At 41.6% G+C, this 144,179-nt stretch overlaps 3 protein-coding genes and 1 long non-coding RNA gene across 9 annotated transcripts; 3 read left to right on the top strand and 1 right to left on the bottom strand.

Annotated features, from left to right (window-relative positions):
* The first annotated feature begins 35,597 nt into the window (after window positions 1-35,597).
* On the top strand, window positions 35,598-47,960 carry slc35g2 (solute carrier family 35 member G2). The gene is given in 2 exon segments (NM_001102725.1): window positions 35,598-35,772; window positions 43,859-47,960. A coding segment is annotated over 1 exon segment (1,239 nt). The 5' UTR covers window positions 35,598-35,772; window positions 43,859-43,871; the 3' UTR covers window positions 45,111-47,960.
* LOC116410956 lies at window positions 40,177-46,249 on the bottom strand. Its single transcript, XR_004222783.1, has 3 exons — window positions 46,166-46,249; window positions 44,832-45,053; window positions 40,177-40,752 (listed from the first exon to the last, which is right to left on the bottom strand). It is a non-coding gene; the product is annotated as an uncharacterized LOC116410956 (long non-coding RNA).
* Window positions 47,961-54,734: 6,774 nt separating the features above from the next.
* nck1 (NCK adaptor protein 1) lies at window positions 54,735-111,506 on the top strand. Of its 5 annotated transcripts, none has more exons than XM_012970335.3 (6): window positions 54,735-54,781; window positions 74,876-74,917; window positions 77,794-77,834; window positions 87,807-88,053; window positions 104,064-104,773; window positions 108,384-111,506. In XM_012970335.3, exons 4-6 carry the CDS (start codon window positions 87,825-87,827, stop codon window positions 108,576-108,578), a joined length of 1,134 nt encoding a protein of 377 aa, XP_012825789.1. In that variant the 5' UTR covers window positions 54,735-54,781; window positions 74,876-74,917; window positions 77,794-77,834; window positions 87,807-87,824; the 3' UTR covers window positions 108,579-111,506.
* A 13,929-nt stretch (window positions 111,507-125,435) lies between these two features.
* Window positions 125,436-141,330, top strand: il20rb (interleukin 20 receptor subunit beta). Of its 2 annotated transcripts, none has more exons than XM_004917771.4 (7): window positions 125,436-125,679; window positions 134,433-134,550; window positions 135,247-135,437; window positions 135,594-135,718; window positions 136,417-136,567; window positions 137,973-138,121; window positions 138,886-141,330. In XM_004917771.4, the coding sequence occupies exons 1-7, from the start codon at window positions 125,589-125,591 to the stop codon at window positions 139,024-139,026; spliced, it is 966 nt and encodes a 321-aa protein (XP_004917828.1). In that variant the 5' UTR covers window positions 125,436-125,588; the 3' UTR covers window positions 139,027-141,330. The 2 variants fall into 2 exon arrangements, with proteins under 2 accessions (XP_004917828.1, XP_004917829.1); XM_004917772.4 differs by having other exon boundaries at window positions 125,440-125,679; window positions 137,976-138,121.
* The last annotated feature ends 2,849 nt before the right edge of the window (window positions 141,331-144,179 follow it).

Below are 144,179 nucleotides of genomic sequence, written 5' to 3'. Positions count from 1 at the left end.
TATCCATCAGCAGCATTAATAAAAACTAAAGGCATATGGATTACTTGGAATACCTTAATCCACTGCATATCATGTCAGTCAGATATAAAGCTACCCGGTGTGCATTTCCAGCAGGTTTCGTGTTTTCATTCCACACGCGCTAATACCCACACGCAGGGACGAACTTCTCAGATCAATATTTCAATTTCCTCTTTAATGAGATCAGTCACTGTAATTACAAAGGGTTTCAGTGCAAGTGAATCATGTTTCCTAAGGGACTGACAAAACAGAATGCTTAAACTGCTTCCTACGTATTCAACGCTGGCTGTGCCAATTATATACTATCTTTATTTGCCTTAGCCCTATACTAATCTTTACTCACAAACTGGAGGCTGTAAAATCTTTGATTTCTACAAACTGTCCCCCAGGAAATCTATAACATTTACTGGGTGCATTTTAAAGTGGAAAATGCTGATCTGTCCACATCCACACCCAAATTTTAAAGCCGCAGTTTAGCATTTTGTACATTTAATGAGTAGTTAAATGATAACAAAAACCTAATAATAACTGGGCCCTCCTTCTAGGAACCTTTCTCATGAACCACACCCCCCCCCTTAAGGCAGCCATTTCCTCTACTTTGTTCTGTAAAGCAGATCAAATGTAAAAAGTCTTGGAGAGCAACACCCATAAGCACCATAAAAGTTCATGGAGGAGCCAAATAAGGGCTAAGATTGGCTATTAGGCAGCCTCTATGCACACTCTCAGCTTACAGGGGGCTTTATTTGGTAGGAAATCTTGTTTTTATTCAACCAAAACTTGCCCCCAAGTCAGGAATTCAAAAATAACATCCAAGGGGTTGGGGAGCAACATGTTGCCCCCGAGCCACTGGTTGGGGATCACTGCACTATATGTTAAATAATCCAATGACTCAAGGGATGAAAACAGAAAGAGAATTTTGCCCCTTTATAGGTCCCTGGTAAGGCCTCACCTTGAGTATGCCGTGCAGTTTTGGGCTCCAGTCCATAAGAAGGATATTAATGAGCTGGAGAGAGTGCAGAGACTGCAACTAAACTGGTTAAGGGGATGGAAGATTTAACTATGAGGTGAGACTGTCAGGGTTGGGGTTGTTTTTTCTGGAGAAGAGACACTTGTGATGGAACATGATTACTCTGTACAAGTACATTAGAGGGGTTATAGGAAGATAGGGGTGTTCACCCATAAAGATGATCAACGCACCAGAGGTCACCACTGTTCCCTCTAAGCTGTGCGCGTGTGCGCGCGCACACGACTTTCCGAACCCGCGCACACAAATTAAAATAGCGCGCACAAAAATAAAATTTTTGCCTAAAATGATTTTTGCCTTTGGAAATAACTCTCCTCGGTCTCCCGCCCTCGTTACCCCGGCAACAGGTACTTCTGGCTCCTGTCCGGTGCTGAACGTGCTCCTTGCGCGCACCCCCCCCCAGACGTCCGTCCGTGGGCAAGTACGCGCGCAGGTATGCACGGACACTCTACACATTGCACCGGACAGGAGCCAGAAGTACCTGTTGCCGGGGTAACGAGGGCGGTAGACCGAGGAGACGTCTGAGTTATTTCCAAAGGCATTGCGCTGTGGGAAATGCTGGATGGCACGTCATGAGGACCAGGTAGGTGTATACAAGTATGTACAGCACAGTTACACTGCCATCCCAGCTAACATGGAGATTCTGCTTTGGTAGTGCTGGCTCAGCAGCAAACAAATCAATGGGGGATTAATAACTTTGGCATCAGGCTTCATTTTTACCAGCCAGGGGGCAACCGTAGTTGGAGATGTGGCATAGGCACACAATGTATAGTGAAGGTCCTTCACTGAAGGAATGCTAGGTGAGGGTAAGGTTGGGGGAAAGACAAAGTCCTGTCCTGATTTCTAAATGTGTAAATCCTTATAGGCAGTTTTCGCCCCAGCGAATTTTCATTTCAGAATGATCAATTTGCAGAATTAGCAAAATTGATGGACATTGGTGCCACATTCTTAGCTTCGAGTGCAGATTGTGAGCGTGGTTTTAGTTTAATGAACAATCTGAAAACGAAGCAAAGGAACCGTTTACAGTTAGAACATTTGGAAATGCTGATGCTTATTAAGAGTAACCTTCAAAATGGAGGCACGATAGATCTTGACAGAATTTATTCAGACTGGATAAATATGAAAGATCGCAGAGAAAAACTAAATTACTCTTAGTTTCGAAATGCTACCTATAAAATATAATTACACGTTATTAATAGGTATAGCATTTAACAATGAAACTTGTTTGAATAAACAGTGTTATTGATAACTGAAATAACATCGTGTTTTTGTAACTTGATTTAGACAAACTGAAAGACCTGCGCAAAAATGCCCATAACTGAACTCCAACAAACATTCTGTAGCGCACAAAAATTTAATCTTGCTTTAAAATGCGCACGGATGATATTTTTTGCGCACACAGCCTATAAAAAATTAGAGGGAACGTTGGAGGTCACCCCTTTAGATTAGAGGAACGGAGCTTCCATTTGAAGCAGCGTAGGGGGTTTCACGGTGAGGGCAGTGAGGTTGGGGAATGCCCTTCCTAGAGATGTGGTAATGGCAGATTCTGTTAATGCCTATAGAGGGGCCTGAATGAGTTCTTGAACAAGCAGAATATCCAAGGCTATTGTGATACTAATATCTACAGTTAGTATTGATGTTGGTATATATTGTTTATGTATGTGAGTGTATAGATAGGTCAGTATAGGTATGTGTGTGCTGGGTTTACTTGGAAGGGTTGAACTTGATGGACTCTGGACTTTTTTCAACCCTATGAAACAGCTTCCAGCATCTGCATCCAACAACATTCGCAGTGCCAAAGGTTTCAATAACCATATTATGGGGGTATGTGACCAGCGATAAACAGTGTAGAAATGCCACCCGGAATAGAAGCTAATGGGAATAACTGGTCAGTAGATTTGTACTGGTCTATACTGACACCCCCCCTTACACTCACTTGGGAGCCATGTAATGAGCTGCATCTCAGCACCATTTGCTCCTGGCCCTGGGGCCGGAATGTAGGCTTTGGCTCATTCTCTCCCAGCCATGGTGTTCATATCTAAGCGGTGTGTTATATTGGGAATGACAAACTGTAGAAAAGGAAAGGGTTTGATTCACACCCTGGATTCCCCTGACAGCTGTAAGTATGATATTCCTTCCTATAGAACCTGCTATTTCCCCTCCTCACCTGATGGATACTCGGCTTTAGTGCTCAGCGCGGTGTGAAAAGGAATCTCCAGCTGAATGAAAAGTGTGAAATCTAGAATCCTCGGCCGCCCATGTCAGCACATCAGCGCAAATAGAAGCTGACATATCAAATCATCCGCAACAATCACCCTATCTTGCTTGTAATTTAATTCCCATTATTTTAACTAAACTTTTGTGTTTGTGGGGGGGGGGGGAGGATTCTTATTGTATGTTCAACTCAGGAATATAGTCCCAAATGGCCTTCATTTTCATTGCTTTCTATTGCTTTGTTATTATTACTGTTATTATTCTTTATTTCAACTTACAAATAATGTTTCTCATTTATATTATTCCTTTCCCCTGTCGTAAATACAGCCACTAGAGTCAATTTCATCATAAGCCAAAAATCTACAATTTTTTTTTATACTGCTTCTGGTTAAAATGACCTGCATCTAAATTTCCATTAAATGTCCCCCCTCATTTTTGTTACTAACCAGAAAACCCCTGCCATAGGTGTGATATTGTGCCCCCACCCTTGTAGTGCTAATGAATTTATGTTACTGCACAGTTATTTAATTCAATGTTTTGAAAACATTGGCCATTGGGTAGCAACAGGTTGGAATAAAATACAAGGCCCTGTGGACCCAACTGTAAGAGCACCAAGGAGTGCAAACTAAATAAAAAGCCAATATTGTTCGTCTATTACTGCATCTGCTATAGCAGGCCTGTCCAACTGGAGATGTCGGTCCTTCAGGCATGGCCAGTTCAGAACCAAGTTGGAAGCACTAAGGGACTAGACAAGGAGGAGTGGGCAAACAGTTCAACAAGGAAAAGGATGGAATGGGTAAAGAAGCAGACCTGACTGGAGTGGGATAGTATGGGTAAAGAAGCAGGAGAGAATTGAGTGGGATTTGGCAGACAAAGAGGCAAACCATACTACTGACGCGCAGGCCAACCCAAAGCCTATCTAGAAAGGATAGAAGCTGAATAGCAGTAGGCCATACAGGAACAGAAAAAGACAGGACCAGGCAACAATACTCGGGCCGGGCAGTGATGCAGGAGAAAGGTTTAAATAGGGAACACCCAGTTCTGATTGGCTGCCCTAAATATCCAATAAGGCTGCTGGGACACAATGAGAAAGGCAGGTGAAATGACCCAATTCACCAGGAATCTTCTGGCTGCCCTCCTGGCAAAATTAATGATGAGGTTACTGGTTTGAATCCCAGCAAAGCCATACAGTGGCCCTCCAATGGATTGTCTGCCTAGATTCACTGAATTCCAGACCACAAAAATGTACCCGATCATATCACTTACCCACTTCAGAAAACAGTACTGTTACTCTTTTCCACTTTGCACTATTTTCCCAGTGACTACACACATGCCTCTGAACCCTGTTTCCTTTACACAGAGACCTGTAAAATGGAGCAAAACAAAATCGAGCCAAATCAATCTCCATGTGAAGCTTAAACTAATAAAAAGCAAATTTTCCTCTTGGTCTCATCATATCTTCATCTCAGCGAAGCAGCTCGAGGGCCTGCACTGCTATTGTATGAGATTGTGGTTAATAATGTTCCGCTGAATTACCCAGTTTTGCTAAATATAAACTTAGTGCTTTGCGGATGTGAATAGCAGATAAAGGCTTTTCTCATGAATAAATAAAGGACCAATTTGAGATTGAGCGCAAACAAAGAAATACAATGTCACTGTTGAAGCCTCCAGGCATTTAAATGACTCTTTAGACATCACTCCACTGATTCTTAAACCTCACGAAAAGGACAAGGCGATAGCAGCTCTCAACAAGTTCAACTTGAAAATGCGCAGCTCTTTAAAATCCAACTATTGTTCCCAGAAATTGGTAAGTAATTGGTTTCTACGTGTGTGCCAAGTGCGAGAAAATCGCTTCAAAATATGAATTCTAATTCCAATGCTTTCTGTAATCCATGGAGTTCCCTTACGTCACTATTAGTTTTATAGTTTATATCCAGGAAAACAGCTGGGGGAAGTTACTGACACTGCAATGCAGAACCTCCCTCAGTCTTTCTAGTAATGGGCTCAGAGAATGCTCAATGCCTAGCCACTTTTCAATTGGTCTTTATTTTTTATTATACTGTAGGTTTTAAGTTATTTACCTTCTTCTGACTCTTTCCAGCTTTCAAATTGGATCACTGACCCCAGCAAAAAACTACTCTGTGAGGCTACAATGTTATTGTTATTTTTTATTCATCATCTTTCTATATAGGCCTCTCCAATTCATCTTACTGTATCTCAATCATACCGCTGCCTTGTTGCTAGGGTAATTTGGACTGTAGCAACCAGATAATAGTTTAAAATTAATTAATTCCCAAACTAAACAATATTGCATATTACAAGTGTAAGCCTATAGTTAAATGGAGTGTTGGGACTGATGTGCCCTGGACAGAAAGCACCATAGTTTTACCTCTTTACTTGCTCTCAACCCTGCCAGGGAAGGGGTAACTCCCAGCAACTTCCTGCAGAAAAACTTACATGTAATTTTCTCAGGATAGGTCCTTACAGAGTTGCTGAAGGATGGTTGTTGTTGAACCATAACCCTTGAGGTGAATAAATCAGTTGGGCGCCAGTGTTTTTTTTTTTTTTCAAACAAATGATAACCCTTTATTTACAGGAATGTAGAATAATCACTTTGAGGACAGTCACAGATAATGGAGTACAAAAAGTCAACAGTTACTCACGAATACAGCATCTTGCAGTGCTTGCTCAGATCAGCTACCAATGACAGACTATGGATTTAGAAAGTGTCCAGCCAGACTCGGACTGGGATTGAAAATAGTCCCTGGAATTTAATTTAAGTACACAACGACCCAAACTGCTTCCCATCAGCTCACTAAGTAATGGCATCTTCAGTCCAACCCTGAATACAGTCCCTCCAGAGGGAACCTCTGTGGGACTCCCTCCAACCCTAGGTCTGTCCAATTGAGTCCCTTCTCTGCTGAGTCCCTTCTCTGCTGAGTCCCTTTTCTGCTGAGTCCCTTCTCAGGATTACTAATCCTTCTAATTTTCCTTGTCGGGGGCCCCAGCCACTACCCAAAGTCCTCCCCTATTTGTGTGTAAGTGAAACGCGTCAGGGGAGTAACACCTGCGGGCGGGGGAGCACCGACAAGGGTCGGGTCTGGGCCACCGGGGCCCATTAGGCCAGGTTTTCTCCTGGTGCCCCAGTGGCCCAGACAGACCCTGTCCAAAGAGGCAGAGCACATGTTGGCTTCCCCTTTTAAAGTACAGGAATATGACATCTCTCATCCACTTACTGAACTGCCAGGAAAATTCTTGGGATAAAGAAACATCCCTTTCTCCCAGCTGTAAATTAAACCCACACTTAGCTGTCTCAATTTTAGGGGACTGCCTGCAATGTCCTAGAGTGATATGGCGACGTAGAGTCAGAAATTAAGAACTTGCAACAAACATGGGACACAGTCACGAAATTGGCCAAAGACAGACAGAAGTGATGATCAAATCGTGCACTACGGAAGCCCCCACTCATATTTTATCTTAAGCTGGTCATGCATTTACCATACAGGTACCAATAACTTTGTTTTTTGTATGATTTTCTGTAAGTCTATAGGGGCCCGCTGATGGATGCTGTTTATATCTATACTGAATATATCTGTGGATATTGGCCAGTAATTGAGTTGGTTAATCTGTTAGTGCATGGTAGCAGATGAGGAATAGAATATGGATATGCTATCCATCCCATTAGCCCAGGGTTTACCTGCTGGACTTACTGTAGTATAAAAAATTAACCATGGTCCCAAGTTCCATCATGGTTGCATCTCACCTTATTTTTGGCTATGTATAATATACAGTATTGCTGATAAAGGCCAAAGCTTTAACATAAAATATCTAACAAAAAAACATAAAAAGGGTCTTTATGTCTTGCCCTACAATATAGCAAATAAAAGCTGATTTATCTGGAATATTTATAAAACGGTTAATGGTAATTTAATGTTCCACTGTGTGTTCATTGCCTCTTTGTTTAGTACCAGGGCTCAAAGGCAGCACCTAAATACATGATCCAAAACAGACTTCACCATAAAATGTGTGTATATTTATTCTAGTGTATACCTGACCAAGGGCCTCTGGCTGGGAACATGTTATGTAAATAAAGCGGCTCATTAGCTGCTAGTCCTGCTTCTTGCCCCATGTTGCTTTAGAATTCACAGCCGTGGCAGGGTGCACGTGGGAAGGAAGGCTTGTTCTTCCAACTCTCAAAGTGCTCAGTTATTTTGGCTGCTGTGTATTCTAATCTAAACTATTTGTGTGTTATTAAGAGAGTGCCAAGTTGTGCTGCTGTGCTGTACAAAGTATTCAGGCAATGATCCAGTTAGCGCTCTATAAACATAATGTCAGAATAGGAATACACCTAAATACAAGAGACAGGGAACAACAGGTAAGATCACACAGTGAATGACAGTAATTTGATAAAAATAAATAAAACTTTAGCAAACAAATTGCCTTCATAACAACAAAGCCCATCTGCTGTGTCTGCGTTCCTCTGAGCCTTTCAGACTCATTGCTTTCAGTCTATTTAGTATTGCAATTGAGTACAGGTATGGGACCCGTTATCTGGAATATCGTTATCCAGAAAGTTCTGAATTACGGGAAGGACATCTCCCATAGACTCCATTATAATCCAATAATTCTCATTTTTAAAAATGATTTCCTTTTTCTCTGTAATAATAAAACAGTACCTTGTACTTGATCCCAACTAAGATATAATTACCCCTTATTGGGGGCAGAACAGCCCTATTGGGTTTATTTAATGGTTAAATGATTCCCTTTTCTCTGTAATAATAAAACAGTACCTGTACTTGATCCCAACTAAGATATAATTACCCCTTATTGGGGGCAGAACAGTCCTATTGGGTTTATTTAATGGTTAAATGATTCCATTTTCTCTGTAATAATAAAACAGTACCTGTACTTGATCCCAAATAAGATAAAATGAACCCTTATTGGAGCCAAAACCCTCCCTTTGGGTTTAATTACTGTTTAAATAATGTTTTTTAGTAGACTTCAGGTAGGAGATCTAAATTATGGAAAGATCCCTTATCCGGAAAACCCCAGGTCCCAAGGATTCTGGATAACAGGTCCCATACCTGTAACATGAATATTTTAGGAAGAATTCCTCTTATTTTTAGGCAACCAGAATTTGGTAAGAATTTCAGAATTTATTTAAAATTTATAATTATAAAATATTAAGTTTGAACTGGGGAATCCCAGCAGTACAATATTTTCCACTGTATAAATAAATGGTTTTAACTCACTGGGACATTTACATTTATCATAGAAGGTATATAGAGCTCAGTCAGTGATGCCAGTTGTTAAAGGTACAGGTATCAGACCCCTTATCCGCAAACCCATTATGTATGTATGTATAACTTTATTTATAAAGCGCCACAAGGGTACACAGCGCTGTACAGTCTTACAGAATACAAAATTACACACAGGGAGGATGAGTGATATAATAAATAAATACAATAAATACATATATGTATATATATATATATATAAGTGCCATATGGTATGAGACACAGTAGGAAGGAGGTCCCTGCCCCATAGAGCTTACAATCTGAGTGGTTGGGTAACATACAGGCACAAACTGGAAGGTAAGAGTGCACCAGGTATGGGCATTTGCCCTTAAGCGCAGGACTGGGCAAAATAATGTCTTAGTGCTCCAGAAGGTAACAGCTGAGTTTTTTCTTAAAGAGAGTTAGTGAGTGTTCCCTACGGAGGGATTCAGGGATAGAGATCCAGAAAGTTCCGAATTACGGAAAGGCCATCTCCCATAGACTCCATTTAAATCAAATAATTCACATTTTTAAAAATGGTTTCCTTTTTCTCTGTAATAATAAAACAGTACCTTGTACTTGACCCCAACTAAGGTATAATTACCCCTTATTGGAGCCAAAATCCTCCCATTGGGTTTAATTACTGTTTAAATAATGTTTTTTAGTAGACTTAAGGTAGGAGATCCTAATTATGAAAAGACTCCTTATCCGGAAAACCCCAGGTCCTGAGCATTCTGGATAATGGGTCTCATACCTGTACTTGCACCTTAACACGCTCCTTGCACTTCTCTATAGTTTACACTTCCTGTTGGGACTGGAGTGCCAGTGCATCTATGCCCCCTTCAAGCTGGCGCTAATTCCAGGGTTCCTACTGTGGCCTTCGCCAATAGTCATAGCGGCTAGCACCTTTAGAATCACATGTAGGCATCATTTTGACATTGAGCACTGGAAATAATGCCATCCCTGCATAGCATTTTCAGGCAATTGTCTAAATAAAGGTGCCCCATCTTTAACTGCACTATAGTTGGCGGAAAAATATTAATTACAGGACCTGTTATCCAGAATGCTCAGCACCTGGGGCTTTCCAGTAATTTGGATCTTTATACCTCAGCTCTACTAAAAAAAATCATCTAAACACAAATTAATCCCATTAGGATTGTTGTGCCTCCAATAAGGATTAATTATATCTTAGTTAGAATCAAGTACAAGGGACCGTTTGCTTTTTATAGAGAAAAAAAGAAATCATTTTTAAAAATGTGATTTGTTTGGGAGATATGAGAGACGGGCTTTCTTTAATTTAGAGCTGTCTGGATAAGGAGTTTCTGGACAACGTATCCCATACATTTTGTATATTAATTCTTCAACCCTTTGCAATAAAAGAAAGGAAAGTATAAAAACACCAGGTTATATTGATGGACCAACCCCCAGACAAGCTTCTGATCCAGAAACATTGATAAAACAATTTAGAGTTCAGCGCCTGAGTATAACCAGGTTAAACCAAGTTCCCCAACACTGTCATCTGCTTCATTATTAGAAGCAAGTCTAAGGGCTCTGGTACACGGGGAGATTAGTCGCCCGCGAGCAGGGAGTTTTGCCGCGGGCGACTAATCTCCCCGTGTACCAGAGCCCTAAGAGCTGGGAGAGAAGAATAAATGGTTTGTCCCTGTCTCATACAGTGTTAGTAGCCACTGAGTCACATAGTGATACCTCTAATCACCCTGCTTAATTGCTCCATAAAACATGTTTAATATAGTCGCAAAGCTTAATGTTTAACAGATCATGTGAACTGGCATTAATGTCAGTTAGTTTTTGGCTGGGTGAATGGATGGGTGAGTTTGCTTCTCACTGCTGAGTTTCTGCTCTGTGCCTGCCTACCCCAAGGCTATTGGCACGAGGCGTTCTCTCTGCCGGCTGATTATAGCGCCTGCTGACTTTCATTAACTTGAATGGAAAATTGGAAAATGTCAGGCAGCTTCTTTCAGAAAAAAAAAAAAAAAAAACTCTTTAGCATTGCCCTATTCAAATGAATGTAAGGTGTCCATGCTGGCTGCAGACACTCTTGTTCTGGCTACAAACACCCCAGGTGCCATTTGCCATGAGCTTTTCCCAAGGACATATGGGCTAGGCAAACTCCAAACCCTTCCAAAAAGCTCTTACTCTATAGGTAGTATTGCCTTTCCTTTTCTTGGACAAAGACTACAGCTCCAACCAATCAAGTACAAATGCAAGTTTTGGCAATGTATCCGATACCCAGTGGCAGATAAATAACTGGGGTGCCCTCTCATAGAGAGATCTGAGGAGCTGATACTGCTAGGAGCTGCACTGGTCATCTCTAGAGCTTCTTGATGCTTGGTTGGCAGCCAGCAGATTGTCCACAATTGTGTCTGATGCAGCTTCCCCTTGTGCCCACAATGATGATGGAATTTTGGGGAAAATACTGCATTCTGGGTGAAAAATCATGGTAAACTGTGACCTAAATGGCACTTTTCCCTTGGTAAGTTCTGTCAAATTGTCAGAATGTGTAGGGCTGCATCATTCTGCTCTTTTGGGTTCAAACTAAAATATTGGGCGGGGGGGGGCTAAAATATTAACAAGGAGGAAAGGCTGATTTGTGTATTAGGTCTAGATAAAATAGCAAAATCTTATTATGTTGTATAATAATTGTTATATCATTAAAGGGGAACTCCACCCAAACACAATTTAAGATTTTTAATGTAATACTGTGGTTTGGAACAGTTCCCTAAGCCTGGCCAGAAGGATTGTTTTGCCGCCAGTATGGAATCATGCAGTTAGTTACCATCAGCTACTGTTTTATTATTACAGAGAAATATGAAATCATTTTTAAAAATTAGAATGATTTGCTTATAATTGAGTCTATGGAGATGGCCCTAGGAATCCCATACCTGTACCAACATAAACATAAATGTAACTGAGACAAAGCAAAAAAACACAAACAAACTTTTCCAGGACTGGCAATAAATAAAAACGCATAAAACTGATGAAAAAAATGAGTGTCTCCCCCCCAGAGAAATGATTTCTAATTAGCATGGCCCGCCCTATCCAACTATCAGAAATAAATAAGAAACAGATGCAGAGTGATATTGTCGGCTCCAACTTTATTAACCATTCAAGATCATTGCAATAATAGAAAGCAACCTCACCAGTATTCAAACCTACTTGTATCTAAGTGAGGAGACCACACATGAGCCATTGCTGCTACTATAATACAGTCCCTTCCCATTCATTTGCCATAAATGATCTCCTGAATATAGTTACAGAGGATCCAAATATTTTGACTCGTTGTTGACCTCAATAGAATCCGTTAATAAAGGGACTGAGTCTCACAGCAGCCTGGTACATGGCGGGCCAAGCATGGCAGGTTAGTAGCCCAGCTTGTAGCCGAATACTGTGAGCTTCACATAACTCTGTCTAGCAGTAACATGCACCATATCGGAAATATATTTTAACCCTGCACTTAGGAGAAAATGGGAGACACCACAAAGGTTCAGAGATGCTGCACCAACACAGAACTGTGGTAACATGGGAAACCAGAAAGCAAGATGGGAGGCAGCCAGTGTGAATGTATTGCCTGGGAATAATAACTTGACTGTTATATTGCTAATTAGTGTAAGATGCTAATAGCTGGCAGTAAAAGGACAGACACAGGGGTAGCGGATCATCAGGCGGATCATCAGCATGGGCGTAACCACAAAGGAAGCACACCCAGTTGCAGGGGCGCCCAAGAATATAGAGGGCCCAGTAAAGGCCTCATTAATGAGCAATTACGTGCCTGTAACTCTAATCAAGTGATTGTGCACAGTAGGTGCCAATGCATAATTCTGTGCCCGTGTTGCACCTAGAGCCACTTCCAGTGATCTTAGTGAATGTTTAAATAAAAATAAAGGTTGCCACCTTTTTAAATTAGTTGACCGGCTGTTGGGTGGCAAACACAAAAGGGGGTGGGGCAGTGATGTAAAAGAGGCTGGTTGTGATGCACAGGCCAATGGAGGATGGTTTAAAGAGGATTGGGGGAAAAAACGGTAAAATTGGGGTGGATCGGGGGGCGGAATAGGGGCTCATCTTAAGGGAATTACAAATTTACAGGAAACTACATTGCCAGTAAATAATACCGGCCCCAGCCTTGGCAGGAGACTTACAGGCTAAGCCAGTAAAATACCAGCTGGGTGGCAACCCTAATACTACTATACTAATACCTAATACTGTACCAATCTGTTTGTATTCCACCAGGATAAATATCTGTGTGTGTTTGATACACACACATAAATAATGGGCACAGACAAACACATACATATACTCACAACACAAACACATATTCTCCAGCACACAGTTATTAATTATCATTGTTTTACCTGGCAGCACGTGCCTGCAAACAAACAACATTCCTGATATTACAAAAACATCAGACTTAATAACTAAGGACTTGCGTAAATGCCAGACTTGAGGTTGGAGACCTCTTATTGAATAAATAACAACGTCACTCGGCATTGTCTGAGCACATCCGCAGTCCTTTCAGCCCGCGCCACGTCACTAATAGGCCTCACATTGCTGGGACGACGAGGCCACGCTACACATGAGTCACCCATTAGTTCAGATGCTACCAAGAAATGAATTTTATTTTCCTGCATTAACCTAATCCCTGCCAATCTCTATACGGGGGAAACAATCTGGCTGCCAGTAGATATTATTAGTGACTAATAAAAAATATTGCATGAAACAATTGTTAATATGTATAGTTCTGCTGCAACAGGGACCTGCAATAAAAGCACAAATATTCAGGAAATTGGATGACTGTATAGGTTTTCATTAGATAAACAGAATCAATTCTCAGGTATAAACAAACCTGCAAAAGTAACCATTTCATTGAATGTGCTTAGTGGGTTCCTCCACTATGTAAAATCATCCTCTGGGGAGAGGAGCCTGTTAATTTAGCAGCCAAAGGGTTACTGATGGCAGCCCTGATTCTATTTAATAGTTACTCATCAAGTTTCAACTTAAAATATGTCAGGTGACTTATATAATGCATCTGTGATTGGGTGGCACCGTAACAAGTGATCATGCCACATACTGTTACACCTGATCAGGCCAAAGGGAAAACCAAACTGGCTGATGACGCCATAGACTTGTTGGTTAGCAGCCAACAAGAAACATAATGGACTAGAACAGTGATCCCCAACCAGTGGCTCGTGAGCAACATGTTGCTCTCCAACCCCTTTAATGTTGCTCCCAGTGGCCTCAAAGCAGTTGCTTATTTTTAAATTCTTGGCTTGGAGGCAAGTTTTGGTTGCATACAACCAGATGTACTGCTAAACAGAGTCTCCTGTAAGCTGCAGGTCCACATAGAGGCTACCACATAGCCAATAACAGTCCTTATTTGGCACCCCCAGGAACATATTTTATGCTTGTGTTGCTCCCCAAGTCTTTTTACATTTGAATGTGGCTCACGGGTAAAAAAGGTTGGGGATCCCTGGACTAGAACTAAGATGTAGGCTTATGAATAAGGTAGGTGGTAAGGACAGGGCCTCTATGTGGGCTGCACCTCCTGCTGCTCCTTACCTTGTACCTCTGAATGGTGCACAAGTGTGAGGGGGGGTACGCCTACATGCCCCCCCACCTGCCCTGCACCAATATGGTACTGACTAATGCTGTCAGCGCTGTGAGGGGAGCCCCAGGTCTTTACACTTTACACAAAGGCTTCCACAATAAAACAAGCATGCCCTGCAACATTTTTGGCCACACAACCCTTGGGTTTTTCTGGGACAAAAGTTAAACTTATTGGATGTAGTTTTTTTTCAACCACAGCTGTGATGCAAAACATCTTGCTGTGGGGCCCATTCCAGTTTTTTTTAATGCAGACACCCCAGTTCATTTAATGCAGGCACCCCGGTTCATTTAATGCAGGCACCCCGGTTCATTTAATGCAGACACTCCAGATCATTTAATGCAGGCACTCCAGATCATTTAATGCAGGCACCCCAGTTCATTTAATGCAGGCACCCCGGTTCATTTAATGCAGGCACCCCGGTTCATTAAATGCAGGCACCCCGGTTCATTTAATGCAGACACCCCAGTTCATTTAATGCAGACACCCCAGTTCATTTAATGCAGGCACTCCAGATCATTTAATGCAGGCACTCCAGATCATTTAATGCAGGCACTCCAGATCATTTAATGCAGGCACCCCAGTTCATTTAATGCAGGCACCCCGGTTCATTAAATGCAGGCACCCCGGTTCATTTAATGCAGACACCCCAGTTCATTTAATGCAGACACCCCAGTTCATTTAATGCAGGCACTCCAGATCATTTAATGCAGGCACCCCAGTTCATTTAATGCAGGCACCCCGGTTCATTAAATGCAGGCACCCCAGTTCATTTAATGCAGGCACCCCGGTTCATTTAATGCAGGCACCCCGGTTCATTAAATGCAGGCACCCCAGTTCATTTAATGCACGCACCCCAGTTCATTTAATGCAGGCACCCCGATTCATTTAATGCAGGCACCCCAGTTCATTTAATGCAGGCACCCCGATTCATTAAATGCAGGCACCCCAGTTCATTTAATGCAGGCACCCCGGTTCATTTAATGCAGGCACCCCGGTTCATTAAATGCAGGCACCCCAGTTCATTTAATGCAGGCACCCCAGTTCATTTAATGCAGGCACCCCGGTTCATTAAATGCAGGCACCCCGGTTCATTTAATGCATGCACCCCAGTTCATTTAATGCAGGCACCCCGATTCATTTAATGCAGGCACCCCGGTTCATTTAATGCAGGCACCTCAGTTCATTTAATGCAGACACCCCGGTTCATTTAATGCAGGCACCTCGGTTCATTTAATGCAGGCACCTCAGTTCATTTAATGCAGACACCCCAGTTCATTTAATGCAGACACCTCGGTTCATTTAATGCAGGCACCCCAGTTCATTTAATGCACGCACCCCAGTTCATTTAATGCAGGCACCCCGATTCATTTAATGCAGGCACCCCGGTTCATTTAATGCAGGCACCCCAGTCCCTTTAATGCAGGCACCTCGATTCATTTAATGCAGGCACCCCAGTTCATTTAATGCAGGCACTCCAGATCATTTAATGCAGGCACTCCAGTCCCTTTAATGCAGGCACCTCGATTCATTTAATGCAGGCACCCCAGTTCATTTAATGCAGGCACCTCAGTTCATTTAATGCAGGCACTCCAGATCATTTATTGCAGGCACCTCAGTTCATTTAATGCAGGCACCCCAGTTCATTTAATGCAGGCACCCCAGTTCATTTAATGCAGGCACCCCAGTTCATTTAATGCAGGCACCCCGGATCATTTAATGCAGGCACCTCAGTTCATTTAATGCAGGCACTCCAGTTCATTTAATGCAGACACCCCAGTTCATTTAATGCAGGCACCCGGTTCATTTAATGCAGGCACCCGGTTCATTTAATGCAGGCACCCCGGTTCATTTAATGCAGGCACCCCAGTTCATTTAATGCAGGCACCTCAGTTCATTTAATGCAGGCACCTCAGTTCATTTAATGCAGGCACCCCGGTTCATTTAATGCAGGCACCCCGGTTCATTTAATGCAGGCACCCCGGTTCATTTAATGCAGGCACCCCAGTTCATTTAATGCAGACACCTCGGTTCATTTAATGCAGGCACCCCAGTTCATTTAATGCACGCACCCCAGTTCATTTAATGCAGGCACCCCGATTCATTTAATGCAGGCACCCCGGTTCATTTAATGCAGGCACCCCAGTCCCTTTAATGCAGGCACCCCAGTTCATTTAATGCACGCACCCCAGTTCATTTAATGCAGGCACCCCGATTCATTTAATGCAGGCACCCCGGTTCATTTAATGCACGCACCCCAGTTCATTTAATGCAGGCACCCCGATTCATTTAATGCAGGCACCCCAGTCCCTTTAATGCAGGCACCTCGATTCATTTAATGCAGGCACCCCAGTTCATTTAATGCAGGCACCCCAGTTCATTTAATGCAGGCACCTCAGTTCATTTAATGCAGGCACCCCAGTTCATTTAATGCAGGCACCCCAGTTCATTTAATGCAGGCACCCCAGATCATTTATTGCAGGCACCTCAGTTCATTTAATGCAGGCACCCCAGTTCATTTAATGCAGGCACCCCAGATCATTTATTGCAGGCACCTCAGTTCATTTAATGCAGGCACCCCAGTTCATTTAATGCAGGCACCCCAGTTCATTTAATGCAGGCACCCCAGATCATTTATTGCAGGCACCTCAGTTCATTTAATGCAGGCACCCCAGTTCATTTAATGCAGGCACCCCGGATCATTTAATGCAGGCACCTCAGTTCATTTAATGCAGGCACCCGGTTCATTTAATGCAGGCACCCGGTTCATTTAATGCAGGCACCCCAGTTCATTTAATGCAGGCACCTCGATTCATTTAATGCAGGCACCCCAGTTCATTTAATGCAGGCACCCCAGTTCATTTAATGCAGGCACCTCGATTCATTTAATGCAGGCACCCGGTTCATTTAATGCAGGCACCCCAGTTCATTTAATGCAGGCACCCCAGTTCATTTAATGCAGGCACCCCGGATCATTTAATGCAGGCAACTCAGTTCATTTAATGCAGGCACTCCAGTTCATTTAATGCAGGCACCCGGTTCATTTAATGCAGGCACCCCGGTTCATTTAATGCAGGCACCTCAGTTCATTTAATGCAGGCACCCCGGTTCATTTAATGCAGGCACCCCGGTTCATTTAATGCAGGCACCCCGGTTCATTTAATGCAGGCACCCCGGTTCATTTAATGCAGGCACCCCGGTTCATTTAATGCAGGCACCCCGGTTCATTTAATGCAGGCACCTCAGATCATGTAATGCAGGCACCCCGGTTCATTTAATGCAGGCACCTCAGTTCATTTAATGCAGGCACCCCGGTTCATTTAATGCAGGCACCCCGGTTCATTTAATGCAGGCACCCCGGTTCATTTAATGCAGGCACCCCGGTTCATTTAATGCAGGCACCCCGGTTCATTTAATGCAGGCACCTCAGATCATGTAATGCAGGCACCCCGGTTCATTTAATGCAGGCACCTAAGTTCATTTAATGCAGGCACCCCGGTTCATTTAATGCAGGCACCTCAGTTCATTTAATGCAGGCACCCCGGTTCATTTAATGCAGGCACCCCGGTTCATTTAATGCAGGCACCCCGGTTCATTTAATGCAGGCACCTCAGTTCATTTAATGCAGGCACCCCAGTTCATTTAATGCAGACACCTCGGTTCATTTAATGCAGGCACCCCGGTTCATTTAATGCAGGCACCTCAGTTCATTTAATGCAGGCACCCCGGTTCATCTCAGCATTGTCCTAGCATACCTAATACAAAATATACTGACCAAATCATCCACTTGAGGACTAGGAAAAAAAAACAAGAAAAAGAACTAGCAAATTTGAAGGGTTTTTATCTGCTTCTGAATCACTACTACAGTATGAATAATTAAGCTGCCATGTAGCCATGGTGGCAGCCAGGCAAGTTGAAATTGGGCTACAGGGCACATGTTTACATGGCAGATAACAGACAACTCAATGCAATGGTTGGCTGTACACAGTAAGATCTACTTGTTTGGCGAGGTTGCCAAATGAGCGGATCTTCTCCCGATATGCCCATCTAATGTGGGTGATATCAGGCTAATTTCGAATTACAACATCGAGTATAGTAGCCAATGTGGTCCCTGATCCGTCAAGAAAATGAAACCTGCCCAATCAAAGTCTGGTCAATTTAAGGCAAAATATCGGTCAGGTAGGCCATCATGGGTGCCCATACACAGGCAGACAAGCTGGCAAGTCGGTCTAAAGGACCCAAAATCTTCCTGTGTATGGCCACCTTTACACAGAAAGACAGATAAAGTCGTGAATAGCCAAAGCAAAGAGTTTGTAGCTGCTTCAGTTATAAAACAGTTAAGCAGACAGGCCCGGATTTGTGGAGAGGCCACAAAGGCCCGGGCCTAGGGCGGCAGAAGTTTAGGGGCGGCATGCCGCCCCGCCGCAAGAACATTTTTAAATTTTGCTCCCATACGGAGCAGTCGGGACCTCTCCCCACTGCTCCGTATGGGAGTTAAAAAGAGCGTTCGCGCATGCGCAATGAGGAGCTGGCGCTTTGCGCATGCGCACTGGGGGCGCGTTTGCGCATGCGCACTGGGGTGCGCGTTTGCGCATGCGCATGGGGGACTCCCACAGGGGCGGCCTCGGGGCGCACCGGATAGAAATCCGGCCCTGTAAGCAGAGTAGACTTAAATATTCAGTCACCATTTTTAACTGAAATTTCCATTATCTTGCAGGCTGAACTGCTTACATTTATCCTTGTGAAAGGGTTTGTCCACCTTTTATTATACCGTAAGTGCATTTACTATTTAGTTAACCTTTTGCTGTTTTTCATTTTAGTTTTATTGATAGATCAGATTTCTCTTTGATTAAAGAAAAACAATTCCAGGGAGGCTAGATCCGATATCAGTCTTGTTCCAGAATAAAGTGCAGATCCAGAAGTGGCAGCAGATCAGTGACAGGAAGCTGCAATGAAGAATCAATATAAAAATGTGCCGAAGGATATCTCTAGAATGTTAAAGCAGAAATAGAATAGATATTTTAGGCTTTAATTTACCTAAAGAAGTAGGCTGTCCCTATAACTGGGTTCCTGCTTTACAAGTTTGTGGATATAAATAGTCAAATTCAGGTAACCAGTTTGTATTTCCTCCTGAAACTATGCACCTTCCATTCATAATGTAATATAAGCCCCACTGATTAAAAGACCCATTAAAAATCTGCTTATTTTATAAACAATAAGAATGAAAATATGAGTTATCCTTGAGATTGTTCCACACGGTCAAGAATAAAGAATCTTTATTAAGGCTTTGTTTAGAAAAATATGTTGCTAAAGAGATGCAATTTTCACCTGCGTGGCTTAATTATAGTGTCTTTATTGCAATAATTGGGGGAGTACAGGGGGCCTTCATTTTGTCCAAACTGCAGTCAAAATAGGCTGTGGCATTGCAAGTACACAGCCCAACAAACAGCCCCCACAGGCTCAATAAAAAGTGACCATCTATGGCATATTACAGCAGCCCCTGTAGTATTTGCCAGAATCCACAGATTGACAGTCGGGGTCTGTATGTTTACACCCCCAAGGGGCATCTCTAGTGCTGGCAACCAAAATCAAATTCCCTCTTTTCCAACCTTTAAAACAAGCCTTAGTGATAAGATACACACTGCCTTGGAGCAGAGCTGCCAATCCATTCTGACTGCCCAGGAGTCACCCAGGCTTATATACTAGGCAAGGATAAAGCTGGAGGCATGGTGGAATCTTAAAATGGTGTGGCCACAACACAACAGGCTGTGGTTGGGGTGTTTGAGGGCATGACAATAAAACCCAGTCCAGGAGGCTGACATCTCAGTGAGAGATAGCATCAAATATAATGGTTTTAATGCAAAAAATATTAGAAGCTTGACCTGAGGGCAAATGAAGAACAAAAACCATAAACCAGACTGCTTGGCATGAATGAATACAAGGCCCCAAATTGGCACAGCAAGTAAAGGGAAAATATTTAAATGAAAAAACTATTAGTGGAAAAGGAACTACCTTAATACCTTCAGAAATTTTAAGAGAAAACAGTCAAAATTAATCCAGTTTATGGATATTCTGAGTTTGCAAAATATAGCAAATCTGTCCTCTAAAAATATCTTTCTCATTTCCCTATAAAATGCATGACATTTCTAGGTCCCATAAGAAAAACATCTACTAGAAACCCAGCATGTAGGTGGGTCATTACAGGAACCGTCATTTATGAATGTAGCCTTGCTAAAATGGATGGTATAGATGCCAGACATTAAAGGAGAATGCAAGTCAAAATGTAAAAAGCATACTGCCCAATAGTAAAAACGCCACACTTTTGGCTCACCTAATCAAATATTTACTCACTCACACTTACTTCACATCTTCTAGAACAGGCAGCCATCTCTAAAAAGGTATTCTCCCTTCCTTTCCCTCCTTGCTTCATACTGCACATGTGTTTCATTCCCTCCCCCCCTCCCCTCTGCCAGATCCGCTTCTGATTGGCTGGTGGGCATGTGTAGCTCAGAACAGGAGACAGGATCAAGTTACACACATGCTCAGAGAATAGGAAGGCTGCCGCTGGCACCTACAGGAAGGGGAGAGAGATTTCAGTGATGTCACTGTAGGCTTCACACTGCTGTAGGCTGCCAGCACCATATCTCAGAGAAGCAAGCAGGGATCTGGGAATTTAGATATGCAGTAAGTACTTAAAAAGAATGCCTTTAGACTTACTTTTAATTTATATTAACCTTTCATTGTCCTTTAAAGGTACGTATGGCCAAATACGCCCCACACACTTCCAGATAGTTTACTAAATTCCATTGTGGCCCCTCTTGCCTCTTTTTCTGTGCAAGTACACCTATTGATGATGGCTATTGTTACCCTGAACATTGCAGGGGTAAGTAGAGGGTTTCCAATGCAGCTTGCGTCAATAGGCACAGCAGGCACTTACATACAAAGAAATACATATAAATATATACACACTCATGCACACAATGCTAAATCAGGAACATGACGAGAAACGTGCTGCTTAACGAACACAATTATCTTTGCCAAGTGTAAATATGTCATTTTGTAATAATCACAAATAATAATCCATTGGTAAAAGCCCCCCCACCGAGGTACAGATACAGCTCTGCGGGGGAAGCAGTCATCTCTGATTCATTTAGCTCTACCTCTCGGCATGATATTCTCTCACATCAGAATAAATACACATGGATATAACTCAAATGATTCTGATCCAAACTATAAATGTTAATAAAAACAAAAAGCCACTGTATTAAGGGTGAAGTATTTATAACTCTACAGAGATGTTTAGAAATAAAAAGATTAGATGTGAGGTCTATGTGAGGTATAAATTCATGGGCATTATTAATCCTAGGGATATATTTTGTCTAGTTGAGTTACCCATAGCAGATGGTTGCTGTCACTCATTATGCTGTGCCTATATAACTGATACTGACTGGTTGTAGTCTTGTTGTTATAATGAGTAGGCAGAGCTTGGGGCATATTTGGGGCATATTTAGTATGGCTGAGCGTAACGCAGCATGCTGAGAAACCCCCTGGCTACGATCACTTTCCCATGTCTATCCTCTCGGCCCACCTTCATACTCTCAGACTGTGATATCCCGTGTCTTCTTCATTTTGTCCACAATTGCAGCCTATATGTAATAATACTGTCATATTTTGTAATGCAAGGTTGCTTCCTACTCTTTCCTAGCAATACAATTCCACACATTTCAATTTATAATGATTTGATTTGTACTGATTTGGACGCAGCATTGAATCATCATCTGATGGTTTAGCTCTCTAACTCAACCCTAAATGGGTGAGAAGGAGTCTTTTAAATCTATTTACAGATTCTTTTGGTTGCTTCTTCTGTCCTCTTCACATCTCCCTTTCTACTGTTATTCTATCTTACCATTACCCTAAGTGAAATTACCTAAACCATCACTAATATTGTTTCCCCTTTCTCACCTATGGCTCCTCCCAAACACCCCCTTTTTGCGAGCAGCTCAACGCTTCCTACACCATCAGAAAACTGTAGTGTCAAAGTTAAAGGGGCGGTTCACCTTTACCTTAACTTGTAGTATGTTATAAAATGTCCTATTCCTAGCAACTTTTTCAGTTGGTCTTCATTATTTAATGTTCATAGTTTTATATTGTTCCAAACTGGAGACCTGCTAAACAAAATACTAAATAACTGAAAATCCACAAAAAAATAAAAAATGAAGACCAAATGCAAATGGTCTACATGTTACTAACGTTAATTTACTAATAACACATCCATGTGCTCATAATTTCCCACCTTATCTTTTAAAACCCCTCCTTATCTGAATGTTTTCATTTCATTTACCATACTTAAAGGAGAAGGAAAGGTAAAAACTAAGTAAGCTTTATCAGAAAAGTCTATGTAAATACAGCCATAAGCACTCACAGTAATGCTGCACTGAGTCCTCTATCAAAAGAAACACAGGATTTCTTGTCTGTTTTTCTGTAAACATGATGTTCTAGTGTCTGACTTCATCTCTCAGAAACAGCCTTAATTTCTGTGGCCAGAGTCTGTGCAGCTCTCTCCCCTCTCCTGCTCCCCCTCCCACTAGAATGCTAAGAACTCCCTCCCCCTCCCTTAGGAATGTGTGATCTGAGCTATAACGGCTAGACTGCAGGAAGGAAGCTACTTAAAATGGCCACTGCTATCTTAAGCAAACAGAGAACACTTCTAAAGCTGTTTACTCAGGTATGGTAATGGTCTCTGTAGAATAAATATGGTGTTCTAGGTGGCACTAATGTAGCAAATCTATTGGCAGTAAAATGCCAAAACTTTCCTTCTCTTTTATACTGCCTCACATCAACCCTGCAGACTTGAGCCGTGGGCTTTGTGCTTTATATGGGTAAGACACATCAATAGTAACCTTTACCCCCATTAATTACTATGAGTGAATTCTTACTCATCAATGGGGCAAAATTCAGTGTTGATCCTGCCAAGACAGATTCTGTTCTTTCCAATTTTCTCAGAAGTTTTATAAAATGCCAGGGAGGGATCATTATGTTACAGATTTATAAAATGCCAAGGACAGATCATTATCTAATTAGTAACCTGGAGTTGGCAGCCAGTTCAGTGCTAATGACTTCCAAGTATTCATCTTGTTTAGATAATTTATTTCTTTACTTCTCTGGCCGTGACTGAAATACAGAGGCAGTTGGTAACCGTGTATTGCCCAGAACACTCACTGTTCAATCCGCATTATATCAGTTATATCAGAGGCTGAAACCTATGCTTTGCTATGGCTGACACCAGCGGTGAGATGTAGCTGCTAATCCATAAGGAATTTGTATTATTTAGTAGAGAACCACATCACTTTGAAGAAATCTCAGTTCTTGAGAGGGTTAAATGCAGTAGATCCAGGCGTTTTTCTCTTGCCAGTACTTGGCACGGCTGTTTTCCATTCCTCTCTGTTATTACCTTATACAAGTACTGAATTCTGCAGTTAACAAGGAAGTTGAAAAAAATCATTGAAATACCCTAAGAATGTTTTTCATATTTCACATTTTTTTACAACGTAGGTGTTTTATGTTTTCATATGACTTTGACTTATGATTACTTATGACAGGCTTAGTGAGTGCCCTTAAGGGTGTGTGTGTGAAAGAGGAATACTTACCTTAACATTTATTCCTATGGAATTCTAAGAACAGCATGGGCCTGATATTTACAAACGTGGACAAAAATATTGGCACCTCTGCACTTTTTTCACAAGTCACAAATTACTCTAAAATGTATTGATCTACTGCATAACAATTTTCACACAAAACCAGGTTTCTGCAATTCCTTGTTTCTCTATTAAAGAGGCAGTAGACCTCCATGTGCAGCATAAATGCAATGAATAGGGTTTGTACCTGGGCTAGAGTAGCTACCTTTCCTGCACAGAAACTCCGGGAAAGGAGGCGGGGCGTAGTGTCACCAGGTGGGGGCAGCAATGTTAGGGGGAGGGCCACTAATGTTATGGGGGGGGCTATAATGTGGCGATCGGCCAATCGCAGCGTTAACCTTGGTGATTGACCCAGGCTGCCTGGGTCAAAACCAGACAGGTGGCAGTCCTAGCCTGGGCACCCAAGAAAGAACGAGTGAATGCTCTCGTCACCTTTCTCACCCTTCTTTTCTCTGGGATCCTGCAACAGCTTATATGGGGTATTATCACTTTATATACACAGTGGGTTGGGTGCACACTGGGTTCCCCCAAAGCACAAATGTTCACTAGGCCTAAAAATGTCCAAGTACTCCTAATGCACATATGGATGAATTATATATGTACAGAGAAACAATCTGACTACACCACATTATCCCACAGTCTGTATTGTCACTGATTCATTTTAACTATCCCCAGTACTGAATGCTTTCCATAGTATCCAAATTATTGCTCATCTCAATATTTTAATGTTAGTATCAGGGACATCAAATGTCCCAGGATATTGCTGCACTTTGGAAGCAAGGAATTATACAGAGATACATGATACATGCTCTGGAGTGCAGCTTTTTGAAAAAGCCATTGTAATGGTGAAACCATCATCAAGGTGGTAACAAATGCCATTAGGAGATGGGCCCCTTCTACTTTCCAGAGGATCCGTGGACAAATTTTATGCAGAGATACATAAGCGCACTTCCGCAGCCATTGGATTTTGGCCTGGTGCGGTTTTAAACCGCTGAAAACAACTTTTTGACATGGGAGATAAGTATTAATCACTTAAATATACCTGAGCAATTTGCATAGGAACTGGATAATTATATGTTGCATACCTACTATTTGAACTGATGTATATTTATTACAAACAGGATCCTGCATTCGGAAGTTTGACGTACTGCACTATATTTATGATATACCACCACTAAAGGGTTAATGTACATTAATATGAACACAGTGCGATATCCCAATATATCTAATTATTACTTTACCTATCTGTGGACTTAAACATCCCAACTCAGATTTGTGACTATGTTGGGAGTTATAGTTTGCCTTATGTGAATATATTACTGAAAATGCTTATGGGATCACTTGAATGTACCCTCCGGTACTGACCATTGTTTGTTGGTCTTATGGGTTAGGGTTTTTAATCATGCTGGCATAAAGCATATCATTTTACTTTATATTTATCTATATGTGCTATTGGCTTAGAAGGGAAAAAGTCCCTTATCTAATTGATTATTAGTATTGGTATGACCTTTGTGACACCCTCATTGGCAATATATAGTTTTTTATTTTTTTGTGATACCTATTTTGGGAGACATTTTCTGTAGTTAGTTATAATACATGCAGATCCCGTTATACAGTAGTCTTGCTGTAGTGCGCAGGCAAAGGCGAGCTCTTCAGCTTCTTCCAGAAACATCAATAACAAATGAAGGCAATTATCTGCATTAAATTGTAATATTGCGCTACAGGAACTCTGCATTAGAAGAAGGATTTAAGTTGCCCATGAGATGAAAAGGTGGGTTTAATTAGAAATTGATATAGTTGGAGATGAATGAATGACATTACTTAGATCAAGAGGGCATTCAGAGAAATGAGATAGATGGGCAGAAAGAAAAGATCTTATTCACAGTTATAGTGATAAAATTAGTCGGGCTGGGGGTGGAAAAGGGAAAAATCTAAATGCAGATATGAAGATACTCAACGGAACAGTAATTAAAGTTTGCAAGTTTTTTCATCCAGGTCCTACAAATAGACTATTTCTTGGCAACAAATTTCCTGTTTTATGTGAGGAAGATTTTCATTTTATGGATTTGGAGAGATTGGTATTTATATTCCTGGATTAGGACTAAAACTATCTTATTCTACAAATCTCTTTTATCAGTTGTGTAACAGTGTCCCTATTGCCCAATTTAACTTTAATGGCTGCTGCATAACTACACAGTAACTTATTTATATTATTTATAACTGTATTAACTGTAATAGTGTGTTTACCAGTGAAGGCTAACTATAACTATACTAAATGATACTGTTTACATAGCAAGTAATTCACTTTTATTCTTGAACCAACAAATGTATTTTTTAGCTGTAATATTGGTGTGTAGGCGCCATCTCAGTGCAGTGTGCCTGAGTCTGAGCTTTTCAGAACTGCTTTCAGGTAACCTATTGTTTCTCCTACTCCCATGTAACTGGAGGAGTCCCAAGCTGGACTTGGATTTCTTACTATTAAGTGCTGTTCTGATACCTACTGGGAGCTGCTATCTTGCTCCCTTCCCATTGTTCTGCTGATCGGCTGCTGGGGGGGAAATCACTCTAACTTGCAACACAGCAGTAAAGTGTGACTGACGTTTATCAGAGCACAGGTCACATGGCTATCCCCATGTGAAATTTCAAAATGAAATATAAAACAATTTGTTTGGGCTTTTAAAAAATGGATTACAATGCAGGATTCTGCTGAAGCTCGATTAATGGATGGGTTTTGAAAGAAAACATGTTTTCCCATGACAGTATTCCTTAAAGTTCCAGGCTCATTAATAATACTTCTCAGCCCTTGACTCCAAATGGATGCGGCAAGTACTCCCCAAGGCAACAACCAAACAGTGACGAAGGTGGCAGAGCAGGTGTATTAGCGTGTGATGAATGTGACTCACTGGCGAGTGGGTGTTTGAATACACAGAGGAACCACTGGCTGCCATTCAGGAATATCTGGAGCCTTATGTGTAACTTAGAAATGCAGGGCTGAAAGGGCCAGTGTCTGCGGCAACTTTTGTTAGGTAATATAGATAAATGGAATCCAAACCCCAATGTGCGTATATAAATATGAGACATTGATAAATTCAATCAACTTTTAATTGGCTAAAAAATGTTGTTGTGATTTTATAGGGATGGGAGTTGGTTTGGCCAAACACTTAGGGGCACATCAATCAACACTCTGATTTTAGTGGTTTTCAAGTTTTTCTGAAACCACAAATAAACTCCTTTCCAGGAAAACCACAAATTTCTACCCGTTCTAGTCATAAAGATCTGAACTGAAAAAGCATTAATTTAAATGTTGAACGAAAAGAACATGAAAACCAAAAGTTTTTTGTGGTTTTTACGTTTTTCCACAAATCTTCGGGGGCTTACAAATTCAACCCCCCAAAAAATACCTCTAAAACTACAAATTAAATAAAGCATGTTACACTTTGCCTAGGAACTCCCATTGATTTCTTTTTTTTTTTTTAAACATTTCTTTTATTGAGCATTCAGAGGTAATAGTCATTTACAATACAGTTTCCATTGTTAACATTTTCGTTATTTTATACCCAAATAAAGTAAAAATAAAGTAACATTTAACATAACATTAAACCGGTGTGGTACTTTCTTGCATTGTGTTTATATTCTGTAAATTATATGCTGTAACACTTACATAACCCATCTGTAGGTCAGTGGGGACTCTTTTACATTCATTCTTTGACTGTGCAGTTTTCCCTTTACCTGGGGCGAGGGGGTGGTATTTCAGATGGGGCTACTGTGCCTTAAGTTACAGGGTCCACGTCAATCCATTTATCCCAAATTTTGTTGAATTTTTCTGGGCAGCCTCTTCTCAGGTAAGTAATTTTATAGAGGGGGATGTTTTTTTCTATTAATCGCTCCCAGGACCTTAGGGTAGGTCTTGATTGGGATTTCCAGTTCATAGCTATATTCTTTTTGGCGTAAAGACACAGTATTGATAGTAGGGTTCGGTCTGCCCTGTTAGGTGTAACATCCTCCAACTGATTCAGTAATAATACCTTGGGGTCTAGTGGTAGTTGTATATCAGTTTTGGCTTCAATACAACGTATTACCTTTTGCCAGAATACCTGAATTTTTGTGCAGGACCATACCATATGTATATATCCCGCCGTGCTGTGACTGCACCGTGGGCACTTTGGGCTTTGGGCTGGGTTCATTTTGGGGCTGATTTACTAAGACACGATTTCGAATCCGAATTGGAAAAATTCCGATTGGAAACGAACATTTTGCGACTTTTTCGTATTTTTTGCGATTTTTTTGGCGTCGTTACGATTGTTGCGTAAAAACGCGAGTTTTTCGGCGTCTTTACGATTTTTGCGTAAAAACGCGAGTTTTTCGTAGCCATTACGAAAGTTGCGCAAAGTCGCGATTTTTTCGTAGCGTTAAAACTTGCACGAAACGTCTCGCCTTTTAAGTTTTAACGCTACGAAAAAGGCGCAACTTTGCGCGCAAGTGTTAACGCTACGAAAAAATCGCGACTTTGCGCAACTTTCGTAATGGCTACGAAAAACTCGCGTTTTTACGCAAAAATCGTAAAGACGCCGAAAAACTCGCGTTTTTACGCAAAAATCGTAAAGACGCCGAAAAAATCGCAAAAAATACGAAAAAATTCAAAATTACCGATCATTACGAAAAAACGCAATTGGACGCATTCGGCCCGTTCGTGGGTTAGTAAATGTGCCCCTTTGTGTAGTCTTAACGGAGTGAAGTATACCCTGTGCAAGAAGTATTTTTTGGGTCAATTTGTCCTTGCTGCTTATTACCCCTTCAAAGGCGGAGTCGAGTATGTCTACCCAGGCCTCATCCGTAAGCTGAGGGAGGTCTTGCTGCCATTTTGCATATAGTTTACTCAGAGAATTGTTTCCCAGCTGTGACAGTTGCCTATAAAAGTGTGACAGAGGCTTCTTAAGGTTGGCATCGTGAAGTCCGGTTTCTATTCCCTTGGGGTTTGTGTCAATTGGTTGGTTGTTAAATTGGGCAGCTGTTGCATGTCTCATCTGCAGGTTCCCATTGATTTCTACATGAACGTGAAAGCTTTGAGATGGCGCCATTTTGTATTTGTACAAAATATTTGTGTTTTTTTACATTAAAAAATTTAGTTTTAGCACCAAAAAAAGAATTGTGTAAAAAAAGAAATACGAACGTTAGTTAATTAAAGACTTGTAATCTCTATTTTCCCAGAATAGTACCAGTAGAACATGGGTTACACTGTACTCTCTCACCCAGAATGGGCCTTTGCTAAGTGGAAGAGGAAGGTGAGTGCAACTACACCTCTCGCTGCTATACAGGAAAATAAAGACATTAACATCCCCAGGGTTTACTCAGAGCACAGTTTCTCAGAGGCCAGTGGAACAGGCAACATCACATGTAGAGTGCAATACAGGCTGACACTCCCCCAAGGACTCGGCAGGAAATTACTTTTACTCTATGCCACCCCTTATTGGCCTGAATCACCTCAGGGAATTCTCTATCCTGATTCCTTATCCACTGGGATCCCTATACTACAGGAATCCCTACACTAAAGGCAATATGGCCTGGGAGAGATACCTCCAATCTACCACTCCTGTGTTGGAGCTCAGAACTGCTCTTTCTAGCTGAACCTATCTGCCTTACACTCATAGGGGCCTATTTATTATGCTGTGTAAAATAAAATTCACCAAAAAAATGAAGAAAAACGCCATCTGAATGCCAGTTTTTACACAGCTATTGTACGTATGTTCCAGAAAAAACACGTAAACAATTTACACCAATTTTACGCAGTAAATCTGCCCCTTAGAGTGTACTGGTACAGGAGCTACACATGCCACTATCTAATGCCTCATTCATGGGGCCCTGTTCTTCTGATGAAAGCAAAGAGGAAGGTGCCACCCCTTTCTCAGCACTATATCAGAATAACCTGGCATATGGTAAGACCTGCGGGATAGAAAAATGTCACGGCCATGGACAAAATCCTGTTATACACATTACTGTTACACACACGCACAAAGGCAAGTGATTTATATACAGCTTGTATCTGCCCCCTCTCTCTCCTTCCCTTGTCTAATAATAATGATGCGGCAATCCTTTTACCATTCTTGTCACCAGCTCCAATTTGTCCTGTTTGAACCATATGGGCCAGATGCCTGGGGACTCCATGTTACCCGTGGCCATCAATCCCAATGTGCACAGTCAGATATAAGTAACCAGGCAGGAAAATGGCACGTTTGCCTTTCCACTGCATTTTTCACTTTTACAAATGTAGCAGATATTTTCAGCCCTGCTCATATCACTCATTTGCGGCAGCTTGAATCCCAGTGCAGAGTGAGCTATCGTAAGAAGAGCCAGTAGAAAAGCAGGCCCTTTTAATGAGATCAATACAAGGTGTAGAATGATAGCTCTCAGTCCCCGGTCTCCTCTGTAAAGCATTGCTGAAGTCGGGAAAGGCAGGAAGTGGTCACCCTACCTGCTAGCCAATATCATACATATGAACCTGCAGGGATTTAAAATCATAGGGGCCATTAACCCTATGACTAATGGTGTGATTTTTTAATATTTAGTCCTAAAAATACTGCTTGTATATTAACAAATACTAAACAATGCAACATAATGTTTGAACACCACACAGTATTACCTCAGTTAATGCAACATGCAATACAGACTTGCATTATAAGTTCAGTGACTCACAGATATAATGGCGCAGTGGCTCCCTCGCCAGCCCTTCCCTGCCTATAAATAGCAGCTACAAGTCATGTCAGTCTGATACTACTGTTCAGCATTCATACTATGCTCCATTCATACTATGTTCCAATTCTCCATCCTTAAGGTGAATCTTGTGCCACATTATTATATGAGTAGATGATACATTGATAACCAAGAGGAAGTCTTATCTTTTGCACTTTGCATCCTTCCCCATGCTTTGTAAATGAAGCTTCAATAGCAATAGTTTTGTTGATATGCCTAGTTCCAGTACAGTGCTTCAGTCTGTGTGATAAATTGTACTGGTTTAGGTTCCAGGTACCCACAACATGTTGCGCTACACATGCAACTAACTTGCACCAGGTAAAGTGCACACTAATCATAAGCCTACTTCTCTTTTCCATAAACAAATTCTAGTGATAAATGTACTGTATGCAGGCAATATTATAATATATTTACACTGGTCGGGGGTGGCTAAGTGACAAGCTGCATTTTGCTGCTGCTTCAGGACACAAGTGCCTACCAGAACAGAAATCACACAACACATTTCTACCAATTAGATGAGGCCTGTGTAGTGTCATAGTTTATTGCAGAACATGATGTACTAGTGGACAGAATAACCTGGCATATGGTAAGACCTGCGGGATAGAAAAATGTCACGGCCATGGACAAAATCCTGTTATACACATTACTGTTACACACACGCACAAAGGCAAGTGATTTATATACAGCTTGTATCTGCCCCCTCTCTCTCCTTCCCTTGTCTAATAATAATGATGCGGCAATCCTTTTACCATTCTTGTCACCAGCTCCAATTTGTCCTGTTTGAACCATATGGGCCAGATGCCTGGGGACTCCTTGTTACCCATGGCCATCAATCCCAGTGTGAACAGTCAGATATAAGTAACCAGGCAGGAAAATGGCACGTTTGCCTTTCCACTGCATTTTTCACTTTTACAAATGTAGCAGATATTTTCAGCCCTGCTCATATCACTCATTCGCGGCAGCTTGAATCCCAGTGCAGAGTGAGCTATCGTAAGAGAAGCCAGTAGAATAGCTGGCCCTTTTAATGAGATCAATACAAGGTGTAGAATGATAGCTCTCAGTCCCCGGTCTCCTCTGTAAAGCATTGCTGAAGTCAGAAAAGCACTGAGCTGAAACACTATGATGCACAACATAACTGCATCTTTCTGCACCATGTATTCCTTGGATATTACCTGGTGATACCTGCAGAATCATTCATCAATGTCTTAATGTGACAAAAACAACCAAGAATGAATACCTGAGGTAAAGAGGGCATAATGCCTAAATACACACAGCCGTGGCATACACATACACAGAGAAATGGCCATTAGAAAGTGATGACCTGCAGGCAGATGCACACACAGCTACACACAGTGCAGATCAATAAAGCCCAGGCACCGGCACAGAAAGGCACTTTCACACTGAGCCTGAAATATGTGCCGCTTGCATGCAGGGCTCTGTGAAATGGATATTATTACATATTGCCGGTCTATCGGTTAAACTCGTAATAGCCTGTTATAGGTACACAAATAGCCTATGAATGGTGTGCAGATCCTTATAATGCTGTACATCTGCAAATCCCCATTATTAAGTCAGGCAGCCCTTATTACTTTTTCATAGACTCTCTAGGTGCAGCCTCCATCACTTATCCCTCCATTGCATGATTAATAAATGTAGTCTAAAAAGTCATAGAAAGCAAGATTGACAGGCAAAGGAGTAGGAACCATGCTCTGCAACCATCTTTTTTTTTTACCTTGTGCCAACACAGCAGCTACCTATAGAGACACTGTAGTGCTCTCCTTAGGGTGGTAACATGCTTTATGTAAGGCTTTAGTGTGGATCAGCCTCACCTTCCTATCTCTCACACCAAGCCAACTCATCCATCAATACCTGTAGATCAATACCTTAGTAGGTAACCCCTGACATGATTCTGTTTCTCTGTATCACTGCTGGGAATGTTGGATACACAGAAATGACACCCAAATCCCAGTGCTTTTATTTCTGTCCATAGATATTTGCTCATTAGGAAGAGTGGAAAAGGGTGGCTACAACCAGTTTCTCTTTATTACTTATGGGTGTTGGGTATTGAACTGAATAGTCACAGGGTTTGGGAGAGATTTAGGTTTTAATGTCAGTTTTTCAGGGCAACCAAGAAAAATCCACCCTATGATTGTAATATAGATTAGGTCAGGTTGCCTGCCGGCCCTCCCACAATAAAGTTCAGAACTGGGGGTAAACATTTGGTTCTGAAGTATAAGGTAAACTTTGTTTATTAAAAATGTACATATGCCCTAGGTGGTGCAATATATACACACACAAAGGATGGCACACCGCTACATATCATACCTCGGGGGCACGGTAAAGGGTTCCAATACTGTAGAAATAACTGGCTGTTTATGCTGTTTTAAAAAATACACATTTTTTTCACAAGAGATCTCAGTGTTGCTGGTCATTTCTACAGAATATATATATTATAGCATTGTATGTCTCATAAGTGCCTACTAATCACTTTGCTTAAACAAGGGCAGATTGTCAATACTTTAGCAATGCATTCTGCAAAAGTGTGATCTCTTTTCATCCCATTCTGTAAATGCACATCCAAGTGTTACCATTGGAAAGGCATGCAAAGTACAAAATTATATGTCGCTTTGTGTTTGATTTTTTACTCTGTTACATAAATAAAGCCCCTAGACTCTGAGGCTTATTATGGAACCTTCGGTTCAGGCAATTAAGAGTCAGGAAAGACAAGAGAAAGATCTTAATCTTACAAGAACTTTCTTGCGAAATTGCTTTTTTTATATAATCTTTTTCTTTTTTTAAATTAAAAATGGCAATCAGACTTTTTCAGAATATAATAATCTTATCAGGTTTTTAGGTCATGATTTTTTTTTTTAAAAAAAGCAATCAATGCAAAAGAAAAGAAAGCAAGATAAGATCTCTCTTGTGTTTTCGCACTTCTTATCGCTTGAGCCCGAGGGAAGATCATTCATAAATCAGCACCATAGTGTCAGTGGTAAATCTGTGGCCATTCAGTAACACCAGGGAAGGTGGGATAGAGTGGGAGTAAAAGCACAATATCCCAAGGACAGCATTGTTTGTGGGAAGGGAGACCATTAACAACTACACATGGGCCACATAAAAGTCAGTGGGGCTAATTTATTGGCATGACTACTAAAGTGAATTGGTGCCTTTACCAGTCTTCAGATTTCCAGTGTACAGATCAAAATGAATTGCTGGTTGCTAATGGTAACAACATCGTTGCAGTGTATGTTGGTATTAGCCCTAATGATTACTGAATTTTACAGAACATGATTCATTCTGCCTTACTGTTAACAGTGCCTGTGTGGACAGCTTTGTAACTTGGTAACTACTTGTTTAAAATTCAGGATGGTTAGGGAAATTTAAATTTCCTGGGGATAGTGTCACCTGTCTAAATGTACTATATTACAAAATGATATTGCCACTAAACCCAATCATGAAGGACCAATATGGTCATGCAGATAGAAGATCATTTTGTCATTTAAAATCACCAGTATGGACTCAATATGACAGTCAGTATAATGATTGGACAAGGGTTCTGGCAGGCTATTCAGTTGATGATTACTTACAGAGTCTGATGCAATTATTATCTAAAAATAATTTTTAGCATAGAACATTGGGTTATTTTGGACAGTGGCATCGTGCTAGGGACCAAACTTGGCAGTTTGACTGTGAAACTAGCAAAATGTATCAGGGGCAAAAAGTCATATAAACTGAGGCACACTCAAGTGCAGTGCCAACCTACAGCTTGCTTGTCACACAGGCTTGTGATTGGTTAATGTTTAATAGAAGCCATAAGGAAAAAGAGTGATTTTTAATGTTAGTAGCAGAAACCCATTATCCATAGAAGCCATAAATCTCCCCCATTTTAATAAAATAATTTTCTTTTTTTAAAAAATGATTTTCATTTTTTCAGTAATAATAAAACAGTACCTGTACTTGATCCCAACTAAGATATAATTACCCCTTATTGGGGGCAGAACAGCCCTATTGGGTTTATTTAATGGTTAAATGATTCCCTTTTCTCTGTAATAATAAAACAGTACCTGTACTTGATCCCAACTAAGATATAATTACCCCTTATTGGGGGCAGAACAGTCCTATTGGGTTTATTTAATGGTTAAATGATTCCCTTTTCTCTGTAATAATAAAACAGTACCTGTACTTGATCCTAACTAAGATATAGTTAATCCTTATTGGGGGCAAAACAAGCCTATTGGGTTTATTTACCTCAGGTCCCAAGCATTCTGGATAACAGGTCCTAAACCCGTAGAATAAAATACAGGTTATCTAGAATAAAACCAAAAGTACCAGATCAACAAACACTTCTAATGGTGGGGTCCTGGTGGGGTGGTGTTAAACAAGAATTCACTATAATAGCAACAACCACACACATCATTAAAGGCTTATTATTAACCTTATAGACAGGAAAACTGAACTCACAACCCTTGCAATACACACAGTTTACACAAACAGGGCATGGATTGAGGCAAAAGCTGATGCAAACAGGCAAACACAGATCAATAAGGATTCAGACATATAAAGGCACACACGGCAAGGAGCACATACATGCAAGGATACATTCCAACTGAGCTGCTAATATGTGCACCCAGCACACATGATTTTAGGATCATGACAGAAACACACATTGTCATGCCACCCATCCTCTCTACAAGGCAAGGGTTAAGCTCCAAACTGCCTACATTAAAGGAACAAATAGCTTATGACAGGCATGCCAGATACCAGTGATGGTTTTTGTGTGTGTTTATGTGTATGTGTGTGCCACATTATCTATGCAGGCAGCCCCATCACTCATCCATAGACTCTCCCCTTCCAGCTGCATACTCCGTCCCTATTTCCTCCTTTGCATTTTTGATAAATGCAGTCTGAAAAGAGGAGCAACAGAGAGTGAGGAGGATAGGGAAGGGGGTGGGGAGAACTCGCTGCCCTTTGGAAATGATCCTTTATTTCCACAGCCAGTACAGCAGCTGCCTATAGACCCGGTAGGGCTCTTCTTATGATGGTTGCCTGATATTGGTAAGACGCCAAAGCAGGACTGAGAGGTCACCTGGATATGTCTCAGCACTCCATTCCTCAAGCCAACTGATTGCTACTGAAGCCATCACTCTGTAAATGCCACTTCATTCCTTACAACACAAGGTAATGCCTGGTATGCTTGCGTTTAAGTATGGATAAGGGGGACCCCCAAAGCAATGTCACCTTAGTTATAACAGGACTGCTATATGTGCAGAAATATTTGCTGCTAGAGTACAGTGGGAATATTCCAGTTAAAACAGTGGGCACAGTACTGAAGGATGTTGCACGCACAGCTAAGCATTTGCAGGATTAATTTTGGGGTTTTATTGTGATTTTCCCAGGGTCACCCAAGGAAAAGACAGTTACTTGGTGTTTTGCACAGACTGATGGTTCTTACAGCTTCTAGGATGGGTTGTTGCTAGTGCAAGCTCTGCATGCTTCTTGTGTGAGTGCAGTGGAAAAGGGTTATTCAATTTGCAGCCCTCCAGCTCTTGTTGCACTACAGGTTCCAGTATGTCAGGCTGATTTGGGTTACTGGAAAACATTAGCTCAGGGACTGCCGAATGACTACAGGTTTGACATTCCTGCACACATATATATATTTAATTCTGTCATATAGTTGGTCCTCGGAACACAGATTTGAGGATCAAAACATTCACCAAATTACGGATCATTATTTGATGTTGATTATGTACCACATTTCACAGGCTAGACCTGACCTGAGGGCAAGTTTATTTAGAAAGCGCCAACCAATGATTTATTATCACATGTAACTGCCAACAAACTGCTACACCAGAATGGACACAAGAGGGCTCATTTACTTACCCAAACTAACCCAAAAATTGGCAGAAAACTGTGCCATTAAAAGCAACCACATAGCTCATGTGCCTACCTGCATTCTTCTGTTTTATCACTTTGTGTCAGTTTGCTAATTAGTGTGCATTCATGCATATGGGGCAAGATGCAGTGTGCGGCAGAGCAAAGGAGCCCTGTACCTAACACCTGCCTTGGCCGGGGGTGGAAGGGGGTTTGGGGAGGGAGTTAGTTGAAGCCTCCCTTTTCGTGTTGTGCCTATAGGTGCTCATTGTAGTGCCAGCTTTATTGTATGCAAATGAAGACATCCATGTCCTACCAGAATGCCACCCCTTCTCTCATATGACCAAATTGCACCCATATGCGCACAACTGACTAAACACTGCAAATCTGCCTTTGGGGTCATGAGCAAAATTTAGCACCTGATGGAAGGAGGCCTTATTTTACTTGGATTCTGGGAACTACTGATGCATTGTAGGTAAAGAAAAATTGTGAATTGTACTGGTTTTTACACTTGGTGGAACTCCTTTAGTAAATGACCCCCTAGGAGAGCGACGTGTCTAAATGAGCCTTGTCCTTGGTGCTGAAATACTACCACTGTCCATGGTGCTGAAAGGAAGTTGAGCTATTCACACATCCCATGGTTCTGTTACTTTAGTTCCTTGTTACTAAAGTAACAGAACCATGTATTTATATATATTATATTTATTACTGACACTATATTACACACACTAAACTTTCCGTTCTTGACAATCGCCGTTATTATTTATTTTTTGAAGCGGGATATCAGCCTTTTCATGTAGTCACTGTAAACACAACTTATCAACTTCATAAAATTCAGGCCATGTAACTGAACCATAGCAGTAGCTCATAAATGGCCTTAGATTTTCCACAGTGATAAGGTTCTGACGTGGGATATTGAACAAATAAGCCAGTCACTGTATAGGAAATGTGGAATAGTTTAACTAACTGGCTACACCAACTCTGACAAGCCACTTGTACCGCCCTAGGAAGCCTCTATGCTGGATGTTTTACAGCAAGTGATGCCCATGGTGGCAGTGTTAAGTATTTAAGAACTGTCTATATCAACTAATGGCAATTTGTAAAAAATAGCACTCAGGATATGGGTTTTAGGTTCTGATCCTCTTTGTTGGGCCACCATAACAAATGTACAGCATGACACTGCTATAATTCAGCCCATAATCTGACTATGATCAGTCTTTGGCCCCAACACCCACAACATTAGGCTATTCTAGCAGTATTCTCCGCAGTTTTGGAACCCCAATATAGTGATGCTCAGTCATTAGTATGGCATCCCTGGGCATTTTAAGGAGAAAAATGGCAATACGGGTAGTTTCACTTGAGCACTAGCGTATTAAAGTCAATATCAGGGATTCAGCAGTGCTGCTTGAGGCAGATTAATCCATAATCATGTGAGCCTTCAAATTTGCACTGCTGGTGGTGAAACTTGAAAGGCAAATAAAGGATTTAGCAAGACATAGGATAAATACTTGCATAATATAGGAGAGAAAATATAGAATTCGCACTTGTTAACTACAGACTGGAGGAATAAGTCAGTGTACATGCTTGGTGCATTCAGAAATCCTGAATCCAAATGACAAAGATCAGTTAAAGGCTACTGTCTAACAAGAGATAAGGAAAGGACAGTTGGATTGGTTCATGTGCCTCTAATCTACGACTGCATTCTGCGTTTCCATGGTTTATTCATACGCACAGCAGAACATTAGGCATTAAAGGTTACAGCGCATAGCAATCAGCAGAGTGAATTTGGCATTTGTTCAGAGAGGTCAAGCAAATAGGTGAGTACATATTTTTTCATCATGCACCTGTTTCCGCTTAATTGTAGGCAATACATTTGTGGGCATGACGTGTAGATGTGCATATTATTATCTTTTTAGCAATATAAATCCATACTATGATCTCCTTCACATTATGGAAAGAATAGAGAGTTTATTTTGTGCAAGTAATGTTCCATGCAAGGTGATTTACTGGCCATATACCGTACACAATGTGTTTGCCCTGCTGCTTCTCATAATTCAGTAAGACAATGTTCTTCTTAATTTATATTTACTCGCATGGAATCACATTAAGAAGATGCAGGGATAGTAATTTGCTGTCAGAGATGAGGCACATTACTTTGTAACAGGGAATGACAGGTTTGTCGCTATTGCTGGGATGAGGATGCCGGTCGTTTCAGTTGCGTGCCTGCTGAGAGTGGTACGATTTCATGGCACAGTTGGTGACACTGAATCTTCCCTGACGTGATACAATTATGTATCGCCATTTGCAGCTAAATATGCATTGTGTCGATTGTGTTATGTGTCGAGTGACACACCGTGAGAACACTGGAACTACTGCCATCTTTGGAGTTGGTGGTAGCTCCAGGGTTCCCCTGAGCCAACTGTACATGATTTGAATGAGGAGGTAGGATATAACAGATGTCACCAATCGCAACTAAGTGAAAGTTTAGACACAAATACTTTTAATGTATGGGATTTTCTCTGGCAAAAGGCTGTGTCCAAAGTTGTGAGACCACCACTATACCTGTGGGTTGTAAAGGAGTTTGGCTAACATTGTTTGCTGAAGTAAAGTATAGTCACTATAACAGCCACTTGGCAAGCTCCCATTAGACATGCAGTGGGTCATTACAGAGTGGCTACTGTTGGTGGCTGATGGTCTAAGTCAGTGCTGTCCAACTGGCGGCCCGCGACCCCCCTCTGTGTGGCCCCCCACCTGTCTGGCTACTTTGATGGCTTACCTTTGAGTAAGCATTAAATGGTATCAGTACTGAGATTAACTGGCCCCCTGCATGGTTCTCACCTCAGATTCAGGCTGTAATCCCTCTGTATTGTTTAAAAATGTAATCCCCTGTGTTTTTCACACCTTTTAATACCTGCATTGTTCACCCCCTGCAGTGTTCACACCTCAGGCTCAGACTCTAATCACTCCCATTGTTCACTTCTTCACACCTCAGACTTAGGTACTGTAGGCAGAGTATGGTACAAACAGCCAGCATAGGGCAGTTAGAGTATGGCACACACAGGCAGCATAGGTCAGGAAGGGTAGGGCAGGCAGAGTATGACACACACAGTCAGGGTAGGGCAGGCAGAGTATGGCACACACAGTCAGGGTAGGGCAGGCAGAGTATGGCACACACAGGCAGGGTAGGGCAGGCAGAGTATGGCACACACAGGCAGGGTAGGGCAGGCAGAGTATGGCACACAGAGGCAGCATAGGGAAGGCAGAGTATGGCACACACAAGCAGGGTAGGACAGGCAGAGTATGGCACACACAGACAGCATAGGACAGGCAGAGTGCTGCCTGTGTGTGCCATACTCTGCTTGCCCTGTGCTGCTTGTGGGAGGTGAACCTGACAGGGGTTTGTTGTGGGAGTTTGTTAGCAGTTGGAAATAGCCATTAAATGGTCCCTAAGGTGTGAAATTATGTACTGGGGGTTGCTGTGCTATCCACAGGGGAGGAGGAGGCATATGGAATTTAAGGGTATATCTTAATATGACATAATTCTTTCACATATGAATGATGGTTGATATCCCCACAAGGACCAAGCATTTGGGATTTTGCTGTGCTACCACCATTGTGATAAAATAGGTGTGGTTTGAAGTGGGTGTGGTTTCAAAAAGGGGAGTGGTCAAAACTGGCTTCCATTAGCGGCCCTCCACCATGTATGCTAGAGAAATTCCGGCCCTCGGCACCGTAGAAGTTGGACAGCACTGGTCTAAGTTACTGTGGATCCCAGTAGTGCTGAATGGCCATACATACAATCCACTGACAACTGCCGTGGTTAAATCAAAAATGTGTCCCCTTTCTTATAAAATTATCGAAAAACAAAAAAAATATTTTTTAAAGCCTATAAGAAGGTGCACAATGTTTGCTCAGCTCCAACAATGAGAGTAAGCACTGATATGAATAAAAAGTCGTGAAGTTTTTGTGCAAGAAGAATTGAAGTGGAGTGTTGTTCCTTTCTTTGTTGATGTTTAAACAATGAAACCTGTAAGGATAGGTGCCCACTGATAGACCGATAGGCTAATAGGCGATCTGCTTAGGTGTTCATAAAAAAATGAAACCAGTAAGGATAGGTGCCCACCGACAGATCGCTTTTCATTCTAGATGAGGCTTTACTTACTTGTCTTCTTAATAAATGTGATGTTTTTGTAACCACATCTAAACAAGTGGCCACAGATTTCCTGTTGTTAGGCTGAAGTGTCTCTCAGACCTGATGTTCCCAGTAGCAGGAGTACCAAGTCCTTGCTGTCAAAGGTAAGAAAAAAAACTTGAACAAACTGATTCCAAGTGTAGGTTCCTCTACAACACCCACATGGTGCCCTTATGACCAAGGTGCACTTATGTTGCACTTCTGAAGCCACCATTTTCTTGACTGTACAGAGTCCTGTCACTAAATCTTCTTAAACTTTGCCTTAGCAATCCCTTATAAAAAGATTAATTAGGTCAGTTCATGGCTAGCCAACTTTCACACTCCAACACAACTCTTGCTTTTTCTCACAAACATTTTTGAGAGATGCAATAAAACTATGTCTCTTTATGTATTTGCGTATCTTTCTGGTCCACTAGGCCAAAATTCATAATTTTTAACAGCAATCATATTATGGATAGACATTGCCCACACCTGAATAATATACATGACTTTTCCTTCTGGTTATCCAGAGGTCACAAGTTTCCATAATTGCATGGTTTATGGTTTCCTTCTATATTTAAAAAAAAAGCTGATCAAAAGGTCTCTAGTGTGTGTGTTTCTTTCTGGGTTGTAGGTATGGATGCACTCAACCACTATTTTGGGATTCAGGCAAATATCAAACAATGCCCCCAGAGGCTCCTGAATGGGGATACAGGCCGCTGCTCCTCTTATTTCAGAAACACCTAAAATGTGCCTCATGGAGTCCATGCTCTTCCAGGCACATGTATGTAATTACATTGTAACACAAATACCTAATTACGTTAATCCCTGTTAATGGAGGGGTTCAGACTCCAGCTAGCAGTCTACAAAGGTCTTAAGCTGGCCACACACGTGGCGATTTTCGATCTTTCATGTGACCATTGGTCATATGAAAGATCGTTCCAACCCTCCACTGACATTCAGGGCTAATTCGTCAGATATGGAGGTAGAAACAATAGGATTTCTACCTCCTTCTGTCAATTCAGCCCTGATGGCAGATTTTGCTCAGGCGCCCGATCCAAATCTTTTAACCCGCCTGATCGGCAAGTCGACCGATATCAGCAGCTTTCTGAGATATCGGTTGCCTCACCTTGTGGCAATACACGCATCGTTAACTATGACCTTCTGGAGACTGCAGCATTCAAGCTGCAATTAAGCAATTGATACTTGTATAATCTTATGACCAGCAGTGCCGTACTGGCCCACCAGGATACCAGGGAAACTCCCGGTAGGCCCAGGTGTCAGTGGGCCCTCCTGCTCTTAACCATTTGGTCTACTTCATGGTCATTCCCTATTTACGAATAGGAACAAAGAGGGGAAATAGATGCTAACATGTAATTCAAAATAATAGAAGAATAAAGAGGTTGGGTGAGGAAAGGAGGAAAAATATTTTGGAGAGTGGGCCCATGGTCTAAGATTTTCTTGTGGGCCCCTGGGGTTCCAGTGCCATACTGATGACAGGTATCCCCCCAAATAAGAAAATTCTGACACTATTCAGATTAGAAATTCAGAATTATCTAAAAAAAAAAAAAAAGCAAAGAACCAGTAATATTAACATACACATATACATCTATGCAATGTATAAGAAATTAAAATTGTATTTAAGGGGCAATAGACACCTGTGTCCAATATGCCAATACATAGCACTTGTATTGATTTACACCTGTAGAGGAGGAATAGAGTGCCTTATTTCTACAGAGCTCATTTTGTCTCCTGATTCCAGGGGACTGGAGTATGAATGCGTGTTTGTGGAGTGTATGTTTGTAGCAATGTATGTATCGGAATGGGTGCATATGTATAGTAGGGTTATATTTGTTGTGGGTGCCTTTGTGTGATTATGGGTGACAATGTATGTCAATGGGTGCCTTTACATATTTGTGTTTCTGTCTGTTTATGTATAAAGATCAGGTATAGGGGAAATGTTAATTTGCTACTTCTCTACTTTTTTTCTTATTTTAGGTAAGAGTATTAGTAGATAGTCTACTAAGCATACTAAGAATTCCCAAAAGATACACCAAGTGGAACCTTATTTGTGTTACAGAGGGAAGATACAACTCATATATAGTCTAGTCCAGGGGTCCCCAACCTTTTTTACCAGTGAGCCAATATCAAATGTAAAAAGAGTTGGCAAGCAAAATAAGCATGCAAAGGATTCCTGGGGGTGCCAAATATGGTCTGTGATTAGCTATTGGTAGCCCCTATGGGGCTCCCTATCACTTCTCCATCCAGTGTGAAATGAAGAGTGGGCGTGTCCGTACTGTCCCTGCCAGAAGCACAGTAGGAGGGGGAGAGCCAATCACAGCCCTGCAGTCACACAAGCACAGACAGGCTTCAGTTCCCTATCAGGTCAGCCTAGCTGCTGATTGGTTCCTATCCTACAGTGCAGTGTACGGAGGGCCGCCGGCTCCCCAGCTTATCCAGAGAATTCAGCCAGCAGGAAGTGGAACAGATAGGCGGGACTAGTGGGGTTTTTGTGGAATTTCTCAATAAAACAGTCAGAAAAACAACTTTTTAAGCACAATCCTTCTATATCTAGAGGAGTATAATTCACTGGTACATTCATAATTTTTATAGGATATGTCTCCTTTAAGCAAACAGATATGGTATGGTAATGGTAAAGCTTTCTGCAGAATAAATATAGTGTTCTAGGTGGCACTAATGTGGCAAATCTATTGGCAGTAAAATTTGATGAGGTCTACATAGGACAACATTAGGATCCACATTGGCACTTCATCCGCTCCGATGGCAACCTCACCAAACAAGTGGATCTAGTTGTATATGGCAACCATAATACAGCGCCAAAGTCCTCTCAAGGGATGTACTTGTGCCTTTTAAGGAATATGGAATAAAAGACTGATTTTTTATCTTCAGTGGTGCTCCTCCGCTTTTTGTTTTGTTAACCTTAATACAGCAAAGGTTTGGGATTTGCAAGAGAATGACTTTACCTCTTGCATTGGTTGTATTTTTTTTATGTAATTTATATGTCTAATATGTTAGCTGTTGATAAATATGTAGTTATAATAGTACTGTGATTCATATGGGGGGTAAAACTTAAACCCAACCTTTTTAATCTAACTCCAGTTCTGTGTTCTCTGCTGCAGTTTCTCATAAATTTTACTTTAAAACACCTGTGTTAAGGTGTATGTTATTTTCCACTAATATATTTTCTGTATCACCTTATAGAGTAACTGAAGATATGGATAAATCTCCCTCCAAACCTTATACCACCAAGAAAAGGGTAAAAATACATCCAAACACAGTGACTGTAAAATATACCTCCCACTACCCCCAGCCAGGAGATGAAGGATTTGAGGATACAATTGAAGATAATGGGAGTTTTCTGGAGGAAAATCCCAAGAAAAGGCTGCTAGGAGATGCTAAACAGAAGGGAAGGACATGTTTCGGGACTATGGATGCAAGGCCAAAACAGATGGAAGACCCAGACAATGGAATTGCTGAGCAGTTACAAAGTTTTGCAGACAGTTCCATATTCCAGTCACGGAAAATGTGGGCAGTGCTGTTTGGCTCTGCATTAGCTCATGGCTGTGTTGCACTCATCACCAGACTGGCTTCTGATCGTTCCAAAGTGCCCTCTTTGGAGCTGATCTTTATTCGCTCAGTTATTCAAGTGCTGTCTGTGCTAATGGTATGTTACTACAAAGAGGACCCCTTTGGCCCTTCAGGGTACAGGTTACGGCTTTTCTTCTACGGTGTGTGCAATGTTATTTCCATAACCTGTGCCTACACATCCTTCTCCATTGTTCCTCCAAGCAATGGAACCATTATGTGGAGAGCAACTACCACTGTCTTCAGTGCTATTCTGGCCTTCTTGCTTCTCGATGAACACATGCCTTATGTTGATTTGGTTACTGTAGTTGGTAGTGTATTTGGTGCATGTTTGGTCATGATACCCAATATTGTTAATGAACAGAACTCATTCCTTGGTGTATGGAAAGAGGCTTTTGGTTACACCATGACAGTTATGGCTGGGTTGACAACAGCACTTGCAATGATCATCTACAGATCTATTAAAGAGAAGGTCAGCATGTGGACTGCTCTCTTTACCTTTGGTTGGACTGGAAGTGTTTGGGGAGCATGTACTATGTTTGTGCTGCAAGAACCAATCATACCACTGGATGGAGAAACCTGGGGTTACCTTATAGCTATCTGCTTGTGTTCCACTGTGGCATTCCTTGGTGTTTATTATGCATTGTATAAATTCCACCCAGCCTTGGTAAGCACTGTCCAGCACTTAGAAATTGTAGTCGCCATGGTCCTTCAGCTTCTTGTCCTGCGCATGTTTCCAAGTGTTTATGATCTAATAGGAGGTGCTGTCATCATAATCAGTGTATTTGCATTGGCTGGTTACAAACTCTACCTGGGCAGATTAGGACGACAAGATTACCATGAAATACTGGACTCTCCAATCAAATAAGATGCTACGCCACAATCTACACTGACTTTTTCTTTGTTAGTAATGATGTTGCCTACTATACATTCCACTCTAGAGTGACCAAACACAAGATTCTGTTGCAGATATGGGGGAGCATTTTTACAATAGGACAAGCAGATACAGACTTAAATAAGTAAGTTTACTTACTGGAGGCTGACTAAAATGCAATCCATATCCAATTAATTTCACAAACCAACTGTTGCTTGGATTAGCATCCTAATTTATTAAGCAGGTGTGGAAAGCGACTGCTTAGTTATACCATGTTATCATGGGTCTGTCAATTTACTACATACTGTGTGTGCACACTACAATACATAAATATATATGTTAGTTGTGCTTAAGGGCAGATTTAGAAATGTGTGTTTAATATAAACATACAAACTCAACCATGTTCTATTCATTCCTATGGAATTTTAGAAGCATATTTATGAAATGGTGAGTTCTAACTTTCACCCATTGATAAATATGTTTCCAAAAAAACCCATAGGAATGAATAGAATATGGGTGATATTTTTTATGTACTAAGCTCTGAACTCACATTTTGATATATATGCCCCTAAGTGTGACCACATTTTACAAGCAATCCAACAAATATAAACCAGGGGTGCTCCAAATTTTTGCCCACATTACTGCATATACTGAATAGTTGGCATCCATTAAAAACTGATCTGCTAAGATAATATTGAGTGCAAAACTATGCAATATGCTATGTTGTACAGTAAATTGTTCATATGTATTGGTGGGCAATTCCCTTTTAATTGACACAAAATGATTTTTTCAATAGGTTTTCCATTTATGGGAAAATTCTAGCATATTGACCATATTTATTAGCAGAAATTATATATCAGTAGTGCATATAAGTTTATTGCTTGTCTTGGTTGCCACTAAAGTCCACAGTACAAGCTCTAATTACTTGGAGAGCTACTGTTGTTGTGTAAAGGCTGAACCAGGTTGGACGGCTTACTGTATTTACCAAAAAAATAATGCAAGATAACCCTTATTTATTAACTGGGTGTTTTACTTTTAATTTCACTAACCTTTCACCTGTAGCTGTTTCGCCAAAGGCATTAAGTTGTGTTACTCTTTTTAGATCTTTACTCATTTGTTGGCCACCAGTCAGCAGTGTAGGAGTATGCATGCTTGTCTGTAAGCACATACAATTCCAATATCTGTAAAGGAAAGTTGTCATTATAATGTGTAGGGCTCCATTACCAATAACAATTTGTTTATTTGGTTTAACTTTTGTTTTTGTAATGTGAAAATACTTGTGCCACATAGAAACTGTAGTTGTTCTGCTATGCTCAGTGTGGCTGAGTGGCACTGGATATGCACCAGAAAAATCAGACATATGTTTCCCCATCATAGTCGGTAGACAGGGCTCTGGGCATTACAAAAACTTATATTTACCTAGCAGCTGCACTGCTAAATTGCCTAAGGCCACTGCTCAGAGTGTAAAATCTGTGCCAATTGTCAGCAAAGAAGTCTGTTTGAATGATGAATACTATGTTGCTGCATTATAATAGCGACTCTATGTCAATCTCTTTGGTGTCAGTACTGTACATGAGCCAAAAGCACTTACTGATCATTTGCCTTTCAATCTCTTGGAGTTATTTGTTTATTGTGCCTAAAGTGGCAAAATAATGACTCTTCTTGATTGCTTTCTATTTTTGTTAACTGTTTTACTAAAAAGAACGAATGACCATGCCTATAGCAGCGTATTAGGCCTAGAGGCCGACTCACTAAACACTTGCCATTTAATACATTAGTTGCAGGTATTTCTAAGGAGCAATAACATCTTCATCCCTGCCAACTTGAAGCTTTATTAGGGTCTGATAACTGTAAAAGCTACTCTGTAGAAAACTTCAAAGGGCTGAAGCTGCTGAGAAATGCCAGCAACCGATGTATCTAATTTTTTTTTTTTTTTAAAAAGACAAAAATAATAAAGCTAAATTGTTAAAGCCAATTTCAGTGTAGTACTGATTCAAATTATGATTTGTGAAAGTAAGTCTACATTTAAGTGGGTTATTAAAGCAGAAACAAAGTAAAACTTCAAAAATTAAAGTGGTATACCTCCTTAAATACCCCCTTGTATTAAAACCTGCACTCTAGCTGGGGGTAACAGAAGTGTGTGGCCATGTTTGTCAGACACATGTGCATAATAAGTGAATCTCATTGCTCATTATGCGCATGTGTGTTACATTAGATTGGGGGATTCCTTCCCACGCCCTATGTCACCCACATGGGACACCCCATGCTAAAACCTAGGAGCTCTCCCTCTCTGTGCAGGCTGCATAGCACTAGCTTGGACCATTTTTGCCCAATAGTATTGTTTCTCAAAGTACAGTCTTTATTAGCCGACACCTCCAGTGGGGAAAAACATTTTTGCTATGATAGGGGCCATTTAACCAAGTCTAATTTGGTGGACAGGGGTTTCCTTTCAGTCAGTGACACAATTATGTACCTCTAGTTTGCTTCTATACAAAGGTTTATTAAACTGCAAATATTTTTGGTAAGTGGAGTATAAGGAAATTAACCCAAAATTGTTACAGTGTACCAAACAAGACAGAAAAATGCTCTAGATGCTGTAGGGGAATACAACTGCACATTAGTCAGTATAGGAAACCCACACAATGCTGTGTTCAGTATGAAACTTTCTACAGTCTCTCGGTTTCATTATATACCAGCTCCCTTCCAACATTTAGTAACCCTGGCTAACCATCATTCATTGCCATGGTAGATCCAAAATATGTGCCAATGTGTTAAATATTGTGCTGGTGAAGGAGTGTCATGTTTTTGTCTAAGAATCTGTGCAATAAAAAATGTAATATAAAACTTTCCTGTTACCTGAGTTGGTGCATATTATTTCTATTGATCAGTGTCCATCTCTTATTCAGATCACACTAGTGTAAAATTAGTGGAAAAAAACCTTGAATATCAACTTGCTTTTATGCTAAAGATACACATTCAACTAAAATCTGCAGTGTCTCTAGTGAAATTTTATTTTTAAATTGTTTTTTTAAGTCCCAACTAATTTCACCAATCATGGTAAAATTCACAAAAATATAAGGTTTTTAAAACTTTCTGACGTATTACATTTGTTGATTTTATGCTACAAAATATGTGCAGAAAAATAAATCAGTTATATACCACAGTAACGAATCAGATCCTGACCGGTAAGGATTGGTTGCTATGGGTGTAGATCAACAGCAAACTATGCACCTTTTATTACAATGCCACCGTTCTGTTTTAGATTTATAGCACACTACAGCTTGTGTTTCATAATTACACGGTGACAAAACCACTTCTGGTGTTTACGTAGCGTAGACAACAAACATCCCAAACACTTTTTATATATTTTTTCAGGGACTTGGCTACAGGGCACAGGGCCCTCTCCTTATTGCCCCATATTTCTGTGTCTCAACTGACCTCCTGTTGATTGTCATTAATATTAATTTTCCTCTATGGTGAAAAATATCTAATGTGTCTGTAGGCCCCCTACAGGTCCTAGAGCTTATTTAGAGATATAACCGCTGCAGCTACTGCCCTGAGTTTCTCTTACTGGACTAAGGACTTAACCCATGATTTCCCTGGTCTTGAAAGACTTCATTTCAGGTATAGTTTTTTTAGACCAACTTTCCAAAGGTAAAGTCGGCCATACACAGGCTGATAAAAGCTGCCGACCGTCTGAGTCATCAGCTTACTGGCCCATGTATGGGGACCTCCGGCAGGCCTGCCCAACTGATATCTGGCTAAAATCATGCAGGCTAAAAAATCCTGTTGGGGTGAGGATAGCATTGGTGCTTTGATGTAATCCTCGCAGAGCGGCCTGTCTTCCGTCTAATTGATCCAATCATAAAGCACTTGGCCCGGATCAATCCAATGTCACGCAACTCAAGGTCGGCATATCGAAGAAAGATCAGCTTGTTTGGCGACCTCACCAAACAAATCTATCTTAACATGTATGGCCAGCTTAAGAAGATCCATCAGTCCCACCTATTTTGTTCTACTTAGAAGGGGGCCTCTTTATGCTAATTTTTTTTGCTCTTTATGCTCTTTATGTTTCTTGTCCTGCTTATAAACACAGGCTGAGAATTATTAGGTCTGGTCTGCACTAGGTCAGCCTGTGAGCAGACACAGAGTGGATTTCGGTGGAAAAACGCATACTTATGCAGGCCAAAAACAGCCTGGTGTGGCAATAGCCTAACACATGTTGAAATGTTTGTTTCCTATAGATAGTTCAATAATGTTGAATCTGGTAACTACAGATACCACAAAACCCTATCTTCTGTGCATTTTATGTTTTAGATTTTGGGTAGTGTCTGATACAAAGACCAAAGCAAATTTTTGGCTGTGGAAAACCTCTATAAAAAGGTTATATGGCTATTTATTGCTATTTACAAACATCAACCTAATTATTTGCTTAAAATGGACTCTATGGGAAATGGCCTTCCTGTAATTTGGAGCTTAGTAGATAATGGGTTTTCGGATAACAGATCCCATACCTGTATATGCATTACTTTAACAATCTACATCCCTTTTCAACATGAGCTAAATAATTGGGGCTTAAGCTGAACATACTTTTTGCCTACTGATTTAACCAAATATCTATGGTTTCTGTTATTTCTGGCACTAAACAAGAATATGAAGCCAGTTTCACTTTTGCACTTCCAGTCCCAAAGAACTATAAAGGAGCTTATAAAACTAATTACTAGTCCACTGAGAAACACCTGATAATTAGCTGCTCTAAGGCTGATGCCACACCAGGCGTAGGGCTGATTTTTTCGGCAAGCGGAAAAACGCTTGCCGAAAATTCAGCCCTACGCCTGCTACTTGTGCCTGCACCCGAATGAATGGGATACGCTCGGGTGCAGGCACATGTAGCCGATATACGCAAGAAAACGCGAGACTTTGCATTCTCACGCGTTTTCGTGCGTATATCGGCTACATGTGCCTGCACCCGAGCGTATTCCATTCATTCGGGTGCAGGCACAAGTAGCAGGCGTAGGGCTGAATTTTCGGCAAGCGTTTTTCCGCTTGCCGAAAAAATCAGCCCTACGCCTGGTGTGGCATCAGCCAAAGGCTTCTGCTTTGAGATGGGAGATGTTTGCATGGTTAAAGATAAATAGAAAGCTCCAAATAAATTTGCCTGTGCTTTATAATGGCAAAAAACTATTGCTCTGTTAAGCTATAGGTTGTTATTTTATATTATTAATTTTACTATTCAGGTTCTCTCCTATTCATATATCAGTCTTTCCGTCAAACCACACCCTGGTTGCTAAGGTAATTTGGATTCTAGCAACCAAACAGATGCTGAAACTCCAAGCTAGAGAGCTGCTGAACAAAAACTGAAATAACTAAAAAACTACAAATAATAAAAGATGAAGACCAATTGCAAGGTGTCTCAGAACATTTATGTCTACATCAAACTAAAAGTTAACTAAAAGGTAGACAACCCCTGTCCTGCTAACAGACTTGCAGAGCTAGGTTCAGCTGCTGTGAGTTTGTATGTTCCCCCATGCCTGGGCGGCTTTCCTCTTGTATTGCTTTAATTCAGATTTGACACTCTCTCATTACAATTCAAAACCATATAATTATATACTTAGGCAAAACAAATGAATCATCTCTCTAGAAACTTTAATTCAGACTGAATTCCCTCTAACTCAAAGATGGCACTAGGTATGTTTCCCTGGATCAGCTAAAAATTATAACACTAAAAATCACATATAACTGTTACATATGCATCCAGTAAGTTCTAATTCTCAACAAGTCATAATTCCTTACCATTTGTTTTGGTCAAAAATTTTAAGCTTAAAGAAAATAGTAAATAAATCCTTCCCTGTGCTAATTGTAAAACCAAATATCCTACAGTCTCTGCAATCAGTCCCTGCCCTTTGTGCAGGGCTGTATTTATATATTGGCAGCGAGGTCCTGTCCATAGGGTGGCAGCTTTAGGGAAGGACGGCCCTCGGGTGCCTATATAATTGATGTTACGTCTGCAAGCTTGACACAGTTAAGTCAGTTTTAAATTATATTTGTGATTAAAGGTATAGACACTTTCAAAGTTTTAACAGGAATATTTCACTATGCCTACATAAACCCTAGTGCTGCCTGCAATTATTTTGTAATGTATGTGCCCCCCTGTCTCCCCCAGCTCACCCCTTACTATCCTGTGTCAGGCTCCAGCACACATAGCATTAAGCTGAACAGCTTTGTGAGCGATGGTGCACTATTATTCTGATAGGCAACTCCCCAGCCAATCAAAACCCCCACGGTCCAATATCAATCAGAAAGCTGCTCAACTTCAAGCCATGCTAGAGGCCGACACAGGTTAGTAAAGGGCGGGCAGGGAAACACATATTACAGAAAAAGCACAAGGGTTTATGTATGTATGTATGCATAGTGACACATAACTGTTAAAACTGAGACTTGTCACTTTCTAAAATAGGGCTTAAATTGTAAAACAATGCTTTACACAGACCAATATCTGCATCTTTAGAAATAAATCCAGTTTCACTTTAACTCACATTTCTAACTTTTTTCTGCAGTGAGGAAATAGTCAAACATAATATATTCTATTCATAAGAATTCTTTGCCATTTCTTTGAGGCTGTGTTATATTTTATGCATTTCCATTGTATTTTGGACAGCAGCAAAGGTTTTGGCAAAACTAAACATATCCCATCAACAGATCCTCCCTAATCCACTTTACTAAATATCTCATCATGGAATCCTTCATGAAGTCAAGCAGATTCTCTGTAATCAATTTATTGTCTGTCGTATTCACAAGAAGCATTTCTTTGTATTATGTCAAAACTTTTGCTGAAATCAGGTTAGCCAATATCCATATAAAAATTATTTGTAATTGTGTTTAATTGTCCACCCACTGAGAGGCACCATCTCTCCCTACTATACCTACTATCCCACAGCCACAGTCCCTTCCCAGAGGCTATTATCCCCCCACTGCTACTATAGGCACCATCTCTCCCTACTATACCTGTTATCCCACAGCCACAGTCCCTTCCCAGAGGCTATTATCCCCCCACTGCTACTATAGGCACCATCTCTCCCTACTATACCTGTTATCCCACAGCCCCAGTCCCTTCCCAGAGGCTATTATCCCCCACTGCTACTATAGGCACCATCTCTCCCTACTATACCTGTTATCCCACAGCCACAGTCCCTTCCCAGAGGCTATTATCCCCCCAATGCTACTATAGGCACCATCTCTCCCTACTATACCTGCTATCCCACAGCCACAGTCCCTTCCCAGAGGCTATTATCCCCCCACTGCTACTATAGGCACCATCTCTCCCTACTATACCTGCTATCCCACAGCCACACTCCCTTCCCAGAGGCTATTATCCCCTCACTGCTACTATAAGCACCATCTCTCCCTACTATACCTGCTATCCCACAGCCCCAGTCCCTTCCCAGAGGCTATTATCCCCCCACTGCTACTATAGGCACCATCTCTCCCTACTATACCTGCTATCCCACAGCCACAGTCCCTTCCCAGAGGCTATTATCCCCCCACTGCTACTATAGGCACCATCTCTCCCTACTATACCTGCTATCCCACAGCCACAGTCCCTTCCCAGAGGCTATTATCCCCCCACTGCTACTATAGGCACCATCTCTCCCTACTATACCTGCTATCCCACAGCCACAGTCCCTTCCCAGAGGCTATTATCCCACTGCTACTATAGGCACCATCTCTCCCTACTATACCTGCTATCCCACAGCCACAGTCCCTTCCCAGAGGCTATTATCCCCCCACTGCTACTATAGGCACCATCTCTCCCTACTATACCTGCTATCCCACAGCCACAGTCCCTTCCCAGAGGCTATTATCCCCCCACTGCTACTATAGGCACCATCTCTCCCTACTATACCTGCTATCCCACAGCCACAGTCCCTTCCCAGAGGCTATTATCCCACTGCTACTATAGGCACCATCTCTCCCTACTATACCTGCTATCCCACAGCCACAGTCCCTTCCCAGAGGCTATTATCCCCCCACTGCTACTATAGGCACCATCTCTCCCTACTATACCTGCTATCCCACAGCCACAGTCCCTTCCCAGAGGCTATTATACCCCCACTGCTACTATAGGCACCATCTCTCCCTACTATACCTGCTATCCCACAGCCACAGTCCCTTTCCAGAGGCTATTATCCCACTGCTACTATAGGCACCATCTCTCCCTACTATACCTGCTATCCCACAGCCCCAGTCCCTTCCCAGAGGCTATTATACCCCCACTGCTACTATAGGCACCATCTCTCCCTACTATACCTGCTATCCCACAGCCACAGTCCCTTCCCAGAGGCTATTATACCCCCACTGCTACTATAGGCACCATCTCTCCCTACTATACCTGCTATCCCACAGCCACAGTCCCTTTCCAGAGGCTATTATCCCACTGCTACTATAGGCACCATCTCTCCCTACTATACCTGCTATCCCACAGCCCCAGTCCCTTCCCAGAGGCTATTATACCCCCACTGCTACTATAGGCACCATCTCTCCCTACTATACCTGCTATCCCACAGCCCCAGTCCCTTCCCAGAGGCTGTGGAATGCCCTTCCTAGTGATGTGGTAATGGCAGACTCTGTTAATGCCTTTAAGAGGGGCCTGGATGAGTTTTTGAACAAGCAGAATATCCAAGGCTATTGTGATACTAATATCTACAGTTAGTATTACTGGTTGTATATATATAGTTTATGTATGTGAGTGTATAGATTGGTTAGTATAGGTTGTGTGCTGGGTTTACTCGGATGGGTTGAACTTGATGGACAATGGTCTTTTTTCAACCCTATGTAACTATGTAATTATCCCACTGCTACTATAGGCACCATCTCTCCCTACTATACCTGCTATCCCACAGCCACAGTCCCTTCCCAGAGGATATTATCCCACTGCTACTATAGGCACCATCTCTCCCTACTATACCTGCTATCCCACAGCCACAGTCCCTTCCCAGAGGCTATTATCCCCACTGCTACTATAGGCACCATCTCCCACTACTATACCTGCTATCCCACAGCCACAGTCCCTTCCCAGAGGCTATTATCCCACTGCTACTATAGGCACCATCTCTCCCTACTATACCTGCTATCCCACAGCCACAGTCCCTTCCCAGAGGCTATTATTCCCCCACTGCTACTATAGGCTCACTACTATACCTGCTATCCCTTCCCAGTAAGTACCACACCTAATACACCAACATTTGCTGAAGACTAAAGCCCTTAATACCATACCAATACCAGCATCATTTCACCCTATGTTACCTGTTATAGCGTACCACAGGCTATTGCTAATAGAGCTGCTAGTTGCAGAGAAAGCAGGCTGTGAGCATGCGCATATGGGGAGGCTTCCCGGCCGTCCCACCCCTCTGCAGACCCTACCATATGCCAGCGCTTAGGGGGGCGACCCCTGTTTTCAGCTTTTGTGCCCCAAGCTACGCGCAAAACCCCGAAAATCACACTGAAACATGTTAATTATGAAATATCATTTGCATAATCTACGCATGCGCATCTCCCTCTGTTCATGACGTCAGTAAATTTCTCAAGTAAGAAAAGGAATACAAATCGATGCCCTCCAGCGGGACGTGAGATGACAAGTCACAAATACTGTCGTACAGACTGTCCAGGTTGGAACTCTCAGATTCTTAGCCTTGCCTTATTTTTCCTGAAATGAAACTAAAAGCGCCGAAGCGGAGCAGCATATTAGGGTAACAATGACCTAACGCCGGCAGTACGGCACAAGCGTTACCCTTGCGCCTGCGCAATGGGTATATTCGCCGTCAGTACATTTTTTTTCTTTGTAGTGGGCGTGGCCGCAGGGTGGAAGTATGACGACGCTTGGTTTGTGGCAAGGAAAAGAGCAGCGTTGCTTGTACGCGGGCGTGGCTAGGAGTGGTGGGCGGAGCTAGGTGGTTTCTGATGCCTGGCCGGAGAGGTAGAAGCTCTAGGCGGTTGGAATCTCTGTGAGGTCCGTGTTGGTGAGGTGTGTGCTGGGGCACATGGTGCCAGGCTCCGGGGCGCGCTTTCTCTACCCAGCTCCGCTGCCTGTCTCAGGTGAGCTTCCTTGGCTTGTCAGGGCGTTCTGAGAGGAAGTTACGGTGGGTTGTATGTCGGGGTGGGAGGGGGTCGTGGGAAAGGGAGAGGCCTGCTGGGGAGCTGAGTATCATTCCCATGACTGGCTGTGGAGACCTGGAATGTCATATTCGATTGTCTCCAAGCTGCTACGTTGTGCAGCTTCCCAGCATCCTCAGCTAGGGCACTATTGCAAGATAACCCTGCTTAGCTTATCATTTGTATTTCAGGGCTCTTGCTGAACCACAGCACCCACATTTCTCACTTCCTTAGGTGATGCTTAGAGTATAAGGAGTGGGATACACCTTAATCCCCCATAGCCTATCATAACCTTTTCTGAAAATACATTCTGACTGTTCTTTTCATTGATAAACAAAACAAAAAACTCCATATTTTCTTAGTCTAAGCAACTCCCTCTCTTTAACCCTTTGTTGCAACTGTTTTGGGGATACTTATAAACAGATGCCCAAGCTACAGAGGGTACAACTGTGCTCTCATAATCTTATTATCTACCTTACAAGAACCAGGAAGTTAGAATCATGGAGTCGCTTCAGTTGCTCTGTTTGCCCAATTTAGTTAAAGCAATAACAAACACCATCGATATGTTTTAATTAAAACAATAGACAAAAAGTATGTTTGGCACAAACCCTCTTTATTGCACTCATGTTAGGCAAGGAGTATACTCCTTTAAGTAGCTGCAGGCTTGCATGTTGGGAATCCCAGTTATGAAGAATAAACATGCATATTCTCTACTGCATTAACTATGTTTTATTATACAGATGCCTCACACTGTTTTCCTTATAGGCCTAGCCATTGATTCCCTACTAAATATTAATTAATGAAACTCGTTAGGCTGTGAACTGAAGCAGCACCAAGTGGAGTTGCATGGGGCTACTGCAGCTTAGTCAAATGTTTTCACTTTAGTTGTTGGCGTTTTAGTGATTGTGGTATGAACCCTGCATCCATGTGCATGACTGTGGGAACCCCAGCCTGGGTCTCTGAAACCCATTCATCCTCCTCATTTGTTAGGGATCCACAGAAGAACAACAGCAAGGCAGCTACAAGCTAAATATCTTGTTCTGCACACTGGCCCTTGTGGGGCTATGGCTTGTAGTAGATAGATACTAGATGAGTTGCCATGCTATGAAAGCTGTTAGGGCAATGGTACATGGGGCACTGGTGAGTAGAATTGGAAATCATGTGTTCTGCATAGCACTCCCAGTGGTCTATGAGCCATTGATCTTACATGACATTTATACCTATAACTTCTTACAGTTTTATTACAAAAGAATATCTTAATTGAAAATGGATTTTTACTTTCCTTACTTAGGAATCTGGACCAGCTCCTTTTCTCCTTCTGTGTTGCCCAGTCATTTAAGGCAGTTCATTCAGCAGACATGGGTCAATCTACATCCATGCATTGGTGCTGACTCAAATAGATCCACATGCCTCCTTTTCTCTGGCCAAGTGGCTTAGAAGGGGAGGGATCATAGGCTCATTTACTGGACAGACCAGTGGCTGTTTAGTCACTTAAGTCATTAAATGTCTCTTAATTGAAAGAGCAGTTTTCCACGGGGAGCCATTTTTTCATCGGATGCACCAGTCTTTGTGGTTGCATGAAGCAGGAAGCACTGTTGCAGTGCAACTGAATTACACAGCAGAAAGCAGCTTGTAAAGGAAGTTTGTGTGAGTGTGCGAGGAGGGGTGTTGTTTCGGTTGACTTTAAATCATGTATAATTTGAACGTGGAAATTGGCAAATTTCTTTTGAACACACTTGTGTTTTTAGCTAAAATATTCCTCAACCAGGAAGGCTAAAAACAAATGGTCAAAATTAATAAACATACAGTCGTAGCCATTACGGTATATTTTCATGAGTCAAAAGATATTGTAAGAGACAGTGAAAACAAGGCCAGACAGTAACGGTTGTGGGTGTATGAGTAGAAAGGAAGGAAAGTAATGGTCAGTATGACAACAAGAGAATGAGTGACTGTGACAGGATGTATATACAAGCTCATACTGACCCCATAGATAATACAGCAAACTATGGATCAGAGTGGCTTGATTCTATTCATTCTTCATAGTTTGGGCTGAACTACACAACGGTCAACAAAGCACATAATCCAAATAGTTCCACTTGTCCATAAATAATGCTACTGATAGTAAAAGTAGAGTCTGTTAACTACGTTAAAGTTGTCATCTGACACAATCCGGCTGTCAAAAGCTTCCAACCTATAGCAGCTAGTCTAATAGTCTAGTCCAGTGCTGTCCAACTGGCGGCCCGCGGGCCGCATGCGGCCCGCGGCCCCCCTCTGTGTGGCCCCCCACCTGTCTGGCTGCTTTGATGGCTTACCTTTGTGTAAGCTTTAAATGGTATCAGAACTGTAATTAACTGCCCCCCCCCCCTGCATGGTTCTCACCTCAGATTCAGGCTGTAATCAGGCTGTATTGTTTAAATATGTAATCCCCTGTACTGTTCACACCTTTTAATCTCTGCATTGTTCACCCCCTGCAGTGTTCACACCTCAGGCTCAGGCTGTAATCACACCCATTGTTCACTTCTTCACACCTCAGGAGCAGTAGAAACCCACAAATAATCCCTGCATACTACAAAAAGAACATATACTGAGGTGGTACTGCAATTAAAAAGTTTTTTAATATATAGTTATTGTGCAGACTGTAGGAGCAGTGCCAGCATTGTGTCACTGTAGGCTGCCTGTGTGTGAGCATAGGGCAAGCAGAGTATGGCACACACAGGCAGGGTAGGGAAGGCAGAGTATGGCACGCACAGGCAGAGTAGGGCAGGCAGAGTATGGCACACACAGGAAGAGTAGGGCAGGCAGAGTATGGCACACACAGGCAGAGTAGGGCAGGCAGAGTATGGCACACACAGGCAGGGTAGGGAAGGCAGAGTATGGCAGGCAGAGTATGGCACACACAGGCCAAGTTTGGCACAAACCAGCCAAGAATGGCACACACAGTGAAAGTATGGCACACGCAGGCAGGGTAGGGAAGGCAGAGTATGGCACACACAAAGGCAGGGTAGGGCAGGCAGAGTATGGCAGGTTTTTGCTGTACTACAACCATTAATATGGGTATGGTCATGTGATAACATGGGTGTGGTTTCAAGTGGGTGCGGTTTCAAAAAGGGGAGTGGTCAAAACTGGCTTCCATTATCGGCCCTCCACCACGTAGGTCGGAAAAATTCCGGCCCTCGGTACAACAGAAGTTGGACAGCACTGGTCTAGTCTAATAGGCTCTTTATTTCACATTGAAATACATCTACTGTATAGTCAGATCTTCACATATGGCAAAGTTAGGAGCTGTCTGGTTTTGCCTGATTAGATATCTCAGGTTTGGTGCTGTCTTTTAAAGGACAGTAAAAGCTCCCAACTTGGCTCTTCCAGGCTGTCTTATTTGTGTATAGGGCCCTCTGGAGAACCCTTTTTGACTGATATACTGATTATAATTGGCCAGATATCTGTTGGACAGATCTGACAATTCTGTAAGGTGAGGACCACTATGGTGCATTGATTTGGTCCTCACACAACAGGTCCCTGTAGCCCCCAGTAGGGTCTGATCTTTGGCCCCTCGGCCATCGATAGGATCAACCTGATTTAATTTTGTAGATGGGTGACTGAATTGGGCAAACATCTGCCATTTGGCAATTTCGTAAAATGAGTTCATATTTAAATGTATGGTCAGATTAACAGTGTGTAAATTAATATAGTTTTAGTCTTGCGCAGAGCACAAGTGGCTCCTCTTAACTATCTCATCTACAGATGCACCTTGCACTTGCCGACATGGCACATTGACAGATTACAATTTTTAATCTGTCTGATTCCAGAGCCAACCAATTTTTATAGTACAGTATGGTTGTCTATTAACTGGAAAATCAATATCCAGAAAGATTAATTTAGAATTTTTAAAAATATTTTCATTTTTCTGTGTACAGTAATAAAACAAAACAGTACCTTTGTACTTAATGGTTAGCATACTACATAAAGCCCAGTTCCCAAGTATTCTGAATAATAGATTCCATACCCCTACATGCATATGTCGGGATAAACAGGCAACCATACACGTGACAATAATAATGGTTCGTGCATGGCCAGCTTTATGCTGACAGTCATGCAACTTGAGGTCTCTCTCTCTGTGTACGGCCGTTTTGGAAATCAGAAAGACCTTAAGTCCTGAATCCATCATTTCACAATGGAAAAAGGTGAGGGCAGGGCTGTATGACTCTGCCAGCCTTAGGTGGGTTGCCAAGTGTATCTTACAAGTTACAGACAGATTATCATGTCCTGTATTTTCTTGTATACTTGTCACTTTTTGTTTAAAGGAGAAGGAAAGGCAAAGTCACTTGAGGGTGCCAAAATGTTAGGCACCCCCAAGTGATTTTAATCGCCTACCTTGTACCCCGGGCTGGTGCCCCTGTATGGAGAGAACAGCACCAGCCCGGGGTACCTGCAGCGCTTCCTGCTTCCGTGCGCGCGCATGCGCGGTAGAGTGAAAAGCCGAACTTTAACAGAGAAGTCGGCTTTTCACTCTACTGCGCATGCTCCTGTCGTTTAGTCCTTCCAAAACGAAGCAGGAAGGAGGAATCGCATCACTACAGGTGCCCCGGGCTGGTGCTGTTTTCTCCTAACAGGGGCACCAGCCCGGGGTACAAGGTAAGCGATTAAAGTCACTTAGGGGTGCCTAACATTTTGGCACCCCCAAGTAACTTTGCCTTTCCTTGTCCTTTAAAGGGATCACCATACCTTTGGGCTAATTTGCCATGGAGCGATTTAGTCGCCCACGATAGATCTCTGCTAAATTTAAATTAACCCAATAGGATTGTTCTGACAACCCCATGTGAAATTATGTAGCTTAATTAGGATCAAGTACAACAGTGCTGTCCAACTTCTGTGGTACTGAGGGCCGGAATTTTTCCGACCTACGGGGTGGAGGGCCGATAATGGAAGCCAGTTTTGACCACTCCCCTTTTTGTAACCGCACCCACTTGAAACCACACACGGGTTATCACATGACCATACCCATATTAATGGTTGCAGTACAGCAAAAACCTGCCATACTCTGCCTTCCCTACCCTGCCTGTGTGTGCCATACTCTGCCTTCCCTACCCTGCCTGTGTGTGCCATACTCTGCCTGCCCTACCCTGTCTGTGTGTGCCATACTCTGCCTGCCCTACCCTGCCTGTGTGTGCCATACTCTGCCTTCCCTACCCTGCCTGTGTGTGCCATACTCTGCCTTCCCTACCCTGCCTGTCTGTGCCATACTCTGCCTTCCCTACCCTGCCTGTGTGTGCCATACTCTGCCTTCCCTACCCTGCCTGTGTGTGCCATACTCTGCCTTCCCTACCCTGCCTGTCTGTGCCATACTCTGCCTTCCCTACCCTGTCTGTGTGTGCCATACTCTGCCTTCCCTACTCTGCCTTCCCTACTCTGCCTTCCCTACTCTGGCTTCCCTACCCTGCCTGTGTGTGCCATACTCTGCGTTCCCTACCCTGCCTGTGTGTGCCATACTCTGCGTTCCATACCCTGCCTGTGTGTGCCATTCTTGGCTGGTTTGTGCCATACTTGGCCTGTGTGTGCCATACTCTGCCTGCCCTACCCTGCCTGTGTGTGCCATACTCTGCCTTCCCTACCCTGCCTGTGTGTGCCATACTCTGCCTGCCCGTGTGTGCCATACTCTGCCTGCCCTACCCTGCCTGTGTGTGTATGGCACACACAGGCAGCATACAGTGACACAATGCTGGCACTGCTCCTACAGTCTGCACAATAACTATATATTAAAAAATCTTTTTAATTGCAGTACCACCTCAGTATATGTTCTTTTTGTAGGGTGAAGGGATTATTTGTGGGTTTCTACTATTCCTGAGGTGTGAACAGGGGAACAATGGGGGTGATTACAGTCTGAGTCTGAGGTGTGAACACTGCAGGGGGTAAACAATGCAGAGATTAAAAGGTGTGAAAAACAAAGGGGATTACATTTTTAAACAATAAAGAAGGTTTACAGCCTGAATCTGAGGTGTGAACCATGCAGGGGGGGCAGTTAATCACAGTACTGATACCATTTAAAGCTTACACAAGAGTAAGCCATCAAAGCAGCCAGACAGGTGGGGGGCCACACAGAGGGGGGTCACGGGCCGCATGCGGCCCGCGGGCCGCCAGTTGGACAGCACTGAAGTACAATATACTGTTGAATTATTACACAGGAAAAATAAAATTTAGTTTAAAAACTTATTTCCTTAAATTTCACTTTATTGAAAATGTCCTTCCTATAGTTTGGTGCTTTGTGGAAAATGAATATCCTGGGTAAGGCATCGCATACAGGTATGGGACCTGTTATCCAGAATGCTCGGGACCTGGGGTTTTCTGGATAAGGGATCTTTCTGTAATTTGTAAATCTCCATCGCCTAAGTCTGCTAAAAATCATATACATATTGAATAAACCCAATAGGATTGTATTGCCTCCTATAAGGATTAATTATATCTTAGTTGGGATCAAGTACAGGTACTGTTTTATTATTACAGAGAAAAGGGAAATCATTTAACCATGAAATAAACCCAATAGGGCTGTTCTGCCCCCAATAAGGGGTAATTATATCTTAGTTGGGATCAAGTACAGGTACTGTTTTATTATTACAGAGAAAAGGGAATCATTTAACCATGAAATAAACCCAATAGGGCTGTTCTGCCCCCAATAAGGGGTAATTATATCTTAGTTGGGATCAAGTACAAGGTACTGTTTTATTATTACAGAGAAAAAGGAAATCATTTTTAAAAATTAGAATTATTTGCTTATAATGGAGTCTGTGGGAGATGGCATTTCCGTAATTCTGAACTTTCTGGATAACGGGTTTCCGGATAAGCGATGCCATACCTGTACCAGTATATTGTGTGCTGCATGGCCAATTCACTGGTCACCTTAATGGTATAAGATATTTTCCATGGGTTAACTAGCTGAGTAAGAGAGTGCAGTTCCCATGTCCATGCAATGTTTCCGTTCAGTAGTCCCCTGGTAAAGACATGCAATCATGCCACTTTTTCATGAACACTTTAAAAGGCAAGTTAGTAAAACTCTTTCATATTTCTCTGGGAATTTGATGTCACGCTGTTTCAACTTGTTTCATTTTTAATACGGAGAAAATGGTGTTGTCAAATCCTCTTGGTTTCAAAAGGATCATTTCCATCACTAAAGGAGACTTCAGGAAAAGCATAAATATATTTGCAAAGCTGTTGGCAAGGGCTTCTCTCCAGCTGAGATTTTTTCAGGCTTATTTTTATTTAATCTTTTGGGAATTGTGGGAGCTGCACATTTTCCAGTGGGGGGTAATGCATGTCAGGCAAGTGGAAAAAAGCTTAAAGTGGCAAGTCAGCCCAACCAGCCATACAGTTTGTTTTTTTTGTTTCTTTTATCAAAATTTACAAGCTGGGCTGAATTTTTAATTGTAAGAAACCCAAAAATAAGTTGTGTATGAAAGAAATTGTAATCTTCGTGTGCACTTTAATTGCATCAGCAGATTTACATGTACAGGTATGGGATCCCTTATCCGGAAACCCGTTATCCAGAAAACTCCAAATTATGAAAAGCCTGTCTCCAATAGACTCCATTTTAATCAAATTATTCAGAATTTTAAAACTGATTTCCTTTTTCTCTGTAATAATAAAACAGTACCTTGTACTTGATATAATGTGGCATAAGCCAGCTGATTAACAGATCTGCAAAAAAGCATGCAAGGCTTCTGCTACATTGTTTTAAGAGAGCATCAGCAGTGCAGAAAGGAACAGAATATATTGTTTTTGTTGCAATTGCATTTACACATGATATTAAAACAACTGTAGATTGTAAATGATTGTGTGTTCAATTTGGCAGCTTATCTGCCTGTACAGCCAATATCTGGCTGTAAATTGGCTAGGTGTCAATCAGGCAGGTTTGATATTCCCATTGGATTGGGACCGCATTGGCTTATTGATATGGTCCTCATTCCGACTGCTCCTATTTCTGTCAGTGTAATCCAATTGTTTGACCCGATTAATCCTATATTGTTCACCTTAAATGGACATATCAGGATTGATCCGATCGTTTGGCAAGGTCACCAAACAAGCGGATCTTTCCACTGATATGCCCACCTAAGGTCTATAGTGTATGGCCAGCTTTATATAGAGTTATATTTTCTTTCACTGGGAAAAAATTTATTTTTGTCTTTACATCTCCTTAACACCTGGGACAAGAAGTAGTTGCTGTGGCTTCTGATAATTATTCTTTTAACATTTTTGTGTATGTAAGCACCTCATCAGCTCCATACTATACATATTATCCAGATTCAATTATCCCTACATTTACTATAGGTATCATGTCCCCTACTATACTTGCTATCCCACAGCCACAGTCTCTTCCCAGAGGCTATTATCCCCCCACTGCTACTATAGGCACCATCTCTCCCTACTATACCTGCTATCCTACAGCCACAGTCTCTTCCCAGAGGCTATTATCCCCCCACTGCTACTATAGGCACCATCTCTCCCTACTATACCTGCTATCCCACAGCCACAGTCTCTTCCCAGAGGCTATTATCCCCCCACTGCTACTATAGGCACCATCTCTCCCTACTATACCAGCTATCCCACAGCCACAGTCCCTTCCCAGAGGCTATTATCCCCCCACTGCTACTATAGGCACCATCTCTCCCTACTATACCTGCTATCCCACAGTCCCTTCCCAGAGGCTATTATCCCCCCCCGCTGATACTATAGGCACCACCTCTCCCTGCTATGCCACAGCCACAGTCCCTTCTCAGAGGCTGTTCTCCCCACTGCTACTATTTGCACCATCTTTCTCTGCTGTACTTAATATACAACTACCAGAAATCCTTCCCAGCATCTGTTATCTTTATTGATTATTTACTTCAGGAGCTAAATGCAGTTCTGTAGCTGCTATCATGTTGCATTTCACCACAGTGTTTACCCCATACTGTTTATCCCACAAGCTTTTGCTGCCATAAATCATGTTTTGGAAAAGCAACTTCTCCAAAAGCAATGATTTGCCACTAACTAAGTTTTACAGAAACACACTAAAACATAAACATCAGCACTTGCCTTGTTTTAGCATCCTCATGGTTTAGATTCAGGGGTCCCCAACCTTTCTTACTCGTTAAACGTAAAAAGACTTGGGGAGTAACACAAGAATCATAAAAGATCATGGAGGTGCCAAATAAGGGCTGTTATTGGCTTTTAGGCAGCCTCTATGCAGACTTTCAGCCTACAAGAGGCTTTGTTTGGTAGTAAACCTTGTTTTTATTCAACCAAAACTTGCCCCCAAGTCAGGAATTCAAAAATAACTACCTGGGGGCAGTAGAAGCCACATCCAAGGGGATGTTGAGCAACATGTTGCTCCGGAACCACTGATTGAGAATCACTGGTTTGAAAATTGCTTTTGACAATGGGTAGTTTACCGTAACTAATATGATGCAGACAGCCGTATTTTAAGGCAGTTTGCAAGTGGTCTTTTTTTATTCTATTTTTCAAGATGGAAAAATAGAATATGATGGGGTTTAATCTGTTATCTGCTATGTAACCTGTGCCTACACAGCAGGGTATTTATATAAACCAATGCTGTCCAACTGGCGGCCCGCAACCCCCCCTCTGTGTGGCCCTCCACCTGTCTGGCTGCTTTGATGGCTTACCTTTGTGTAAACTTTAAATGGTATCAGTACTGTGATTAACTGGCCCCTGCATGGTTCTCACCTCAGATTCAGAGTGTAATCCCCCTGTATTGTTTAAACATGTAATCCCCTGTACTGTTCACACCTTTTAATCTCTGTATTTTTCAACCCCTGCAGTGTTCACACCTCAGGCTGAGACTGTAAGCACCCACATTGTTCCCCTGTTCACACCACAGACCAGGATCAGTGCCAGCATTGTGTCATTGTATGTACTGTGTATGGCACATACAGGCAGCATAGGTCAGACAGAACATGGCACACACAAGCAGCATAGGTCAGACAGAACATGGCACACACAGACAGCATGGGGCAGGCAGAGCATGGCACACACAAGCAGCATAGGTCAGACAGAACATGGCACACACAGACAGCATGGGGCAGGCAGAGCATGGCACACACAGACAGCATGGGGCAGGCAGAGCATGGCACACACAGACAGCATGGGGCAGGCAGAGCATGGCACACACAGACAGCATGGGGCAGGCAGAGCATGGCACACACAGACAGCATGGGGCAGGCAGAGCATGGCACACACAGACAGCATGGGGCAGACAGAGCATGGCACACACAGACAGCATGGGGCAGACAGAGCATGGCACACACAGACAGCATGGGGCAGGCAGAGCATGGCACACACAGACAGCATGGGGCAGGCAGAGCATGGCACACACAGACAGCATGGGGCAGGCAGAGCATGGCACACACAGACAGCATGGGGCAGGCAGAGCATGGCACACACACAGCATGGGGCAGGCAGAGCATGGCACACACACAGCATGGGGCAGGCAGAGCATGGCACACACACAGCATGGGGCAGGCAGAGCATGGCACACACACAGCATGGGGCAGGCAGAGCATGGCACACACACAGCATGGGGCAGGCAGAGCATGGCACACACACACAGCATGGGGCAGGCAGAGCATGGCACACACAGACAGCATGGGGGCAGGCAGAGCATGGCACACACAGACAGCATGGGGGCAGGCAGAGCATGGCACACACAGACAGCATGGGGCAGGCAGAGCATGGCACACACAGACAGCATGGGGCAGGCAGAGCATGGCACACACAGACAGCATGGGGCAGGCAGAGCATGGCACACACAGACAGCATGGGGCAGGCAGAGCATGGCACACACAGACAGCATGGGGCAGGCAGAGCATGGCACACACAGACAGCATGGGGCAGGCAGAGCATGGCACACACAGACAGCATGGGGCAGGCAGAGCATGGCACACACAGACAGCATGGGGCAGGCAGAGCATGGCACACACAGACAGCATGGGGCAGGCAGAGCATGGCACACACAGACAGCATGGGGCAGGCAGAGCATGGCACACACAGACAGCATGGGGCAGGCAGAGCATGGCACACACAGACAGCATGGGGCAGGCAGAGCATGGCACACACAGACAGCATGGGGCAGGCAGAGCATGGCACACACAGACAGCATGGGGCAGGCAGAGCATGGCACACACAGACAGCATGGGGCAGGCAGAGCATGGCACACACAGACAGCATGGGGCAGGCAGAGCATGGCACACACAGACAGCATGGGGCAGGCAGAGCATGGCACACACAGACAGCATGGGGCAGGCAGAGCATGGCACACACAGACAGCATGGGGCAGGCAGAGCATGGCACACACAGACAGCATGGGGCAGGCAGAGCATGGCACACACAGACAGCATGGGGCAGGCAGAGCATGGCACACACAGACAGCATGGGGCAGGCAGAGCATGGCACACACAGACAGCATGGGGCAGGCAGAGCATGGCACACACAGACAGCATGGGGCAGGCAGAGCATGGCACACACAGACAGCATGGGGCAGGCAGAGCATGGCACACACAGACAGCATGGGGCAGGCAGAGCATGGCACACACAGACAGCATGGGGCAGGCAGAGCATGGCACACACAGACAGCATGGGGCAGGCAGAGCATGGCACACACAGACAGCATGGGGCAGGCAGAGCATGGCACACACAGACAGCATGGGGCAGGCAGAGCATGGCACACACAGACAGCATGGGGCAGGCAGAGCATGGCACACACAGACAGCATGGGGCAGGCAGAGCATGGCACACACAGACAGCATGGGGCAGGCAGAGCATGGCACACACAGACAGCATGGGGCAGGCAGAGCATGGCACACACAGACAGCATGGGGCAGGCAGAGCATGGCACACACAGACAGCATGGGGCAGGCAGAGCATGGCACACACAGACAGCATGGGGCAGGCAGAGCATGGCACACACAGACAGCATGGGGCAGGCAGAGCATGGCACACACAGACAGCATGGGGCAGGCAGAGCATGGCACACACAGACAGCATGGGGCAGGCAGAGCATGGCACACACAGACAGCATGGGGCAGGCAGAGCATGGCACACACAGACAGCATGGGGCAGGCAGAGCATGGCACACACAGACAGCATGGGGCAGGCAGAGCATGGCACACACAGGCAGCATGGGGCAGGCAGAGCATGGCACACACAGGCAGCATGGGGCAGGCAGAGCAGGGCACACACAGGCAGCATGGGGCAGGCAGAGCAGGGCACACACAGGCAGCATGGGGCAGGCAGAGCAGGGCACACACAGGCAGCATGGGGCAGGCAGAGCAGGGCACACACAGGCAGCATGGGGCAGGCAGAGCAGGGCACACACAGGCAGCATGGGGCAGGCAGAGCAGGGCACACACAGGCAGCATGGGGCAGGCAGAGCAGGGCACACACAGGCAGCATGGGGCAGGCAGAGCAGGGCACACACAGGCAGCATGGGGCAGGCAGAGCAGGGCACACACAGGCAGCATGGGGCAGGCAGAGCAGGGCACACACAGGCAGCATGGGGCAGGCAGAGCAGGGCACACACAGGCAGCATGGGGCAGGCAGAGCAGGGCACACACAGGCAGCATAGGTCAGACAGAGCAGGGCACACACGCAGCTAAGGGCAGGCAGAGCAGGACACACACAGGCAGCATAGGGCAGACAGAGTATGGCACACACAGGCAGTACTCTGCCTGCCCTATGCTGCCTGTGGGAGGTGAACCTGGCAGGGGTTTGTTCTTGGAGTGTGTTAGCAGTTGGAAATAGCCATTAAATGGTCCCTAAGGTGTGTAATTATGTTCTGGGGGTTTCTGTGCTATCCACAGGGGAGGAAGAGGAGGAATATGGATTTAAGGGTGTATCTTAATATGACATAATATATTCTTTCACATATGAATGATGGTTGATATCCCCGCAGTAAGGACCAAGCATTTGGGTTTTTGCTGCGCTACCACCATTGTGATAACATGGGTGTGGTTGAAGTGGGTGCAATGTAAAAAAGGGGAGTGGTCAAAACTGGCTTCTATTAGCGGCCCTCCACTATGTATGCTAGAGAAATTCCAGCCCTCGGGACCCACAAAAGTTGGACAGTACTGATATAAACTATAGTAGGGCTCCTGAGGCAAACACACTAGTTGTACCAGTGCAGGGCAACAGTACATTATATTGTAATTACTTTGGTATACTTTCATTTTTGATGTTACTGTTCCTTTATGCATTTCAGTGCAGTGCTGAAAAATGCATTTGGGGTCAGACACCTGAGATACTCCCTATGCCTCAAGGAATGAGGCCTCCTGATGCATATAGCAGGGACTGTTTAATGCTGGTCAGCATTCTGCCTTCTTTTCCCATCCTCCTCCTCTTCCTCTCTGGCATGTACATCAGTATCCTGTTAATCATTAGAAAAGTAAGAAAAAAATGCATCTCTTTGATATCTTCTTGCAAAGACTTAACCCTTCCAACCCCACTGCTCTAATTCTGAGTTGCTGCCTTCTGCTCCCTGCAAGTTTGCCCAAAAAATGAAGAAAAGTAGAAAGAAGGACCTGAACAGGTTTGGACTTTTCAAAGGAAGCCAATCAGTTTCATAACTATACATTCCTTGATAAGGCCAATACATATTCCTTGATAAGGCTAAAAAACATATTTGAAATTTGAATTTCGTTTTTTATTGTAAATTCCCAATCAGATTGGAAATATTTTGTACGAATTGGGCAAAAAAAACCCATTGTGCTTACTAGAAGGTAATTCATTTTCTGTTGCTTTGTTCAGAAGTTATTACTTGGATAAACCAAGAATTTTATATTTTCTCAGAAACTGCCTCTGACCTCGGTGAAAATGAAGGATCCAATTTCTAGTGAATAGAGTGGTCATTTCTGCTTTACTTTTTATTCTCCCCCCATATAAGTCTCATGAAATTTGCAAGAATGAAAAGGCCCAGAGAAAGCTAAAATGACCACTGTGGGAGTCTGAAGGAAGTTCTTTAATGAAGCATTACGGAGGGCGACTCCTCCAAGAGTCTTTCTTTGAAAGGGAAACTGTGTAAGGGTTATACTTTGAATGTTTGGTGTAAGTTGCACTACTTCTACTCCTACTCCTTCTCCTTTTTTTAAAAAAAACTGTTTCAAAATGTGGACTTCCCTGCTGTTGGTGTCTCCTCCTACAGAGCTGTGACTCAGAATAAGATGTTGATAAATTACATGGTTACCAAATTTATAGATTTTTGGTAGACCTGTATATGCACTGTTCAGCATAATATTTGTGGTGCAAATATGTTTTAAAACTTGGGGGGAACCCTAATAAATGTCCCAAAGTCAAAGCATGATTCACTACCTGTCACCCTTATAGTAAGAGGTTAAGGTCAATGATCTCATGGGTAGGATGGTGCCATTATTAATATATTTTATTTATAAAGTGGCAACATATTTGGCTGCAATGTACAGTGATTTTGGGAGAACACAAATAGTATGACAGTATCTAAACAATTACAAACATTAAGTAGGAGAAGCATAAATCAAGACATGAGGTTAGGCCTTTGTCTGTGAGAGTTTACAGTGTAGGGGAGGAGGCACAAATAATACATTAGGTATGGCTATGTGGCAGTGCTGCAGAATAGATAGGGTGTTGCTAGATGCACACATCTGTTAAGTAAGGCTGCAAAATTGTATGTTGTATGACACAGAGGGGCCCATTCAAGTACGACAGGTCCGATTACTAAAAATTCGTATTTTTTCTAAAGTTTAGAACTTTTGTGTATGTTCTACGATATTTTCGTTAATTTCTGCAACTTTTTCATACTTAGCGACAATTTGTGGGACAAATCGTATTTTTTCGCGCCCTGAGTGTTAAGAAGGATCAGGATAGACCTAAAAATGTTGGTTTGAAGGGTGGTAATATGTATGGAGGAGTTAGGGACCCTTTTATATAATTAAACAGTATGTTATATTTGAATCTTTCAACAACTCAGAGTCTGTGGAAAGGCTGTAGTGGCTGGGTAAGGTGGTTTAGACATAGTTGTGTTTTTTTGAAAGATTGGTTTCAAAGCGACAAACATGTTTCAAAGCAACCAAACGTGTTAGGGTAGAGATTTAATGTAATAGGCAGTATCTGTATAAGTGAGGTACAGTGGGCCTGATTAATTGAAAGACCACAGGATCAAGTAGTATGGTGGGTTAAAGAGAGAATCTTTGCACCAAACAGTTGATAATGATTTAGTGCAGTATTACAACTGCATTGGAAATCTAATGTTCTTATTCTTCCCTGTATGTCTGTACCCATGGCATTGAGCGAAATACTAAACATAGGAAATAAAATGAGTTTTGAAATATTGACATAAGCCAACAGAACTGCATTCCAAATTCCACACGTGCATGTAGCATACTTTACCTCAAGGTGTGCTATTCTTGTCAGTTTGTTTTGAGTGTAGGAATGTCCATTGCAACGTATTAATGTTTTATGTCACACAATGATATTGGTTACAGGTCCCAGCTAGGTTTAGGGCCACTGCCCACGACATGTACATTTGTGGGCTGAAAATCGCATTTCAGGTTAATGAACTGAAAAAAGGTTAGACAACAACCGCTCTAATAACAACTTAGATTCTCCTCCTACTTGTTCAATGCATTCATAATGTGCAATTGCCTCAAATCCACCTGGCCTACATATTACCCATAAGTAACAAAGATAGTACTGAATGATATTATGTTGACATGACATGGGCCCATACTCCTGCACGGAAACTAGATAAACAATTTGTTACATACAGGTTATATACGCCATACGCATTGTGTAAAAGAGATCTGCCAATTAAGAAAAGATTTGCCCAATGATCTCAGCCTGTGATGTCATCGGCCAGCCCCTTACCTCACAGTTCCACCCCTAATTTCATTAACTTCCTTCTTATCTGCCTGCCACTTTGTTTGGCTTTTGCCAGCCACAAAGATGCTCCAGGGGGCCATCCGTATTTTAATAAATAGTGGTGAAGTCTAAGCATTTGTTGAGCAGTTGGGACTTGGGAAATTACATTAAAGAGAAAAGTATTCTTTTTTGACATGAGCTCATTCTGTTGGGCAAACCCGCCCCATCGTGACGGAAGTGCTGTTGTCTGTGAAGCACTGCTGCTTTATATAGCGACTGGTACACCAATTCTATGCAAAGTAGAGCAACTTCTGAGTCAATCACTTCACATTGGGAAAAGATAGTATGGGGTTGCATTAAATTGTGTGTCTAAAGGATGTTGGTATATTGCTTATATAATATATAATATAATTATATAGTTCTCTTTTGGGTGTGTTGAATTGAGTATGTTTGTGTAGAAAAAAATAGTTCTATTTATTTCTGGAGTTTCAAATAGTGTATCTGCACCTCTTTTACATTTCTCTAACTGCATAAGCTCATAGCAAAGAGAAGGGTATACTTTACCTTTAAAGATAATTATTTTTTATTTTTTGATTGCATAGAATATTGTTCTACTGCAGATATTTTATCTTTGTGTATTCTGATTGTTCTCTATTACTTAACTACACCAATGCCAGATATACCTAAAGGAGCAGTATAATGAAAAAAATGAAGTATTTTTAATATAATGTACTGTTACCCTGCACTTATAATACTGGTGTGTTTGCTTCAGAACATGGGGGTAGCAGTACAAGTTACAATGGGGCTAAATGGCACAAGTAAAACAGCAGGTAACAGATAAGCTCTGTAGAATACAGTGGGTTTAGTTCTTACACATGAATCTAAACCTACCGTGTTCTGCTGAGTTTATCTTCTATGCAACATGCCGTGACTTTTTTTTTTTTTTTTTTAAAAGTCTGTTGCAGCGACTTTTCCGCTATAGGGTACAGTATAAGTGGGTTTTTTTGCTGCATGGATTAGTTGTCTTGTGTGTCTTTACCCTTTTAGATTGTTACCTATTGCTACAGTAGCACGCTCTTTTTTTCTCTCTCTCTCTCTCTCTCTCTCTCTCTCTCTAATCCTTGAGAAAGGTCCTAATGAGGACCGAAATGTCGGTTTTAAACCATATATTTTCAATAAATTTTTGATTAAGTATTGAAGGGTGTGCAGGCCACGGATGATTATTATTTTCTGTATATACATAATTTTGGCTATGCACCCCGCAGAATATTGAGCCTTGGAGTACGGACACAATTTGGATTGATGAGATATATATATATATCTCGAGCCAAGGGTGGCACACCGCTTCAATCCTTGTCCCGGGTGCACGGTAAAAGAGTTTAAATGTTGAAAAAAAGACCAGCAACACCGGATCTATTGCAAACAATCAATTATATATTGAAAAATACATGAACAGTAATATATATATATTACTTTAAAAACACAGTTGTTTCTTGCCATTTAGAATTCTTTGTAAACATTACACCTTTCTTTAGAAAAAAATCTTTGTGTCAGTGTTGTGTTTTATTGATATCATATTGAGGCCTGATTTGCATTTATTTGGGGGTAATAGCAACTACCCACTTAAGATGCCTAGGAACAATTACATTTGTTAACAAAGCCCTAGTGGGAGGGGAGCTGTAATATGGAGCATGTCATATGTTAAACCTTGGATATGGACGCCATCAGCGTCTGTTGGGTGGGTTTTTTCTTATCCACCACAAAATTGCTTTCCGCCAGAAGCAGCCTGCTATTAATTAACTGCTGGAATAAGCTATTGAAAACAAGTTCTCCCTTTTTTCTGCTGGTTCAGAAGGTTAAACTTTTTATAAAAGCCTATGCACAGACCAAATTAGTACTGTTTATTTTGTCAGCATCCGTATTGGGGGTGTTGCTGGTTTCAGCCTAAATCTGCTAACACTTTCAATAATTTTTTTCCTGTTTATTAAAAAGGAAAAATACCCTCTGTATGAAACACACCAGTAATATAGCTTTTTGATCTTCCTGAAAAAAGAACAAGATGCAATTTTTCATATTCACTAATACACACACACACACACACACACATATATAAACAAAGGGTATCAGAATTGTTTACAGTTTTATAGCTTAGACACTATGAATACTTTATAGCTGAGTTTAGTGCTACATGTCCTCTATGGGTTTGATATGTAGCCTCTATACATTATCTCCTTAGCATCTCAATAGTATTGATGTAGCTATCCATCACAATTAAAGGTGAATTTTTTTTGTTAAGCCAACATTTAGGGTAATGTATAAATGCTGCAGTGAGGAGAAGGAATGCTCTGTGCATACAAATTGGCAAAGAAAATAAAAAATGAATAAGGCTGCACATATATTGCTGTTCCTCTGCACCTTCAGCAAAATGAAATCTCACAGTATGTGTGAATGCAGGGACTGTAATTGTTCAAGCCACAAAGTAAAGTTTTTTTTTTTTTTTTCTTTATCACTAAATAGCACCATTCTGTGGGACAGGCAAATGCATGAACTATTGGCAAAGTTTGCGTCTGCACCAAATCGCAATTTCCTCTTGGAAAGAAACGCAGAGTCAAAATATCAGGAATTGGCTGATTGTGTTTATGGCATATGAAAGTGATTTTCCTGTCCAATTACCGATAGGTGATAATTACAAGGGTGTACTATAACCAAGGTGATGGGGCCCTGCTTCTCAGAGACCACTCTTGCTGCCTTCGCATTTATCCAAGCAAAAGCTGCTAAAACGGCAAAAAAAGAACTGCCTGCCCTTCAGGTCTGTTTACCAAATAAAACACACACTCACTTTTTAAAAAAAAAAAAACAAAAAACGCAAATACTTTATTACCTATACCTGAGTAAAGAGCCCTAGAAGCTCTCTCTGTTTGTTTAAGATAGCAGCTGCAATTTTAGCTTGATCTCCAGTATCTTGCTGCAGCACTAGCCCTTGGTAGCTCAGATCACACATTCCTAAGGGAGGGGGGAATGGATTCTTATGGGAGGCGGGAGCAAGAGACAGCTGCGCAGACTCTGGCCCTGGGAATGAAGGATTTTTCTGAGAGAGGAAGTCAGATAGCCTAAGAACATGTTTACACAAAGGAGACAAGAAATCCTATGTTTCTTTTAATAGAGGACTCAGTGCAGCGTTTTTGTGAGTGCTTATGGCTGTATTTACATAGACCTTTCTGATAAAGCTTTACTTAGTTTTTACCTTTCTCCAGACATTAGAATTTTTGAACCATAATTAAAATTTTAGCGCACATAACTCAAATCGTGAAAAAAAAAATCAAATTCTAAAGTTGAAATATCACCCCCTAACAGTATGATGACTATTCATTGTCATCATGTGTTTTAAGGCATAAGTGAAAGTAAATACAAATTGACATTACTATTTACCATTTCTTTTGAATGCAGAAATCTCTCTCTGTCTCTCTCTCGCCCAGCTTGTTTAATATTTCCACTTTGGCTTCTTTGTACACAATTATTCTTGGGTCACATTTGCTAGTAAGCCAGTTAGCTCAGCAGACACAGCTTGCTCAGCTATTTTCCTGCTCACCGGTGTGCTTGCTTCTATGTGTATAGGCCTATAGAGAAAAATACACCTTATTTATCTTGCAGTCTTATGCAGCTCAAATAAAACTTGTATTTACAAACCCTTGCCTGCTATTTGTCTCCTATTCACACATTGTCATTTTGCTTATTTCTAGATGGATTTTCCTCCTATGAAGTAGTGAGCTGGATTGTATAAGGTATGAAGTGAACCCTTGTTTATGCATTTCTGTGTTTTCTCTGAAGAAAAGATGTTTGTGAGGGGACATAATTACTCTTTACAAGTACATAATAGGGCATTATAATCAGGTAGCAAGGGGTGTTTTTTTTTCCATAGAAAAGATCAAAGCACCAGAGACCACCCTTTTAGACTTGAGAAATACATGCAGCATAGGTGGCAGTGAGGTTGGGTAAATGCCCTGCTGGGTAATGTTGTGTTGTCAGATTGTATTAAAGGAGAAGGAAAGTTAAAAACGAAGTAAGCTTTATCAGAAAGGTCCTTGTAAATACAGCCATAAGCACTCAGAGAAACGCTGTACTGAGTTCTCTGTCAAAAGAAACAGGATTTGTTGTCTTTGTTTTGTTGTGCCAGAGTCTGCGCAGCTCTCCCCCCCTCTCTCAAGAATGCTAAGGACTCACCCCCTTTCCCCTTAGGAATGTGTGATCTGAGCCAATCAGCAGGAAGCTTCCTCATAGTCTTACAGACTGAGCATGTACAGGAGTCTTAGTCTTGGTGCAGGAGCATGGCATTATGGGAACTTTCTTTACAGAGCTCAGCATTTTTTTTTCTATGAGGCTTCTGATCATTTGAATGGGAGAAATATGGGGAGCCTTAAGAGCACTATTGAGAGAACTGAAGGTATGCCTGCAGCTTGAGATTAACTCTTTATTAGCCTTTCCTTCTCCTATAATGCCTTGATGGATGGCGTTTTGAACACGCATAGTAGACGATAGAATAAATATGCTTATACATATTACTTAGTTTCATTATCACAGTGATTATAATCCATTCAGCAGCAATGACTGTACATGGGCTGTTCTATGGGTAAATCTTGCAGCTGTATATAATAAATGAAAACCATGACAGTTATATATTTTGTTGGGGTTTTTTTGGCATTCACAGTCTTTGAGTAAGAAGTTTATTATCTGACACAGGTGCTAACAAGCTGCATTCGCAGACCCCATTTTTATTTGCACCTGCGTTTTGGTTTTTTTAACTTCTTCCAAGTGTTGGTAGGGGAAGTTCCTGTGGTTACGCAGCATTTTTCTTTCATTCTCGGTTTTACACTATAAGTTAAGAAAAGAAACCCTAGGCTTCAGGTTCTGACTTAAATTTAGGCTCCCACATTGATGCATGACTTTTTGATACATATATGTACCCGAGATTTACAGCATATGCTAAGATGAGGGTAAAGCCGTGTTTGTATAGAAGTGTGTTAAGGAAGCAGTGGGTAAAGAACATTGTATATATGTGTATACAGATCCGAACATACTTTCATACTTCCTGGTTACAGACATCCATGGTCACTATCCTTGTTTACGATAGGTTTGTCCTTTTACTTCCTGGTCACCAATTCCTAGGATCCTGCTTACTGCTGCAGAGGGTTTAACCTATTCATTGCCACAGATCACCTCTTTCCTCAATGCTCTCACCCTCAGGGTAACGAGTAGCTCAGTCAACTCAGACACATGGAAACCATGGCCTTATGGCAGCCCTCAATCTGTTTGATCCTAGAGCTTCACCTGCCTGTATTTAAATAAATAATTTTAATACACACACACTGTTCACACATTCTGCCTGCTTTTTTTTAACAGGCACCACATATATTTTTGGGAGTAGGGTGAGGCATTTTTACACTCATAGCACACACAAAGTTTGACTAGTATTAGTACAGGTATGGGATCCCTTATCCGGAAACCCGTTATCCAGAAAGTTCCGAATTACGGAAAGGCCATCTCCCATAGACTCCATTATAAGCAAATAATTCTAATTTTATAAATGATTTCCCTTTTCTCTCTAATAATAAAACAGTAATAAGGTATAATTAATCCTTATTTGAGGCAGAACAAGCCTATTATGTTCAATATTTATTCAATATTTAAATGATTTTTAGCAGTTATAGAGATCCAAATTACAATAAGATCCCTTATCCGGAAACCTCCTGGTCCCGTGCATTCTGGATAACAGGTCCCATACCTGTATTACCAATTTTTTTTACTGCACTAATCTAACTGCTTAATTACTTATTATTTCTTGCTGGCTATTTTACTGCATTTCTAGCAATTTACGGTTCTGCATTGCCATTAGTGGAAATAGAATTTTGCCCACTGATCTCACAGTGATATATGCTTTTTTAAATGGTTGTATTTGTTTTTTAGTGTGTGTGTTTCTTCTTTCTTGATTAAATATGCTTGGTGGACTGCAAAACAAATGTGTTTTATGTATTCATTTTGGGGTCTCTACATTTCATAGACTTAAATGGGTTATCCCATTTCTTTTGGGTATCAAACTGTCATAAGACCTCCGGTATTTATATTTATGATATTTTATTATGTCTGAGGAGTTGTGGGGAAATACAGTGTAAAATGTAAGCTCTGAGGCAATTTTCAGAAGACTCTAACTAAAGCCTAGATTTGTAGTGTGGTATAGAAGTAAACTTTTGCCAATTTAGAATTAACCGCTATTTGTATTTTCTTGCGTATGTTTTTCTGGGGCAAACGTAATAATAGCTAGGGCATTTACTAAGTTATAAATCTAAATGAAATAAATACAGATGCTAAAATACAAATGTATTGTTAATAAATAAGTATAATAAATAAGTATAAATCCATTTTTGCTAACAAAATAGTTTAGAAACTAGATTGTGTTGAAGTTAAGAGGTCATATGAAAAAACTCTAACTGAATAGGATTCCTCAATATCTGGCCACTGGTTCTTTATTTCAAGAGCTCTTAGCAGCACATAGGGCATTGTGTGATCTTCTGTCTTTCTAAAATATTGCAGAGGACATATGCTATATGTACAGTGCAACTAAGTAATAAATAAATAACAATGTATATAATTATTATTTATTTAGGTCAGCCAAACCCAAGTGTTGGAAGAGTTGATGTGGCAAAGGTAGGTAATGCTGTCAGTGTCATAAATAACACTGTGTTTTGTGTCCATTCCCTTTCAGTATTCAACAAAAGAAATGCCTGCACTAATGTTTAATGTTCCCTTTGTATGAATTAATAATAAAAATATACTATACTATACACCTAGCTACTCTGAAGGTGTTACTGACTTAACTTGAAGTTTTAATCTCTCCAAAGGTGATATTTTCTTAAGGTGGCCGTATACAGATCAAAGGGTCAAATACTGTACAAGGGACCATACGTTATAAGGCCACCTTTTTATTGTGCTCAACTGGAACACCAGAAAGTGAAGATGAGCTGTGACATATGTGTAAAGCCAGCTTTTTATTGTGCTTAACTGGAACACTAGGAAGAGAAGTGGAGCTGTGACACATATGTAAGGCCAGTTTTTTGCTGCACAGTCAGGTGACTTATGGCAGCTCCCCTACTGTTCCCATTGCTTGTTCTAAACACAACTTAACCACAACATATTAGGGTGTACTGGCTCTTGTACAGTAATGGTGTTAAAAGAATTGGTAGGGAACCTGGTACAGCTACTGCTGTAGATTCTATTGCCCAGAATCCAAAGGCATGTCTATGAATGTACCTATAATTTTAGAGCAGTAAATTACATACAGTATTAGGCAGCTTGATGCCACTGGAGCTTCTGTTGCCTGCTTTTGCTGGTTCTCAGGTTTATCATGTCTCAAGTGTTGAGAGGAGGACTGGTGGGTCTCTGTTGTGGAGAAGTAGGAGGGAGGTATGTACAAAGACAAAAGAAAGAGACGTTAACACAGCTCCCCTTGCCTCAAGCTTCCTCCTTCTCCAGAGCACGGCCAGAAGGCAGGAGCACTTTACTGTTCTGCTCATCCAAGAGAGCCCCTTTATTAGGATGCATAGGTAGGAAAATTTCATAGTTTATGTAGGATTAAAACGTATGTTATACAGGAAATATGGTAATTTTACCTTTTTAGCTATGCAAGCATTTTCACACATTTTCAGTGGCTGTTACATAGGGCTTAGAAGAGTTGTGGAGGATGCAGATATAATTTATTTTATATCTATGCAATGAGCGCCTACATCTAACTTGTGAGCTACAGACTTAGCACTATGCATGCAGGTGCTTACTAGTTTCAGATATAATGTGATGAATCAATGTACCGAAAATAGGTTAATACTTGGGCTTTGTAACATGATTCCAGTTTAACAGGTGTGATTTGTTAGGTGTGGTCCAAAACATGCAGTGGTCAGGCACACAGGTCATGTATGCTGAGCATCTCATTTTCTATAGTCCATTCACTTCTGCATTTGACTTGCATTGTTCTGCTCTTATATAAACACACCACAAGCTTTTCTTAAAATGCATAGTTGGCTGTGCCTTCAGGCATTATAGGTATATTAAAGCAATCTGTAAGGTTAGCCTTATCTGGTGAGTCTTGAATTAACTTCTTGCTTTCTAAACCTATACGCAGCTTTATGTGCCAAAATGTTGAACTCCACTTGTCCTGATTCTTGCCATTAGGGCTGTTACACTTTGCTTTGGAGCCCCGCACATTCTGACTGGCTGAAAAGTGCTGCTCACTGCCACTTACATTTCTTATTTATTTCAATGGTAAAAAGCCTGTTTAAACCTTGGCTCACTTTTCAGCCCTCATTCCATCACAACATAATTTTTTGGAATAAAACTGCTGGTGCTAGATATTTCAGGTGTTTCTCATTCATGTGTATAGGAGGCACAGGAGGTGGTTGGTGGTGTTTTTCAGCTGGCTGAGAAACACATATGCCCTGAGCCTTACAGATTTCTGTTATTGTTAAATGCATCTTTCATGTAACAGTAATTGCATTTTGGTGATTTTTTTAAATGATTGAACCCTGGGCATTTGACTATGATAAATAGGTAAGGCTTTGGTGAAGTAAGGCAGCTCTCAGGTTTCCCAGCTTTGTTTTCTGGACTGTGTTTCGCCAATTTGCCCAGGAACACCAAAAAGGCTGATAACAGATGTGGTGTTTTTCCCACCAGAATAAATATATATGCTGGTGCAGAAAACACCAATCTGTTGCTATCACATGGAGCAGATCTTGCCCCAAAACCAAATATGTATTTTCAGCCCAAAATCTCTCCCCTGTATGTATTGACAGGCAGAATCCAACAGCAGCGTATTGACATCTTTCTTTATTTGGTTGTGTGTTTAACAACTCTGCCATCTTTTTAGTGGAGCTGCAAATAATATTCATGAGCTGCCCCCACAAATGCTACCCCAATTACAGGCAGAGACTTGCAGATCTAAGCACATAGATTATAAACCAAACAAGAATCTGCATTTTTACACTCTTGGACCTGCTACCTGTTCAGACCCACAACAATTTTATCTGCAACCAGACCCACTGGCGCTCTTTACTTAAGCCAAGAGTGATGTTGTCATTGACCGGAAGTGAAATCAAACCTACACTCCTCCTTAATCACTTTTCTGTGGTGCTGTGGTTCCCTGGATGTCTTGGCTGGACATCACAATGTAGCAATCATTAAGAACAGAAACTAGGCCCCTCCTTAAAGGAGAAAGAAAGGTAAAAACTAAGTAAGCTTTATCAGAAAGGTCTATGTAAATACAGCCATAAGCACTCACAGAAACGCTGCACTGACTTCTCTGAAAAGAAGATTTCTTGTGTCTGTAATTCCTGTGCCAGAGACACGCAGCTTTCTGCTCTCTGCACTCTCTTGCTCCCCCCTCCCTCAAGAATGCTAAGAACTCACCCCCCTTCCTTAGGAATGTGGATCTGAGCCAATCAGCAGGAAGCTGACTCAGTCAACTAACTGAGCATGTTCACTTGGTCTGGGTGTCTGTGCAGGAGCGAGGCATTATGGGAACTTTCTTTACACAGCTCAGCGTTTTTTCTTCCTGTTTGGCTTCTGATCTTCTGAACAGGTGAAATATGGGGAGATTTAAGGGCACTATTGGGACAACTGAAGGTATGCCTGCAGCTTGAGATTAACTCTTTACTAGCCTTTCCTTCTCCTTTCAGGTGGCCTTACATGCAATGTTTTGTATAATAGTCCCTGCGTGTGGGAGACAAGGTGACCAGTATCGGCAAAGGCCTTGGATATCGGTCATCTTCTCAATCAGGCAGGACGGAAAATGTCCAAGCATTATGTTCTTTTTTTTTTTCTACCTGCATATCTGACGATTCAGCTCTGAACGGTACAAATGATCTTATTGTAATGTGTATGGCCACCATTAGTGCAATGTGGCTTGCCTGCTAATGCTGTGTCAGTTTTGTGGTCTCTGCTGGCCTTTGTATGAGAGTTTGAAAAGGCACAAAGCAGGACTGCTGAAACCCATAGCTTTAGGCTAGCGCCACATGGGGTGGTTCCTCACGCAGGCTGAGAATCTACCCCTACACTCAAAAAAGCTTATGGATGTGCCTTTACACGGAGCCACTAGGTCAGCCCAATTGCAGGCATATTGAGCGGAATTCAGTGTGAATCCACACTATCAGACTCAGGCACCTCACTAAGCTTTTTTGAGTGTAAGGTGGATCAGTAGGCATTCATATGGGAATTGTTTGCAATTGATTGTCATCATCAGATGATTATCTCTTGGAAATGCTGACTAGTGCGTTATGGAGTGCTAATTACTACCTGCAGGCAGTTCCCCTAGGAATGAGTGGGGGGGCAGTCCTTCTTGTTGGGCTGAATATAGTCGCTAATTTGGGAACTCGTAGCTTCACTTTTTTTTCCCAGGGATCCCTTGCTTTGATCTGTGCATTAGAGAGAACCATGCAGAATGTGGGTGATTGGTGCGGGTTATAGGGGATTTTTGTGATTGTGTTAGGCCTCATGTCGCTTTGGGCCAGACAGTGTTGCAAGAAACTAGAAGTCTTGCTTAGTGCATACGTTGGGAAAGTGGTTTAGTTGAATCCTGAAGACTAGTTCTACTTCCTTCTACATTCTTCTTAGAAACTTCTTAATGTTGCAATGTCAGGAAAGTTAAGGTAAAATTGTGCAGACATCATTTCTTTGCTCTTGCTGTGCAATAACACACAGGGTAGTATAGAACAGATAGGAGCTCAGAATCAAAGTATATCTGCAGTCAACACAATTATATATTTATAATGGTATCTCATATTTCAAGGCATGTGGCACATAAAGCAATACTGTCATGGGAAAACATGTTGTTTTATATATTTTTTTTTAAAAAAGCATCAGTTAATAGAGTTTCTCCAGTAGAATCCTGCATTGAAATCCGTTTTTCAAAAACACAGACAACATTTTTTATATTTAATTTTAAAATTTCACATGGGGCTAGCCATATTCTTCATTTCCCTGGGTGCCACAGCCATGTGACCTGTGCTCTGATAAACTTCAGTCACACTTTACTGCTGTACTGCAAGTTGGAGTGGTATTCCCCCCCCCCCCCCCCCCCCAAGCAGCCAATCAGCAGAACAATGGAAGGGAGCAAGATAGCAGCTCCCAGTAGGTATAAGAAATCCAAGTCCGGCTTGGGACTCCTCCAGTTACATGGAAGTAGGAGAAACATTAGGTTACCTGGGAACAGTTCTAATGTGTAGCGCTGGCTCCTTCTGAAAGCTCAGACTCAGGCACAATGCACTGAGATGGCGCCTACACACCAATATTACAGCTAATAAATATACATTTGTTGCTTAAAGAATAACATTTTAAATGGTAGAGTACATTATTTGCTACGTAAACAGTGTAATTTAGAAATAAAAAGTATACCATATAAATCATGACAGAATCCCTTTAAAGGAGAAGAAAAGGCAAAGTCACTTGGGGGTGCCAAAATGTTAGGCACCCCCAAGTGACTTAAATTGCCTACCTTCTACCCTGGACTGGTGCTGTTCTCTCCGAACAGGGGCACCAGTCCAAAATGCTAGGCACCCCCAAGTGACTTAAATCACCTACCTTTTACCCTGGACTGGTGCCCCTGTTCGGAGAGAACAGCACCAGTCCAAGGTAGAAGGTAGGCAATTTAAATCACTTGGGGGTGCCTAACATTTTGGCACCCCCAAGTGACTTTGCCCAGGGTAGCTGCAGCGCTTCCTCCTTCCTGTATCGCGTGCATGCGCAGTAGAGTGAATAGTGGAACTTTAACAGAGAAATCGGCTTTTCACTCTACTGCGCATGCATCTGTCGTGGGGTCCCGGCAAAATGAAGCAGGAAGGAGGAAGCGTTCGCTTGCAGGTACCCCGGGCTGGTGCTGTTTTCTCCTAACAGGAGCACCAGCCCGGGGTACAAGGTAAGCAATTAAAGTCACTTGGGGGTGCCTAACATTTATGCACCCCCAAGTGACTTAGCCTTTCCTTGTCCTTTAAAGGAAAACTCCACCCAAACACTTCAATTAACAAATATGCAGCCTTTTCATGATTTTAATGTAATAATATGGTTTGGAACAGTTTCTTAAGCCTGTCCTCCTGCTGATCTGGCTGACACTTTGAAACTCAAAAAAATCTAACATTAGTCGGCTGTTCTCAGCCTGCCTTTAGCCTGCTGTATCCAAATCCCACAATTCCCTGCACACGTGATGTCAGTATGGAAAAGAACATCACAATGCAATGCATTGTGGGTTATATAGGTCCTGCATGCTATCTGTAAGCTGTGGAGAAGTTGTTACAGTTTGTAACATCATTGTTTTAGTCCCTCCTCCCCTGCCAGGATTTAAATGATGCAGAAAGAGAAGAAGTGTTTTGCCACTGGATTTTAGCTACTTTTTTAAGGAACAGATTACAGTGATAGGTATATTAGGGGTGTCTGTGTTGTGTGGGGCTCTTTAACAGATTTCGGTTCTAGCCCATTGCCTGCCATCTGTCCTGTGTTCCACACATTATTAACCTTGCAGTTCTTACTAAGAAAAGCATGCAAACAACTTTTAATGTACCAAAACGGAGTCCATTTAAATTTTCTGGTTAATTCTGTATATTTCTGCCAGTCAGATTTAAATACACATGTGAATATTATTGAAAGTAAGTTTATATACAGAAAGCATAGCTCAGTAAGTATACTATTCCTGTCCTGCCTCCCTGTCCATGGGTCACATTAGTCTCTCTGTATATATACACATATATACACACAGTGGTGTGAAAAACTATTTGCCCCCTTCCTGATTTCTTATTCTTTTGCATGTTTGTCACACTTAAATGTTTCTGCTTATCAAAAACCGTTAACTATTAGTCAAAGATAACATAATTGAGCACAAAATGCAGTTTTTAAATAAAGGTTTACGTTATTAAGGGAGAAAAAAAACTCCAAATCTACATGGCCCTGTGTGAAAAAGTGATTGCCCCCCTTGTTAAAAAATAACTTAACTGTGGTTTATCACACCTGAGTTCAATTTCTGTAGTCACCCCCAGGCATGATTACTGCCACACCTGTTTCAATCAAGAAATCACTTAAATAGGAGCTACCTGACACAGAGAAGTAGACCAAAAGCACCTCAAAAGCTAGACATCATGCCAAGATCCAAAGAAATTCAGGAACAAATGAGAACAAAAGTAATTGAGATCTATCAGTCTGGTAAAGGTTATAAAGCCATTTCTAAAGCTTTGGGACTCCAGCGAACCACAGTGAGAGCCATTATCCACAAATGGCAAAAACATGGAACAGTGGTAAACCTTCCCAGGAGTGGCCGGCTGACCAAAATTACCCCAAGAGCGCAGAGACAACTCATCCGAGAGGCCACAAAAGACCCCAGGACAACATCTAAAGAACTGCAGGCCTCACTTGCCTCAATTAAGGTCAGTGTTCACGACTCCACCATAAGAAAGAGACTGGGCAAAAACGGCCTGCAAGGCAGATTTCCAAGGCGCAAACCACTTTTAAGCAAAAAGAACATTAAGGCTCGTCTCAATTTTGCTAAAAAACATCTCAATGATTGCCAAGACTTTTGGGAAAATACCTTGTGGACCAACGAGACAAAAGTTGAACTTTTTGGAAGGTGCGTGTCCCGTTACACCCCTGGCATAAAAGTAACACAGCATTTCAGAAAAAGAACATCATACCAACAGTAAAATATGGTGGTGGTAGTGTGATGGTCTGGGGTTGTTTTGCTGCTTCAGGACCTGGAAGGCTTGCTGTGATAGATGGAACCATGAATTCTACTGTCTACCAAAAAATCCTGAAGGAGAATGTCCGGCCATCTGTTCGTCAACTCAAGCTGAAGCGATCTTGGGTGCTGCAGCAGGACAATGACCCAAAACACACCAGCAAATCCACCTCTGAATGGCTGAAGAAAAACAAAATGAAGACTTTGGAGTGGCCTAGTCAAAGTCCTGACCTGAATCCTATTGAGATGTTGTGGCATGACCTTAAAAAGGCGGTTCATGCTAGAAAACCCTCAAATAAAGCTGAATTACAACAATTCTGCAAAGATGAGTGGGCCAAAATTCCTCCAGAGCGCTGTAAAAGACTCGTTGCAAGTTATCGCAAACGCTTGATTGCAGTTATTGCTGCTAAGGGTGGCCCAACCAGTTATTAGGTTCAGGGGACAATTACTTTTTCACACAGGGCCATGTAGGTTTGGATTTTTTTTCTCCCTAAATAATAAAAACCCTCATTTAAAAACTGCATTTTGTGTTTACTTGTGTTATCTTTGACTAATAGTTAAATGTGTTTGATGATCAGAAACATTTTGTGTGACAAACATGCAAAAGAATAAGAAATCAGGAAGGGGGCAAATAGTTTTTCACACCACTATACATATATACATACATACATATACATACATACATATATACATATATATATATATATATAATATATATACACACACACACACACACACACATAGTTACATAGTTACATAGTTACATCGGGTTGAAAAAAGACCAGTGTCCATCAAGTTCAACCCATCCAAGTAAACCCAGCACACTTAACCCACACCTACCAATCTATACACTCACATACATACACTATATATACAACCACTAGTACTAACTGTAGATATTAGTATCACAATAGCCTTGGATATTCTGATTGATCAAGAACTCATCCAGGCCCCTCTTAAAGGCATTGACAGAATCTGCCATTATCACATCACTAGGAAGGGCATTCCCCAACCTCACCGTGAAAAACCACCTACGCTGCTTCAAATGGAAGCTCCTTTCCTCTAATCTAAAGGGGTGACCTCTGGTGCGCTGATTGTTTTTATGGGAAAAAAGAACATCCCCCAACTGACTATAATCCCCTCTAATGTACTTGTACAGAGTAATCATGTCCCCTCGCAAGCGCCTCTTTTCCAGAGAAAACAACCCCAACCTTGACAGTCTCACCTCATAGTTTAAATCTTCCATCCCCTTAACCAGTTTAGTTGCACGTCTCTGCACTTTCTCCAGCTCATTAATATCCTTCTTAAGGACTGGAGCCCAAAACTGCACTGCAAACTCAAGATGAGGCCTTACCAGGGACCTATAAAGGGGCAAAATTATGTTCTCATCCCTTGAGTCAATGCCCTTTTTTATACAAGACAGCACTTTATTTGCTTTAGTAGCCACAAAATGACACTGCCTGGCATTAGACAACTTGTTATCAACAAAAACCCCTAGATCCTTCTCCATTAAGGAAACCCCCAACACACTACCATTCAGTAGATAGTTTGCGTTTATATTATTTCTACCAAAGTGCATAACTTTGCACTTATCAACATTGAACCTCATTTTTCAGTTTGCTGCCCAGTTATCTAATTTTGTCAAATCGCTCTGCAAAGCGGCACATCCTGCATGGAACTTATAGTTTTGCACAATTTAGTGTCATCAGCAAAAATAGAAACAGCACTGTCTATGCCCACCTCCAGGTCATTAATAAACAAGTTAAAAAGCACGCACGCACACACACACACACACACTCTATTACCTTACATAGGATAGCAGGGTCATTGCTAGCGGTTAGTACTTGGTACAGTAAAGGGAATGTTGTTTTTTGAAAAAAGGCATTTGTGTTCAGGTTGCTACAGAACAGAACACTGATTTATTTTACCAGCTGTTAAATGCAGCCTTGATGTTGGACTTCTGACTTGTTTTTTCCCCTAATAATTCCAGCTGCCTTGGAGCAACAATACGTTTCTAAGAACAACTGTATTAGCTTCCCTCTCGGTCCCATCCCCACCCACCAGTATTTGTCTGGGTCACTGGGGAAATGCTGAGCCAAAGACTAGCGCGGCTAATTGGCTGATAGCTTGCATATTCTCTAGTTAAGTTTTTTTCCAGTAAACATTCTCAGGACTTCATCTGAGTTATAATTGCATTAACCTTGATCCATTACTTTTATATATTAAGATACAGTAACGGGCAGCATATTTTTTTTTGGGGGGGGGGGGGCAAATAAAGGGCCACATCCGTGTGTTTGTTTCTGGCTGAGTGCTCTCCCAAAGCTGCACCACATCCAGAGTGTAACCAATTGTCAGCGCACCTTTGGCTGAATTGTTATTGCTTTGTTAGGTTAAGGACACTGTGCTGCCACCACTTGGGGACAGTGCTAAGCTGGAAGTGCTGCAGAAAGGACTGTGCTGGAACTGTGATGGGATTTAGAAAATTGTACTAAAACGTTATTTATTTATTTCCATTTTATTTTAAGGTGCTTTGATTCTTTTAAAGCAAAATTGCCAATGACCTTTTAAATACATTATAAATTCAGAGAAATGTAGTGCTGTGAACTAATTTTATTAAAGAGAACCTACCAGAGAAATTCTGATTCCCCTGCTATTGGTGAAGGCAAATTAAGCCCACACCTTTGATTGGTGCGCTACACACTGAGCTCACACTCCCGTCGTGGGCAGCTATGCTAGGGCACAGGTATGTGATAATGAACGAGTGCCCTGGTGAGTGCCTAAAATCCCTTTGCTGTTAGAGCCAGCTGCACTTGCCTTTTCCCTGAAACCTATGATGCCACCTAAGCTCATCCACCAAGAGATCAGTTTAGATCACTCTGCACTATGTAGTCACTGCTTTCTCTTTTACTGTTCTGCAGGATCAACACTATTAGAAGATGACAACGGAAGAGGTGATTGTAGTGGCCAAGTTTGATTATGTGGCTCAGCAGGATCAAGAATTAGACATAAAGAAGAATGAGCGTCTTTGGCTTCTGGATGACTCAAAATCCTGGTGGCGCGTCCGCAACTCTATGAACAAAACAGGATTTGTGCCTTCAAACTATGTGGAAAGGAAAAACAGTGCACGGAAAGCCTCCATTGTTAAAAATCTGAAGGACACTTTGGGTAAGTTGTCAAACTTCAAATCTAGAAATGACATGATGTGTGTGTTACGGAAATGAAAGAAACCTTTTATCATTGTTGTTATGAACACATATTCTGCTGAATTGTACTATAACTGGGTATATACATTAAATATACAAGAATATGTACTAATACATGGACTAATATGAACTTATACAACTAATAACCAGAAAGGTTATAGGTTAATAAATTAGAGGGACCCTTCTAAAAGACATTACAATCTAATAAAAAGTGGTAAATATGCATGGTGTGTTTAAATATTGAATCTAGGGATGGACTTAATCCACAATTTTAGAAATACTTCATAAAAGATTGTCCGAATACTAACCCTAATTTGTATATGCAAATCAGCAAAATCCCCTCTTCCCCCTCAAATATGTATGTGGTTTAAAGGTGCACGATATATTCAACGTTTGGCGTGCACCAATGATTTGGTCAAGTTCTTCACATGGTAAGTGGTTTTTTCTTGAAGATGGCATCTCCATGAGAAATAAGGTGCAGCATGAGAAAAAATATAGATATTCTTGATAAAACTTGTGTAATGTGAAAGTAGTTTTATGGTTGACAAGAATGTGGCAGAAGTATATTCCATTTTTCCAGGTCCTGGAATAAATGGTTAGAATAAAGCTGTGCATTTGTGTGTATTTGTATATACTGGTAGATAAATAGATGTTTGAGCATGCTTTGAGCTTTCTCACAGCATGTTGAAAAGTCAGACCAGGAGTTAATTGTAAGGGATTAAATGAGTACATATACAGTGTTCTCACGGGTTCAATGTCAAGTTATGAGACAGAATAGAGTTATGAAGCAAAGGGGACACGTACCCATAGAAATGCATAGTACAGGTATGGTATCTGTTATCCGGAAATCAATTATCCATAAAGCTCAGAATTTCATGAAGGCCATCTTACATAGACTCTATTTTAATCAAATAATTCTAATTAATAAGACGATAATATTAAAACAGTACCTTGTACTTAATCCCAGCTAAGATTCAATTCATTCTTATTGCAGGCAAAGCAATCCTATTGGGTTTATTTAATGTTTATATGAGTTTTAGTAGACATTAGGTATGGTGATGCAAATTATGAAAACATTTTCCGTTATCTGGAAAATCCCAGGTTTATCTGGATAGCTAGTCCCATATCTGTATATTTATTTTGCTTTCATATGCTCTTCCTTAGCAAGCACTGCCAGAGAGCTTGGGCACTAGATGTGATACAGCCAAACATGGTGGCCTTCACCGCTACTAAGCTGCTCTAAAGTCTCCAAAGAGCTATGGTGTAAGGGTATATGACGCCCCTGGTTCGAGAGGGGGGCAGGAAGTCCTCTCTCAAACTGGGTGGACTGGTTGTAAATGGCTAGGGCTCAACTAGTGGCACAACTAAATATAGAGAGCTATCCCTTGCTTTGGAGGCAGATAGAAAAAATAAAAAGTGGAAGAATGTAGCCTTATCGGTCAAAACAGTAAATGTATAGATTTACTGCATAATAGTTTCATATAAGTTCTGATTTATGTACCTGTAGATAAAAAGAAGGTGAGGGCATTCATTGAGATGAAAAGAAAAGGCTTAATTTTTTAAGTTTGATTTGTGAAGTTTGGGAATTCTACTCTTGAAGCCATTGTACTGGCATATACATTAGATAGCTTCAAGAAAGGATTGGTGGGTGCCTTTTATTGGCAAATAAGAAAATAAAGTTATTGAAATGAACTCTTAGTACAAAATTGACTGGTCTTATTTCCCTCTCGGAGTCAGGAGGGGATTTGTCTCCCTTAATGAAACAAATTAAAGAGCCTTCAGATGGAGTTATTTTATGTATCTGGATATAAAGCAGCTATGCAGGTTTCATCAGGACAAAAGGCTTGAACTAAATGAACATGTACCCTTTTTCAACCTCAACTACAGCTTACTCTGTTAGCATGCATTTTTGACTGAAAACCAGCGGTACCACCAGTGGCAAACTTCTTTCCATAATACAGCTCAGTTAGTTTATTAGTAATTTCTCATACATTGATCTCAGTGTTTTATGTTTTTTAAATTCTAACAGCATGTTACACATCTCCCTGTTTTCTGCTTACAAAACCACATGAAACAGGAAAAAGACTGGTGTAATAACTAACGCAATCTGTTCTAAGAAGAGAAGGCAGAGGATATTTTTGCATAGTTGGTAGTCTTTTTCAGCCTCGGGAAGTAAGGAAGCCTGTGCCCCATTTCAACATGGCACAATCTGCTAGGAACTTGCATGTTCTCTTGTCTGTGTGTGTTTTAGGGTTATGGGCCCTTACATTGCCCCACTTGGGTAGGAACTGATGGAAAGTACTATGTAGCTTGCCAGTGATATATAATTCAATTAAAATAAGCTGTTTCCATTCAAGGTAGGGATTGTTCATGAGTTTGACATTGAAAAGCAGGCCTTGCTCAGTTAGCTGCCTGCAGGCCATGGGCAGAATGAGGCTACATGTTTACACATGCCAGACCGGAGGAGCAGGCCTACCTGCAGGTCACCGGCTACTAACCTCTCTTTTTTCACTCTTTCCAGTTTTGTCTTGCTCGCGGGCAGTTGCCATAGAAAAATGCAGTCCAGCCTAATGGTTTTTAATTTTTAAAGGCTAACCTGGGCACTGGGGAGATATTTAACTAAACTGGCATGTGATTAATTCCCTGTAGTGATTCTGCTCCATTAACTTAACCCTTACTTTCAGCTCAGTTTGTCATCTGATCTACCACACAATTCTCTCTTGCTGTAGATTAATGTTTGTCATTTAGCTAAGGGAGTTTGTTCAGGAGTTAATGCTTTGTTAAGCCAAACAAGCCTTCTATATAGTGATTGGATGGCCCTGTTTCGTTATATTCCTTGGTAGGATTTACTTTTCAGAGCAAGGAATGGCTTCCTGCACAAATCATAGACATTAGCCGGGTGCTAACCAAAAAATACAAAGCACATATATAGAGAGCACTCACGGCAGTAAATATAGAATCACCGCATCTATGCGTTTCGATCCCCACAGGATCGTCATCAAGATGGTCCTGATGACGATCCTGTGGGGATCGAAACGCGTAGATGCGGTGATTGAATAAAATAATAAAGGACATGCCAACCCCAAAAATAATTTTTTTCCTAATAAAAGAAAACATTATTCTAAGAAACTTTGCGATGTATATTCAATACAAATTTGTAATGGTTTTGAGTTATTTGTATATATAACTGCTATTAAAAGCAGTGTTTGTCCTGTTCTATTCTCTGCCCTGGTGGCTCTGGCTATTGAAACAGTGTAACACAAGCAGCAGACTGACAGACCTGTCTTGCTGGGGAAGGTTGGCGTTTGAAACATAGTTTAAAAAGAAACAAGAAGTTCAGCAAATGCAGCTTTCAATAGCAATTATATTTACAAATAACGTGTAAAGCGCTACAATTTTGTAACAAATTCATACTGGAAAGTTGCTTATGATTATGTTTTCTTTTATTAGGCAAAAGATTATTTTTGGGTTTAACATGTCTAGGAACTCTACCGCCCCAGTAGCATCAAGCACAACCCCTCCCAAGTCGGCCCACTACTTGGTGTGTAAAAGCACAGCAGTGCAGTGTGGTAGCCTCGTCCAACCATATTTTCCGCCTGTGGATAAACGCAGGCCAAGCATCCACTGCTGCACTTGAACTAGCGCTCTTTGGTGTTTTTCTACCCAGAGCCACTGTGTTGATCCCAGTGCAGACACACGGAGCGGTTTTTAGCTCCGAAGCTTGTAAGTATCTATATTGAAGTTGAAATCCGCTGTGTTAACACAATGGCTTCAGGTGCAGACATAGAAGAGTGCTGATTCGAGCATAGGGGTGGATTCTCTGCCTGTGGTTATCCACAGGCCGAAAATCTGCCACATGCGGCATAAGCCTTAGAGATGTCAAGCAGATTCTGGGACCAGAAGTATGCATAAGTGGTGGATCGAGAGCACTTATCAGGCTAATGCCAGCTATTTTTAACCTGAAAGGTAATGAGAAAAAGGTTCCTTCCATTTAACATCAACATTTTACATTAGTTTTGCATGTTTTAGGTAAAATGTTTGCTATATGTCCCCATTAAAGAATTAGTACTTATGTTTTTAGTGCATAGTTTTTAGTTTTTCTTTGAAAGCAACAACTTGCTTTATGGCAGTGCGGGGCTGGTATGGTTTATTTTCCTTCTGCATCCATGCTGAGTCTTTGTTTTGTTGTTTCTTTTTAAGTTCCTCCCCTATTGGTTTTCTGGGTAAAATATCTTGCTGCAATTTCAAGTATTGATTTTTTTAAATTCCTGTAAAGCAACTTCCCCCTCGCCAATCTGCTGTCATCTTCTCCTGTGTCTGCACGAAGACTGAGACACAATCCCTCTGCTCATATCCACTCGTGTGTGCCTCTGCACTTACATTTACATGCTCTATAGCCAAGTTCTAATGGGGGGGGGGGGTGCACGGATTTATATGCTCTATGGCCGAGTTCTAATGGGGGGTGCAAGGATTTACATGCTCTATAGCAGAGTTATAATGCTATAATTTCCCTTAGCTACCCTAGGGATTGCTGCATGTAAAACACTGTACAGATAGCTATGCATTGTAATCACAGAAGAAGGCATTTTCCCACCATAACTCACCATAAGTGTTTTACATGAGACTATCCCTAATTTAGGGCCATGACAAACGGCGAGATTAGTCACGTCGCAACAAATATACGTTGTCGCAGGCGACTAATCTCCCTGCAATGCCATTCCACCTGCTAGAATGTAAATCGCCGGTGGGATGGCATACGCGGCGCTGCGATTTGCTGAAGTTTCCTCTCAAGGCAACTTCGCCAAATCGCGGCGCCGCGTATGCCATCCCACCGAAGACTTACAGTCTAGCCGGTGGGATGGCATTGCAGGGAGATTAGTCGCAGCTCCGACAACGGAGATTTGAATCTTCCTGTGTGCCATGGCCCTTAAGGGACAGATGCTTTCAGGAGATATGTTGCCTGCGGGCAGCACAAACTCCCCTTGGTAGTCAAATGTCTTTTGTGTGCCATTTCTATAAAGGTGCTTAAAGGCCTCCTCGACCATGTTATCCCGCAGCTTATTATCCCATGAACTGGGCCTTCCCTATGGCCTGACTGACCAATATGTGGCCAGGTAACTATTGGGCAGTGTAAAAAAATTCCTGTTCGTTTTGGGCCACATAGGCGTATGGATGTGGTCCTCTCTTGACTTGTCTGCTTAGGTTCATGTTAGGATCAAAACATTGGACCAGGGGCCTAAATTCAGCAGGTATTTGCTCATAAACTATTTGTACTGTGTGCAGAAGAACTTATTCCCATATATTTTGATAAACATTTATAGCAAGTCCCTGTATTTCCCTTTACAAGTTAGAATATTCCAGAGAGTGGCTGTTCTGTAGCAATCATACAAATCAATAAACGCCTTCTTTCTCTATATAAATATATGTTCCACTTTTTGTGTCTCCTGTCTTCTTTTATTGTGACCTAGTGTCCCTTGTTATAGACCAGAGTTAACTCTGTGGCTGGAGTGAAAGTAGGAGCTGTGCCCTGCCTGTGGGAAGCTGTGTGGCAGCTGTAGGGTTAAGAGAGGGAAGGAATGGACAAAGAGGAGGGAGAGCCTGTTTCCTTTGGGAGGGCGAGCGCACACGTGACTGCTATTATTCACGTCTCCACGCCCAGTGCCAGGAAGTTTTAGCCTGGGATAGAGAAAGGGAAATTATTGTGGGAGAGGAATCGCTCCGCTGGAAGAATGGATCTGCCAAATCTCTTCAAACACTGGTTCAGTAAGTGCTTGTCCGGCCTGTTTGGGCTCCTGGTGCCACATTTTGCCACAATGCTGAACTTTAGGGCTTTTCCCTTGTCCGTGGGCTTTGTAAATTATCCCCTTTTGTACTTTCTTGTGTGTAAGAGCCTGTGCCTGGCAGTACCCCTCCCCCCTCCTTCGGCCCTTTGTGCAAGATGTCACAAGTCGGGTGACATGCGTGTGTGTGTCTGTTTGTGTGTGTCTGTGTGTAAAATTAGACTTGAAAGCAGAAGGGCTTTTAAGGATCTGCATCCAATTTTTTTTTGAATGCCTGGATTATTTAACCCTTTTGTGAATCACCTACGGTCTGTTTTATTGTTCAACTGCCTTTCATTCAGCTTAAACTTTTCAGATGCAGTCAGATGCATTGTGTGTTTTTACCCACAATGTGTTTTTTTTTTTTTTTAAATAACTCCAGTGTAATTGCACGTGTATGCTATGTTGCATCCACCAATACAGAAACAAATTAGCTTCTCTTCTACAGCAAGTGACACAAGGGAAAAGCTGGATTTAGCAGTAGGCCAGGGTTCCCTTGCGTCAGTGCGTGCAACTGCGCATAATGCAGGCTGAAAGGGACATGCATGGGCACAAGTACCTTTCTGAATAGCATTAGTGTGTGCCGCCTACAATACAGGTTTTATGTGCTGCCTTCCTATTCCCATAACCTCTCAGTCTGTGAGACCTGCCTGACTAGGATGTAGTGCCATAAAGCCATGGGCGCTGGGACTGGTGCAGCCACATAAGCATTCCTTGGCTGCAGGAGCTATGGCCTCTGGCAATGATGCTTTAGTAAGAAGCTTCCTTCAGTTTAGATTTAATTTACATTTTCAGTAGGCTTGCTGTGCAGTGTAAACATGTAGAGCCAAAATAAATTTGGAATTTTTAGGTACAACAACATTTTTAGCAGAATTTTTTTTTGGTTTTTTTTTTTTGCAAATACTTTTGAATTAGTAGAGCAGCTAAGAGACTTCACCCAGATATCCTCCATGTATCTGCATCCTGAAAGTGAGGTGTTTAATGCATCCATGGAAATCTGTATTTACAAGGGTTTTTTTCCTTAGATTTCAGGCATTGACATGAATTGTATACAAAGTACTTCAAATGTATCAATAAAGTCTTCTCTATCTTTGCCTTGAGTGATGGCTCACTTTGCTACATATGTGAAATTTGTTATGACTTTTTGTTTTTGTTTAATAGCTGTGGTAAGGTAGCCTTTGGTGTCCATTGCATAACTATAGGGAGGGCAGATTGTGGGTGGGGGGTTGTGGCGGTGTAAAAGCTAAGGATCTACCTTCTGTGGATTTTCTAAGGTTAAGGGGGGGGCCTGGGAAAATATCTCACCCCCCACCCCCCAGTTGGTATGCACTCAGGGCTGGAACTAGGGGTAAGCTGGTGAGGCACAGACCTTACATCTAGTGGGGGGGGGGGGGGGCAATTGGCAGGAGAGAGAGATAGCCAGGGGCTTTGTGGACCAGGGCAACAAGATCTGGGGGCATACATACCAAGAGGGGGAGGGGTGGTGCGGACAGCGTGGTGGCGGGAGTGGCAAGCAGGTGGGCAGGGTGCCGGGTCATGCATTATTGTTAAAAAGTCCCTTCGCAATTTTTTATTTTTCACAGATTTGTATGCCGGATTTTTTTGCCATCTGTATTTTTCAGTTTGACTTAAATGGATTATTCCAGGTCTGAGGAAATATAAAACAATGACAAAATGATAGCAGTGTTCTGATTGCAAGAACAAAATAACATATCTTTTAGAAATACTGCAAACATTTATTTTTAATGGATAGATTTGTATGGCTGACATAAGAAATTACAAAGATTTGTAAATAAGCTGTTCATTTTTTAGTGCCTGTTACTCAGCTATATGAATAGGCCAATAAACTAGTTTTCATTTTGTCAGCTTTCCTGTTTTGTAGACTTTGAGAGTTATTACCCTATTACTTACAGGTGTGTGTACCTGACAACTGTGTGGGAACCTGGCTGAGAGCCTCTTTAAAGACATGTTATCTTCATTCTCTAGGGAACTATGGCTTAGTCTTTTATAGGCCTTGGGGAGGGAAGGAAAACTGTCCCATCTGTATCATTTGACTTACTAAAGTGGCCGTACATAGGCTCTTCCAGACCAAGTCAACATTTTATTGGCCCATGTATGGTGCTTGTCAATAGGCCTGCCCAAATGATATCTGTGCAAAACCTAGCCAGATATAGGTAGGCGAGCCTTGATGTTTTCCTCCTGACTTATTGCTGTAGATGCCATATGATTCAATTATAGGCTCAATGGCCAAACTATCGGATCATTCTGATTTGGCCCACTGATTGGGTGGCCACACTGACCTCACCAAATGAATGGATCTATCAGCATATGGATAGCAATTTGCAGGCACTCGATGGGTGCAGGGGCTTGTGAGACGGGGGAGTCATCAGCCTGACTCCTGTCACACCAAGGACTCCGTTTAGGCAGAGCAGACATTTGTATATCATAAATGTGTTTGTTTACCAGCTGTTTCTGGCTGCTCCAACTGTGAGCCTCTATTGTAACACATTATTATGTACCAAGTCATTATTTAGGACTGTTTTCTAAGAAGAAGAATAGAAATGATGTATTATTTATAGTTGATAAACAGCAAATGAGGCCTTATGATGCTGCAGATCACAGTGAGAAACATGTGCCACTACCACCCAATGTTCTGGGTGCCTTCAGTGGTGGCCTAGTCATCAGTAGTATGCTGCCAGCATGGGTGCTCAAATTAAAGCCTTAGTCTAGAATGATATGTGCCTCGGTGGAGTTGCTAGCCACAATTGGTCTTAAAGGGATACCTGAGATATAAGAGTCTTATTTAGTAGGGATTGGCCACCAGCTTCTGTCATGTTGCTGGATTGGGCTGACAGTTATGACGTTACAGACTAGGAATGTTTTAAATTCAAAAATTCTGCTTCAGCTAGAGTTGGGTTGCTTGTTACCTGTTTATTAAATTGTAAGTTGTTTCCCCCAGTGGCTTGAATCCCTTCTGGGAGAAGTTTAGAGATTACTTAGACACACAAGACTTTGGCAATCGGCAGCAGACAGGAAATAAAGTGTAATGTTGGGAGAATCACTCAAATTCTCGGCAATAACCAGGGGCGCAGAAAAGGGAAACTCTGTAATTTACTCCTTTTTTTTCACATTTAAGACCATTGATTGTGTGCAGTGTTATCGCTAAGCCACCCAACCTGCGTCCCGTGGGTAAAGGCTTGCATTACTCGAATATTACCAGTCATTGGAACATTACTAAATATTCTGATAAAGTCTAGCACAAACATGATTCTACATCCTGCTATTGTAAGTTGCTCCTTTGTTAGTGTTCTGAGTGTGGGGAGGAGTATACTGCTTGCCTGACGGGCACTGTTCATGGGCCAGGAACAAATCTGGGACCTTCAGTTTTCTACTTTGTCTTAGAAATAACAGATCACAATTGTAAGGGCGTTATTTATGAAAGGCAATGCTGCAGGACTAGCTTTATTATTATATTTTATTTATTTAGTGCCAACATGTTCTGCACTCATTTACAGAGATTGTACTTATTTAAATAAGTACCTGCCCAGTGGACAATTTTTACTGGAGCCTGTTGAGCCTGTAAGGTTCACAGGGAGAACATACATACTCCTTCAGATCCCTGTAATGGAATCGAAGCAAGGATGCAGTGCTCAGTGCTGTACCCCATAATTCAGATTTAGAGCTATGGGATCCCTTAGCTGGAAACCTGCTATCCAGAAAGCTCTGAATTATGAGAAGACCTCCTATTTTAATCAAATAATTAAAATTTTCTTTTTCTCTGTAATAATCAGTAGCTTGTAATTGACCCTAACTAAAATATAAATATTTTTTAATGAAGGCATTTATTTATCATTTAATGATTGCACAATTTTTTTTCCGTAGTCTTAAAGAATGGCGATCCAGTCAGTAGGTCCCATGCCTGTATTGGATTAACAACCAGTGGCTTGCATGTAACATGTTACCCCTTTAATATCAGTATGGGACCTGTTATCCAGAATGTTCTGGACCTGGGGTTTTTCAGATAAGGGGTCTTTCCATAATTTTGATCTCCATTCCAAGTCTACTAAAAGTCCTTAAAAATGAAACACGAAACCCAAATTCTTTTCTTTTTAATTTAATCATCCATACCTGTTATAAATGTATTTAAAAATCTGAGCTGTCAATCATGTATTGCCTGCCCCTCCCCTATGCCTAAAGCATAGAGGCAGTGCAGGCAATATGACTGACAGCTCAGATTTTTAATTACAATTATTTTCCATTCAGCACTTCCTAGATAACACCTAGATAGCAAATGCATGAGTTTTTGGGGTGATACAAAAAAGTGTTCACAAAATGGAACCTGCCTGCTTACTGCTACTGTAAATTCTAAGACTGAAGGGGAAAAAAAAATATATAGTGTAAGAAAAGTCTATTTTGCTCAACTAACATCATAGAAAAGTAAAGAAAATAATTTAACTGTTAATTAAACCCAATGGAATTGTTTTGCCTTCAGAAAGGTTTTGTTATATTTTACTTGGGATCAGGTACAAGGTACTTTTTTTTTATCATTACAGAGTGAAAGGAAATAGTTTTTTTAACATTTGAATTGTTTGATTGAGTCTGTGGGAGATGGCCTTCCAGCAATTTGGAGCTTTCTGGATAATGTTTTTGGGAAACTGATCCCATACCTGTATTGCTGCAACAGCCCCCTCAGTGCTTGCTCACATGAGATGCCTGCCTATTCTGGAAAAGTCTGGCTGAAATCTGCTGGAAGCACAAAGACTCGATCCTACAGCCAATCAGGGCCTCTAGCCCTTACAGGGCTAATAAACAGCCCATCATAGGACTCGCTTGAAGCCCGTAATAAGGTTTATTTTGTGTGTTTTTCTCACAAAATCTAAAAAGACCAGGGATCGCTGATTAATAGTATTTGTGGGTGTGCAGTGTGTGTAACTCTAAGTTGGAACAATCTGGCCGTATTTTTTCACCAGGACTCCTAAATTAGCTCAGCTATCATCCTACCATACAGGCGAGGTGAAATCAGTAGCTTGGCTTAAAAAGGAATACAAGGCGCATAGTCAAGAGGGAATATAAGTTAGGCAGTTGTAAGTGGCAGATGAGAGGTTATCTCGGTAACAGGAAACATCTGTAAGTCCTCAGGAAAGGTGTCACGCTGCGCAGTCACTCAACTGGGACAATGAATGGCCTCCTCATTAGGAGCGAGACTTGTCAGCGACATAAGGACTTCCTTTTCAGTTGTGCAGAGCATCCAGCAATAGGCTTTGCTTTGACTTGCACTTTTACACTCATTTGTAATAAAAGGCACTAAAAAATTTGCCCAGTAGCAGTAACCTATAGCAACCAATAAAATGTCTGACTTTTTAACAGGTGACCAGTAAATGCTTAGTGCCTTTTACTACATACCCAGTTATGGGTTATTATTGTGCATTATGGGATAAAAATGTGACCTATTGTAGTGCCTTTCACCTTGCACTCAAAAGACATATGGGGCCCCATCACTTTAAAAGGGCAGTAATGTGCAACCTTTATGTGGGTAGGTGGGGCAGTTAGTGAATAATGTGAGTACAAATAACATTTTCTGCTTGCATTGCAGTTTGTTGTGTATGCTGATGTCATGTGATGCATGGCTGTGCCACAGCTTAAGGTGGCCATACACGGGCAGATTTAAGATGACAATTTGGATCCTTCAGACGATTCAGCAGCTTATCTGCCCTTGTATGGGGCCTTCCGACAGGCCTTCCTGACCGATATCTGGGCAAAAATTGGGCAGATGTCTATCTGACAGGCTTGATTTTTCTGTCGGATTGAGGGCTGTGATGTGGTCCTCCTTCCAACTTATTGCATCCCCTTAATTGTAATGCGATTGTTTGGCCCTAGAGCCAACAATTTCATTAACACAATATCGCCCACCCAAAGTGGGCATATCGGGGGAAAGATTAGCTTGTTTGGCAACCTTGCTAAACGAGTGAATATTACTGTTTATGGCTTTCTTTAGGGAGAACATGGATTAATTGGTGTAGAAAAGGGTGCTTAAAACAAATGAATGTTGCCCACCAATTCCAGGGCTACAGATTCATAGAAGATTTCTAGCAAACGCACACAGAAGAGCTAAAATACTATTTATATATCGCTAATACTTTGGCAGGAAATACAAACTTCCATTAGAGGCTTCTGACAGCTCAGCTACGGGCACGCCTTTAATGGATTTTGTAATGTGTAATTATATATGCACAGTAATGCTTTTGTAAGAACAGTAATTTCCTCTTGCACCCTAAGCTGCGGGATCCTGTGGTCGCAAAGCATTTCATTTGCTCTAGGGAGAAAAACTGGATACCGGCTATCACATCGGCGGTGATTTCATACATTATGTGAATGATGTATCTGCTAGGAACCAGTTTAGGTTGACTCAGAATTGCACGTTTCTTAATATTTTTTTTAAAATGCTACATCCAGAGTAGAATGGAATGTTTCCTGGCCATATCCCAGCGCTGTGCTTCCAGCATGCAATCAGATCCTGCCAAGTGACCTGTATTACTTCATGCGGTCGCATTTTGAATGGCCAACGACCACGCACACACAGATAAAGCACAGCTTATTTCATTGTTTTATCTATTCACGCCTAAATGTCATGTATAGCACAAATGTTTTGTACTACACTCATGGAGATCTGTCCATCACTTCTATGCTTCCTTTAGGTACCATGAAACAGTGGCAGACATAAGCTGGCCATACACATACCAATAAAATCCAATTTTTGGACTGTGTGAGCTCTGAATTATCACCCCGATAATTTTCTTACGCTGGTGATCAGTCGATCGGACAGGTTAGAAAATTGTATTTTAAAGGCTTTATCCTACAATTTCAGGCTGAATGTTAGTTTCAGATCATTGCGTTTTAACGTACAACCGATATCCAAATGTTCACCGGAAGACTGAAATATGAACGTGTATGGCCAGCCAGCTCTATAGAGGGAGGTTTTAACTGCCACTAATTTCCATTTGTAATGGCAGTCAGAATGGCTCTGTGTGACATCCCTAACTCCATAGTTGCCTCCATTATCTTGCAGAACCTTTTTTTTGTGTGTCTCCCAGGGAAACCATGTTCTATATAAATAAAATGTTTATCCCCGTACACTTATAATCTATTCTTCATGATGCTATCAGTTGTAATTGGCATGTTGTGATGCTGCTTAATTATACTTGTGTATTATGAAAGCAATATATCCTCCTCTTTAAAATATTAAGCTGCCAATGACTTTCATAACGGCACTTGGACTGCTGCTTCATGCTGTAAAATTCCTCAGTGATTTCCAATAGCCTCCTGTTTTACAGTCCATTATATTGTGGACTTAAAGCACTTAGGTGGTAAATCATCATTTCTTTTTTTTTAATTTTCCCTTTGGATTTGCCAAATGGAAATAATAAGAGCTGAAGGACGTTGTATATTTATTTTCCATTAGCTGTAATGTTCCAAGCATCTGTGACTGTGTTACTGGCCGAGTTTGCAGTAAAAGGCTAATACAGGCAGAAAAAAACACAAATACCACTCTCATATTTTGAGACCATGAAAGAAAAGGTTAAAGGAGACATATAGCATAAGTGACCCTCCTTTATCTAGTAGGCAGTGATAAATAATATATGTGTCCTCTTTCACTTTGGACTAAAAATTATCATTATCTTTAAAAATGGCTCCTTCATTGGAGCTCCCCATCCATCTGCTATGGTCCCTGTCCGTGGCCATGTCCTAATGGTCCCTGCTAGAAGCACAGTAGGGATAACCAATCATAGCCCTGCAGTTAGACAAGCAAAGACAGGCTTCAGTTCCCTATCAGGTCAGCCTGGGTGCTGATTGGTTCCTATGCCCTTTATTCCCCTAGTAGGGTTTTTAGGGAAATTTCAAAAAAACCAGCCATAACACATAAGCACATTCTTTCTTTATTTAAAAGAGTATAATGCGCTGACAATCTTGTTTTTTTTACACAATGTCCACTTTAAGTGCTACAGGGTTTGCCTTTCCATATACATAATAAATATGTGTATAGATTTATTCCTTATCCTTTATCGCTCCAAACCGCAGTGAAAAGAATGACATTTGCCTGTCACTGTGCACATGGGGTGGATTTTGGGCCAAATCTTCTGAATTGTGCATTTTTGGGCCAAAGTCTGTGCGCAGTGACAGGCGGATGCCATTCTTGTCTCTTGGGACGGCTCAGAGCAATAACGTTTTCTTCACTCTGGACTCAATGCTCCATTCTGTGCCACAACTTACTTTCTATAATTAGCATTAGTATAATTTATAGTATTAAAGAACAGTATATTCTTAGAGAGGGAGCTGCCCTGTTGCCACCAACGAAACACCCAGTTTATCTGCAGCAGCTACTGAAGCTTAGGTTGCACTCCTGAGTTTAAGAAACACTGCCGTACGTATAGGTTTATAATACAACACCATTTTCCTTAATCTGGTTGGACTTGTGCATCTATATATATATTTTAATAATCGGCCCATGTAGCTTTTCATGAATTCAAGGCACACCGTCACCCCCACTGTCAAAAGGACGTGGGAAACGCATGCACTAAAAATCCCCAGAGAAGGGTTGTAAGGGTCACATCTCAGCTGAGCTCCATGTCCTGATGGAAGAATAAATGTTCCCATATTCATACATTTGGTCATTTCATTCTATAAATATATGCTCTGGCCATGTAGAAAAACACTGGTCTTACTCAAATCAAACATTCTGTATGAGATCTATATGGTGAATATACCAAATGTTGTACAATTTGCTCATAATTTCTTGATTTCTGTTTTAAACAGCAAGCAGCGACAGTCATGTTTTTCTGTTGTCAAAAAGTCTTGTCTCTCCATCAGTCGAGTGTTTGAGCATCACATTTGGGTAAACTTTGCACAGCTGCAGATTGTACGAGCCTCGCAGTATCTGTTAGGAAAGGGATTACTGTTTGCAGAGAACAGAAGCAGGATGCCACTGTACACAACAGGAAAATGACATTAAAGCTTCAGGATGGAATGTTTGAAATGATTCCAAAAGCCAAATGTTAAACAGCTGAAGGGCATCCGGCCACAAAGATACAAATGTATTCTTCCCATTACGTTTGAACTCTATTCTTTGAGTGACCAGATCCCCTCATAGAATCTTGTTATTCCCTCTGATAATTGGTAGGAGTGAGGCGGCTTTAGTATCGCCCCATGTGTTGGGGCGACAGCTTTTAGGAGATTTTGGGCACTTGGACCTTGTGCAGTACAGGAAAAATAAAACCCGCTTAGGTGCATATAGAACTCAACCTGTGAGACATTATCTTTAGTTAAAGAAGGCGTTTATAACTAAAAGGCAACTTCATTACCATTTGAGATGATAATTTCAAAAATTCAAATGAACAAATGTGCTAACTAAACCTGGCAAACTTCTATAAAAGTCAAAGGAAGGTATATATGTAACCTTTTATTTTTGCCAAGTCAAATTTGTCACATGGAACCATGCAGTTTTCATTGAATGTATTTAATCACTAGCATATTTACACTAGCATTTTTTTTCGTGATTGAGCTTAAAGGGATTTTTATAGTGTACTTTTTATTTCTAAATTACACTGTTTACATAGCAAATAATTCATTCTACCGTTTTATTCTTGAACCAACAAATGTATTTTTTTTTAGCTGTAATATTGATGTGTAGGTGCCATCTCAGTGCATTGTGCCTGAGTCTGAGCTTTCAGAAGGAGCCAGCGCTACACATTAGAACTGTATTCCTTTGAAAAAAAAAAAAAAAACTAACTGTAAATTGAATGAATTTGTATCTTTGTGTTATCAAAAACTCCATTGGAAACAATGACTTGGAAACTTCAATTGGAAAAAAACAACAAATCTGTAATTAGGGAGTCGAAAAAGCCAACATGTGTTACAAATATGTTTAAGAGGTAGATGAAAAATGACTGTGCTGTTGGAAATTGATTACTTTTTAGGATGTATGAAATTCCAGCAGCTGAAAAATCAGTGAATATGGGGTCTGTGCCAGGAAATTGTAAAACTTAATTAGCAATGTTTGAATCCACATATAGTAAATCCTGATCTGTTATCTTTTCCAAAGTTTATTATTATTTTTTTAATTGTATGTGGTTTTTTTTTTCTAACTTTGCTTTACCAGGTATTGGAAAAGTAAAACGTAAACCAAGCATGCCCGACTCTGCTTCCACAGCAGATGATAGTTTACCCGATGCCGAACGGTTGTATGATCTGAACATGCCAGCTTATGTTAAATTTACCTACACTGCAGAGAGGGATGATGAGCTTTCCCTGGTGAAAGGCACCAAGGTCATTGTTATGGAAAAGTGCAGTGATGGCTGGTGGCGGGGGAGCTACAATGGACGTGTAGGATGGTTTCCTTCAAACTACGTTACAGAAGAGAATGACAGCCCTTCCGGAGACCAAGTTGGCACATTGACTGAGAAACTGGCTGCTGTTGTCAACAATCTTAACAATGGGCGATCACTTCATGTAGTTCAGGCTTTGTACCCATTTAGTTCCTCTAATGAGGAAGAGCTCAACTTTGAGAAAGGAGAAGTCATGGATGTGATAGAGAAGCCAGAAAATGACCCAGAGTGGTGGAAATGTCGGAAGAGTAATGGCCTTGTGGGTTTGGTACCAAAGAACTATGTTACTATAATGCAAAACTTTCAGCCCACTCCAAGTTTTGAGCCTTTACCCCCACGTTGTGACTACATAGGACCTTCTGCATCTGGAAGGTTTGCTGGGAATCAGTGGTATTATGGGAAGGTGACGAGGCATCAAGCAGAAATGGCTCTCAACGAACGAGGAAATGAAGGAGATTTCCTTATCCGGGACAGTGAATCTTCAGTAAGTAACTTAGGCCATTCATATGCTATGTGTGCTTTCTATAGTCCCATGAAATTCAGAGATCCATTATGCAAACCTTTCCAATATGCTACAAACTAAGATGAATGTTATTGCATGTTTTGCTTTTTTGTATGCAGGTACAGCATTTTGTCCTGTTTTATTCTCTGGATTATATCTTCTTGATTGATCATTAGATATGCCAAGGAAATCATATTTCTTTTGGTTACCTAATAAATATTTTATACCTTGGAATACTTAACCCCCTAAAAGTGTTTTTTGTTTGTTTGTGTAGAATATTCCTTTGTCCGTTGCTTTACAAAAGCATTGCCACTGTTTAAGAATAAGGCCTAGCAGTGTTTAGGCAGCCCATTCGGGTCCCTAGTTGTCATATCATGTTCCTAGTGGAAAGCAGGCAATGATGTATTTCTGTAGAACTTAGGCAATCAAAACAAAATCTGAGCTTCTTGGTAACAAATCAACTTCAAAATAACTCTTTATATATCCTTATGTTGACATTTAGGATTGTCTCTTGTGCCAGATTATATGTTTTTGGAGAAAAAGTCCACCTATATCTGACATATACATAACCTCCATTGAACACTTTCTGAACTTTGTTTAAGTGGCTTGTGGGAAAGTTTATCCTGTGCTGGCTATTTTTTATTGTGCAGTATTCTTCATGCAGTGCTTGTAACCAGCTTAGTGTGTTCCTCCGAAGACTTTATATTATTATTGATTTACTGTTTAAAACTATCATTTAATATTTTAAACACAAATAAATGAAGTTATAGTTTTCCAGAAATTTACTTGGATTTACCTGATGTAAGGGCAGGAGTTTTGTTCCTCAAAAATAGCTTGATAGGCAAAGTATGGACATTTTGAGGGAGCTTAAACATATGGCACCAATATGCTCTGAATGCTCCCTTCATTGTTCTTTTTGTTAAAGTGCTTTTTGGTAAATTTTCCTTAAAAAAGACAGCGGTGGCCTTCATAAAGACATTTTATTCTGTAGTAGTTAAATGCTTCTAAATAACCCCCTCTGTTCTATGCTGATCAGGAATATATTTTTGTCTGTACAATAATTAAAAGGAAGGCATCCGTTTTAGTTCTGTGCTTCAGGTTTTATCCTGCATTTATTATGAGCAGAAAATATGTTATAGCTTTAATAAGCTATAACGATAATTACAAAATAAACTGCATTTATCTAGCTAATAGGGTTGCTTCTATCAGTTATATGTGAAGTATCTGCAGCTGGGCAATTTTTAGGTATTTAGCACGTTTTCTCTGGTGTTAAGGTGGCTTCCATTGGTGGGCATTTGTGATAAGTTTGAATAATGGAGATAGAGGGAACATTTTTTTTTTCATTGTTGTTCATTGTGTCTATTCTAATTGTGTTCTGTTTACAGTAGGTCAGAATGTTTAGATCAGCCCCCCCCCTTATTATGGGGTTATTTAATGGGGTGTGGATTGGTTTGCCAAGCAAGCAGATCGTTTAAGTGCATAACCAGTTTTAATGTTGTAATGTGATTTAATGACGCATGGGGAAAGTGAAATACTGTGAGCATGCCTTATCCAGAATGCTAAACAGGGCAAGGTGCATTCCCTGTGTCCCATGCAGTCTCTACAGCAGGGATCCCCAACCAGTAGCTCAGGAGCAACATGTTGCTCACCACCCCCTTGCTCCCATGTTGCTCCCAGTGGCCTCAAAGTAGGTGCCCATTTTTACATTTCTGGTTTGGAGAAGTAGAGAGATGCAGTTTTACATCAAGCAGAGCCTCTTGCAGGCTAGTAGTTCATTCAGGCTACCAAATAGCCAATCACAGCCCTTATTTTGTATCGTCTAAAGCAGTGCTGTCCAACTGGCGGCCCGCGGGCCCACGACCCCCCTCTGTGTGGCCCTCCACCTGTCTGGCTGCTTTGATGGCTTACTCTTGTGTAAGCTTTAAATGGTATCAGTACTGAGATTAACTGGCCCCCTGCATGGCTCACACCTCAGATTCAGGCTGTAAACCCTCGGTATTGTTTAAACATGTAATCCCCTGTGTTGTTCACACCTTTTAATACCTACATTGTTCACCCCCTGCAGTGTTCACACCTCAGGCTCAGGCTGTAATCACCCACATTGTTTACCTGTTCACACCTCAGTAGAAACCCACAAATAAACCCTGCACACTACAAAAAGAACATATACTGAGGTGGTACTGCAATTAAAAAGTTTTTTTTTTTAATATATAGTTATTGTGCAGACCGTAGGAGCAGTGCCAACATTGTGTCACTGTATGCTCCCTGTGTGTGCCATACATGGCAGAGAGAGTATGGCACACACAGGCAGGGTAGGGAAGGCAGAGTATGGCACACACAGGCAGAGTATGGCACACACAGGCAGAGTATGGCACACACAGGCAGAGTATGGCACACACAGGCAGAGTATGGCACACACAGGCAGGGTAGGGAAAGCAGAGTATGGCACACACACACAGGCAGGGTAGGGCAGGCAGAGTATGGCACACACACACAGGCAGGGTAGGGCAGGCAGAGTATGGCACACACACACAGGCAGGGTAGGGCAGGCAGAGTATGGCACACACACACAGGCAGGGTAGGGCAGGCAGAGTATGGCACACACACACAGGCAGGGTAGGGCAGGCAGAGTATGGCACACACAGGCAGGGTAGGGAAGGCAGAGTATGGCACACGCAGGCAGGGTAGGGAAGGCAGAGTATGGCACACGCAGGCAGGGTAGGGAAGGCAAAGTATGGCACACGCAGGCAGGGTAGGGAAGGCAAAGTATGGCAGGTATTTGCTGTACTACAACCATTAATATGGGTATGGTCATGTGATAACATGGGTGTGGTTTCAAGTGGGTGCGGTTTCAAAAAGGGGAGTGGTCAAAACTGGCTTCCATTATCGGCCCTCTACCACGTAGGTCGGAAAAATTCCGGCCCTCGGTACCACAGAAGTTGGACAGCACTGATCTAAAGAACTTTTTTATGCTTGTGTTGCTCACCAACACTTTTTACATCTGAGAGTGGCTCATAAGTAAAAAAGGTTGCGGATCCCTGCTCTACAGAGACACAATTTGTAGGCCAAACAATATGTTCTGTTTATTTTTGTGACAAATACTGGATAATTAATAAATCAGTCATCCATGTTGGGTTTATTATCCGTGATGTACCTACTCTGTGCCGGCCCCGCCCTGCTTAAAATCTTTGGATGGGGCCTGGAGGATAGAAAACTCAACCATCTTTCCCCCCTGAATTATCCCCCACACCGACTGGCATACAAATTCTCGCACCCTGCCTGATCTCCTAAGAGCCAGCGTGGTGCAGAGATTTATATGCAGCAATGGAGGAATCGGACCCTGTGGTCTGATCCATATTGCAAGTTAAAAGAACCCAGCTTTGCACCATCCACAACTATATGAAGTGTACAATGACGTTAGAGCTTTTGAAACAAAGTATAGATTTTGGAATGGCCTCTAACATATCAGGGTGCTTATGAGATACGTACATTATCAGTGATATAGATGTGTTGGCAGGTAATTAAATCCTTTTTTTATGTTAATACCATATACATATAGTAACAATGTCGTTTCTCTCTTTTTGTTTTAAAGCCAAATGACTTTTCCGTTTCACTGAAAGCCCAAGGCAAAAATAAGCATTTCAAAGTGCAGATGAAAGACTGTATGTACTGCATTGGCCAGCGCAAGTTTTCCACCATGGAAGAATTGGTAGAACATTACAAAAAGGCCCCAATTTTTACCAGTGAGCAGGGGGAAAAACTCTATCTAATCAAGCCCCTGTCATGAGGATGCAGCAGGACAGAAGGACTTCCAGCCAACCAACCCAATTGTGGTGCATTCTCTGAAATACCTAAAGATATATGGGACAGAAGTCAGTGAAAGGACCAAAGGCTTCCCCGGGCCCAACTGTTACGAGCACCTCCTATATTCTTACCTGCCATGTGATATTACACCATTATGAATTGGATTATACCTTATTACTGATTGTTTTCTCACTCTTTTTACCCTGTTACTGCAACATTATACAGACTGGTTGCCGAATTGTATAACTTTCTCTGCACTTGGAGATATGGCTGTAATTTACCCAGGCCGAGCCCTTCACCATGATACATTTCTACATATCACTTATCTACAAGCTGCTTTATGTGTTTATTTGTTGTTCTTTAATCTCTCTTGAACGTTTCATTCAGCCTGGACAGTGGGTGGGATTTTTTTTTTTAATGCTTCTTCATGATATTTCATATTTATTTGTTTACAAACCACGATCATCTTTTAGGTATATTAATGGTTGAGATGGTTTTTAATGTGTCGACGTCCAGGTCTTGCTAGGTATTAGTGTGTGTGCACATAAGTGCAAGCTTTAAGGCCAAGAACAGTTATTATAGGTGCTTCTTCTGTAGTGCCTGACATGTTCTATAAAGCAAAAAGATCTTCATACATTGGTTGCTCTGCTGTACAGTATTCTCAGTCGGGGGTTGTCCATCTTGAAGAGACCAAGGGAAGAGGATATACGGCACGATTAGAAAGTGGGTTTATCCTGCATCCCACCATCTGATGCTGACCCGCAAGCCCCCAGCACTCCCCTATATCCTTTATTCCATCAAGAAGATTTGGGGGAGCACTGGCTGAACATCCCTGGCAAAGAACAATCTTATATAACAATGATACAGATGAATAATCACCTGTTCCTATACCAAGGGTATTAGCTGGCCAAGAGTCTCCCGAGGCTAAAGGTTATATGCCCTCCCTAGCTGGAAGGCCTTGATTTTTACCCCCTTTTTTTATATTATTAATATCTGCATTTTAATGAAGTAAAAAAATAAATAAAAGGAAGGGGTCGGGGGTTGGGGGGCTTTTATTGCATGAGTGACACTTCAGGGATACTGACCCAATTCGTTTTTTTTATTTTTTTTAAAGAATACCATGTCTGTATCACTTTAAAAGAATCCAGGGTTCTGTTGTTAAAATCTAGTCCAAATCCTTTGGGCAGTCTCTGGTATCGCACACATTTTCTGGTGAGCAAATACCTGCTGGTTTCTCCAAACCGAGCCCTTGGGGAAGCAAATCCCCTGGCCACCAAGGACAGCTGTGTGGCACTTTTTTTTTTTTTTTTTTTACTGCAGTGAGGGTCCCAGGTAGAAAACCTGTAGCCAAAATATCCAAATAGCCTATTAATCACTTATTACAGCACGAGAAACACTGTTCATATGGGAGAAGCTGGTGGTGATCGCCCTGTGTGATCAGTTTGCCCCTTGTGGATCTCCGAGCGCACAATGGCGATCAAAATACCGTGTGTGCCATAAAATGTAGACTTTTGTCGCAGACACTTCTAGACATCTTTATTAATGTACTGTGCCAATTACCTGGGTGGGTCAATGAGCTGCAGCACCTGTATGTAAGCTATAGACTTATTCTGATTTACCTTTTCTGTTTTTTCTATTGTTTTTTGTTTTTTTAATTCAAGCTTTACTTTTTTTCATTTAGCCCTTTAAGTGCTGGATCATTTTGATACATGTTTGGCAGTAACATAGATCAAAGTGCAAACCAGGACCGTAGAATTCATAATGCTGGCACCTTGGTGCTTTTTATACCAGCACCGCAGGATTTTATGGTCCCTGGCTCCTAAAGGGTTAGTGTAAAGAATGTATTTCAAGAGGGTTAAAGGCAACACAATGAGTTAACTGTGATCATCATGGGCTGTAGTGTAGCAGCTGTGTTCTATGTCTGTCTTGCCAAAAACAGAAATGAGATCCACTTAATAAATGTGGCTATGCTGGGTATATTGCTTGGCCCCTAGCTCGGCAGGATTCAAAGGGCAAGTTCAGCTTAAAATTCCAGTTTAGTGCTCTGTTGTAAGGGGCACATTCCTTTTCATTTCTTTTAAAACAGTAATTTGGTTCTTTGTTGGGCAGCTTTGCAGTCCAGTTGTTTAGGCTCTTGTTGCCCCTTCTAAATCTGGCACTAAGATCAATTTAGAGCAGGGGTCCTCAAACTCCTCTGCCTAGTGCATAACCTCGTAATGCGGTGACGCAGTGGGGCAGAGGAGAATGCAGACGCAGGAACAGCCAGTCAAATTATATAGATCATATGTGCTGCAGTGTTTTAGCTCTTTCTTTGGCTGTTCCTCATGCACTATAATTAATAATTAGAATCAAGTTCAAAATAGCTGGGTACCTGAACTGCCACATAGAATGCTGCCACATAGAATGCTGCCACATCCCAATGCTCCCCCCCCCAATACTTACCACCCCCCACTGGCTCTCAGGTAGGAGAGCAGTATTTATTTGTGAGTGGGTGGGGCCCTTCCGAAGATTTTTTTTTTGTGGCTTGGCCCAGCGCTGAGTTTATAGGGGCCATTGCCAGTGGTATTCAGGCCCGGGGGAAAAAAAAAACTATCGTTTTTTCCAAACTATAGTCTGGCCCCCCAACAGTCTGAGGGACTATGAACTTGCCCCCTGTTTAAAATGTTTGAGGACCCCTGATATAGAGAGTAAAAAAAGCAAATACAAAAAAGCAAAGCAAAAACATAAAATAAAGAAAACCGCCAATCAATGACTACATCTTAACAAAATGACTTGTAACATAAACATCCCCTTAAAATATCTTCCTTATTGGAGCCACTGAGCTTCCATATTGTGTTGGCATCACACTTCTAGAATTCTGGGTATAAGCTAAATTAGTATTATTTATACAGATGTTCCCTGTAGTATGTCGGTAAGCTAATATTGCCAAAGTTAAATATATATGTATATTATTGATGCTATATGGCTTGTAGCATAAGTTCACTTTCTTTATGCCACCAATTTGATTTTTCTTCCCACATTATCCTTTATACTGTAAATTGTTCACTTCCCAGATAATGTGCAGCCACGGAATATACATACCCATTTAGTTATAGGGGGTTTAACATGGGGTCATAACTACAGTCCTTAAGCTGTCACATGGGGCTTCCCTCCTCATTTTGGGCTGTATTAGGAGCACTAATCAGAAAGGGGGTCTCTGCAGCTCTATTCACACATATTGGATTATGGGATTCTCTTCTGATGAACTGTATGTGTACCCTTTAATAAATATGCCCGTGAGAGGGAGGTGCACTTGGTATCCCTGATTTATATAGGGGCGGGTGGGGTACACTATTAAGTATTGGTGATTCTGAGCCATTGAAACTACTATTTACCAATGATCTAAGGCTGATGCCACACAAGGCGTTTTTACGCTGCGTATTTTCTAATTCTCTCGGTGGCTGAAAAACGCCTGATATCATCATCCATAGAAATAGCTTGAAAAGACGCGAAGCAAACCACACAAAGCGTAAATACGCTAGAAAACGCCTTAGCACGGATTTTTCAAGCGTAGGCTGAAATACGCCAGTACTTGCAAAGCAAGCTATTCCTATGTATACGCAAAGGCAGCTGCCAGACCTAGCGGAAATACGCAGCGTTTTTTGCTATTTCCCACTATTAGCACCATGGCAACGGGATTTGCTTATGTCACCAGTTCTAGGCTGAAAAACGCCATGTGTGGCTTGTGCGGCGTGAGAAAAAACGCAGCGTAAAAACGCCACGTGTGGCATCAGCCTAAGGTTTTATGTTAAATACCCTTTTTTTTTTTTTTTTTTTTTAATCTCATCTGAATCTAATGGGAGACCTATTTAATTGCATATCACTGGTGTACAGAAAACTCTCATTGGGCTCTCTGTGTTATAATAATTTACTAGGATGGTCCCCGCACAACTATACCACCGGCTGCAGCTGACTGGAGCAAAATTCTAAGTAGTTTGCTGTAAAAAGGTGTCTAGTAGCTGTTACAGAGTATGATACATTGAAGGATATAATGTGCCGAGCCTTCTATGAATAAAGATATCTATACAATTGATTGATTTCCATATTTGCCATTGAAATCAGCACATTAAATTTGGGTTCTGTTGGCTACCTTGTTTTAATATATAGAGCGGTGCAAGTGACAGAAAACTGCTTTCAGTAGCAATTGCAAATGACTTCAGAATGGTTTGAAATTCGTCTGTATTGGAAAGTTGCTTGGAATTATATTTTATTTTCTTAGTCAAAATATTCATTTTGGGTTTAGAGTAGTTTGTTCCAGTGAGGAGCAAACTCCATCTGTCAGCATTCATCTAGAATTAATAACTTTTCAGATGAAGCCTTTGGGCCAGGGCACACAGAGCATTGGTTTTAGCTCCGCTGTGTGTTTTAAGTGCCAATGAATGGAGCTCATCTGTTTCTTTCAGCCTGTAGAAAAAGTGCAAGCTGAGAGCAGCGGAGCCAATGCTCCATGTGCCCTCAGCCTTATAGCTTTACTGCCGCAGCTCTGACCTTACGTTGATGCCTTACACGCTGCCTATAGCTCTATTGCCATTTGATTTACACCTATGACTTGCCGCGCAGGCTGTGCTTTACCATTTTTGTTAATGGTAAAAAAAGCAAATTACAGCTACACACAAGTGGGAAGTTTCCAGCCTAGCCTTAAGGGTAAGAGTTAGGGCAAACCGGGCATGTTGAAAAGGTAAGTTTGTGATTCAGTGTGCACATTACGGCAGTCCCACTGCTATTGAATGGAGACTGACCCAAGGGCTCTTACACACTGACGTTTACTCTTTGTTCCTGTGGGGGGGGTATTTGATGCATTCCATCACACAGGAACGCACAAGTTTATGGAGCCCATCCTTTCCTGTGTTGCCTGTACCTTTGACACTGCTCTGAACTGCATGTTGTGTCTCGCTGGCGTTTGGCAGGTTAGCATGGTACTGTCCCTACCGGCACAACAGAAAAGATGGTTACCCATGGAGGAGCTTACAAATTAAAAACTATGTACTATTGCTCTGAACTGGTAAAAAGTTGTGTTTGCCTCAGAAACCCTAGTATAGTTCGTATAAATAAGCTGTTAAGTCACAGGGACAGCCATTTAAACTGATATAGAGCAAAAATTACATTTGGGACATAGGGCTGAAGTTTGGGGATAAAGCTGTAGCTGTGCAAGCCTGTGGGGTGTATAATAGGCACACTTAAGAAATGTAATTTGACTAACCTTATCTCTAAATGACATTGTTGTTTCTGCAACTTGCTCAAGTGCATATGCTGCTTCTAGCATGACAGCCGGGCTATCCATGGAAGGTGCAACCCACCGGTGCACTAATCTTTCTGTTCAGGCTCACTTCTGTTCAGCATCCAGTCCCTCATTCTCATCACTTCCTGCATCCTGGGGGGAATTGGGTCCTAGTAACCAGACAGCTGCCAAGAAAAAAAAATTTGATAATAAAGTCCAGTTGCAAAATGTCTCAGAATATCACAAAAGTTAATTTAAAGGTGAGAACTACTCCTTTATGTAACTGAGGGGCCCTGTGACTATACAGAGGCATGAAGCATTGTGGTTTGTATACAAATTAACTCCAGATCAGACTTCTGATATCTTTTTTTTTTTCCAGGAAAGCGTCAGTTTTCCCCCCCCTAAAATAGACAAGTTTCCATGTGTCATGTTCTGCAAATGATTCATTATGGCCTTATTGTTTCCCTTCTGCAATTCTTTTTCTTTGGCTCCAAATGAAGCCGGACAGCACTCAGTAAATCTCCCAGTGGAAGGAAACGTGGGGAAAGTGGGCCGCTTCCCCAAGGGTAACAAGTGGGCAGGCACCTTGAATAGAAGAAGAGTAACAAGGATGGGGAAAAAGAAGTAGGGCAAATGATTAAAAAAAAACTATAAATTATGAACAATGAAGACCAATGGCAAAGCTGCTGGGTATAGGGCATTCTATAACATGCTAAAAGTTAACTCAAAGCACCCCTTTAACTCAGAGTCCCACACACAATACAGGAACCCCTAGTACACTAGTCACTGTAATCTGCTACTTCAACACCATTACCATTTTTGCTGAAAGCCATCTGCAAAACAGTAGTTCTCTTTCTGCATCATTCGAAATCCTGGCAGCAAACAAGGGACTAAAAGTGCCGATACACGTTAAGATTAGCTCGCTTGGCAAGATCGCCAAGCGAGCGGATCTTCACCTAATATTCCCATCTATGGGTGGGCGATATTGGGGAGCGTGTAGGCTAATTCGATCGTTTGGCCCTAGGGCCAAATGATCAAATTATATTGGCGGCAATGGGGCAGTCGGATTGGGGACCACATCAACGAGCCGATGCGGTCCCCGATCCGACTAGATTTTCTAACCTGCCCGATCGAGATCTGGCCAATTTCAGGCCAGATATCGGTCGGGCAGGCCCATCGGTAGTCCCCATACACGGGCTAAGGGACCGGTATCGGCAGCTAGAATCTGCTCCTGTATCGGGACCTTTAAACATTTGGTTTTACAAGTTGTAACATCTTACAGACAGAACAACATAACCCACAATGCATTGCACTGTGATGTTCCTTTGCTCATTGACATCATTTATACAGGGAACTGGGATTGGGAGGGTGCAGGCTGAAGGCAGGCCGGGGACAGTCGAGTAAAGGGAGGACAGTGTGCAAAGGCTTTGTATGGCTCTTTTTCCTGCACTGGCACTTTAACAAAAGCTGGGCCTGGTTAGGTACATCCTGGGGATTTGTTTTCTGTGCAAATCAAACTTCAACTCATTGAAGTGAACCACCCAGGCACGTTCCATTAGGCAGCAAACCAATTTTCTTTCACATTCTGTTATGAGTGTAAGTTTAAAGAGCACCGAACCAGGATTGGGTTAGGTGTAACTTCTTGTCCAGAGGATGAGGGTTCACATTGTACCATCATGCAAAATGATATGATAAATGGTTTATTTTTACATAAACTTGATAGACAGCCATCCCAAATGAATGATGTAACTGCACGACTGCATTCCAAGCCCTCAGGGCACCTCACACCCAACACAAAGGAAGACCAAACAAGTGAAGGTAAGGAACTTTGAAGTAAACATTTCCATACACACAATATCAAATGCTCATACTGCTGCAGGCAAACTATTAAATAATATCCCCCGGAGGATCTGGGCATTTTTTGTAAATTGTGTACATGAATATGTAAGGAAGGTTCCGCTGTTATCCACATACACTCTGCAGAACTTGCTCAATAACCCCCCTCCATCTCCAGCTTTTGTGCTCATTTCCATTTGTTCTGCTCCATTTGGAATTATGAGTAACTTTTAACCTAACTAATTCTATATCATTAGGGTGATAATGATCTAGATGTTTTAGAACTTAAAGGACAATGAAAGGTTAATATAAATTAAAAGTAAGTCTAAAGGCATTCTTTTTAAGTACTTACTGCATATCTAAATTCCCAGATCCCTGCTTGCTTCTCTGAGATATGGTGCTGGCAGCCTACAGCAGTGTGAAGCCTACAGTGACATCACTGAAATCTCTCTCCCCTTCCTGTAGGTGCCAGCGGCAGCCTTCCTATTCTCTGAGCATGTGTGTAATTTGATCCTCTCTCCTGTTCTGAGCTACACATGCCCACCAGCCAATCAGAAGCGGATCTGGCAGAGGGGAGGGGGGGAGGGAATGAAACACATGTGCAGTATGAAGCAAGGAGGGAAAGGAAGGGGAATACCTTTTTAGAGATGGCTGCCTGTTGTAGAAAATGTGAGTAAGTGTGACTGAGTAAATATTTGATTAGGTGAGCCAAAAGTGTGGAGTTTTTACTAAACAATAGGAGGGCTATTGGGCAGTATGCTTTTTACATTTTGACTTGCATTCTCCTTTAAAGGTACCCATACACAGACAGATTTCAGATGCTGATTTGGGTCTTTCAGACTGATTTGGCAGCTTATCTGCAGGTTTGATTTTCCTTTGGATCGTGGGCCGCATCAGCTCGTTGATGCAGTCCTCAGTCTGATGCCGCCTATGGCTGCCATTGTAATGACGGGCCAAACAATTGAATTAGCCCAATATTGCCCACTTACGCTTATTTGGTGACTTCGCCAAACGAGCAGATCTCACCTTGTATGGCCATTTTAATTCCCTCACTCCAAATGGTTACATGAAATAAGGTCTTGGATCACTGTCACTTAAGTCAATTATATGTAATATACAGCAGGTTTTCAGATTAAAGGGGAACCCACAGCCTACCTGTACCTGTCGGTCATGTCACGGTTCCCCCTTGATGACCCAAACATATTATAATGATTCACTAATTGGCCACTGTTAACTGTTTAATATACTTTTAGGGCTGCTAATAAGCATATGAATCCATGTTCTATCTATTGTAGTAAATACAATATTGTTCTATATTCTCAGTCAGAAAACCTTGAAATGTTTTACATGTCTAACAGGGGATATATAGATATATACAGATAGATGGATATATAAGTGTTCAGGTATCACTGACTAGTGCAGTGAACTTGGAGCTCTGCCTGGAATTAAGGCCCCCAGTACTGTAAAAGCTGGCTTTGAAATGAAATTTTAAATTTAGTTAAAATTGTTGTCCCTATGATAAATTCTCAGCTGCTCCAACACAAAGGTAACCAGGCCCCCTTTTTTGAGTCAGTAGGCCTGGAGCATTTTTGGAAAATCTGTGAATTTATTGGCACAATTACATTTTTACACTGCCGTTTTACAGCATTTTTCTTTACCAGCACTTGCGAATTCACCCCATTGAGAGAAATGATTGTAGGTCTGTAGATGATGATTTTTTTAGAATTGCTACAGAATGACTAAAATCCTCCCTCCATGGATAGCTACCTACCAACATTTCTCTCTTATTTATCAAAGTTGCTTTTTATTTCATTTTTTTTCAGGTATCAGAGAACACTCAGTTGTTTCATTGTCTGTATCATGTGCATTGGCCCCTGCAGGATTCTGTAGTAGTCTTTTGGCTTCATGGATGCTCCCTTGGCTCTTTAGAATCCCAGTGCAGGTAGGGACATGCACAGAGGTACGTATGCTAGGAATGCATTACGTAATCCCGTGTGTAATCACTGGGGCTATTAATGCAATCATTGTAAGGGGATTTCAGCAACAGGAAACCCTGGGATATTCACATTGTGTATCAGATATGGCCGACCCCATGGAGGAGGGTGGTATTTGTATTTCTGTCATTCTGTCAGTTCTCACTTCTAGCGACACGTTGCTTTCCCCCCTTCTAAATAGCTCTTCCGCACATTTTTTCTGTAACTGCCTGAATTGGCCACTAGGTAGCAATATATCATCAGAGGACTGTAGATGTGCTGTCCCTAGCTGCAATGAAAATGCAGCGTATGTGGCTGAGAATAGCTGATGTGTAACCCATTTTCGCTCATGGAAGTAAAGTATATTACATGGATAATTACTGCCACTCATTCTACCGAGCAGAGAAACCGTCTTCTTATAGCTGCTTAAATGTAACTTTATTAACTCTTGTTAAACTTAATATCTCCTGGCAAATACTACAAATATATGCTTTATTGATATGCTTTATTGAAATAATGGCTGCAAAAAAACAGGTCAAGGCCATTCCCCCAGTGATAGAGCTAATCCAACCAGCGATAGAGCTCATCCAACCAGCAATAGAGCTTATCCAACCAGCAATAGAGCTAATCCAACCAGTGATAGAGCTCATCCAACCAGCAATAGAGCTAATCCAACCAGCAATAGAGCTAATCCAACCAGCGATAGAGCTCATCCAACCAGTGATAGAGCTAATCCAACCAGCAATAGAGCTAATCCAACCAGTGATAGAGCTCATCCAACCAGCGATAGAGCTAATCCAACCAGCGATAGAGCTCATCCAACCAGCGATAGAGCTAATCCGACCAGTGATAGAGCTAATCCGACCAGTGATAGAGCTCATCCAACCCGTGATAGAGCTCATCTAACCAGTGACAGAACTAATCCAACCAGCAATAGAACTAATCCAACCAGCAATAGAGCAAATCCAACCAGTGATATGTTCAAATTTTATTTTTTTTCCACAATTCAAATATTTTTTGAACAAAAACAAATGAATATTAGATGGTTTCCAAAGTTTGAAAGTTTGATTTTCTCTGAAGGGGTAGTTCAACTTCAAATTAATATGTTATAGAATGAATAATCCTTAGCAACTTTTCAGTTGCTATTTTTTTTTAATTTTTTTATCTTTTATAATTTTTGAATTGTTTGCCTTCTATTTCCAACTCTTTCCAGGTTTTAATTTGGGGTCACTGACACTAGAAGCAAAAAAAATATCTAAAACAGATAAAAGAGATCCAGGCCAAACAGAAAATAGAACTGGCACTCTAGCCATATCCCACACCCCATTATTTAAATACTACGATTATACTTCATACTTAACATAATTATTGTTGCATCACTGCATACATGCCATATAGATAACTCTGTTGCAAAATTCAGCCATAGCCTAGAAAAGAGACTGGGACACATCAAAGCCGCAGGGCAGGGAACTTGTTTGGTGATATAAAAAGGAACATATTTTAACCACTGCAGCAATAAAGTGCAGTGGGTTAGCATATTTACCCTCCTGTAATTCCATTAGTTGCCCCTCCAGTGCTTTTATTGGCTAAAGGGTATCAGAAGACAGTCTAGATTAGTGGGCAGTCTGAGGGACTGCAGAAATCCAAAGGTGCAGGCATAGGCGGATGGTGATTTTTTTGTTTGGGGAGGCTAACAATGTTAAGTATCTACAGGTATCGGACCACTTATCCGGAAACTTGTTATCCAGAAAGCTCCGAATTACGGAAAGCCCATCTCCCATAGACTCCATTTTAATCAAATAATTCAGAATTTTAAAACTGATTTCCTTTTTCTCCAATTTAAAATCAGATTGATAAGAATCAGTTCTTAAAGCTACCAGGAGTGTCTTTTGCCATCCTAGTAACTTGTAGGCTTATGGCACAAGTACCCCTGTCTTCAGGATATCCAGCTATTGCTGATCTGCCACTGCTTTCAGTCTCTTACTGCCATTGGCATTGGTCTGATATCTAGTGGGCTCTCATAGTTACATCACAAACATCAGGAATGTGTATCAATTGACTTCTTATTGCCAGTGGACAGAAACTGATTTTTCCTGTGATAGTTGCTTTCAGCTGCCATAGACCTCAGTTGCACTAACTGTGACAGGGACAATCAACCATAATTAAGGCAGGCAATTTCATAGCTGGTATTATAAAATCATTAGAGGAATGGTGGAGAAATGTAAAAAAAAAAAAGCCAAAACAGCTCTCAAGCTGCCCGTGCAGCTGGCTGGGACATATGTATGTGGGTTAAGTGACTTGTCCAAGGTCACAAGGTGCACCTAGGGTGGAATCGAACCCGAGTCACAGCGGGTCACCCCACTGAAGGCTGATTCCCTAACCACTAGGCTATCTGAGTCCTCCCACTTGTAGGGGGATCTTTTGGGTCTGTTGTCTGTTAGATATGACAGTTGGTGTGCCCTAATGGTGTGAAGGAAACATGCAGGGTTAAAGCCGGCTGCTTGCACCAAGACCTGTATGAGTAGGGGGGCTGTAAATAAGTAGAGAGAATGAATCTGGAAACTGTGCTGCACTATTCCTAACATAAAAATAGGCACAACATCTATTAGAAAAGTGTTTGACCTGAAAGCAGGTGCCTGTATGGCTATTCAAGCTGGAGCCAATAAAGCCCTATGTGGGTTATATGAGAGACTTTCCATACAAGGCTGGCCGGCCACTCTTATATCATGTATGTTTTCTGCTTTATAAATGTGTATATTGACAGACATATTGGTAGATAGTTTAGAAGCAGGATGGGCAAACAGGAACAGAGCTGCCAATCAGTGGGAAGTGCCAGAATATAAGAGACTTTTATCAGGGCTGCCATCAGAAACTTTGGGGCCCCATACAAGTTATTTATATGGGTCCCCCCATGAACACAAGGATGGCACTGGGCAGTGAGTGACACATGGGGAATGGCATATGGGTAAAAAGCCTGTTATGACCGGCATTACATGAGGGATATATGGGGATAGGAGAGAGGGTGGGGTTAATAAATGAAAATAATGGTGGCATCATTTTTTTTTTAACTCTATTCGGTTCCATAACGCTGTCTCTCTAAGAACACTTAATATGAGATTAATTCTAAAGCAACAGCAGCCTTACAATCAACTCCCAGCATTCATTTTTAAGTTCTACAGACTGTCTCTTGTGTTTTCTGTCAACTCCCAGCCAGTCCAGCCATTATCAGCTTAATATCTCCAGTTCCAAAACTTAAGCCCCCCCACAATAACTTATTCCAGCAGAACATTTCTCCCATAAGCCCTAACAGAGTTCATATTTCTAGCACCCCAAATGCTTTATCACTCCCTAACATTTCCTAGAAAGATTAATCTAGATAGCCCCAAAAGAATCAATTTCCACCTCAGACGTAACTCTTGGGTGTACTTCTAATTTATATGAGCTGAACATTAGATCTATTACAGCTATATTGAACTTTGCCAGCACTCCTACAGTTCCAATATAGTACAAGACTATAAAAGTAAATGATATATAAAGGAATATATGTGTGCTTATCTTACTAATAAGGTAAAGCAGCACCTTCTCCAGCTCTCTGCATTGCTTTCCCTCAGTAATTTCAGCTCCGTGTAGCTGCTCCCCCTGCTGGGCGGGCTAATGTTACACTGGGAAGGAAGGCAGGGAAGAGTAGCAGAGTATGAGCAGAAACTAAGGAAGATTGTACTTAGCCTGAAAGGTGGCATACATTAAGGCTGGATTATTATTATACTTGCACCCCTTCACACCACAACCCTCCTTTCCCCACACAGCCCTGCTAGTGATATGTTGATGTCTGATCTTAACCTGCAATTCCGTTTTCAGTTAGAAACTTGTACAGCATTATATTGCAAACAAGTTCAGGTAAATTTACAAAGGACTTAGGTTTGGGGAGGCTTAGCCTCCCTAAGCCTTCATTAAAATCCGCCTATGGGTGCAGGGCAGAGAGATTCCCTGTTGCTACCAGCCAGGTACAGGTCATGGTAGCCACTATGCAGTGAAAGGGCTGTCAAATTGCTAGCTCAAAGTGAGTTGCCGAGTACCTGTGTACCACCCAGGCTAGTGAGAAGTGGGGTGTAACCTGGGTAGCACTGATGAATATTCAAACTAATCTGTCCCTCTTTAAAACTGCCATAAGGTGATTAGCTCTATCACTAGTCGGATTAGCTCTATCACTGGTCGGATTAGCTCTATCACTGGTCGGATTAGCTCTATCACTGGTCGGATTAGCTCTATCACTAGTCGGATTAGCTCTATCACTGGTTGGATTAGCTCTATCACTGGTCGGATTAGCTCTATCACTGGTCGGATTAGCTCTATCACTGGTTGGATTAGCTCTATCATTGGTTGGATTAGCATCACTGGTTGGATTAGTATCGCTGGTTGGATTAGTGTCGCTGGTTGGATTAGCTCTATCACTGGTTGGATTAGCTCTATTGCTGGTTGGATTAACTCTATCGCTGGTTAAATTAGCTCTATCACTGGTTGGATTACAATCGTTGGTTGGATTAGCTCTGTCACTGGTTGGATTAGCTCTATCACTGGTTGGATTAGCTCTATTGCTGGTTGGATTAGCTCTATCGCTGGTCGGATTAGCTCTGTCACTGGGGGAGTGCCGTTGATCTTGTTGTTTTGGTCAGTGCTGCCAAGCTATTGCTTAAACTCTATTCAAATGAATACTATGTGTACTTATCTTATACTGAAAAGAATGTGTGATGTTGTGCAACGCTGTGTAATTTTGAAAAAAATGTTATTTTTAGTTATTGTCATTTCTGTATGTTTGTATTTCCTGGTACTCATCTGTCTCTCACACTGAATAAAGCACATGTAACAGTGACAGTGACCTTAGCCACCACCAAGTCCATATATGTGTTGCATAATTGATAACTGGCCTACAGCATGAAAAAGTTGGACAAAAAAGTGTTAAGGTGGCTACACACTGGTCGACCCTCCATGTTATCCAACCAGCAGATCAAATGAATGGGTACTGTATAACTGGGCATATGTGTATATACTGGTCCATTTGTTTGGGCCAGCAACCTGAATGATAGGAACTGCAGGGAATGAGAAGGGGCTGGGGCTACCCTTTACTTTCTTATGTGCTGGCATACTATATTGCTCAGTTACATTTTAAGTTTGGACAGATCAACTATTGTCCAATGGGATAACAGGATGGTCTGTGCAAAGTACAAAGTAAGTTCCGTGATGGCCTTAGTGCTAATAAATCCTGCATTATTTTTCTGCAAATATATACAGTATAATCACATAAAGAGGTCTCATGTTACCAGTATGTCGGCATCCTAGTCATTCTCTGACTCTTGATCCAAGGCAAGCTGCTACCGCCAATCTGCCACATGTAAGCCTGCAGCCCAGCAACCCTACAGCTTGTGATGAATTACATCTCCCAGGATCTTCAGTCATTCAGTGGCTGCAATGTTCCCATTTCTGAGCTTCTAATGTCCCTTACTCACCATCCCAACCAACTGGATTCTGCATATCACTGTGCCCTTTATGTGTAAGGACTGTACTAAAAATGAAATAATGTGGGCCAAGGAACACCATTTACTGTATATTATTGTTATGGCAGCAACAGAAGAACTGGAAGTGGGTGGATTCCCACAACACCTAGAGCACCCAGTATTTGTCAGCACTTGTTTTGCATCTAGGGAAGCAACTGCACCTTGCCAACTGGAACCTATAAACAGAGGAGAGTAAGTTCTGCACAATTCTGTTTTAAAACACTTTTACTTTTAAACCCTCCCCATAAACTGTCCCTCACACCTTAAGATTCATATTCTTTTTTGGGAAATGTTTTTTAAATATTGAAAAACCATTGTCTACAGTTAGAGGGTGACATACATAGTAACATAGTAAGTTGGGTTGAAAAAAGACATACATCCATCACGTTCTACCATAATGCCTATATATAACCTGCCTAACTACTAGTTGATCCAGAGGAAGGCAAAAAACCCCATCTGAAGCCTCTCTAATTTGCCGCAGAGGGGAAAAAATTCCTTCCTGACTCCAAGATGGCAATCGGACCCGTCCCTGGATCAACTTGTACTAAGAGCTATCTCCCATAACCCTGTATTCCCTCACTTGCTAAGAATCCATCCAGCCCCTTCTTAAAGCCAGCGCGACTGATTCGGGGAGGGAATTCCACAACCTCACAGCTCTCACTGTAAAAAATCCTTTCCGAATGTTTAAATGGAACCTCCCTTCTTCTAAACGGAGTGGGTGCCCTCGTGTCCGTTGGAAGGACCTACTGGTAAATAAAACATTAGAAAGGTTATTATATAATCCCCTTATATATTTATACATAGTTATCATGTCCCCCCTTAAGCGCCTCTTCTCCAGTGTAAACAGACCCAACTTGGCCAGTCTTTCTTCATAACTGAGACTTTCCATACCCTTTACCAGCTTAGTTGCCCTTCTCTGGACCCTCTCTAACTCAATAATGTCCCGTTTGAGCACTGGAGACCAAAACTGAACAGCATATTCTAGATGGGGCCTTACCAGCGCTCTGTAAAGGGGAAGAATAACCCCCTCCTCCCGTGAATCTATACCCCTTTTAATACAGCTCAAAACCTTGTATTGAATATCCCTGATGTACATACAGAAATATCTGACATCATGCTGGTCTTTTTTCAACCCAACTTAACTATGTAACTACAGTGTGTATATAGTGCCTGTCTGTTGCATCTTACAGCAACCCCTCTGGCATTTACCAGAATCCATAGATTGCCAGTCAAGGCTTACAAGGACTACAAGAAGATAAATATAGGAGTATAAAAGACCCCCAAAATGTTCACAAGAATATGGTGTTATTATACAATATTTGATAGCAGTTCAGTTATTATTAAGAGCTTCTAGAGGTACTAGGGTAGGGATAAGGGACCAACCTATTTAAGGGCATATTAAGTGTAACCCCTGTTCTTACCCGAGGTGCATTTAGTAAGCAATTAGTTGTATATATACACGTGTGTACATATATATTTGTACAGTTAGACTTGTATCCACAGTGCTGTATATTCGAACAACATATTTATATCTAACAGGGAACAATACAGTAAGAGAACATACCTAAATGCATGTATACAATTACAATTAAGGTTAAGTGCCAGTGTTCCATAAAGCTCACAGTGGGTAACTTACAGACACATACCTGTGTCTAACCTGGCCGATCGACTAAACGACTGATCACCATGGTATTAAAATTATCAGAACGATAATTCAGAGCCACCCACGGTCTGAAAACCATGCAAAACTAGGTTTTGTTTGATTTAATCGGTACGTGTATGCCCAGCTTTAGGCTGAGTTTAAGATACCATTGATCCATCCAGGAGAAGATAGCTAGGAGGCCCAGTCTGAATTTTAGAGATTAGTGAAAGGGTAAATATATCTGCATGTCATCAGTATACAAAGTGAAGGCAAATTGATCAAACTGAGACCACTCAAAGAATTTATATAGAAAACTACAGTGGACCAAGTACAGACCCTAGGGGCACAGACTGATGACAAGGTTTTGTTATTGAGAGCCACCAACTGTATCAGAATCAGGTGAAAGGATAGGATCAGAGATCACCCAGTATTCTCCATACACTTTGCTGAGGAATATTTAGTATGTAGGGCAGCCTGTCCTGATCACATTCCTGCCCCAGTGAGCAGTGCAACAGGGTTAGGGAGTACTTAGAGTTCCACGTGAGTTGGGCTGCACTCTGTTATTCTGTGTCACTGCTGAATAATGTATAGCCGTGTCCCTCCCCTCCCTAGAGCAGGTTGGTGCAGAACAAGATTCTCTAGTCTCACTGCTAATCCGACATGCTTGTTACTGGTAGTGTCTCACCTACAGAGCTGCCTGTGAGGGAAGCGACGACCCACAGAACCAGCGGCCATGGGAACCTGCCGGTGTAGCTGGATTATTGGAACCATGGGCCTCCTAGAGATGTCAGTGGTGATGGTTTGCACCTCTGTGACTTTAGCAGGTAACTTTGCTGCATCAGAACCCTATGCGGAAGATCTCTGGCTTGATGATAAGCATACGTTTTGGAATAGCTTGGCTCTCAGTGGTTTCTTGAGTAAGGGCTGACTGTTCAGGACTGAAGGGAGTCACAGTTCAGCAGCAACTGCTCAAGGTGCAGTAGTTCTTATCTCAGTGGTGGGGTGGTTCACCTTTAAGTTAACTTTTAGTATGTTATAGAATATCCTGATTCTAGCAACTTTACAATTGGTCTTCATTGTTTATTTGTTATAGTTTCAGAATTATTTGCCTTTCTCTTCTGCCTCTTTCCAGCTTTCAAATGGCAGCCAATGGCTACAAATTTATTATTATTGTTACTTTTTATTCCGCCCCTCTCTTATTCATATTCCAATCTCTTGTGCAATCCACTGCCTGGTTGCTAAGGTGAACAAGGTCCTAGCAACCAGATAGCTGCTGAAATTCCAAAAAAGAGCTGCTGATCAAAAAGCCAAATAATTGAAAAACAACAAAAAATAAAAAATGAAGACCAATTGCAAATTATCTCAGAATAACCATATCTATGTAATACTAAAAGTTATTTAAAAGTGAACTAACCCTTTAAGTATCTCTTTCTCTCTCTCTCTTTCTGACTCTCTCTCTCCCAGCACAATTTGTTCCATCAAAATAAGTGAACTGCTCATTACGACAGAATGACTCATTAGTGCTTGACGTGTAGCACAGAATTCCTGGCCTACAAACTGTTGTGCTGGATACAGTTTAATACCAGCCATTTGCACACAACATTTAACTAGTAAACAGGGATCATTGTTTTGTTTTACCATTACTACCACACATGTCCTGTAATCAGACATAAAGAGCTCTGTATAAACAAGCCCCTCCTTTCCTCTAGCTGTTGATCAGGTAACCCCAACCTTTTATACACGCGAACCACATTCAAATTGAAAAAGTGTTGGGGAGCAAAGCAAGCATGAAAATAGTTCTGAGGGTGCCAAATAAGAGCTATTTGGTAGCCCCTGTGTAGACTGGCAGCCTACAGGAAGCTCTGTTTGGCAGTATGCCAGGTTTTTATGCAGCCAAAACATGCTACCAAGCCAGAAATTCAAAAATGAGTATCTGCTTTGAGGCCACTGGGAGCAACATCCAAGGGGTCGGTGAGCAACATGTTGCCCTGAGCCACTGGCTGGTGGTCACTGCTATAGAGGGTCTGTCAGGTATACAGACAAGGATGAATTCATTACACCAAGGGGTTTACAAGTGCAAGACTGGTGCTGCCTTCTCCTCCTTTCACAATAGCTCTTGAGACTGACTGCCCTGCAGCACTGACATCCCTGTATTTGATTCCAGCCAGAGAATCTGTATGTTCTGAGGGGTATTGGGGTTTCCTCCCGCACTTCACAAACATACAGCTGGGTTATTAGGTTTCTATATAAGTGACCCAACTATGTGTGAATGTGTGTGACTTGTAAGTTCCACTAGGGCTGGGACTGATGTGAAAGATGAATTACTTCTGTAAAGCAAATTATGTCAGCTCAGAGCTATAATCAATAATTATCAATAATACCCGCAGTCTAACTTGGCAGAGCGGGGCCCCCCTGCAAAATCTTTTGAGAGGGCCCAGTGCAACCAGTCCCCCCCCCCCGGTCCTGATCGTGCCACTTTATATAAGGCAGGAGGGGGGCCGGGAAGGGGGAACTAAGGCCCAGCAGACCCTGTGGTTTGGGCCCCCCTGCTGCCCGGGCCCCACCACAACCATGGGGTCTACTGTATACTGTATATAGTTATGCCAATGAATAATACTAATCAGAAAACTGCAAATTCACAGCACTGTCGCTTTGATTGTTAGCTCTTAACCAGACTATAGATGTTTCTTCATTAAAAGGCAAAAGGGAATTTGCAGCATGAGCCCTATACTGAGCCAGGGGTTATACTGGTTGTAACATCAGAGCCTGAAGACAAAGCTCTGTGCGTGAGTAGGAGGAATTTATATAAACACAATAGGGCACAGAAATGAATCAAACTTTGTGGTGTAACCCTAAAGCCAGAAACCTTAAATCAACATTGTTGGCAGCAGGGAAAGAGTTAAATGATATTTGTTGCTTTGGACCATTGGACCTTGGTGTCAAAATAGAATTTGCATATGTTGTTTTGCTCTGCAATGTTCAGGCTTGGAATTTCCACTTCTATTTGTTGCTAAGCTTCATTCCCAAGCAACCAGGCTGCAGCTTGTAGGTCAGAATGAAAATTCCCTAGGAGAGGGCTTGATAAAAAGCATAACAAAATATAAAAAATAAGTTGAAAACTCACAATTAATTTTTGTTAATGACAGTTACTGTGGTCAGTGATCCAGCTGGAAACAGGCAGATTAGGAAGTTTTATAATCCAAACACCTGAAAAAATAAATAATTAAGACAAACTGAAAAGTTGTCTAGAATAGGTCCATCTGTAACATGCTAGAAATCAAAGGGCCCCCCAACCAAAAAGTTTTTATATTAAAAGTAAATGTAATTCATAGTACCTTTTCAATATACTTTCATTAAAGGGTCTTAGTGTTTTTAAATTATCTGTAATTACTTTTAAAAGCAGTGTCTTCATAAATTTATACATCAAAGATGATTTTAAAAGCTGATACAGTATTCTGACTCTTGAAATAATGTAGCAGCTTTTAAAATCATCATTGAGTTTTACCTGAAACCAGTGCCAGACTGGCCACCAGGATACCAGGAAATCTCCCGGTGGGCCCAGGTGTCAGTGGGCCCTCCTGCCCTTTACCAAATGGCCTGCTATATGGTCATTACCTATTTCTAAATGGAAATGAAGAGGAGAAATAGATGGAAGAATAGATGCTAGCATGTACAGTAAATAAAAGGGACTAGGAGAATAAAGAGGTTGGGTGAGGAAAGGAGGAAAAATAGTTTGGAGAGGGGGCCTATGGTCTAAGGTTTTCTGGTGGGCCCCTGGGGTCCCAGTCCAACACTGCCTGAAACCCTTTTATTGGCCCATTGGGATCACCTGACACCTGATCACCCTCTACAACATGGAGCTGGCCACTGCTCCTTATAAACTATAGCAAAAAAGGGAAAGTTGTGCTCAACCACTAAACGTTAAACCATTAGGCGGGGGTGCAATGAGGCTGTGACCACAAAATTTAACCTTGAAAGCAAAAAAATTGCAGGTAAAGCTCAGTCCCTGTGTAAAATGTATAATGAAGCAGTAGAATTCTTAATGAATCAGGTGAAAGTCAGTGTAGGACTGGCCAGACCGGGGATGACTTGCTAATATATAGCAATATATGGGCAAACAATGTCTGTTTTGCTTAAAGGTTAGGGAATATCTCAGTAGCTTAATGCTCAGAATGTCTTAATATCCTATACAGTATATACTGTATATTGATGGTTATTATACATTTTCTAAATAAACGCGCAAATAACATAGCAGAACATCAACATAGATTTTAATATGATTCTATATAGGAGGGGGCCATATGGCCATGGAAATTTTACAATTTGTTTTGTTGAATGCTTGACCACTCTTATTTTTCAACTTGGATGAATGAGCAGTTGTTTGATGTTCAACAATGGTACACATTGCATTTAAAGAACAAAAATGCTTATAATTGCATTGCAAAACCTGAACCTAAGGGTATGTGCCACAAACAGAGCAGCAATGCTAGGCAAATATACACACACACAGACACACACACACACACACACACACACACAGATACACAGATACACACACAGAGGAACACACATATATAACTATTCTTGATACGTTTGCTTCTCAGTGTGCAAATAATGACATACCTCTCAGAATGTGGGCACACTGTGAATCAGACACAAGGTTTGTGGTTATGAGGAAGTCAGTTCTAGATTTTAATGTTATTACTGTAAGGATCTCACGCTACTCTTAGTAAAAGGTGAACCGTGAACGCACACAAGTCATTGTCGTAGCAACATCAAAAGCACTCATTGCAAATTTATGGTTTCTATCTGACATGTATCTAAAAACTGCTGTTTATTAAAACAGATATTGCCGAGAATGGGCAAAAAGGGGGCAGCAGTCTGATTTAGGGGTGCACCAAATCATCAGTTCAGCCAAATGCAGAATCCTACAGAAACAATTAATTGAATCCCAAACTTAATTCAAACCCTAATTAACATATATAAATTTAGGACAAATTTTAAAAACGGCACAAGTTGCGAACAAAAAATTGTCATGTTATGTTTTCCAGACCTTCAAAGTCAAAGGGTCTGGATTCAGCTCTGCTGCCAAATCCAAATGCCAAATTACAGTAGTTTGTAGATTTGCAGCATTTCTAATCTTATTATCATGTTAGAGGCGCCCTTATACTTGCAGAGTGTGAACAAATGTGACAAACTATTAGATCACATAGAAGGGATGCAGGCTGTCAGGGTGAGGATCAATGTGCCGATGTGCTTCTTGACCCAACAGGCTTTTTTCAATCTGCCTTTATCAAATTCTGCCCAATTGGACAGATATCAGTCAGACATGACACCAGTGATAGAAAATAATCCATGCCATTCAAGGCCACAGGCGAGTGGTTGTGAAACTTAAAGTTGACTTCTAGTGGCTCATTTAGATTAGGGCAAAAAAACAAAAAGTTGCAAGCCGCCATACTATTTGCACTTTGCCCTGCTGGCACAAAGACTTGCACTTTTCATTGCAAACAAGGGAAAGTTGTGCTCACCACTACGTTTTAAATTATTAAGCAGGGGGGCAATTAGGGTGCAATGACAAGAAGTCCTATTTACTCCATTATTAATATGCTAAGGACATTAAGACATTTTGTGCATTTCTAGATGGAAACAGAGCTGTCTGTGTTTGACCGTACTGAATTCATGATGGGTGGTTTGGGAGAGGCAAGCACGAGTCCCTTATTTCGTACCCTACCTACTCTCCGACTTGTATTAGAAGTCATAAAAGACTTTTGAGAAAGTTCAAGGCCCCAGGGTTATGCAATAAAAGGCACTATGTTTACCATGGAGCACTAACCAATAGCAGCCAGTGCATTTACTGCATCTTATTGGTTGCTATGGGTTACTGCTAATGGGCAAACTTAGTGCCATTTATTACATATAGGAGTAAATGCTTTTATACTGGTCAAGGAACTCAAAGTTGGCTTACATATAGTGGGAAAGGGGACAAAGTGTAAATAATAGGCACAAAGACCTCTTCTTTCCAGGTGAAAACAGTGGGGGAGGGTAGTAGGTGCCCCCCATCTCAGCCCCTAGCACCCTTTTCACTTGCATGCCATTCAGACAGGTATGCACATAAAGGAGCACCTGTGTGCAAAGAAACCTTGTCCATTTATCTGGTTCTAGGTGCTGCAGCAATGCCCCAAATGCATGTACTGGGTAAATGAATACTAAGAGGTGCAGTTAGTGCAATAGCACGTGTGTCTGTGGCATTAGTAAATTACTCCCTCTCCACTGTATTCATATTTTACAATGATGGTACATTATTTTTACATTATGAAACACAGCAGCATTGCATCCCTAATTATCAATTACAATAACTGATAACATCACAAAGCTTTCATATTATACAGATTAATTAAAGCTTTTGTGGAGTCTCGGAGTGGGAAAGGCAGGAAGAGAGGTGGGTGGGTCAGAGCTGGGCCAAGCAGCATTGTTACCCAAAGCAAAGGCATTACTTGACATACACACCCCACGCCTGCTTGCTTGCACGTTTGCCTGCTACCTTACTGTACCTCTGCTGTGCCAGGTCATTGGATTTGCACAATTAATTGTATTGTGTTCATTAATATGGTTGGTTGTTTCTCTGCAAGAAATTGGCTCATTTTAGGCAAGTTGCTAAACTGTTCTCACTTGGAGGCAATGCCAACCAGGACAATGAAGCGTTATGCACCAAGAAATGACACCGAATGCCACAACTCTGTAAAAAATATTTAAGCAAATAATGTAGATGCTTTTTAGAGACCTGTAGATTGAAACAACTTTTATAATAATGCAATAGTGTATTTATAATAGTTTATTTTTCCCAATGAATTGTAGCATGCATGATCAGAGCTCAGGCCCGGACTGGCAATCTGTGGATTCTGGCAAATGCCAGTGGGACTGCTGTAAGATGCCATAGACAGTCACTATTTAGTGGGCTGGTGGGGGCTGTTTGGGCCTCTGTGTATTTGAAGTGCAGTGTCCCTGAATTTTAACCTGACTGGCAACTTTCTGCCATTATACAGCTGCTGAATTATACTTAATAGGGGAGATTACCTTTTACATGGGATTTTTCCATGCAGGCTATATAAAATGTATGGAGACAGTGATACCAACCTCTTGTGGGTGATTTATAGGAACATCCTGGTCTGCTATTCCCCAGCCCCATGCCAATGGCTGACAGGTTGGCGGAGAGTTACTGTAGGTTTGCATGTGGAAGTTATCAGTAGGCATTATCAGACCTCCTATACCCAGGGATAGCAGACAAAATCCTCAGTGCTACCAGGCCTCAGCCACTGTTGGTTTCTTGTGGGATTATTATAATAGAAGGTCTTTGCACCTAATAAGGATAGATGTAAGACAAGTGGCAAGATGAAACCTAAGAAGTAAAGAACAGATTTGTGTGCAGCCAGTTATTGGGGTTTAGGTCTCACAATATTACCTTAGAAAAATGTGTAACCTCAGTTGACTACTGTGTTCATCTGGGGTAAGTGCCCCAATTGTACTCCCACTTTAATACTGTCAGTACTACCCTAAGGTTAATTGCACTGTTTCATAAATATGCCCTTAAAGCCATTGCAGACATCAGTATCAGCCCCTGAGTGCAAATACTGAGCAGTGCTGCCTTTATTGAGCTGAGCTCCCTTTGTTGCCTTTGGGCAGGTAATGAATAAATATGGGGGGGGGGGGGGGGCAGGAATGTAAGTGGGTAATTAGCAGTTAAACTAATGATAAACATATCTGTAACTGGATTGCACCTGTGAAACTCATGAAGATCCTTACTGGGAATTTTAACATGTAGAGCCGGTTTGTCACATGTGGTGAAAATATGTACAAAAAAAATCTATTCAAATGGAATTTAGAAAATATTTCCTGTTTTTGTGTCATTTCAGTTCATATGAATTGCGTTGTGAGTTTGGAAGGGACAGGGATGGGGGTTACACATGGACTCTCTTTAACCATAAACACCTGCACCTGTGGGGTTTGGCCCAGAGCTCTCTGTACCCTCCAATGCATCACTGAATGCAATTTTCCCTTCATCCAGGGCTACTTTTTTATGGGGGTGGGGCCCAGGGCAGAGGACGTTTATTTACATAAAGTGCGACGCTATAGAAGTAATATTTCACTGTTGTGAGAACAGAACTCCCACTGAACCCCTTTAAACAGCCAGCGGGGCACATTTATCAAAGGGCGAAAATATAGTTTGCCTAATTTTACCACTGCTTGCCAGAGGGATGTTCCTCAGTTCTCTTGTTATTCTATTTGGGTGAAAATACAAACATTTTTTTTACCCCTTGATAAATATAACTAAGTATATTATACAAATGAATACAGAGCTTAGAACTGTGGTTGGCTCTATTTTTTCACTTTGATAAATATGCTTTAAATTGTGCAAAACTGTACCTCCTGCCTGCAGCAGTTTCTACCGCCAGGCTAGGAGCGACTACTTGATGATGTTTGCTTTATTTGCAATAAATATGCCCCAATATACCCCTCCAGTAGCTCGGCCAATAACTAAACAGCTTAGAGTAGCCACTTAATAAACAATCATAGTAATAACTAATGTGCTGACAGGAGCTTCAAACTGGGGCAATGTAAGGGGAAATATTAGTTACTATTAATGTATTTTGATTTATTAATCCGTTTTAATTTAGCTAGGCCATTAACACTTTCAGTGCTGTACAACATAGAATCTTTGGCGCCCATAAGAGCCCCATTACTAGTGCTGTAGATACTGTAAATATTAATCAGACCATTTCCGTGCCCCCCTAACTGCTTATGGGAGTTGTAGTATAATTGTAAATAGGCTTCTCAGTTTCACCATCACTGATCTAAATCTTTGAATGAATCATTAAATTGGCATAGTGTACAATTCTGCCTCACTTTCCATATAACAGATTGAAACTTGCAGGGGCAGAAAGTCTCCCCAGTTATAGAGTTGCAAGAGGGGTATCTTTCCCTTACAGAAATGAGGAATTCAAGGAATGTGGATGAGAATGAATGCTGATGTATTGTTCACTGAAGTGCGTGTTCACAGCACACAATGTTCATAAAGCTCATTATACATACAGGTTTAGTAAGTTTATATGTATATAGGAACAGCTTGTATTGCTTGAGGGCCATGTCTAAACCTACTTTGATATTATTGTATAGGGGCGGAAGACGCCCTCGGCTCTGGTATCTTCCTTATTTACACCTTTAAATCCACCCCCCAGACAGGATTTCCACTGCACTTTACCCTCTGCCAGTGAATCCCCAGTTTCCCCAGTCACCCCCTTCATTAACCAATGACCAGTTGCCCCGCCCACTACTTTCATCAACCAAACCCACTCTAGAATATTCCAACCGCAACCCACCTTTATCCCCACTTCTGTTTATTTTCTTATCCTTCCTTGTTTCATCTTGTCACACTTTATCTTATTAAAGATAAAAAATACATTTGTAGCTTTTCTTTCAGAAATCAGATATATGAAAGTGATTAGATGCTCATGCAAATCCCAATGAATCTCCACATTTACCATCCTTGTATCTATATCTTATGTATTTTCTCTTTTCCTAGCCAAGCTTCCCACTCCAAGTAACATTTACATGAAATCCTCCAACATGAAGCACTGCCTGTATTGGGATCCCATCTTAAATGCCGAAGGAACTGTGAAATATTCAGTTCAAGTTCAAGGGTAAGAAACTTCCATTTGATTTTTTGCCCAAATCTTTATTTTGTATGGTGGTTATTTGCTGGGGTCTGGGAAAAGTACTTGAGGGGGCAGTGTCAATTGTATAGGCTCCTCCCAACAACACCAAGCTCCTCCCCCTCTATAATACAACATACCATAAATAACATATATTAACACCAGTTAAGTGTAAGGCCACTGTAAACAGTTACATTTATATCATATTTAAAAAATTATAATTATATTAATTATCATTAAATATAATTATTATAACCTCCGATAGCCGCTTAAGGCTGTTGTCACTCCTAGACGTGGCTTTTCTCCATAACACCCCCTTCAGTTCCTCCATCAAACCCTCATGTCTCCATCCCCCTTTACAGGCAAGCTAACAAACTAGGTTCTCCTCTGGTTCCCTTTTTCCCAACACTGACCTGGCCCTGTCATTCCCCAGTTCCTGGCTCCCTCCCCATGGGCATTCTGCCTGTACATTGACTCCCCTCCCTATCACAATGCCCAGGCCCCATGCAAGCACATTTAGCTTTGAGATTTAAACATCTGGCATCCCTGCCCAGACACTCACACTAAGTACTGAAGCTGCCTCTTCTAGATGCCACGTGATGCTGTGCCACTGACACTCTGCCAAATAATAAATCCAATAATCTTGGTTAGTAGCACTCTAACTGCGTCTCCTTGTGTTATCAGGGAGTATGAGCGCCATTATAAAAGCCAGCACTGGACTAATGTAGATAGCTGCCAGTCCATCACTGCTCACTGGTGCAACGTGACTGAGGAAATCGCCTCTACTGTACAGTATGAACTGCGGGTGCGAGCAGAGCTGGGAAGCCAAAATTCCGACTGGGCAAAGCTAGAGACACCCTTCAATAGGAATACAAGTAAGCAACAACCTGCTGCTAGTTCTGCTACTCTTCATGGTCTGTATTATTTTCACTGCAAAAGCTGGAAATAGATGGATGTGAATGATTAATGTTATCTATAAATATACACAATATAAATGACAAACACTTTTTATAGTAGCTTATATTTTACAGGTGTCCTTACTCCTCCAGCAATTAAATTCCACTCCACAGGGCCACTACTGACACTGGAAACCGAATACTTTGGGCCACAGTTTATTTTTTTTGTCTTTTATTGGAAGAAAGGACATAAGGACAAGGTGAGTGTTTGAATGTATGAAGATGAGAGATGGGCACCAGTTAAAGGGAGCCCTGGCTCAACCATACTGTGTTCATAGGGAATATGTTTGCTGAGACTGCCGGAACTGATAAAAGGAGAAAGCATAGGTTTTCTGTTGCGACAACTACAGGAAAGCATTTTCCTAGCTTTGTGTGTGTTGTGAGTTGTAGACCTCTAGTGAGCAGGTAGAGAGGAGCTGTTGGTTAGAAAAGGCTTATCTTTATATTATAAATGTGCATTCCCATTTAGCTACCAAGCAACGGGATTGTGCAGATATTACTTTACTTTGCAAGAAAAATGCAAAGTGATTACAGGTGTGGGATCCCTTATCCGGAAACCCGTTATCCAGAAAGCTCCGAATTACGGAAAGCCCCCATAGTCTCCCATAGACTCCATTTTAATCAAATAATTCTGAATTTTAAAACCGATTTCCTTTTTCTCTGTAATAATAAAACAGTACCTTGTAATTGATCCCAACTAAGATATAATTAATCCTTATTGGAGGCAAAACAAGCCTATAGGATTTAATTAATGTTTTATTATTTTTTTAGTAGGTATGGAGACCCCTTATCTAGAATACCCTTGGTCCCGAGCATTCCGGATAACGGGTCCTATACCTGTACATTTCCCCAAATAGCCCTGTGCTCCGCACTGACCCCCATGATCATTTGTCCATAGGTGGTCAGTAAGAAGATGTACAGAGGGGCTACAATCTTCCACCTGGAAAAAGCAGAAGGAGGGCATGAATACTGTGCCCAGGTGATTGCATATGCCGTGCCCATCAAGAGAAACAGTAGTAGGAGTGATGTCGTGTGTGCAGCAGCAAAGGGTAAGAGCAATCCCCATTATGTGTTTATTTGTAGATGTTTATCTGGAGTTATCGTAAAGATCAACCTATCCCTGATATTTACCTTTTCTAGAGGTACATTCTAAGCTGTAATAGGAGTTAGAGGGACAGAGTTAAACTATGGGTGAAGACACACGGAGCTACTTAGTAGCAGCTACTTCTCACAGCTAGTAAACACCATAAAATCCCCTGCCATAGACAATACTGAGAACTGCCTCTGCTAAAATACATGTAGAGACAGTTATCAGTAAATGATCAGCATTGTCTATTTTAGTAGCTGTGACAAGTAGCTGCTACTAGTAGCTCTGTGAGTCTTCACCCCTAACTCTTTTTTTGGAATAAAGGAGACCCCTTTTTATCTGTAAATAAATGAGCGGTGTCTAAACATGTTTATTGTATGCATTACATTATTTAGCTTGTTAGGGTGAAGACACCCAGAGCTACTAGTAGCAGCTCATCTTGTCGTGGATACTAAAATAGACAATGCTGATCATTTACTGATAATTGCACAAAGAGGCAGTTATGATTGTCATAGAGGAAATAGTGAAGGTTCCCACTTTTAGCATTGGGGAAGGGACTTTGCTTTAAAAGGTCAGTTATTTTTATCTTTATGTAGCACCTCTAGTTATACTGTTTCAGGCATCAAGGGCTCCTTCCCAATGGAACATTCAGCCAATGTTAGGTACAGGTATGAGACCAGTTATCCTGAATGCCGGTGACCTGGGGTTTTCCAGATAAAAGGTCTTTCTGTTATTTGAATCTCTTCATATATTAAGTCTTATAAAAAATCATTTAAACATTAAATAATCCCAATATGGTTGTTTTGCCACCAAAACATTGGGATCTAGTACAAATCACTGTTTAAAAATTAGAATCATTTGGTTAAAATGGACTCTATGGGAGGTGGCCTTTTTGTAATTTGAAGCTTTCGGGTTTCCAGATAACAGATCCCACACCTGTACTCTAAGTGACTTGCCCAAGACCACAAGTACTGGGGATCTCATTTAGGGAATTATCCTGCTCTCCCTTATTAAGCAAAAAATATGGGATGAGAAATTCCTGTTGTGAGTTTGGGAGCCTGCAGCCTGACAGCAGAAGGTCACTTCATTTATTGCTGAGGGAATGCTGAGGTGCCAGTGTCAATTACTGGCTTTTATTCTCTCCTGGCAAAATAAAAATTGCTTGCCAGGAGAGAATAAAGGAACATTAAGGGGGTTTGGTACATAAATGCATAGTGATGCTGAGAATACACCCCTAAAGGGACAGAGTAGGGAAGCCCACAGTCACATGATGTGAAATAAAGTCATTCATTCCAATCTGAATATGAAGAAGACAAAACAAAATGTGTTTTTCTTAAGGCCCCTCATATGTGTGACTTCTGTCTCAGCAGGATCAGAACTGTCCACTTTAACTGTTGGCTTCATATCCCTCTTTGGTGTCATCGTTGGGCTGGTGATTCTGCTTGCTTTACTGAGGAACGTGGCCCTCATCATGCGGTATTCATGCTTCCCACACGGAAAGATCCCTAAAACACTGGTAATCACATTATCTGGCCTTGCAGTTCACATTGATAGGAATTCTTTTCTGCTGCTGAATAAAATACTCAGCCTTGCACAGCTCCAATGGTTTTGTGCAAAAAAGATATGAAACTTTAAAATATGGAATGCATAATGGCATAATGAATTTTCTTTAGCCAACTGATCTCTAGAACAGGGATCCCCAACCTTTATTACCCATCAGCCACATTCAAAAATAAAAAAAGTTGGAGAGCAACACAAGCATGCAAAAAGTTCCTGGGGGTGTCCAATATGGGCTGTTATTGGTTATTGGTAGCCCCTATGTGGACTGGCAGCATATAAGAGGCCCCATGTACCCCTGGTTTTTTATGCATCCAAAACTTGCCCCAAGCAAGAATTTAAAAATGAGCACTTGTTTGAGGCCACTGGGAGCAACATCCAAGGGTTGGGGAGCAACATGTTGCTCTATAATATAAAGGAATTACCTTCCTTATAACCTACCCTGTGCCCTATATTGTTTTATGATCCCTTTGCAAGAATCTACCAGTTAGTAGATTCCAAGTACTAGGAAACACTCAGCAGGGACACACTGCAATATTGTGGCCCTGTTTTGTAAGTGTTTATTTTGTTATTAACCAGGGCAATAAACAATAAGCACAGTAAAAGCACATACTGCTTATATTATATATTATCTTCTAAGGATCTCTATGATACCTTCTGGGAGGGAACCAGCCGGTTAGAATAGCATTACTGTAGCTTACTCCTTCCCTTTCTCTATCACAGATGGAGCCCTTCTCCTCCCAGAAGATGACTCGGCCTCACTTCTTAGAGGACTGTGAGAAGATCACCAGCAGTGAACCCAGCAATAAAATCCCATATACAATTATAAGGCAGGACTGCAGTACCAAAATACAAATACTGTGACCTGGCTCAGCCATGGAGACGTGACAAGGCCCAGTTCTTATCCTGTGTATCACAGACACTTCACTTCAGCGCTGCCTGAATTACAGGATTCACACAATGTTCATCTACTTCTGTTACTTCAGTGTAATCCTGAGGCACCTTGTGTTGTATTCAAGATTTAAATATGAAGGATTTCCCATATTCAGGCCGGACTGAATATACCTGAGACTTGGGTGAAATAAACATTGTTTATGTTCTCTATTGTTTACAAGACCCCAGATATGGATAAGTTACCCAGTCTACTAAGCTGGTCTTATCTACTTAGAACAACATAGCGAAGGCTCCTCAATGAGACCACTGCTACAGTCACTGCTTTTGGGGGGCAGCTGTTACCTTCAGGGGGAGGATAAAGACCTATGGGGATAAACTCCTGGCCGACTGCATACTGAATGGTTCTTACAGTATGAACCACTGTGAGCCAATGGGGTGCAATCACTTATCTAGACATAGTGTGAAAAGGGCAACATTGTGAAAACAAATGGATTATTCTCTTGATGCAACAGCACTTGTGCTTCATCACTAAGTAGGCGCAGTTGCAGCAAATATTTTTTATTGGTGGTGTTGGGTATGCAAGTGATATGTGCCACAATTGTTTCCCTGCAAGAGAGCTGCACCTATTGCCTATTGGACCTGGTCAGGAAGTGGCGGTAGCTCCTGGGTTCCCCTGTGCCGAATGGAAGGACGGAGCGGTGCCAAGTGCAACTGTACAGAAGTACAAAAAGCATATTTTGCTGAAAGTGGTTTTAGGCACAAATGGCTGTGGGTAATGGCGCAAGTTGCCCACTGTCCCTGCTGTGCTTGTGGATGTAAATGAGCCCTAACGGCTTGTGTGATTATTTCCAAGTGGTTGGATTCTTTCTTGTGACTTCTGACCTCAGCATGCCAGGTTCAGTGAATTTATCATACCTGATATAACCAGGCAATACTTGGTGTGGTTCCTGGGATTGTTATACACATGATGGCTACTGTAATTACACACTCGCAGAACTGCTTTTAAATTGTTCGAGGGCTCCTGAGCTCTCCAAAATAAAAGTGATTCTTAATACAAATCATTTATGCTCCAGATGTACAAATCTCAGGATCCCCCATGATGCCTAAGGGAAGCTATCCTGCACTTTAGTAACGGCTTTGGTTTACTTGCAGTCTATGAGCTCCACTGGTTTATTAGATAATGCATATTATGCATTGGGTCTAAAAGTTCTATGATGACAAATTCATCATTTTATGGCAAACTCAAAAATATTCAAAGTTAACCCTTAACATGCCCGATGCTTTTTAGCAGATATTCTACTAGACTTAGATCTGCCATAAGTGGGGTGGGGGTAACATTTATAGCCCAGTAACCTATGTAGCTGCACTGACAATTTTGCACATTCCCCCTTGTATTAATGCATATTTGGTGTTACTGGCCCTCTGTAATACTTCATAACAATGGTGGGGAGAATGGACCTGATGACTTTTATGACTTTTAGCTGTAGGTGTTTGGGTGATCCTTCTCTTTGGTCTAAAAAAGAAGGACTAACACCCCTGAGAATTTGGAATAGGCTGAACCTGTTTATTGAGCAGAGGTATGTAAATCTGTCCCTTTAAATCCCTACATCTAAATACTTGTGAGATCCTGCAAATATATGAAGGTTTTTGTTTGTGCCACATGTCCCTGTGAAAAAGAACACATGAAAGACTGTTGCTGTTTCCTCAAACTATCATAAGTCTGATTTGTCTGTTTAATTGCACTAGTGACTGAGCCACACTTACACTGCTGCTTTATATACACAGTAATTAGGTCTGACCCTTATTGGAGGCTCCATACACTGCTCAGAAAGTGTCACTTTTTTAATGTTGCCTGTACTTATCAATAATGGCCATAAGAGGGCAGTAGAGGATTGAATTCTGTATGTACAACAACTTATTCTGCTCGGTAACGGTTGGGAGAAAAGTTGTGAGTGACTGCAGACGGCTGTGTCTAAGGACGTGCAATATATATATTTGTTTCTGTATATGATATATATCATCAAATATAAAGTTCACCATAAAGTCACCAGTCAGCACAACAAGGTAAAAATCAACTTCCAAATGATCATGTTAAATAGATAAATGGAAGTTGGGCGTCACTTATATTCAGAGTTCTCAATGTATGTATGTATGTATATCTTTATTTATAAAGTGCTACTTATGTACGCAGCGCTGTATAGTAGAATACAGCATGTAATAAAGTATTTGAGACTATACTTAAGTATGGGAAATAAACCCCCAGATATACAGCCATTGATGCTTTGTGTACAATATTTGCTGATCGTCAGGGGCTTTGATGAGGATTCCCTCGGGTTTTGTAACTCACAAGGACACTTTTAGTATCAGAATTCAACCAAAGGTTTGTTTCTGTAAGACCTGACACTTCTGGGCTAAAACATATTGCATATCAGGGGTGCCAACTTTGCAGAAGAAATACCTTTGGCAGCGATGTCTATCCCAAATCTCTTGTGTGGTGGGATAGAGGATGATATACTGTAATATAATCTGTATATTACAGAAGAGTATACAAGGCTAAAACCATCTTCAAGCAATCACAAGGTGAAAAAGTGTATCTGCTGGGACCTCTTAGCGCCATCAGTCTGTAGACTGGCGCAGATGGGGCTCATAAGCAGTGATAAGGAAATCTGTCTTTCAGTTCCCAGAAAAATTGGCAAATCTTTGAAAAGATTTGCAAAGCAGTGCAAAATTAGTGAAATGGTGAAAATGGTGTGTCAGAAAATAATTGTCGGCGTTCACAAACTTTTCACTGTTTCTCTAATCTTTTCAAAGACTTTGTTTTGACGCATGTCATTTTTAAAAAAAAATTAATATATATTTACATAAATTTAGTCTTGGCAACAATAATGGTTGCTTAAAGTTATATATTCCTGTTGGCCTATAATGAATAACTAGCCCACAGAGACAATATTATATTGTTTTCTCTACTTCCTTGTTCCTTGGATGAACTGAGGATGCAAAGTGCCATATGTTTTGCCCACAATGTACTTTGCCATCAGTCGCTCTGAGGCACAACTCTCCCAGAATGAATGACAAGTAGTTGTGCCTCTCTGTGTATGTGGCCCTGCCTGAACCTTCCAGGCCCATATAGTGGAGATGCAGAACATGGACCTACGTCTTCCCACTCTGTATGCTACTTCTGTGCGACTTTGGTTCCAAGACAGGGAAACTTTGGGAGCAGAGGACTGTACTTCCCCAGTCTGACCCACACCCAACCCAAACCCACAATGGTCCCCCAAATTTTCAACAAGGGTAAACCCCCGCATCACTAGTCAAAAGCTACCTTGGCATCAGCCCACTGATAGAGAACAAGAATAAAACAAGTGATCATTATAGTGGGTTTAGGTTTTTATCACAATATGCAGTTATAGGTATGGGATCCCTTATCCAGAAACCTGTAATCCAGAAAGCTCCAAATTACAGAAAGCCCATCTCCCATAGACTACATATTAGTCAAATAATTTAGAATTTTAAAACTGATTTCCTTTTTCTCTGTAATAATAAAACAGTACCTTGTAAATGATCCCAACTAATATATAAATAATCCTTATTGGATGCAAAACCATCCTATTGGGTTTAATTAATGTTTTATTGATTTTTTTTTAGTAAACTTAAGGTATGGAGATCCAAATTACGGAAAGACCCCTTATCCAGAATGCCCTTGGTCCTGAGCATTCTGGATAACAGGTCCTATACCTGTATAAAATAAGAAAATCTACCTAAATCATAACAGTAGTTTTAAATTGTATTAGATAACTGCTTACCTCTTCTCTTCGCAAATAAACCAGTACCCACCAAAAATAAAACAACAGTAGAAGAGAAAGAGAAAGGAAGATGGAGTTTAGATCATGTCCTTCAGAGCCCCCAAAACACAGACTACAGTAACACAATCACAAATCTGTAAACCCACTAACTGGGCTTAATGGTGTTATTGAGTGAGATGGATACACAGACATGGGATTCAGACAACTGCTTCTATATGGGGGCACGATTCTTAGTCAGTTTAACATTATGAGTGAAGTAAACGGGGGTGCAAGGTGGCACTACCAACAGGAGAATCCATCTACCTTTCTTTATATGAGCACAAAACACTCGGAAGCCAAGTACCGTTCACAAACAATAATAAATGTTAGCCCTACATGGTGCTAATGTATAACCTAGCACTTTGATGTTATAAATGTTACTTGTCTGCATCATTTCTTTGGCAGTTATAACTTACAATTATATTTCTCCATTCAAGATTGATGGGAGTAACATTAATATCCTTTCAAGTGAAAGGAGTGAAAAGTTGGGATTTCAGCTAAATATGGAGGAAACCAAGGTAAAAAGTGGTAAAATTATCCAACCAGACAAGTAGTAGACAACCCTTGCCCTCTTGAATACCAAAAATGGCCATACACTGCGCAGGCCTGTATGTGCTTGTTATTGTCCCCCAGACTGTAGAGGCGCAAACTCATCCAACTGACTAGGAACCGGCATGGAGCATTGACATCACATTCAGTCTTGTGGAAGTGGTTTGGATCTCTGCATTCTCTTGAATCCAGTTTACAACAGGAAGGAAGTACAAAGGTACCTGCTATAGAGTAGATGAAAAGCCTTGGTGTTGGCAAGGAAAGCAAACACACACCATCCATCACGCTAGGCATCTCAACTCTACCAATAATACCAATAACTAACCAACCTACACCTTCCAATGGAGAAATTCATCAGACACCAGTTTCATTTGTAGCAAGTTTTAGGGCTGTGGGAGGAAACACAGATGGTACATACAAAGCTTCTTAGTGAACATTCTACTCCACTTAAACTCCACTTTTAACTCTTGACTTTTGTGAATTGCCTCTTAACTCCATCTTGTAAAACATAACTGTGAAGCACAAGTGAAGTTTGCCTGTTGGCATTTACAGTACAATAACAGCTACAGGATGGACAGCACTGGTGCATCCACAGAATATATCCAGCAATATCATTTGTCCTTTGTACCTGTGTTTGCATCTTTACCCCAAGCTGGCCCTCTGAATGCAATTTTTCTCCGCCCTAAAACTTTTTCCTGCAGGCACCAAAAGGGTTAAAACTGAAAGTTATCA

Source organism: Xenopus tropicalis, chromosome 5, assembly GCF_000004195.4.
Source record: "Xenopus tropicalis strain Nigerian chromosome 5, UCB_Xtro_10.0, whole genome shotgun sequence".
Taxonomy (NCBI): domain Eukaryota; kingdom Metazoa; phylum Chordata; class Amphibia; order Anura; family Pipidae; genus Xenopus; species Xenopus tropicalis.
The sequence above is the reverse complement of the archived record's forward strand: the minus strand, read 5'-3'. Positions and strand labels throughout refer to the sequence as shown.

Excerpts from the sequence above, each read along its gene's own strand:
- nck1 (XM_012970335.3), top strand. The coding sequence starts at position 87,825 with ATGACAACGGAAGAGGTGATTGTAGTGGCCAAGTTTGATTATGTGGCT. Across the intron at positions 88,054-104,063 it reads AAATCTGAAGGACACTTTGG|GTATTGGAAAAGTAAAACGT; the intron begins GTAAGTTGTCAA and ends TTGCTTTACCAG. Across the intron at positions 104,774-108,383 it reads TCCGGGACAGTGAATCTTCA|CCAAATGACTTTTCCGTTTC; the intron begins GTAAGTAACTTA and ends TTTGTTTTAAAG.
- il20rb (XM_004917771.4), top strand. The coding sequence starts at position 125,589 with ATGGGAACCTGCCGGTGTAGCTGGATTATTGGAACCATGGGCCTCCTA. Across the intron at positions 125,680-134,432 it reads CACCTCTGTGACTTTAGCAG|CCAAGCTTCCCACTCCAAGT; the intron begins GTAACTTTGCTG and ends CTCTTTTCCTAG. Across the intron at positions 136,568-137,972 it reads CGTGTGTGCAGCAGCAAAGG|CAGGATCAGAACTGTCCACT; the intron begins GTAAGAGCAATC and ends CTTCTGTCTCAG.